At 42.7% G+C, this 144,179-nt stretch overlaps 4 protein-coding genes across 6 annotated transcripts; all 4 read right to left on the bottom strand.

The window, feature by feature from the left end:
• Positions 1 to 68,233: 68,233 nt before the first annotated feature.
• Positions 68,234 to 72,925, bottom strand: SPTSSA (serine palmitoyltransferase small subunit A). The gene is made up of 2 exons (XM_049825788.1): positions 72,736 to 72,925; positions 68,234 to 69,481 (listed from the first exon to the last, which is right to left on the bottom strand). The coding sequence occupies exons 1-2, from the start codon at positions 72,836 to 72,838 to the stop codon at positions 69,378 to 69,380; spliced, it is 207 nt and encodes a 68-aa protein (XP_049681745.1). The 5' UTR covers positions 72,839 to 72,925; the 3' UTR covers positions 68,234 to 69,377.
• Positions 72,926 to 75,370: 2,445 nt separating this feature from the next.
• On the bottom strand, positions 75,371 to 82,203 carry EAPP (E2F associated phosphoprotein). Its single transcript, XM_049825784.1, has 6 exons — positions 82,069 to 82,203; positions 81,205 to 81,386; positions 79,757 to 79,855; positions 79,276 to 79,399; positions 78,292 to 78,414; positions 75,371 to 76,807 (listed from the first exon to the last, which is right to left on the bottom strand). The coding sequence occupies exons 1-6, from the start codon at positions 82,140 to 82,142 to the stop codon at positions 76,543 to 76,545; spliced, it is 867 nt and encodes a 288-aa protein (XP_049681741.1). The 5' UTR covers positions 82,143 to 82,203; the 3' UTR covers positions 75,371 to 76,542.
• Positions 82,204 to 82,493: 290 nt separating this feature from the next.
• Positions 82,494 to 111,797, bottom strand: SNX6 (sorting nexin 6). 2 transcript variants are annotated; one of them, XM_049825781.1, is made up of 14 exons: positions 111,698 to 111,753; positions 111,492 to 111,542; positions 105,637 to 105,741; positions 104,682 to 104,792; positions 102,989 to 103,110; positions 100,862 to 100,985; positions 99,472 to 99,567; positions 98,099 to 98,204; positions 95,554 to 95,629; positions 94,232 to 94,271; positions 92,958 to 93,044; positions 91,884 to 92,043; positions 90,749 to 90,834; positions 82,494 to 84,372 (listed from the first exon to the last, which is right to left on the bottom strand). In XM_049825781.1, exons 1-14 carry the CDS (start codon positions 111,701 to 111,703, stop codon positions 84,319 to 84,321), a joined length of 1,224 nt encoding a protein of 407 aa, XP_049681738.1. In that variant the 5' UTR covers positions 111,704 to 111,753; the 3' UTR covers positions 82,494 to 84,318. The 2 variants fall into 2 exon arrangements, with proteins under 2 accessions (XP_049681738.1, XP_049681739.1); XM_049825782.1 differs by having other exon boundaries at positions 82,495 to 84,372; positions 111,492 to 111,539; positions 111,698 to 111,797.
• Positions 111,798 to 131,516: 19,719 nt separating this feature from the next.
• CFL2 (cofilin 2) lies at positions 131,517 to 137,328 on the bottom strand. Of its 2 annotated transcripts, none has more exons than XM_049825786.1 (4): positions 137,177 to 137,328; positions 135,389 to 135,696; positions 135,212 to 135,288; positions 131,517 to 135,120 (listed from the first exon to the last, which is right to left on the bottom strand). In XM_049825786.1, the coding sequence occupies exons 1-4, from the start codon at positions 137,177 to 137,179 to the stop codon at positions 135,008 to 135,010; spliced, it is 501 nt and encodes a 166-aa protein (XP_049681743.1). In that variant the 5' UTR covers positions 137,180 to 137,328; the 3' UTR covers positions 131,517 to 135,007. The 2 variants fall into 2 exon arrangements, with proteins under 2 accessions (XP_049681743.1, XP_049681744.1); XM_049825787.1 differs by lacking the exon at positions 137,177 to 137,328 and adding an exon at positions 135,824 to 136,724.
• Between the last annotated feature and the right edge of the window lie 6,851 nt (positions 137,329 to 144,179).

Genomic DNA, 144,179 nt, shown 5'->3' with positions numbered 1-144,179 from the left:
ATTATACTTACCCTCAGCTGGTTGACACAGATATGAGAACTCTCTGCAACACAAAACCCAGGTCATCTCTGTATGGAGACTATTATTTAGGGGTTGGCCTAGATGACCTTTAAAGGTACCTTCCAACTCAAACTATTCTATGATTCTATGATTTGCTAAATTACTTGCCAGACCAAAAGGAACTTAATTGCTCCTATGCATTTAGAAGATCCTGGGATAAGCACTGGTTCAGTGTGAAGTGGGCTGTGGTAAAGCAACCCACAGCATAGCAATTATATGTATTAAAATAACATCCCTCCACGCAAAATTTACGTGCTATAATAAAGCAATTCTACCTTCATCTGAAGCATCAAACCACAAACATAACTAGGTTGGTCATTCCTGACACCAAACCCAGCCTTTCAAAATACAGAATCAAGCTCCAAACAAATAGAAGTCAGATGGACTTCAAAAAATTCAGAGACGGGAAAAAAGTACGTATTTGGGAAAACTACCTGCCTCCTGATGTTTTGGCTCTTAGGGTGTGAAATGTTATTTCAGGCTTTTCTCTACAGCTGAGAGAGAGATGGGCCCTTTTTCTTTTTTTTTTTTTAAAAAAACAAGAGTTGATATTCAAACAATCACATGATGAGAGAGCCTGGAGCTTTAAGACAGAGTATCAAGTATCACAAGACTTGTGATAATATCACAAGAGCTGGTAGCACTGTGTGAATCAGCACACAAGGTCTACTGGAAATTTTCTTTATTTGAATCTCTGTCGTGAAAATAATTTAGCGCTATACAATATTTATGTAATGCAGGGACCACATACATAAATGCCTTTCAAATAAGACATTCTGCCCCTCGTTCCAAAATGAAGAAAGGGTAAGTGGACGGAGGATATGTATGTGTCACAGTTACCACCTACCTGAGGATTTTGTCTTAAATGCTGTTGTCTTAAACACTACACACCCTGTGGAATTAAAAGCCATAAAGTTGCTGTTTTACTGATGTGTAACAGTATAGAGTGCACACCGACCGCTTCGGATTAATTGCACATATAAAAACACATTTCTTTTTAAAAAGTCTACGTGCAGAGAAGAATCATTAATTTCACTTGAAGTGATTCCCAAACAGGATATGGAGCCTCTAACAGCCCTTTGGGTTGTGCCAATTGTTTTGTGCAGGTGTTTAATCCAAGTGCTCAACCGCACGTAGGGAACAGTCATTCTGCAAGCACGGGGTGGAGTGGGAGCTGCATCGTGGTGTCACATAGCTGCAAGGGGTTGATTCCTCAAAATCAGCAGAAACCTTGGGAAGCTGCTAATTCTTGTAAACAAGAGCCTGGGTTTTATGGAGCAAAACGGAGCAGAAAACACTGAAGCACACGAGAACCAAATCCCTTCTGCGAAAACCTCTTTTATTATACTAGTGAAGCACTAAAACCTGCCATAAACAAGCTGATTGCTCATTTCAGCCTCTCTCTGTGTCTGCAGCCAGGAAAAGCAGCAGCAGACGCAGACTGAGCTGAGATGCTGGGATGGCAAACATCTCCTGAAGGTCAATGCTCCTTGTATTTTTAGTTTTCATTAGAACTTCCTCATTGACGTGGACTTGAAAACAATATATACACATTTAGGATAAAAGCTGAGCTGCAATTATGTGTGTACAATACATCCCACCCTTTGCTCCGCTTTGTAATGCAGCAGTTTGATTACGGGGCTGCAGAAAGATTGAATGGCTCTGAGGTGAAGGAAGGGGAGAGGTCCCAAGGTGTCGCAAAGGGCTTCTGAACCTACCACATCTGATCACGAGGAGTTTGACAAAGAGAGGCTCCCTTAAAAGCCAATATGGCACCTGTGAAACAGATGGCGTGCCCACCTCTGACTTCCAGGAAAGTGGCTCTGCTGCAGGAACCAGGGTGAGTCAGTGGCAGTGTCTTGGGAGGAGGAAGAGGAAGAGGAGGAGGAGGCAGGAAGGCTGCACCCCACAGCTTTGCGCACTCAAAATATGTTTCCAAAGGGACAGTGGCTGCAGAGCTCTGTGTGGGGCTGTCTGTGGAGGCTGAGTCACAGTCTCAGACCTCTCCTGACTTTTTGTCCCCATCTTTTTATACAAGGCCACCTGCCATGGCTTTTCCTGCTCTAGGTGACTCAAGCAAGTCCCCAGAGTGGCTCCCATGGGACAGATCTGAAACTAACTCCAGGCTGTGCCAGCGTAGTAGCTTCTAGAGAAATGGAATCAGGACCTCAAGCAAAAAAAAAAAAAAAAAAAAAAAAAGGTGGGAAAACTCTTTAAATGGGTGTAAAGGCTATAGATGATGCTGTTGATCAAAACCCAGGAGGTCAGCCCCAAAAAGTGGGATGTGGTCTCAGGAGAATCTGCACTCCAGCCTGCCTTGATCCAGAGTTAGCAGTAGCTTTCACTCGACCCTACTCAAAAATCTGTGTTGCATTAAATATTGACAAGCCAAATATGCAAACTTACTAAAGCAGCTGAAGCACAGAAACCAACACGCGGCAGCTATGTGACGCACAATGCCCGGCGTGCCTGGGATGCACAACCACAGAGAAACCCAATTAGTGCTTCCCAGCCTACCTTCGAAACGTCACGCCAGCCGGCACCAGCTCAGCGCCCGCCGCTCAGGGTGGCAGCGGCCCTCCCTGCCCTGCACTAATAGCACTGAGTCTTTTCCGCAACGCATGAACTGGAAAACAATTTCTTCCGCTGAATGGAACGGTTGGCACCACGGGCAGGGGCCATGGCTGGAAGGAGGTGCACAAGCTCAGCCTGGGTTTCACCAATGAAATGTAGCTGGCATAAAGCAAGCGCATTCACTAATGAATTATTCCAAGATAATTAACAGTCTGAGGGAGACGCTTGCAACAGCTTAATGCTTACTGTCAAGGGAAGCTAGTACCAAGCTCAGCACTGCCTCACCAACTCACAAAAGGAAACAAGGCAAAAATAGAGGGGAGGGAAACATCAAGGAAGAAAACACAGCATCTGTGAGCTGTTAATTACGAAGGTGCGCATGTTGGAGTAACAAGGATGTTAATAGAGTTTTATTAGGAGACAAGAGAGCTGTTTTCAATAGCTTTGTAAAAGAGCCAGAGCCCTGTGGGCCCAACACTGGGCTGGTGCAAAGGGCGTTTTGCTGAAGCCCACATGGCTCTAACATCGGCACTCAGCACTTTCTACATCGCACAGCTGGTAAAACTGACCGCGCTGTGCGCAGGGAGCTGCAGGGGTCCGTGGCTTTTCACATGCTCAGTGGTCGCACGCCTGGTCTTTGACATATATTTGCATGTTTCAAGCCATAAAGAGTGATTGTTTTCCAGTCTGAGTACTGGCTGCAAGTGTGAAACTCAGCCCGCTGAGGCGCTGGGGAGTCATAGCCTCATGCATAGAAGAGCAACAGCTAGCATACACCACCTCGGTAGGGAAGACACCCACATGAGATTAGTAGCTTACCCACGTATAACAGGAATAAATAAACAGTGAATAATGTGATATCAATCTTACTCTGCTCTTTTTTTCTTTTTTTTTTTTTTTTTACCATGCTCAAGGCAACATAATTCAAATGCTTCTGTGCAGTCATTATGCACAGAGCCAAGTTGAGCTCCCACTTATTAAGGAACATTTAGCACCCTTACTCTGAAGCTCTCAGATCAATGGAGTCCACATTCTTAATCTCACTTTGCTCTTGCTAACAATGTGGTTACTGTAATGTTGGTCCTGATCCTCAAAGGAAAGAGGATATTAGAGCAGAAACCTCTGGTAATGAAATCTCGTGTAATGAAAGAGTGTTTACAGTGAAATGTTCGCATGTTGCCATCAAATCAGAGCCTCGAAATACGATTTCCGAAAGCCTCTGTAATTATACAAGCACCACAAAGTGGGGTTGGGTGGCGGGCAGGTTATTTAACATTTATTGCTACCACATAACACACTGTAACTCTGCAAGCAAAAAGGGTGTGAGGGATAGCGGTATTTCACAAAATACACACAGCACAATTAAAAATCACAGGCTCGGAACACTTGTAAGTGCTTTCAGTATACGTTATTCCATATTAAAAATGAACTGCATGCAGCTCAAGAGGAAGTCTTATACTTGTAGGTACCAATAAATTGTAAGGGAGAAATCTTTCCAGTGGACGTTAAGAGAGTCAAACAGCCAGATGAATAAAGAAAGAGCATGTGGAAAAAAAAATGAAGCGTGGTAAGGAGAAAGCCCATGTGCTATAGAAGTGCTGCCCTTATGGAACAAGGTGTTAGCCTACCTCATACCTGGTGATAGGTGAATCAAAGCAATCTTGTTGTCACCAGTGGCATCAAAAGTCTGGAGTCCTCACAGCGCTGTAAATGTGAACAGAGGCTCTGCAACTGCAAATCCCCCATCATGCATAGGATGATCCCACAGCAGAGAAAGTCATCCATGTTAGGAAGGATTGCAGGATTAAGCCCTCAAGACAGGAGTTCAAGCAAAAGAGGGCAGAGTGACTTGCATGCACAGGTGCTTCCACTTGTGGTGAGAAATGCAGTTAAGATATTTGCTTTTGGCTTCTCCTCTGAGTTAAAGCTAAGTGTGACTAAAACCAGCTTCACCTCTTACAGATCTAATGCCCATCGTGACACCCAGAAGCTCACTCTGCTACAAAAATAGTAAAACTTTGTACCTGAAACATCCTTTCAGGATGTTCTCAGCAATATCAGTAGCTTTCAGATAGATACACCCATGTTACCATCAACCAGTTGATCATCCACCTTTAACAGCATCCCACATTAGTTACCCTCTCCTGAACAAGAAGATCCGTAAAAATACCCCTGTGTTTGGCTCTTGGTCAGCAACTCATTCTCAGAGGTGGTGCAGGGGGTAGCAAGTCAGCTACTAAGCAAACTAGAAAGCCAGACATTAACCAGCATGCCAGAAACATGCCCCTCAGCTCGGCCAGCTTCTGCCAAGAACATCTTCCATCAAGATCACTCTTTCAGGATTGTGCAGGTGCAGCCTGTGAATCCAGTATATTCAACATTAGAGCCTGGAATCTACATTAAATATTTGAGCTCATTTGATCTAGGCACTGTACAGATACAGCAGAGACAGGTCCTAACATGGGATAGTCAATGTCTGAACAAATAACGCAGATAAAGGCTGGGAGGGAAAGAGGCAGCGCAACTCCCCCGTGATCACAAAATAAAGGAAGAACCAGGAACAGAAGTGCTGTAGCCTACCCTGCCTGCTGTGCTGTTCAAGGACCTTTTATTTTCTGTTCATTACTTGTTAATTATTTCTGAATGCTGGAGAAAGCAAAAAGCTAAAGACAAACAAGCCCCCATAGAGTTAGAAAACATCCCTGCTGTACGGCAGACTCAAATTGGTTGCGTTTGCAGCCAAAAGAGTTCCCAGGAGAGGGAGCAGAGCTTGCTGCTACAAGAAAAGGGTCAGTTGGTTTCTGAAGCAACCGGTTGGTTGGTTTCTGAAGCCCGTGGACATACAAACAGAGGAGGTAAAGCTTGAGACAGAAACTTGAAGAAAATTGCACCGTGGAAGCTGCGCACGCATGAGCAGGCTGCGTCTTTCAGCAGACGGGAATGTGCACTAACAGGCTGCCGTGCCCAAGCAGGAGACGACTGAGACTGCCCCTGGTCCTGCACACTCTGTTGCAGCTTCACAGCTTTTTAAAATCAGGACGGCTGGCTTACTCTAATCGTGTGTCCCTGTAAACTAACCAGCAGACTTAAAACCATCTCAGGTGCCACTGAAATCCCACTTTTCTGTACTGAGGAGCAAGCGTCTGGTGGACTGGGTGTATACTTTCGCGGACAAAATTCAAAACGATTTGAAGACTGTATGAAGTGTGGGCACGTACATATATATTATCAAAGCTACTCTGGCTCAACATAGATGCTGTAGATGCTTATCTAATTTTCACAATAAACTCACCTCAGACACCAAACTCCAGAAAGTATCTTCCATTTTGAGGTTTTATATCACATCAAGTCACCGGTCAATAAAAATTTAAAAAAAGGACAGCTGTATAGGATTTTATAGCAATGACACAAATATTGTGATTTCCAAAAAAGAATAATTTTTTTTTTTTTTCTTTTCTGTAGACTGAACTTGAAGCGTGTCCTGGTTTCAGCTGGCATAGAGTTAATTTCCTTCCTAGTAGCTGGTATAGTGTTATGAGTTCAGTATAAGAAGAATGTTGATAACACACTGATGTTTTCAGTTGTTGGTAAGTAGTGTTTACACTGAGTCAGGGACTTTTCAGGTCATCATGCCCAGCCAGCAAGAAGGCTGGAGGGGCACAACAAGTTGGGAGGGGACACAGCCAGGGCAGCTGACCCCAAACTGGCCAACGGGGTATTCCATACCATGTGACGTCATGCCCAGTATATAAACTGGGAGGAGTTGGCCTGGGGGGATCACTGCTTGGGAACTAACTGGGCATTGGTCGGCAAGTGGTGAGCAATTGCATTGTGCATCACTTACTTGTTTTGTATATTTCAATCCTTCTATTATTATTGTCATCTTATTATTGTTACTACTATCATTATTAGTTTCTTCCTTTCTGTTCTATTAAACTGTTCTTATCTCAACCCACAAGTTTTACCTTTTTCCTTCCAATTCTCTCCCCCATCCCGCTGCGGGGTGGGGGGGGGGGGGCGGGGTACGGTGGACTGAGTGAGCAGCTGCATGGTGCTTAGTTGCTGGCTGGGGTTAAACCACAACAAGGTGCAATCACTTGTCTAGAAAGAAATACCCTTCAGTTAAAGCCTTCATGAAGATTTTAATACCCTGATAATGATAAAGGCCAAGGTTTAATTTTTCTGTATTTGTAGTACCTGTGCCTATGCACAGATATTCTCCACGGCTTTGCCCAGAATTTATCTTTCCGTTTTTTTTTTCCCCCTCAACAAAATTCTCAGGTAAATTTCCAACATATATCCATAGCTATTTTAATATAAAGTTGTTTTTAAAAAGTATTTGTAGGAACTAATTACCAAGTACTAGAGAACTGAGCAACAGTTTTCTTTGACAGAGTTAACGGTAACATTGGGTCAAGCAGCAGAACCCAACTTTATAGCCATTTGCACCATCTATTACAACAGTGCATAAGTAAGTAATCTGAAATTGCCTGCTTTTACTTCATGACTGAGCTCTGCCCTTTACACGGTGAATTTCATTTTGAGTGACGGGGACAGATAGCCACTCCTTATCTGCGTGACCCATGACCTGTTCAGCACAGCAGCAGAGGAAGCGTGCGGGCAGACACGAACACCACCAAGAGCAGGTCCCCAGGCAGGGAGCACTCCGACGGGGCAGGGGCAGGCAGCTGCTGGCTCCCCGACCACCATCTCTGCTCCTGGGGATGGGTAGTTGGGTAGTTGGGATGGGTAGTTCACTCAGAAGCTGCATTAGTCTCACCGTGCTTGACAACCACCAATTGACCTACCCCTCCAAAAGAGCGTCTAATCCTTTTTTGAGCCCATTTAAACTCTTGGTCTCCACCCAGTCAAAAAAAAAATATCCACAATTCAATTAGGAACTGTACAAAACAAGAAGTTTCTTTTATTTCCTGCCTGAAAAGTTCACAGGTTACTCAAACAAAGCTGCAGCACTGCTGAGCACTTTCATCTCCCATCGGCTTCAAAAAGCTCCATGAGCTCTTTGCAACTGTTAAAAAGTAAGCCCAGTATAAACACATAACCTGAATTACACAAACATTTCCTATCTCATTCATGTTTCTCAACTCTACAGAAATGTTGACTTTCATAATGATATTTTAGACATATTAGGAAAGTGTGCAAGGCATTACATAGCCATAAATATAACTATGAAGTTATACTGGTTTTCTGATCTTCTAAAGAATTAGCAGGGACATGAATGTCCCAGCTTGCAAAATCAATTCACATATTCAGCTTAAATGTTTATCAGTCAAAACGTCTTAATTTTCAGTTCAAATCACTATCATGAGTGCTGCAACAGATCTAACTCAAGTAACAGAAAAAAGAGAGAAAGCTAAAAAGGAAATCAGAAAATGAAGCCTCTGTGATGAGAAGGTCAAAATACTGTTTAAATTTGAAGCAGGCAGTGGCGTTTATGCCAATACAGAGTCTGTATTACTCATTCCTTTTCCCCAGCTGGGTAGCTACGCCAAGCATTATATTCTGCCGGGTTTCAGCTATGCTTATGTTGGAAATTGCTCAACAGATACAAGATATAGAGCCGGAACAGAGGGAGTCATATACATTGTGCTCCTATACCATTCATTTGGTCGCAGAGCCATAATAGTTGCTATGTCACCACTAATCCTCTCTTTTCTGGTCAGCTTTTTTATGTTATGGCTGAGACTGTACTTATTTCTTTTTAGTGACTTGGTAAGGTAGATAATACTTCACACAGGTCTGTTGTTCACACAGATGCAGGCAGAGTGCATCTTTGAAAAAGCTACCATGGTTTCACAGAGCGCAGATGACTGACGTGCAATTCATGGCCATTGTAAGGTGCAGGCAATCAAAGCTGTGATGGAGAGCTTAACACTGGTAAAACATGGCCCAAATAAAATTCAGAAAGGTTTAACATACTCACCACAGATGACGAGGGTCCTGAATAATTGCTCCAGGGAGTCTGTGTAGTATACAACCATTTCAGTGTGCTAAATCAGAGCAGTGATTTGGTTTGAATTAATGTCTCCTTACCACCACTCCTGCATTGATCATGCTGCCAGACCCAAGATAAAATGTCTATCAACAGCCTCAAGAAGCCAGGGAGAAATCAGTAGCTGCTGGCCACCAGTGGGATAGGAGGTTTCCCGCTCCACAGCAATGCCCTGGTAGGAACGAGAATGTGAAGAGTGGCAAGTAGGTTGTCTGCGGGCAACACACGATTAACCTGTCTACCTCTAATCATGCACAATCCAGAACTGCAATTAATTTACAGGTCAATCTCTCATGTCCAGCTCCCCTCTAGTTCCCTCTGCAATGCTTTCTAACAGGTTTTAGTGGTTCGGCTACATAGTAAGTCTCACTTGGATGAGAGACTGAATCCAGGAAATAACCTCACTATTAGAATAATAAATTTCCTGTTCATCTTTATATTTCTTTTACATGGAAAAGCACAAGATTGAATAAAAGCACATGGTAGAATTACTTCTCCTGCCTGTTTTAATTTTAATTTGTTGAATAAAAAAGATGAACATGATGTGTGGATGGAGATGCAAACAAAGGAGTGGCGTGGGTAGAAATGAGATCTGAAGTCCACCAGTAATTTGATTCAGCTTGTAATTGTGGTCATTAATGGCTTGTTTTAAATGGTTTCTAGTCTGTTTTGGAATACTGAAAAAGCATCATCACTGGAATCAACACTGATGGACTTAATACTAGTACACATTTTGGAGGGGGATTCATGTGAGTTCTGCTGCTTTCCATGGATCAGCTCTCATGTAGGGAACAAAAGACCCTGATCTATTCCCTAATATTCTCCAGTCATACCTTTTACAGTTTATTTGTAAATCTTGAGCAGAAAGCAAGAGTCTTGAATTTGTTTCATCAGGTATCCAATAAAAGTCTCATAAAGCCGTAATTCCCACACGCACACCCCATTTTGTCCTATTACCTTCTAGCCTGCAGTTCTGTTTGGTGGGTGGAGGAGGCAATGGGTTATTTTTTTTTAAGATACAGTTGCACCTGCTCCAAATTCTGTACGCCTGTAGAGGGAGGCTAATCTAAATCCTCTTCACCTGCCATTTTCCTAGGTTACAGTCATGTTTCTTGCAATGTGAGATGTATTTTCAGTTCAAAGGACCCAGATAACATTTACAGAATTTCCAAAGGTGCTCAGTGTTGATCTGGCAGCATTGCCTTTAAAAGTGAACTTTCACTTGCCATCAGCGTGGAGAGGGTTAACTAGCACCAAGCACCCTTAGCACACTAAATGGAAAATTTCTCCTTTAAGGATCATCCTTTTATTTTCTTTGATATCTTTTTACCCACTCTTATTCTTCTGCTTATCTGTGGTCGTCACATGGGTCTCTCATCTTTAGAAATGGGTCCCTTTTCTCAGTCCTAGCCACTGTTATTTGACCTAATGCAAAATCCAAGTGGTTTATGTTTGTTTCCTTTTCCTTTCCTTCACCACATTTTTTTTCCTCTCCATGAGCTTCACAAAATAACTTTCCTAGCCTTGCCATGTAAAGCGTATTCCCTCTGAAGCCACATTGGTAACTTTTATCAGAGCGCAATTCCCCATATATTTTGTAATCTCAGCTCTTAAAATCTCCAGGAACTTGCCTGCAACTGAAGTCAAATTTACTAGCCTATTATTTCCTATTACTGTAGTGCTTCCTTCATAGACTAAGATAATGTTAGTTTCCTTCATGTCCATTTATACCCTTCTGCCTCCCTACAGAACTATTAAATATTGTAATTCATTCAGTATTCTCCTACAGTGACAAACCCCGGCACGCTCCTATCCCTCCCGCTTGCCAAAGACAAGCCAGCAACCAACTCATGTGAGATCACAGACACTAAAATTTACAGATGTGGACTTTTTTTGTGATGTCCCAAAAACAGCACGGGTGTCTTACAGGTTTTCTTGGGATTCCATTTGAACTAAATAATAGCTTTTTAGAAATATACACTCTAGGTTTAAAAAATTTCCACTGATGGGAATTCCACTACAACCTACATGAATTTGATCTGAATTTGGCTAACTTCAGTTTTGTCTTGTAGACTGCGAGCAAGTCAACCCTGAACTTTTCTTTAGCGTAGCTAACTAGACGCTTGCACATGTGGTTCACTTATAAACCTATTTATCCTGTTACAGCCTTTTTGGGTGGCAGACCCCGGCAGGGGACAGGTGCTCCATCACAGCAGGGTCTGGCAGAGGGGCAGTGCCACCAGCCTGCTCCTACCCTGCCTTCGCGGTGCGAGCGCTAGGCTGTGCCGCAGTGTCGCTTTAGGAGCTTACCTCAGCTTCCTGAGGCTTTGCTGGCAATCTGAGCTAACAGAAAGTGAACAGAAAACCCATTAACTCAACAGCCAAACCTTCTTTCTGGGTTTTTTTCTTTTAACCTTGCACCCTAGGTTTGCACAGCCCAGTAAAACCTTTATTCTTAGCAGGAAGAAGCTACCTTTTCGATAAAAGGAAGTTTCAGCAGCTGTCAGTGTTAATACCATGATGTTATTAGTAATTTCTGGTGACCGTTACGCTCATCCCCTCTTGCTCTAGTCGATGTAAGCTTTTCCCATTTACAGAAATGGGTGCGGGATCAGAGTCCCCCTCACACAACACTAGTCCAGCATCGCCATATCCCGGCTTGTGTGGCAGTCCTGTTTAAATCAGTGGCATACAGTTCCAAAGCTCAGGCATAGATAAGTATATCTTGGCATTTTTACCCAAAGTTTATATGAACCTCTAAGGTCGGTATAATCAGGTGTAAAAAATCCTATCTTATATGGCAAGACTTCTTGGATTTCTGGGGTCCTATTATTGCCAGACCTAAAGTTCAGAAATGCACAAAAATGTTAAGGAGCACATATACCAACTCACACATATAATCATGTAAGTTATACCTTCTAGATAAAAGTGTTTATTTAGAAGGTGGCAGGGGGATATTGGGGGCAAGGGGGCCAGGTATTCTTCATGCAGCAGTAAGGATGGCATAACCATTGAGTAAGAAGAAACTTCTTCTACAACAGCTATTTGCAAAGGGGAAACTGGAGCTTTTTCGCTCCCCATGGCAGAGGGAGAGTGCAGGGACCCTTCTCTGGCCAACCAGATGTTCAGAGGTAAAGCCCAGTGAAAGGAGAAACTGGACGAGAGATAATTTACAAAGTTCTGGCTTTAAAACACACTTTTCAGGAGGGTAAGGGAAGTAGATGTCAGTACCTAACCTGTCCTCTGGCGGTCTATAAGGCATACAGAAATTAATCACGCTTGCTGGAAAGCAACGCGGCTGATACAGCCCTTAACAAAATGCTTTCTCCAGGTGCCTTGCTCGCAGACAACTCGGTCCTCGGCCTCTCCTGAGCAAGGTCTGCAGCCTGCTGTGACGGTGTAGCTGCTGGCAGTGCTGCTGGTGTGGCAGACGCTCCTCACCAGGACAAGGACCCCGCAGTCACTCCCGTTTCACAATTCTTGGCCACAAACTCTTTTCCTGGGTCAGGTCCTCAAACAAATTTGCTGTTACTGCCTTGCCTAGCAAACACAAAGTACCCCAGGGCTTGTTGTACCCCGCTGCTCTCAGGGTCACCCTGAGGAATTTTTTGCTTTTCCTATAATCAGATTTTTTCATGGGTGGGCCAGCCTATGAGAGCCTTCTGGCAATCTCTCCCCCAAGCATTTCTTTGGAGTCAATCTTACGCTAAAGCAGCAAGTAGCTCATTAGCCATGAGGAATTAGGTGGCCTTGCAAATGCCACTTGCCAAGAGATTTGAGGACAGAGACGCTGGGGCTGCCAGCAGCTCCATGGTGCCTTTGCACAGGCCGGCAGTGCCAAGGGGGCTGGCCTGGCCTGGGGAGGAGACAGGTACGGGCTTCCCTGACTCACAGGACCTGGCCGAACGACGGTAATTTGGCAGAGCTTAGGCCACGAAACATTTCCAAACTCAAAAACTGGCCTGCCAATTCTGAGTCCATCTTGAAACTCTGGGGCTTTCCCAGACAAAAAAAAAAAAAAAAAAAAAAAAAAAAAAAAGTTGAAATAAAGCAAAGCCTTCATGGGCTACACTACAGACGATGTCTCAATTCCTCCCTGCTTATGTTAACCCTAGCAAATCTAGGCGATACTCTCCATATCCAAAAGAGCATGCAGCAATATTAAATTAACCATTAGCTTCAATTTATGACAAATCCTTTACTGAACTTTAATACTTTATGCAAAGAGAGAGATGTTTGCACGTGGGCTTTTTGTGCGCGCACCTTTTGGGTTTTTAATTAGAGGCTGGTTTTGCTAAGTCACATGCCTCGCAGGAAGCCTGGCTTTTACCTATCTTTCTCCTAAAACACAACCGACGTAACCGGCCTTGTGCAATCAACCGCAATGGATCTGATCCTTAAAAACAAAATTTGAGAAAGCAGGTGTCTTCCAGCAAGCCTCGCGCTCCACAGATGGGCGAGACGATTAAGTACGGCTGGAAGTGCCGTCTCGCACTGCAGAAACCATACCAACAGCTTGGTAATGGTGCTATTCTCATGAGAAAAGCGGGGTCATTATTAAATGGATGGAAACTGTTGTTCATAAAAGACGTTTGTACAAATGTAAACCCTTCTTTACTGCCACGTTAAATTTATCACAACGCAAAGAACTGTCAGTGAGAGGGTGTTCGGTATTCCCCCACCACCACAAGGCCATTTAAAGCAGATATGTTCATCACTGGTGTGTTAATCCAAAAGTATACATTCAAAAAGTGATCAAAATACTCGTCTTTCTCAAGTCCTTTGCACTCCAGGTGGAATCCCTTTCATTCCTGTACAAGGTAAAGTTAGTTACTGACTGCATGAGGCTCTGGGAGCAATGCCTATGTAGGGTACTTAATACCTTTCCTTATAAAAGAGAGAGAGAGAAATCTTTCCTCCTGAATAAATTTGCATGCAGCTATTACTCGCAGTAGCCCTATGACATTTGGGTTGAAGAAAAATGCCTTTACTTTCTCTCATAAAATTTCACTTGTGCTTTGCTTGGCTAGCAACTGAAAAGAGAAACCTTCTCTCTTCTCCATTTTTCTGAAGAATAGCAGCTCTTTAAGAAAATGCATAAACAGACAAGCAAGCACCCTAATTTTTGCTGGAAATCCAAAAAGGTGCTGTAGCACTTTGAAAAGCAGTATGGAGACAAAGAGGCTGACTCTGCTACCCAGCAACGAGGTCTGTGCTGCTTACACCCCAACACCCAGAGACAGCAGAGGCACTCCCAGAAATATGGGAAAACAGAAAAAAAGACTGCCCTAATCTTCCCTCACTCCACTGAACATCACCAAGACCCAACATGTAACCTTTACAGTCCTATCCATCACTGGGATAACAGGATCTCCTGCTATCATTAATTTTTCAGTCCAAGTGGTAGTAGTCTCTGCTGAAATGCTTAAGGAGATGGATGAAAGTCCTATAGGTGACAGGGAAAAGGCAATTCACAGCATCATACAGTACTCAGTTTAACTTTTTTTTTTTTAAAGAAACCCCGAAAGTTCTGTTTTTAAACCAATGCTTTTGTTTTTTAAAGTGATGCTCTGTTTTAAAACCAATGTTTGCAGATTCAAAAATTATGAAATAACAGTTCCTCTGGATATGCATCCCCACTCCCACATGGGCACACATAGGGGACATAGTCTTGGACTAGTATTTCTCCACAGGAACCTGCCTCAGCCAATGTACAGATTGAAGAATGAAAATCAGAGCAGCAACTAAATCCTTCTTTGACAAAGGCTGGCTGTCTTCTGAACGTAAAATTAGCAAATACATATATTTCCTCAATTTAAAAAAAAAAAAAAAAAAAAAAAAAAAAAAGAAAAAAACCCCACCAAACAGAAGTTTACTGCAAAGGAAATGAATTTGAGTTAGTTATTTTAAAAAATATTTCCCCCAAAAAGAGATGAACAGGTAGAGACAGACTGACCTTGAAGTGTTACACCATTATCTTCTGTGGTATCCAGCAGAAAAAAACCCTAAAAATTATTTTATAGGCACCTGGCTCATTATGTCTTACAAATTAAATCCTCATTTATCTATATGCACAAAACAGTACCTATTCATCGCCTTCACTTAAAAACACATTGCCCTTCTTTCTAGCCTTGTTAATTTCCAGATGCTAATTAAATTTATACTCATAAATGTATCTGTTTAGCATGCATGACTAGACCATTCCTCAATATCCATTATCCATTGTACATTCCAACATGTTTACCTACTGCTTTTGTTTTGCTTTGTTTTGTTTGGATCCATTTCCATCAGTTTAAAGGAGGGAGCTTACGAATTTAAGTTTCCCATTTTGATGCCGGGTGGCTGGATTCTCAGGCTTGGTGCTTTTGTAAACACCTTTGTCTCAACCTACTGTGAGGCAGAGGTGTTTTCAGATTATAGCATCAGACTATGGAAGAGCAGAATGGGAAAAAACACTCAGAAAAGCAGCATTTGGGGCCCTTTACCGGGCCGTTTGGTGAAGGCAGAGAATGTTTTTCTCTCCCCTGCCCAGCCCTGCCCTGCCCACCACAAAGCCTGGATGTGTACCGTTTTCTGGGTGCCCCGCTCTGCTCAGTGCAACTGGCACAGCCCAAACCGAGCCTCATCAGGGACAGACTGGGACTGCCACGAGGGCAAACCATGTCTGAGTTCTGACCTGACTCCTCTTGCAGGTTTGCAGGATCTGGCCAGGAGGACGAGCTCGTGCCCCTGACAGGCGGGTGGAGGACTCTCCTTTGACTTCTGCATCCGACCCTCGGCCCGACAGAGCCTCGGAGATAAGTCTCGAAAGGAGGAGCCCTGAAAGGTCCCTAAAGCCTGCCCCTGCTCTTCTCCCACACGCCGCAATAGCGTCCACCCATCCCTGCCCACGCTTGAAGCACTGGGCGGCAGCAGCCCGGCCGTTGCCATCTGTCTCTGCTACTCTCTCATGGATTTCCCCAGCCACCATGGGGTTCTTCAGGGGAGAGATAACGAAAGGCAGGTATTTCCTCTTCTTTGTTTCTGAGCACGTACCAACTCCTCAGTCCCTGGTTCTCTCCACACTCTCCATTTTTTGGTGTTCTGCACTTTTTTGGCATCAGCTAATGCCGTTAACTTTGATGTGCAACTCAGTGACTGGGATTTGTTCTCATGAAGGATATTTGTCCCATGAAAAATCCTGAGATTTCGACAATCATTTCTATTTCAAAATAGGGTTCAAAATCTGGGGTTTAGCAGTGGAGAGCATTTTGAAAGAATCCAAGTTTTATTCCTCTTCGCTCCCCCTTATTAAAATCTCTAAATTTGTTACACTGAATTAAATCAGCCAGGGAGGGCTTCAACCCAGTTTGACAATTCACAGTGTAGGCTACGTATCAATATCTTGCTACCTCATCTCAGTGAAATTAAATCTTAGGTCTGTCTTAGACTCCTAAGCATCTCACTCCAGGCTTCCTCTTCTCCCCTCCCGCCTCCGTCCCCCAGCACAACCACAAAAACCCGTAGCAATGACTTCCAGCACGGCCCTTGCGGTTGGAGAGCTCTGTGTAGCACGGGAAATGCACCTGGCCATGGAGTCTAGGTTCAGAGCAGCAGCGGGGCACAGCACCCACAAGTTTCCACTAGCAGAGGTCATTGCAGCTTCTTGTTGGAACACAGACGAATGCTGATTCGATCCGAAAGCTACCTGATATGATTGGCATCGAGCATATTTTGTATTAGAACAGTTCAATGCAAAACAGAACCTACCCTCCATTTGCTCTATGAAAAATATGACTGCGCGAAGCCTGCATTTTTCTGCTGAGAAAATATAAGTGAAAAATTCCCAATGCGGAACTGGTAGACTTGAAAGTGTGATGCTTGCTTAGGCAAAACTCCAAGTTGGTTTTAACTTACCCCTAATGCACATCCCAAAAACTACCAAAATATATCACTGCTCACAAACCTAATGAGAAAGATTCCTTAAAAAAACCCATAAATATTCTAAGGAGGATCCCTTGACTGATGTATTTAGCTTTTAAGTGTTACAGAAATGGCCTATTAGAAAGAAAAGAGCAAATACAGCTCTAGTCACTGGGGCTGATTTTACTGCTGGTAAAGAGAGGAGACTCTCACCCACTGAAAGAAATACCTGAGACTCCCTATGCTGCACAGTGCAAAGGCAAACAATGCAGGCTACTGGTTAGCTTACATGCCACCGAATCAACGATTTGCTTCGGCACAGGATCTGCAGTGATATTTCATTCACTCTAACACAGACAATCATTATCTGCATGTGGGTGCTGAGAGGACAAGGCGCGAGCGTGGAAATCAAGGTCAAGGAAGCAAGAAAAACTCCCTCATTTATCCCATGGAACAGTTATTCTATTCTGCAATAACTCGGGTTAACAAATAACGTAATAAAGATTGGCGTGCTGCCAGGATGACTGAATTGATTCCTACACTGCACAGCACAAATCTTTTGATCTCCCCATAAAGAATGGGAAATTATAGCCACAGTGGGTACCTCGCAGGAAAAGCAAATAAAAATGAAATGAACATTTCTAGCAGTTTTGACCTTGCTTTGGGGAATACTGCTTTAAATTTGATTGCCCTGCCCACTTATTATTTCACGAGAAGACACAAGCAAGTCACAAAGACAGTTTTTAGTATTCCCTTTGATGAGGTAGAAAACTGGATAGTCTTCTCCCACCCACTTTTTCTTTTTTTTTTTTTTTTTTCTTTTTTTTTGGTTCATATACTCAACAGAAAAGATTTTATCCAGGCTTTGATTTGATTTTCAGGATTTCTGGTGGGAAATTCTTACAGCAGATATTTTGCTTCCATTGGGGTTTATGGTGCTATTCTGTCTAATTATTTCTGGCATTTTGCCCATCAAATTGTGAGTTTCTTCAAAGGAACGAAATGACAGGAGGCCTCCTTTAGAGCAATCATGGACAGGGTTTGAATTTTGTTGTCTTGGAAACAAGCTAGTTCTTGTCATTGAATATATTCATAAAATAATGGTTGAAACATCAGTGATAATAATGGGCTCTTTCCTTGTCAAAATGCATGTTCTGGGGACTTTGCTCCAAGAGGCTCTGTCAAAGAGTTTTTGCAGATGTTGAACCTAATTTCAACACTTCTGTTTAAAAATCCCCGGCTCAGGCGTCCCACACCACCACTCCTGCAGCCAGCTCTGCCCACGGGGGTCGGGAAAGCCCCAGCATCCTTCTGCACACCGAGGACCACCAGCTAACCGCATCCCTGCGGCACAGACACCAGGGCACGTACCCTCCTGTCCCCGTTTGTCAGCGCCAGATGGCTCCGAATTGTGAGACAGGCACCCAGCGTGGATAACTTTGTCTGCGTTGCACCGATTAAGTAGCAAATATATTTTTCCCCTTGCCCGCTGATATAAATCCCAAGGTTCAGGGTATTTACACTCTGTGCCAGGGGTCTCACCAGCTTCTCAGCAGGTGCTTCGCTTTTCAAACAGATGGATATTGATTGATGAGTAAAACCCAGAGACAGAGGTGCAGTTTTTCAGGAAGGCTATTCAAATTGGGAACCTCCTATCACTCTTTGAGCTTCTGTATCAATCAAACCACCTTTGGTTTCGGCTTTTCATACATATTTAAAACCAAGAAAAAAGAGACCCTGCATCAAGATGCTCTTGGTTTCTGAACGGTGTGAATTAAGCTGAGAGCTGCGCAGGACTTGACAAATTCCTATGGCTCCCTGAGACTCCTGGTGTGTGTCTGTGTGGACGTGCACACGTATGTGCATGCGTGTGCACACACGTATTGGGGGGGAGGCGGGGATGAAGCTATAAAGAGCCACCAGTGGGGACAGGTCATAAAAGGCTTCCATTCTGCCAACTTTTCCATGAACCGTTTGGCTGGATATAGTAAACCTGTGGGACACTTGAGAAAATTAAAACTCTAAATTATTACTAGAGAGACTAGCCATAATAGATCTGCTGTGAGAATCTTACTAGCAGTTTTACGATTTTTTTCTGTCCCTCTCAAATCACTACATAATGACACTCAATACTCAAATGTCTAACAAGGCCATTTAACATAGCCTGCAGAAGAGGATTCTCCTGTGAAATTTTACTACAGCCTCTTTAGCACAAAGCTTTCTCAGATTATTAGTAATTTGCATTAGGTCTATTTAATTTTGAAGAGTGCCAGTTCAGTGACCACATGCATATTAGAGCTTAGCGAGTGCATGTGTCTAAAAAGTTACCAAAAGGTCATAGGAATTCTACAAGGCATTTGGGATTTTCAAATTTTCTCTTCATTGCAGCAAGGAAAAACAGCACGAGCCCTTTCACAATGCCGGAGCCTCTCATCTGAGGCATGATGTGTTGCAAGCATTAGCCGTGCGACGCGCACATCCCTGCAGCAGAATCCTCTTCCGCTACATACAAGAGTCTTTTAGCAAAACTTTCCTGTTTTGCTGTGAAAGAATAGCGTGATGACGGAAGAATTCCTTCCAGGCAATCTGAAGGAAAAGCACAGCTTTTCTTCTAAGCATTGGTAAGAGCCACCTCTTTCCCAACAAGAAACACGTGGACCGCTGGTGTGACATATACGCTGCTGCGGAGTTAGGAGTCACTAGAGAAACTCCATAGCACTGGAAGACAGTGCTGCCAGAACAATCAAAAAACCAAAGGATGGCAGCAAATAAAGAAAATATAAAGAAAGATCAGTTTTCTTCCAAGCAGGCATTCCTACCTTCTCCTTCCAAAACATGCAACATCATGCTTTGAGCGCTCCCAAAGCCTGCAAGTGCAACACCCGAAGGAACAGGCGTGATAAACCCCAGGTGTCACCTGGGCTTTTTTGAGACCCCAGTTGCTTGATAACTGTGTTTCAGCAGGAGGGCCGCACGCTGTACCCAACTTTAAGGTCATGCCTCAGTGGATGTAAAAACTGGTTTCAGACCCATGTAGTCTCCTGATACAAACGCCAGCTGATGAACTGCTTCTTCACATTGGTGAGATGGACAAATGCCCTCGCGATGTCTGCTCTCCTGTGCACCAAGGGCAAGTAAACTATTCATAGCCTTGCCACTTTGCGAATATATTTTTATGCCTTGACTATTTTACACACGTGCAATATTTCAGACTCTATCACAGCCACCTGAGCACCAGAAAAAAATGATTGTCCTGGCTCAGGAAAGCAGGATCTTGCCAACAAAATTAGCTCATCCTTGTGAGTCAGACACTCCAATCAAGATGACAGAGCCTCCTGCAGTAGGTATGAGAGGGAAATGCAGCCTTACAAGGACAGAGCATTTCGGGCTGTCCCACATCAAGATTCAAAAGGGATCAGTGTTATCCGTCGTACCATTGCATTAGTCTGAATGCACACTGAAGCATGGGAAGGTAAGGAGCAGATGGGATGGGGAAAACTCTTTGCAATCTGTTCTTCATAAGTCAATGATTATGAATCAGATATCTAATGAAGCAGTAATAGGAATGATGACTAAGTAAAGTAGCTAATAAAGCTAATTTATGTGAAGTTGAAATTTTTAGTACTGTGCATTAAAGCAAGCATGATGTCTCAGCATAGTAGGGGCAATGTTAGTGCTATATATACCAAGCGCTTGCAATGCTTCAAGATGATAATACAACTAGATATGCTGAGCTTCTGCATTTCTGATTAAAAGCTTTGTTCTTCAGCACAGACCAATGTACTGGCCTTTCCATGCCACCTGCAAGCTTGCTGGGAAACGCACCCTGCTCTGCAGTTCTGGGTGCCAGCATGTCTGCTCAGCCCCACCAGGAAAGAAAAGAAACTAATGAAGGGCCTAATAAGGCAGATGTTTTTCCTATTACTAGTGTCTCCATTTTCCTTGCTTTTTTTTTTTCCCCCCTTTTGTTTTTTCCGCTCTCCCCCCCCCCCCCCCCCCCCCCCCCTTTTTTTTTAAACATAAAACGAAACACAAACATCTGACTAACCTTGACTGGAACGAACCTGATACTCTGCAATGTGTATAGTGGGCAATAAACTATGGCACATATAGCTTCTCAACACTGCATTTCCATTTTAACTGCTCAGCTATGAGAGTATTTCACTCATACTGTAACTCAAATGATTACAGATTACTTTAATGCAATTTGCTCTTTTTTTGCTTTCATGGATTTTAGAAAATTAATAGACATGAGCAAGCTTGCCAGGAAGTTTGAAGACAGAGACAAATGAAGGTCTTGGGAGCCCAAAACACAAGCTACTTAGCTACTCAAACTATACCCTTCTGAGAAAGGAAATATGTAGTGTGATATATTTGTTTGCTGTCACCGACAGGAAGGCCTGCCAGGATAGCCTCACTGCTCTGGCACGTGGTCAAGTCCTCTCCCCGTACACAAAGTCAAACCAAAGCCAGGGACACAAGGACACCCCGGGGCTTTCACTGCCTTTGGTCTGAGAACAGCTTTCCTCATGAAAATGTAGCTGAGGTGAATAAAAAATGAACATTTGGGAGAAGCCTTCACAGTTCAGGTTCCCAAGCCAAGAATTCGAACGCACCCATCAAGCCATCGGTTCGTCCCACCACGGAGGCGAAGGGCTCCGCAGCGGGTGCACGGGGTGACTGATACCTGGGACCCCAAAGAGGCACACCGGCTGGCAGCTCCCAGCACCGAGACACAGAGGAGCACGTTCACGAGCCCTGAGCAGACAAAACAGCCCACATCATCCCTAACGCGCACCTCGCCTCACCTGCCCCGGAGGGACTGGTGCTCGCCGTACAGGATGTCCGTGATGCGGGGAATGCCAGGGTGCTAGCGCACAGCTGCCTGCAACCCAATACCCTCACCATCCTCAAATGAGAGCACGGACTTTAATAGTTGATTTTTCATGCTGGTAGCAAAAAACAGATGATACTTTATTAAGATGTAATTCAGGGCCAAGAACGATCAACCAAAGGCACTAGCCAAAGGGCTAATATTTCTGAACACGGGCATTTTATTGCTTATCATTTCTCCTAACCATTCTCTCTCCCTCTCTGAGCCTCCGCCCATGAAATTGAAAGATTTCTAGTAGAAATGCCTTTGTTGTATCAGCTTTGGAAATATGGATTACAGTATTCTGCGAAAAACATTTATTACTCTGAACTGTGACTCGGACATTGTTGCATTTCTAGGGTTATAGATTTTCTTTCAGCTAAACTAAGGCTGTAAGTCACAGTGACAGTTGTAATGTGTGTAATACCACAGTACCAGATTCTATTACATACATATTTTTGCTAGAGGTTTACGATGTTAAAAATATTTCTTCTTTTCCCAATACCTTGCCCTACCTGTTGTGTAAATATATTGGAACCTATAACACTGAAGTCAATTTCCAGATGAAATGTGCATGGGAACAAGTAGTTTGTCCTTTTTCAGGAAAAAAAAAAAGGAGGGGGGGGGGGAATACTGCATACAAACTAATTATATTCAAGCACAATATTGAATTGTAATAAAAGATGAATGAGAGAAAGTGTGTGTCATTGTGAGGAATGGGGAAGGTTACAGAAAGCTGAGACTAGGGAAGGATTTATCATGTGGATGCTTCAGGCATTGTGTTGAAAGATCTGCAGACTTATTTGCAAGAGTGTTTTACGGGAAAAATAGAGCAGTCTACATAGGAAAGAATTACTATAGATTTTTATCTTTTATACAAGACAAAGATACAAAGATAAAACACTGTTTCTATTAAAAAGAAAAAAAAGAAATCTATGGAAGAAATCCCAGTTGCAATACAGAGGGGGAAACCTTTCAAACTGAGCTCTGAGGCCATCAACTGCATAAATTCAGGGAACAGACATTTGTTAAAATACAGCTGATCCATAATTTTTAATGTAAGCACAAAAGTGTGCCGGGTTTAAAAAAAAACAAAACCACAACACAACAACTGCAACAACTAGAAAGCTTTCCAGTTTTGCTTGCAAAACCTCGGTGCACATATACATGCAAACAAACCTTTTGGCTGGTTGTTAGAATTCAGCTCTAGTACAGTCATAACACAGCTGTGGAAGCTGGAAAAATAATGGCATTCGGGGTGTATTAGTATGCAAACGGGCATGCCAACACTTCCACTTTGCTTCCAGAATTCCTCCAGCCTGCACATGTCGTGTTTCAAACCAAATAGGGCTGGAAATCAGGAGGGTCAAGCACAGCTGACATCTCCTCTTCCATTGTTCCTCCTTAGCGTAACGCCTAGCTAGGGCAATGCGAGGCTGCTCCACTGTGTCTCCAAGCAGAGGTGGGATCAAGATGCTCTAGCACCGTTCTCAGCAAGTATGAAGCTCCTGTTGGTGTTGCATTTAATGGCTATGGGAAGGCTCTGGTTGGGCTGTGTTTTGCGCCAGACCCACGGAGCGGGCCGGGAGATGAAGCTCCCTGCCGAGAAGCACGCTTTGCTCTTCCACCATGCTTCCAACCACAGAGCTCAAAGCCCTCTAAAGCAGGCATATCTGAATCAAGCTTCAGGACATATCTACCCAGCTCACAAGGGTATTCTGTTCTCTATTTTGCAAATGGAAAAACTGGGGCACCGGGAGGTTAAGTAACTTGCCCAAGGTCATTGAGCTGAATCAATTTCAAAACTAGGATTAGACTGAAATTCACTCTGAGTGCCTGATCACAGAAACACAGGCAGCGTCGACTTTTTTTTCCAGAAGAAGCTACTTATATGCTAAGCTATTTAGGGTTGAAAGGCAGAAGTAAAGAGCTTATTTGGGGAGCGAAGGGATTTGTTTTTAAGGAGTTTAAATTCAAGGAAGAAAGAAACAGGAAACCACTGTACAGCATCCCCTTCAGAGCCAGCGCCTCCCCTTAGGTACCCGGCCAGCTAACCCAGTCCTTAACCCCAAGGGCTGCACAGCCCATCCACGTGCCAAGGTCCAAACCGTGGCACCCCAAACAGAGCCATTGGAGCAGGGAGGACCAGTTCCACCCCCTGGGGCTCAGCTTCCCCACCCATCCCAGCGAGGGGAGGAAGAAGACCACGACCTCCAGGCTGGGCCTCCGGCTCCTGCACAGCAGCTTCCCCGGTGGCACCGAGCAGGTCGGAGCAACGCCAGCAGCCTCCCAGCCCACGCCAGCAAAGAGCCGGGACAGAGGATCTGCCCTCACCCTCTCTGCCCACCCCATCGCAGCCCATTTGAATGGCACAAGGGCACTGACATGTCAGCCCCTTTCCGGGAACTCCATTGCATTCAGATTTCTCTGTGTGGTGTTAAAAATAACATTAGGAGAGAAGGCTTACCAACCACAGAAACTCAATTAATGGGGCTGTCAAAGCTCTGGCAGACTTCAATGCCACCAGGATTTCAGATGCAAACCCCATGACAACCTTAGCTTGACCCTTCCGTACATATGAGCTATGATAATGTCTACACAGCTTTAAAAATATTTCCTTTTTTAACGACAGGCAAGTGCATCTGGACCCACCCCAACAACGGCTCACATGAAAGGGGACGTAGCACACCCTTCTGGGCTGCTGCACAGCCTTTTATCTCCTCGGCAGCCTTGGAGGATCCAAAGCTTCAGCTGGGACCATACGAGTTGCATGAGCTATTAGAGGAAGAGAAGACAAGGGTCACTAGAACAGCAAATGCCCCCTATGTTCTGCTGCTAGTAAATTCATGTCTATTAATTGCAATAAATTATCAGGTTATACAGGCAAAGTGACACACAAGAAGTTCTCAGAAAAATAGATAATGACAGGAAAAACAATCAGGCTACAGGTTTTGTTTGCCATCCCCCCGGAGACTATGTAAATTAAAGCATTTTTTCTTATGCAAAGAGCAGCACCGTGTAAAGAACAGTATTTGCAAAACTGCTGATAGTCATATGGAGTATGAATACGCATTACAATTACAAGACCAACTTTTAACTGCCAGCAACAAGAACGACTCCAACAGCAACACCAGCAAACGCAGTGAGGCAGGGACAGGCATCCCATCATACCAATTAGCGTATGACCACAGAATGACATTCTTAATCTGAAAAGCATCTCATCCAAAGGTACATTCAGAGATCTACTTTCTTCTGCTGGAGGGGTTCGAAAAATACTAGTGTGTGAATGAACACCTACAGTCGAGAGTTGGCTTTCTTTTTGTATTCTGGAAAACATGCAGGAACTTTTTGAAAATTTCAGTCTCTAAAGTGAGATTTCCCATATATTTAATTTGTTCCGAGGCAAATTTTACTTCATGTTTTGCAAAACTCTTCTGGAGTTACAGAAGAGCAAAATACCTCACCGCTTTTCTGTGTAAGTAATGTTTTAGATACTGGCCTATGCACAGTTCAAAAAGGGGTTGTGAGATTGCAGGCTGAGCTCCACAGGTTAACTAGCAGGTTTAAAAGCTCAGCTGTAATGTTACATTAACATTGACTTTTGTACTTAACAGCCACTGAAGTCTAGAGCACTGGCACAAATCCATTCAATTCTCCTTTCACCACAGAAAACCTCCCATTTTCATCTGCTTCCAATGGCTGCGCCTGTGCGGCCATCGCCACTACACCGCTTGTCCCGCAACGGAATCCACGCAGACGGAGCGCGGTCGTGCTGCGGCTGGGTTGCTACCAGAGTTTGCACTGGCCGGGTTAGGGCAACGGAGGTGTTTCCCTTGCGATGGCAGTGCAAATACAGTCTCAGAGCAGAAGTGAGAGTTGCATTACATCCTTTGTGCAGCTCCTGACCACTGTAGATGGGAACGGACCAAGTGACTTGCTCAAGGTCGCACTGGGAATCAGTGACGTAGCCAGGGCTGATCCTAACTCAGAGCTTCAGCGGGTCCCTCCAAAGCCTGGACCACCCTCACGCTGCCCTTCGAGGTGCCCATGCAGCCTGGGCTCCTCCTTCACCCATTCGTTCGGGGAACAAACGGTAGAGAGGATGCTTTTGCAAACCAGGCTCCTTGAAAAGAGATTTCTTCTAGATGCTAAGAGCCAGCCCTGGGAGTCAATCCAGATCAGTTAAGTCTAACAAGCTTCTGAAGCCTTTCCTTCCAACAAAAAGCTTTCGGGGGGGGGGGGGGGGGGGGGGAGACAAGACACACACAAAAAGAACACAGAAGTTATATGTGCTCAACAGCAAGGAGTAGAAAGAAATGGTGCAGAGCAGAAAGAAATTGCGCAGCACTAGACAAGAGAGACCAACTGTTCAGAGATCAGAGCATGCCACAGTGCTCACCAGCAGCCATGCGCGGCAGGACTGGTTTAATTCACTTTCCATGAGCAGGGGTGTTATTTGTGAGAGCTTTCAGCAGGGAGTGATCTGCAGACACCTTATTATAAACTTCTGCAGAGGTGAAGTCAGCACTGAAAAGCACTTCTCATTCTGTCTCCTTCCTGCCTGCCTTGTTCCTCACACATCATTTTCTTTTATCAAAATGGACGGCAGTATCAAAATTGAAAGGAAGTAGAAGCTGTGAAAATAACAGACCCAGGAAAAGAATTTTTAATTTTGCCTCAATTTCTTTGATGATGAAACCAGTGTTGAATATTAAGCAAGTCCTGAGAGTTGAACATCAAGAATAGCTGAAAGTTTTGCTTCTGTCAGAAATGTGAGCAGAATTCCTTCATGACCCGTTTCAGCTTGTTATTCAGATAGAGATAAAACTCCTGAACTTCACCGGGCAGATCCTGCTGTGCTGTGTCCATGCCCCCATCCTTTGGCTTTCCTGTAGCACCACAGTTAAAGAGTTTGTCTGCATTTTTACTAGAAAGGATGGGGGGGGGAACAGACATTTAATACCAGAGCAGATTTTTATTTCAATATGCAAAAATAATTTACAGAAACCTATCCAGTAAATAAAAAAAAACCTTTTTTTAAAGTTCTATGATAATGATTATTCTATGATTCTGTTTGGTTTATGACAAAGTTAAATTACACCTTAAGGCCTAAGGGCAAAGGAAAACAAATACCATTTTTCTTTTTGACAAAACCCAAAAACACTGTGGAAGAAATTTTCCAAACTAGATTACAGTAATGGTCTCTTCTAGCCCTAAAAACCTCTGAGCCTCCCTTGATGTGATTAATAATAAAATTGTATCTAGAGCAGCTATGCAAACAAAAAGCTTCACTTTGCCAGCCCTGTGCAGGGACGGTAGCAAGGTATAAAACCTGAAGCAGAAACACCACTGGAGGCGAAGCGACTGCTTCCCAAGAGGAGGGCGGCAGAATTGTGCCAGAGGGGCGAGACACCTCCCAGGATGAAGCAGTGGCGTGGGGCGGCCAGAGGCATCACCAGCCTCCCTCCATGCCGGGGACTCAGTCCTGGGAAGGGAGCGGAGCCACTCACTGTTGGTGGGTGACGAGAGGACTTAGTTGGGCGAAATGTTCCAAACGCTTCCCAACACAAGGACTTTGAAATTACAGAACCTTTCTAAAAGTCTTTTTTTTCTTTTTAAGTTGGAAGGTTTACAGTAACTTCAATGTCTCGTTACTGAATCTAACTTCAGAAATTTAATCCTTTCTCCTTTATAGGTGCTTCCAAAGACTTGTGAAAAGTTTACATGAGAACGGTGGGCTCCTCACAAATTTTGTCAGTGCAATCTGGCTTGCCTATGGATGTTAAAAACAACCTGATTAGAAACCCAAGGTTATTCTAGTTCTGTTCCTTTTTTTTCTCCCCACACACAAGAAACAAATAAATCCATTTCCTCATACATAAAAATAAAATTGTTTCATTGTTATTCATTAGACAAGCTCTACATCATAAAAAGCTCCACAAATGTTAACTTTTCTACATTGCTCGATTATTGCAAATAACCAGACAAACACCTGCTGGCCTCCTACCTCCTTGAACATAAGATTTCATCTTTGCTAATGTTTTGGGTTGTACTGCATGTTAAGGGTCTTAATAAGAGCATCAGTTATTAATTTTTAATCCAACTTTCTGAGGCAATGTGGTTGATATGACTGCGCTGCCTGCATCTACCGGTTCTGCTTCCTGCCAGTAATATCAAACCTCTTGTCCAGTTTTAACCAAATCTGACATGAGCGTACTGCTTCTGCTAAAACGAGTTTCTCATGGGAACAAAACTGTATTATTAGGTGCCAGAAAATCTACATTGGAGATACTTTATACATGCCGTAACCACAGGACAAGCTTTGATCAATCTTTGCACTTTGTTTGACAAGAGATAACCTCACCACAAGATGCAAATCCATAGCAAATTAAGTGCAATAAACTCCACTGCTCACTCAACTCGCAGCATGGGAGCGGCTATGGAGAGTCCCACTCCACTCCCCCCAAGGAGAGAGCAAGGGGAGAGCACCCAGAAGGCACCGAGCCCTCCTCATCTCACCATCCAATCTGTCCAGGTTGAGAAGACCTTTCTTACCAACATTCTCTCTGCTGCCATTAGACAGGCTCTTCAGTCTCATGCAGGGCTTTCCAAGCATGGCTGTTATGGAACACGAAGACCGGACAGGGACTTCTATGGACGTTAAAATTTGACCACTTTTACTCAAGTCTTGCTCACCAGCAGGAGCGATGGCGAGCTGGGCACCCAGCACTCACTCTCATGAGCATGCGTAAGAAACGCCCGCAGCCCTCAGGAGCAAAGGCAAGCAAGAAGAATTTCCCGAGTACCGTGCTGCTGGGGAAAATCGCGCAGGCCAGCTGCAGGCGAGCGTGGCCGTCCCCGGTGGTCCTTCGGTGGGACGCAGCCCGTGGCCCAGGACCAGAGCCCAGCCAGGCTCTCCACAGCGTGGCCCAGGGCAGCTCACGGCGCAGAGGCAGAGCAGCCATAGCCCACAGGCTTAAGCGAGCTTCTCCGAGAGCCTTTACGGACATTAACCTGCAGCTAATCCATCGGCTCACAGCCAGCGCTACGCTTCCCGCCCCTGTGTCTGAAGTCCCCCATTAGCTTCCCCTCCCTCCCCGAGCTGCGTCTGACTTCCCTACGTGTCCCGCCAAGCGCCCAACGTGCTACCTGGCTACACCCTGCCTCACGCCGCCGGCAGTGCCCGCACCGCGCTGCACGCCGCGTTAACCAGGCAGTGGTGGGTGAGCCAGGGCCTGCCACGAAAAACATGCTCTGACAGCGAGGATGGGACCATTGGGTATCAGAGGCCGGGTGGCCCAGAGCAGGAGGCAGCAGGTAGGCAGCGGATCAGGAGAGTGCGGCCTGCAGTCCTTCTGCAGATGCGGAAAATGAAACGCATGAAGAGGCTCTTAACGAGCCTCCTGCCGCCATTCCCTTGTCCAGCTCTGGAGAGCGCTGGGATGGCCACCCTGCCTCTGATGGAGCCGCTTTGTCCCTGAGCACCACTAAATCTCCACATTGCAAACCTGGAGCAGGTGAAGATACCTCTCCGCTGTCTCACATCAAGCGTGTCAGGCGCTAAATGGAGAAAGCAAATGCTGCCAGTCCTGCTCCCTACCTTCTCCTCCTCACCAGCTCTCACACCACTGCCCCTGCACCAGCGTCCCACCATAGCCACAGGCTTTGACCACTTTTTGGGACCCAGCGTGACTGTTTCCAGCAATCGTGCTTACTCTTAAGTTTGTTTGCCAAATACCTTTCATTTCGGCTGTGACAGGACTCGCGTTTACGGGAGGAAACAACACACCAGATTCCCGAGTCGTCCTTTTTTGCTAGCACCTACTACCGATGGCACAGCATGGGAGCATCTGCAGCGAGCCCAGCAGGTCTCTAGGGAAAACGGGCGACTCCGTCGCATCCAGCGGACGCACGGCAGCGGCTGATGAAGGGGTTTTTGCACAATACGTAATCACAGCACAAAGGAGACTGATCCTTGTGCTAGAACACAGCCTTGCGGTCCCCAAACCGTGAGCGCAATTTTGGCCTTTGTTGTCAGAAATAGTTGGATTATTTCAAGGGCTGACAGACCAGTTCGGGTTGTGCTGGATTGCCCCCTGCAGCCGAAAGGTCGCATCGTCCCCAGCACCCGGCTGGCCTCTCGCATCACGGCACGGCGCGTAAAATCGGAGCACTTGCAAGCACCGATCCCTAAGAAAAGCCTCTGCGATAATTTTAATAACATTTTCCTTCCTGGCCATAACCAGAGAAAGCTGGTTTGCTTGTTTGTTTCCAGATGTTTCTATCTGATTACAAGGGAAGCTTGGCAAAAGAAATTACCTTTTAAGAAACACTGCAGCCTCCCATATTCTTTTCTTCTGCTTGTGGATGGCAAACATCTTTTTCTAGGTATTTCCTCTCTTTTCACGATATGACAAGTTGGGGAGAGAGAGGGGGAGAGAGGAAAGGGATGGGGAATAGATGATGAAATATTTTCTAATCCTCCCAAGCAAAGGAAAGCAGCATAGCAAAGGAGATATCAAGAAAAGGCTTTTTTTTCCCCTTCCACACACTTCAAAGAGACGCACCCTTGTATAAAACATACGGCGCAGAAGGCCAGACAGAGACAACTCTGAAGAGCGCGCAGAGCATGGACGCAGGGAGAACAAGGGTGGGCCACATTTTGTTTAGCAGCAAAGGCAGTACCAGATAATCAGTTATTTTACTCATGTACTTATGTCTCTGCCTCACCACACTGCTGTAAAACTTTTGAAGTATCTTGGTTTACGTGCTAGTAAATGCTGGACTTCAAAGGAATAGGAAATGGATGCTGAATGGCAAAGTGACCTTTTATTACTCCAGCTACAGTTTGTAACCTGGAACGTGACAGAACATTTTTCATTCTACTTAAAAAAGAAAAAAAGTCCCGCTAAGGATCACACTTTCAAAACAGCTTCAATCAGAGCGTTACAGAGGAGTTTTGACAAGATACCAAAGTATATTTCCTGGTTCCAGTCATGTAGCATGGACCGGGGTGACAGGAGGTTATAGCTGTGTCTCATTGCAAAAGTCTCTTTCTTGCTTCATTATCTGTCATTACAGGCTCTTCACTGGCCTCAAATATTGCCCTCTCGCTCCATCCCCAGCTGCTTTCACTGGCAAAAGCAATCTTGAGTTGCTCTCTGCCCACAGAGACTGGCAATCCCCAAACCTCCCCCTGGGTCCCTGCCCACAGAGACCGGCACTCCCCAAACCTCCCCCCAGGCTCAGGTGGGAACTTTGATCCACCTTCAACCCCCCCCCCCCCCCCCCTTTTTTTTTTTATTTTTATCTTTGAGATGAAGGCTGCAGGGCCTGACCAAATCCTCTTATGTCAAGGATGCAGAGGGGATGAAAATGTGGTATTTAGCAGCAAGCTAAATATGGAAGGACTTTGGAGAATGGGAATAGTGAACTGCAGCTTCCATGTGATAACAAGCAAGGCCAAGCTGATGAAATACATTGGCAAAGAGTGGTCAGGACACAGGCAATAAAAGGAAGTGAAAGAGAGAAGCCTGAGAAGACAAAAAAAAAAAAAAAGTTAGAATTAAAAGGGAAAATATTGAGGTGTTTGAAAATTATGAGGAATCTAGCTGGAAAGAAACATATTCTAGGAACAGGTGGGGAGATAGGAAAAAATGGATAAAAGGTCACAATTAGAAATTCATACAAATTACATAGCAAAGTAAGAGACTGAAGGAAAATCTCAACAAGCAAAATAATAACAAGACTGGCACCATTTGCTATAACCATTTTAGATGTGTTATGACATGACTAGATGAGGGCCTCTTTCCTTTTGCTTTTCCAGAAATTGAGAACAATACGTGATGGCATGGACAGATACTCCTGCCCAGGCAGAAAAGAAAACCCAGTGGTTACAGGGATAAGCTGGGACTTGCAAGACTTACGATTTTCTTGTTCTGATCTGGAACAAATGCACTGAGCGCAGCAAAGGAAAAAAGAAAGAAAATATAATGGGGTTAAAAGGAAAGGCAGGGGGATCTAGAAAAAGAAAGAAGAAAAATACAACTAATAGAACAGGGCAAGAAGTACTGAGTATGCAACATTACAGATTTTAACTCCTACCAGCATTTCAGTAATGCGGTTTGGAAAAAAATACTGACTTTAACAATCACACCCATGAATTTAATTTCCCTTAGCTTAAGAGGTATCAAAAATTCTTTAGCCAAAGGTTGCTCTCATGACATCCTTGCTAGATCCCAGAATGGCTCACCTTCCTCCCAACTGGCTCTAAGGGTCCCCACCATCCTTGCAAGGAAGGTAGGTACATACCTAGCGGCAAAAAGTTGCATGGGTAGTTTTAAAAAAATCCAAATGAGCTATTCGAAGGGAATTGCCAGAGAAACCCACCTCCCCAGTGGAAGAAATATGAGAAGGCCACACTGCCTACACCACCCCAGCTGAAACCAACAGTTAGAAACTCCACTGCCCACTTAGTCTGTGGTTTTTTAGGGAAATCATTTTAAAAGTGTGTTTCTCTCTGCCTGGTGAGGAATAAAGCCAGCCTTTTGGCTGAATGTCAGAAGATTTGTGAACATGAGCATGGAACCTCCATAAACAGCTTAAATCAAGGTTTTCTTCCAAGCATGCTGATACCGAGAGCATGTGGGAGGCAAATTTAGACATCAAACAAGGGCCTGCACAGTAGAAATCCATCTGGCTACACTCAAAAATGGGCATTCACTGACTCAGACGTGCTTTTACATTATATACTAAGCCATTTGGATGACAGTAAAACTGAGCCAGTCAGGAACATCATCGTGTTTATATCTGCCAGTCCTGCCAGGATAAAGTTGGTACATCATTTATGAGCATTCAGCATTCCACAAGGCTCACAATATGGGAAATTTATCTACGGCCTCCTGTACATAAATAAATATTGCATTATCTCCTATGCTGGTACTACTGATATTGTGTGGGAACAGATTTTGTCTTCCATCAGCAGACTGGTGGAATTTAATAACATTTGTGGTCATCCTGTCCAACTGGAAAGACACATCACACCCATCATACTGAATGGTTCATCATCAGCTGAATATATAAATCTGAAAGAGCTGCAGACAGCAATAGAGTGACAGAATCTTTTATTGAACATGGATGCATTTTTCTCTGACAAATGGGAATCTCCAGGGAGTTATGATTTATCAGTTGTGCACCAGCAGTGCGCTCAGTATTGCACATGACTCAATGAGAAGATGGCCCTGAAGAGTTTGCGATCCAAGGTACTGGATTTTGCCAATGCTCTGGTTGAGATATTAATGTGCGTAAAATTAACTTGGGGTGTCTGGTGGATTAGGTGGTGTCTAAAGTCCACGGAGAAACAAAGCAATTGGAACATAGCACGAAATAAGAAGAGCTACCATCGCAGTTACACAGTCTGGAGGTATCTCTAATGGCAAAAGATACCAGCATCAGGTAACTAGCTGCCATCAGATACACAACAGTAGTCAGTGGCTCTAAGGTTTCTTTCAGTGTATATGATGATTTTTTTCCTCTTGTTAACTCACAAGTCCTTCCTCACCAGGATAAATTATATTGGCCAAAAGAGTGCAAACCGGTTCGCAGCCTACTGAGCCGGCTATGCAGCCCTCTGCCTAGGGCTGTGCGGCCATTAGACATTGCCTAAAAGTTGTGGCAAGTTCCTGCTTCCTCCACGTAGATTCAAACTGGTCTTAGCCCTGGAGCTCCCCTCTAAGTAGTCCCTCAGCCGTGGTATTTCTCAGTTACTTCCAGGTGGCATTATAAGATAGCTGAAATACTCCTGCGACTGCAGATTCTGGTTTAGATGGCAGCTGCCTACTTTTGCCTCGGTTTACACTGTTTCTCTTTGGATGTCTTTCCCAGCTTCTGCATCAGGCATCCTCGGAAGGGGCCAGTACAGGCTGTGATCCCAGCTTCCCCCTCATCAGGGACTGAACATGGTCCGAACCCACGTCTGGGACTCGGGGGAAGCTAAGGGGACAGTTACTCTTCCACGAGACCCCACAGAGGTACTCGCATGCGGCTTTGGCCAAAGTCTCCCCAGATTCCTCCCTTAACAATTCCTTGACCCTAGGTCCGCTTTCAGCCAGCCAAGGACTTGTCTTTTACCTCCTGCTGCTTTGCTGTAGGCTGGCCGCCTGCATCGAGGAGGAAAATAGGAGGCAGAAAACGAGGCAGAGGTGCTGCCACAGAGCCTGCGAGGAGAAGGCGGGTTCCCAGCGCCGGGGAGCACTACCGACGGGGAGCACTACCGACGGGGAGCACTACCGACGGGGAGCACTACCGACGGAGCAGCCACAGCACGGCCAGCAGCTGCCCGGGCACTGGGAGCAGAAACCAGAACGAGGAAAGGAGACAGAAAGCTGTAAGGGTCGCACAGCAGCTTTAGGAGACACCTAATCCGCGACAAGGCATCCTTTGAGTTCAGTGGAAGTATGATTTCGCTCCGATTGTCGCTCTGGCAGGTGTGTGCAAAAGATACTGTGTTCCCTTCCTCTCCAGTGAAATCTCATCTATTGCAACTACTCTGAAGTACTGCTCTATTAACCCTGCTCTGGGTGCTGCGCCTTATTTTGATCTCTGTTCTTTGCATGAAGAACAGAACAGAAGTAAAGTCTGTGTAAAGTCTAAGGCGTTACAATAAAACCAGAGCGCACCTTAGGTGTAAGAACCAGTTCTAAGCTGATACGAACTAGCAGGAGCCAGGCAGACTTTTACGAGTTTCCCCACAGTCCTTCGAGACTCTCTTTCAGTCAAGTGAAGACATCGGAAAGGCTGCTCAAATTTGGTAATACAATAAATCTGTCTTAAAAAGAGGCTGAGTTCTGGGACCATCCCCATTTCCTTTTGAAATCCCATGTGTTATTTCTGAACCTGCAGACACCATTATGGTTTTTTTAATTTAATTAACTTTCAATAAACCTGCTTACACTGGAAACAATAAAACTCCTTCTACCATGTCACTCTTCCTTCTTTAACACACATACAAAACACACAGAAGCCTCAAGAAAGCTCCAGGCATTCTAAGAAAAGAAATAACCAAATACCACCAAATATTTAATTTTCTATGCCGGAAATGAGAAACAGGTGTAATTAAAATAACACTTTTTAAATTAAGTGACCTCTCTTGACCAACCATCTGTGAATAATTCAGATTTTTTTCCCATTATTACTGTAAAATTAAAACTAGGGCATATAAATGACGAGATCCTCTTTAACTATCTTTAAGCACCAGCAATATATATTTTCCACCAGTTAAAATCCTTAATGATACCAAAAATCTGTCAAGCATAACTCCCCCAATTCATTTGCCTGAAACCATCAATATTTTATCATGCATTTGCAGTTGGCTTTAATTTAACAGTCCAGGTTACTAATCAAACAAAACACCCAAGTCATTAAAAGTTAGCGTGCCATTTAGAAAGTGCATTTCACGTTTATTAAAATATCTTTCATGGAGCCATTAGAAGGCTAAAGTTTTAATTACAATCAGATATTTAGTTCTACTTCAGTTATGCTTTTGGCACTCTCTTGCAACTGCCTTGATTAATCTTCCAGACAGAGCTCATCCATTACCTCCTGAAATTATTTTCCTCTTAACTTCTTCATAATTCATCTTTTTTCTTCCCCCCTCCAAACATGTAAAATGCATTAAAAAGGTGTGCACAATACCTGCCTGAAAGATAAGTCATTAGAAAGATTCCATTTCAAATGCAATTTATTCTCAAAAGTACCAAATAGCCATAATTCAAACAGATGTATTGAAATTGAAATGTAGGTTTTCTTGTCTTTGTTGTCATTTTAACTATTTTCCTACAGATGAGAGACTAATATGTGCTGCTCTTTCTCCTGTCTCAGGTTTTGATATATACAGTTCAGCTGAATTTTGCCTGGGTAATTCTGAGGGCACCTCAAGCTCACATGCAGCCTCTGTCACAGAAAATTTCCCATCTTTTTCCTCCTTAATATAATGGTCATATTGCAATACATTTTACCAAACTTCTGCGCTGAGACCATTTCAATGGCTTTTTTCCATCCATTTAACTAACATTGTGTGAAACCTCAGTCAGCAGTAATGAGAAAATACTCTCATTTTGATTGATACTTTAGATCTTCGGTTTAACTTCAGCAACAGACACTTACACTATGTTTTGCAGATTCACCCTAAATAGAGGTAAGAATTTGAAGAAGGACCAAGGAAGCAAATTTGGAGGAATGAATCTGGCCCAGAGACCCTTCACGCCTCCAGCTGAGCTTTCACATTTCTCCTGGATCTGCAGTGGAGAGAGATTCAAGCCCTCCAAATTCTGCATTTGGGACCCATATCTCATTTTGCATGCTTGTTTCTTGGAGACGTAGCCAGTTTGGACCGCACACACAAAAACCTTGAAGAAGCTCAAGTGGACAGCTGAAGATCAGCCTCGTTCATCCACAGGTTTAGATTCTTATGCACATTAGATTGTCAGCCCCTTCTTCAAGGCTCAACCTCATCCTCAGATTGAAGGGGGTCACAGAATGGTTTTCCCTGTCTCCTTTCTGCAACACCATCCATTACTCCTTCCATAACTGCAGGAAGTCTGTTGAGATGCAGACTGGAGAGATCCTGCCGGACCTCAGACAGCCCCTTCCACCCAGCTGATAAGCTCTCCTCTGCACCTGCCTCTGTGCTCACCCCACCGGCTCCCACTGCCTGTTCCCGGGTGTCTCCTGGAGGAGGACGGGCTGTCCGGGCTGGCCCACACTCCCAGCCCTGCAGCCAGAATGGGAGACAGCCATCCATGGGGAGAGGTTCGGCCACGCTCCCAGCAGAAGGCTCACGACAGCACCAGGTAAGCCCCTCATCTCCCTCTCCTCCTCCACCAGCTGGATGCAGAGCCACATCCACCTGCACGAGAAAAGCCTCTGCGCTTGCGTTGGTCCAAGCCAAACACAAATTGGCATCCCTCCTACAACAATGAATCCTGGCATTTCAAACCAGCAAAAACCAAGGGAGGGGGGGGGGGGGGAGAGATCGGGTCCAATTAAAGTCCTCTACCCACATCGATGTGATCAGCAGAACTGGCTCCGGGCAAGCTCAGGAAGAGAAATGCAGAAGTGTTTCAAGACAAAGCTCAATTACTTAGGCAGCAAAATGGGAGGTGCTTGAAAAGCCTGTCTGCATGGCCCTTCTACAGCACTGTATGACTTGTACTGAAAAGCCTGCCTGTACTGTCTTTTGCGGTAGACATTATTGATTTTTTTTTTTTTTGCACCTACCCACTCCATTTTTTAATTTATATTTTTATTGTTGAAAAACACCGGAAATTGCTTTAAACAAATCTGTTGGGGGGGTTTCATCATATTCTTAAACAACATTTGAAGAAGTTAAGAAATGGGATCATGTAAGGAGGACAGAGAGAGATGGTGAATTACACAGGAACAGGTTAAAGAGATAGATGGGATATTGTGATTAGCAGTAACCTCAGGTCTCCAATGAGTGTCACATAACTCTACATGGACCGAAGAAATACAGGAACGGCAATTTGTAAAAGAAAAGGAAACAAGCGGACTGGGCTGGAACGATGTTCAGGTTTGGAACCAGCCCTGTACTGACAAAAGCTCAAGTTTAGGGTTAGAAAAAGATCTTTTTTACTGCACCCATGTTTCCAGTGTGTGTAGAGAAGCCCTACTCTCTCCCATGCGTTGGAGAGAAAAGGCGGCTAAAATTGATGGTGTTTTCTGAAGCAAAGCCCAGTAACGTAGCACCATCTAGTGCCAGCTGTGAAAAGCAGAGAGGAGAAAGAGGCATTTCCCAAGTTAGCCCGAGAGAATTGTGTTCCCTAAAGCCAGACCCTGCTGAAGAATGAGCCTTTAGATCATTTAAAACATGCGACTTCACGACAGCCAGACGGGCCAAGAAAAATTATGGCTGAGGAACTGCAGAATGGGGCTGCACCGAGAGAAACGGAAGAAATAGTGGGGCTATTTACAGCTCTTTAAAAAAGTGAAGGGCAAAAGTCATGGTTCTGACGCTGATGAGGCTGTATGAAACTTGTCTCAGGAAAAGGACTTGTATCACTGAACCCCTTAGACGCTCAGGTTTTGCAGGAAAACTTTTCTTTCCTTTAATTTTTCAAATTACAGTGCTCTGATCAGCTTTGGAGTTTGGGACCTCATCATTATATAGATTGCTTGTTAGATTGACTCCCAAACAGACCACTGAGCAATAATAAACCAAAACTATGTTTAAGATCCTCTCTACGTAGAACATAAGAGAAAATTTCTGTAGGTGGAACTGTTTAAGAGAAGCCAGGGGCATGCCCTTACCAATACACGTGGCCTGAAATCCTGTCCTCACTAGAGTGCAGTGAGCGTTATCACTGATTTCAATGGGACTATGATTTCTTTCATTCTTCCCACATCTCATTATGGCAAGTGCCAGATGCTGATACAACTTACCCAAAGCCTCCTATCGTATGTACCACACTTCACTAAATTCACAGGTGTACCAAATAATGAAATCTACTGGAGCTATAGGCAGCATTAGAGAGCAGAACATAGGAAGAAAATTGACTCCCTTTCATACACAGCTTAAGTACCGCCAGCTGACTGCTGTACTTAAGTGAAACAAAATCTTCAGAGAAGTGTATTGACTAGTCTATGCATAGAAATCATTACGTAGCTATAAAGTTGGAAAATGCACACTTCTCCTGGCAGCAAAATTCTGCTGTCCCTTAAGAGGGCTGGGGCTCAAGGAGATAATACTCACTTTAATCATTGAGGTTTTTTTCCCTAAAAAGTATCTTTGTTTTTCTTGTAAGTAGCAGAATAAGGGCTGCTGTACCAATTAGAAATGGATTTATTCCTCTGCTTATAAAGCATCTGTCCAATACGGCTCCTATCTCTGTCAGACCTTGGGCACGATAACAGTAAATAAATACCATTATTGACGCTAATACTTCTAATAATAATAAATGTTAAGGAAAAAAATAAACTATAATAACCAGAGACCGACAAAATGCCAGTTGCTCTTTTACCATAGGTGAGCTGTATTAACGGGAGTGGAAAGCATCAGTTCTTCTTTCTTTACCTCTTATCTTTGATGGTAAGAGTAGAGGAATATAACAAGAAAACAAGAGAAAAAAATCTAATGTGGAACTAATGCGACATTTACCACTTATCATCTGATTATTGTACTTGCATGATATTTCCATTTCTCTAATCTTTGATCTTCTTGTATGTAGATTGAAAGACCTGCAGGGCAAGACTCTTCCGACATGTCTGTGTAGCATCTAACACAGTGAGATCCTGATCCCCCCTCTGGCTTCTAGGAACTCACAAAATTAAAATAACCAAATGATAAGGGTCTCCAAGCTAGACTCACCAAAGAATTTGGGCAATACAATGCTTAGTTGCTCAGCACCCCCGGGTACTTTTCCCAGCTTGCAGAATTGAGAGCCCTAAATTAGGTGCCCGGCTTCTGCTGACCTGGGGAGAAGCAATGGCAGCGTGGATGATGGGCCAGTGCGATCATACAGCCAGGAATCCACGTTAGTCAGGAGGCGTTAACAGGACCCTCCTCACTTCCCTGGTAAATCTGCAGCTGCTTTAGGTGTCTGATGACAAACTCGACCCAGGTGTGCGCACACGCGTTACCCCAGAGCACACCTACTTTGCAGGCAGGCACAGATTTGCCCTGTGTTTTATGTCGGCTCAAGTAGTACCGTCACTAAGTGTCAGGTTGGGTTTAGACATGGGAGGCCTGAGCCCAGGTGCTGCCCAAGCAGAGCCGTGCTGTTCCACAGCCCCACGGCTTCTGCCTTGCTCGGGGCACAGACGGGCCTGCAAGTAGGTGTCTTGAGGTGACTGACGGGAAATGCAAAAGAGAATTGCACGTGTTAAACCACAGACCCGCTGTGAGGAGCACTCCTCTCTGGTCTGGACGCACAACCTTCAGCTCCCTCCTGAGTTAAGTAGGTAACCAAACCCGTTCTGATGGACCCCCGTGGCCACCATCCTCACCTCCGGCACAACAGATTTTGATACAGCTTCCCCCACATCCTGCAAGAGTTCAAACTCAGGTGTCTCGCATCACAGGTGTGCAGCAGTTAGGGTCGGAAAGCTGTCAATACCACCAGATTGAAGCTCTTCTATTTTTCAAGGAATAGGTAAATATTCCTTTGGCCAGAAGAGGGAAAGAAGCTCCAGCTACACCCTTAAAGCCTCAACTCAAAAGAGAGGAACAAATTCCTCTTCTAATGAATACTGAGATGTTTGATTGTAAGAATTCATTAACATTAGTTGTTGTGTTTAAAGCCAACTACAAGATCATAAAAGCCTTTCTAAATATTACTTTTCCACATAAGTAATAGTCTACTGTCCTAAGAATTTTGGTAGCCATCAAAAGGATAGATGAGCTGAGGAAATACAGACAAAAGATCTCAAAAAAATAATTGATCTTTTAAAACAGTTTGCATTCTAGGAAAGTTTGAGAAATTTTGATTAGAGAATGATTGAACATTCTCATGCATTGTAGAGACAAGAGTTTAAGCTGTGTTCAAACCAGACACAGGACCACAGCTTGCTTTATAAGTTTCTAGAACGTCTTGCCTTTCTTTGAGGGCAAGATAGTGCCACTTCTATGTTTTACGAGTACACCAGCATATTCAGCTGTCAAACATACTACTTCCATACCGGAACCAAAATTTGCCTTTTGCACCCCTTAGTATGTGGTTACAAGATGACAACCGGTAGAGCAAATCAATGGAATTAAAAAGTCATAATAAAAAAAAACAAACACCACAATGGAGTGAGGTGACTTCTGCCACTCAGTGTGCCACAAAAACTCTGGGAGACAGAAAGAGGCCAGCCAGTGGACACCGCCCGTGGAGGACTCTTACCTGCTGGGCTCCCATCAGCACTACAGTGGAAAATGAAACCCTGCAAGCCCACAGCAAGCAAGCTGGCAGAAGACAAAGTAGACTCCAGATTAAGAACGCATCAGCCAAAGGAATCAATACACGGCTCCAATGCTCCTGACTGCCTGACAGTCCTCCGTGAGAATTACACGAACTCCTTCCAGGAGGGCAGAATGCCTAATTACTCAGGAGAGGCTTTTGCACCTACATACTAATTCGAACAGAGATAGCGCAATGCTCTTCCTAGATTTGCAATAATAAGTTTGGATGCATATTTTGACTGTTTACATTTTATAGCAAGAATCATTGCTTCAAACACCCAGGTAACTCACAGAAAGGAGGGTGTTGCAGGACACTGAATACTCAATGGGACAGCAAGGCAGCACGCTGCTGTGACCAACCCTTCTCCACCTACAGGATGAGGAATGTAAACATACCTGGACTCCTTCAGGCCTTTCTCACATCTGATTTCTTTGATCCCAGCGATGATGTCTCCGAGCCAATTCGTGCCAAACAGCTACTCAAATACCTCAGGAGCATTTGCAACATTCAGGCTACACATAGCAAAAATGTGTATTTGAAGAAGCAGAGCCAGAGCTACCAGCAGGTGGTCCAGCAAATTGGGTAATTTAATCTCAGCAACCATCTACTCCAGACTGACAGGTGTCCTTCCTTGGTGCTTCTGAGCAATGGGGAACACCAGCTGAAGGACTCTGTTGAACTGAGATAGTACAAGATGTTGACTAAATGTCAAAGATGATGTTGTTTTAGAGGTCACAGACAACTTCAGGAACTTCCAAGGAAGGTACATAAGCAACAAGGATAAATAAATTGCAAAAAAAATAGCTTTTTCTCTGAAGAGCGGTCAACAAGAGGTTATACAGAAGAGCTGATGGCAGAAAGAAATTCACAGTGAAAGATGGTCAGGTATACTAAGGCTGGTAGGGAATCAAAGCATAAGGAAACAACATGGTAACATTTAATTAGTCTGGAAGTTATATGGGGTAAAAAAGCGAATAGAAACTCAGGTATATGGACATGACAGCAATGCCATTTTAAATGGGTTATAAATCATTATTCGTGGTTTGCTAATGTCAAGAAAGGAAACTAGTAATAGTACTAGACTGGATAATCAAAGTGAACAGTCAGTTAAGGTGATATTAATTGTATTTGACTGATGAGAAGGGGCGGGAGAGTGAATAGCTGGCAGAGGGAAAATGTAAAATTTGATGCCTGGTAAATGAGGCATGATGAATAATGGTTTTTCTTGTCAAAACCACTGCTAGATTCCCCTCAAGCTGCAAGCAGGTATTCAGGAACATGTATCTGGTTTTAACCAGGGGTCTGATCCTTCTCCTAATAAAGGCAACAGAAATGGTAATAACTGATGCAAGCAGGAGCTGAAAAAGACCAAGATAATGTCCTACAGCCATGAGATGAAATTCCATCTTATTTCACAAAATGTACATCCAAAGCAAGTTAAAAACAACCCAGGGAGGGTATCTATTATCTTGCATGAACAGCCAGCAGTTGTTGACAGGAGTTAATAGCATTTCCCATGAAATTGGGCTTAATCTGTTTTTTGTTGAAACTTATTTCTTTTCATGTGTTTATTAATAGTAAGTAGAATTTCTGACAAGATACTCTCTAACCAAAGCATTAAAAGTGGGTCTTGGCTAAATAAAATAACACAGCAGCAACATAAATCATTCAGATCTTAGGATGAGGTTATTCAGAGAGTTAGTATCAGTGGTTTGTGTTTATCTTACTTGCTATATCTTTCCAGAAATTGTTCAGCTGTTAGCCTACTCTATGTAAGAAGTTGTCCCATTTCAGTGTGCATGAGGCTGAATCGCACTTTCTTGGGGGGAAAGCAGTAACAATTACATCTGTTGGCTGCCGTCTGATGTATTGTAAAACTGCTCTCAGTTTTCGTTTCATTTTAGAGAATCAGGACATTTCCTATCATCGTTATAATAAAACGAATTTGTGGTAGGGCAACTAATAAATCATTACTCTCTTCAGTTTTCTTGTTATGCAGAAGACAATTCTGTCCAATTATTTGGACATGAGCCCCAAGGGTTATGCACATAAGAGACTTACTCCACATAACAAACCAATAAAGATGCTGAAAATCAGGAGCAGAACAGAGATGTGCTATAAAAGCAACAATGCCCGAGATTCATTCTCTCTTAACTCCCTTTCAGACATTTCTTCTGTATCATTGCTGAAGCAAACCGACACAAGATGTTTAACAGCAGGCTGCAGAAATAATTTAGGCACAGAACAAGCAAAGCATGTCCTGGGGATGAAGCTCAGAGCCACAGTCAGTTCAAGGTCCCACTGAATCCAGTGAAGAAAACCCTCAGTAGCAAGGGCTGTGTAGTAAAAATCATGCAGGGAAACTATGCGATCTTCACACCCCAAATTTTAAAACAAAGATCAAAAAGAGCCTCACCCAGTCATTCCATTGCAGAGCTTCTTGCATCTTGCCCAAAGCATCTATTACTGGCCACCTTGAATGACTGTGAAACAAATGGATCCAGCGATAATCTGACTGCCGTGTGCCAGGCACACAAAAGGAAATAAATCTTTTGAGAGATACAGGATTAGGATTCCCAGCCCGCTAAGTCATGGGATTGGAAATGAGACCACGTCACCAGGGTTCAAGTCCAAATTCAAACTTCCCTCAATTCTGGAGGGACTGAGAGCCCAAGTTCTAATACAGGCCCATCTTTGGCTGGAATTAGCCTTAACTCATGAGCTCAAAGGTCAGCAAAGTCTGTTTATGAATCTTTCTAACAGCCTCTAGACTACAAGCACATATCGCCACTGAGACCAGCAAGCAGGTCTGAAGACCTTGCGGAGCCCTTCCAACCCTTGCAGGCAACACGAGGCACAAGTAGAGGTCAGGCTAGCAAGGAAAAGGGACTTAAGTGCACAGCAGGACTTAAATCCAGCATCTGCCTGCAAAGTAAATTCGAAGGTGCCACCACTCATGCGTTAGTGCTAATGAACTGATCCCAGGGAACCTTACGTTTGAATCTTACCTTTCGCTATCTTTGCAGCCCTGTAACTACCCAAGTCTTTCTAGTCCGAGAGCCCTGCTACACTGCTGGAGTGCTCGGGACCTTACCTCTGCCAGGTTCTTCTCGCTGCAGAGGTGGCTCCAGGCTCTCCCTGCAAAGGTCTTGTAACCACAACTCCTTCCTCAGGGACACACACACATCTTCGTGACTCATCCATACCTACAGCCGCAAGCACCACCTAAACACTTCATCTTCACCCTCCCTCGGACACAGCCTGCACGGCGCCTGCCGAGATGCTCCAGCGTTCACCCCACCATCAGGAAAAGCGGCAACAGCAGGTTTGCAGATGACCTGGAAGCACCTACCTCCTGTCCACCTATACTGGGAGAGACGTCAGATCGAGCTCGAACCCGGGTGTGTGCCAGAGGAGGAGTCTGGCTTTCTGGCCAGCAACAGAATAGGCAGAAGCATGTGTGGACCCCATGCAGTCTGTAGACTGCCGCTCAGACCACACTGTCATGCATAATTCAAAGAGAAGACACTGCATGCTATTAAAGCCTTTCATGTAACATAGCCCATGATGTGGAAGGTACAAGAAAATAGTTACTTATACTTACTACCCAGGCAGTAAATAATTTGAGGTTTTGATATCCCCTATTTTGAGGAGGTTTTTGTGCTGTGTCAGTTCTGTGGTTTTTTTTAAAAAAAAATACTCTATTTTTTTAAAATTGCAATGCTTGTGAAATTAAAAATACTAGCACTGGAGTGACATGAACAAACTCCATGTAAACTTGTAAGCAGATTCCTACACACACTTCTTCAGCCCAGCCTGCAATACCCCTGCTGATCCTATGCAAAAACTGCCAGTTTCATACAACTGCCTGCTGTTGATGTGACCTTTCAAAGCTGTTAGGGTTGAAGTGAATTACAGAAGAGTTCAGCATGCCTCAAACAGGCACTAGGAAGACAGCACAGCTGTATGGGCTGTTCAGAAGTGAGGAAAGCGCTATTATATATGTGCCTTGCTGGAAACCAGCCCTTCATTTCTAACAACAGCATCTCCCATCCTGTGCTCATTTCTGCAAGGAGTATACATTGGTTCGTTTGATAGCATCAATGTAAGCAACAAACAAACAAACAAACAAACAAAAACAAACAAAAAAAGAACTTTCACTCCTTTTTGGTTTTGCCCTTCCAACCCCCCTCCCCCCCAGCCTTGTGTGTATATGTGAGATTTTTTTTCGCCTCTATTGCCTTAAATCAATTTTAGCATGATGCCGCTTAATCAAAGAGATGCTGAGGTTGGCAGGGACCCTTTGCAGGTCATCTAGTCCACCCCCTGCTTTTCTGCAGATTTCTAATCTCCATGTTACAAGCACGCAAAAGCAGAACACAGGCAGGAGGCACTCACCCATGCAATTTTCAAAGGACTCAAAAGCCTTTCTATCCTATTAATTTTTCCATACATTGACTTTTTTTTTATTTTTTCCACCAGACAAAAATAGGTGTCCTCGTACCGCACTATGAGAAACAGGGAATAGGCCATTGCAGAAAATGCCTAGAAACGAAAGGTGGGGAACCTCCCTCGACAGCAAACATGCAGAGACAGACACAAATGAAGCCTTTGTAAATTCAGGTATCTATTAGCACAGTCTCTTGTCAATGGTAAAACTGTCGAGAAGGTCGTACTTCCACTAGGTGTCATCTCCCAGAAACTGCCACGTTTGAAGTAACTTTAGCTGTAAATGGAAATACACCATCTGCAGCTCCAACTCCTTCCCCTGAGGTACTTTGATACAGCCTGTAAAAACAGACCCCACATAAGAGACGTCCTTTACATCTGCTTACACAAGTGTGGGCTGAGGCTCTCCTTTGTGGAAGCGCTTGGTGGGGTGAAGGAGGGAGAGCGCTCATCTGTGACATTTTTGAAAGAACTGATGGATTTTTTTTTTTATCTTCAAGCCAAGCAAAACGTTTTGTAGCTTTAAAATGATACGCAAACACTATACCAGTCTGAAGTGAAAAAGGAGAGTAGGTAGGCAACATTGGCGTAAGCTGTGGCTGGAAAAGGGCCTCGGATGCAGACGGGCTGAGGCCAGGCTCCAAGACTTCCCACTCGCACACAGCAGAGGGCTGTGTTGGGCTTCGCAGAGCCAGGACTGACAGCCAGGAGACTTACTCAGCTGCAGCAAAAACACAGGCCCTAAGCAGAAACAAATCCCCGGGTCACTGTAGGATAAGGAAGAGTCAGGAAGGACCAGTATGACCTCCTCATCTTCCCTCCTCAGAGCACCAGAGGTCCTGCCATCACTTCTGCTCCATCCCAGTAACTCACAGTACAACGGGAACTTTCGGCCGTGCAACCCATCTTCCCCCGAAACAAGCTTAACTCTCCCCTTCGGTCTTGCCCAGTTTTAATTCCAAACATTAATTTATATCGCTACACACATTTGTTCCAGGAGAGAGCAGCTCCTTTGCTGCCGCTTTATAAATCAATTGTTCACTCTTTGCCGGAGAAGTACACGCAGTTCTGCTCGCTCCATTACGAAAGGGATGTATCAGCGCTGGGAGCGTTTCTGGGACAAGTGTTACAGATGATTAGAAACCCAGGAAGTATAGAGCAAGCACTATGAAACAGAGCTGTTACTTAAGAAAGGAGATGGGTGCTTCAATATGTCCTTTAAGACAACACAGATACTGTGTACCTGACAGGACACAAAATGTTTTATTTCGGTGATATAATTTGGGATATTCTGAGATATACAGCATGCACTGTTGCTATAACAACATGCCAAGAGCGCTACTGCCATAGCATTAAAACTGCAGATATTTCTGATGGAGTTTGATTCATAAGCAAAGAGACTGAAGCCTGGAAGGCTGTAATTAGCAGAAGCTTGAGGTCAGGTCAAATACTTTTACTTCTCAGGGAGGAGGGGGAAAATAAAGAACTGCAGGATTTGAACGACGGAAAAACAGCATTAGACTGTTGTAGTGACAACTCAGCCTGAACAACTGCCTAGCACCAATACCGCTTCTCCATAACAGATTCAGTTTTGCTGTAAGGACAAAACACGGCCCATGTCAATACAAGGAAGAGCTCTCTTTCACCTCTTGTATGACTAAGCACATGAGGCTGACCTACCGTCTAAGCGGTGCTCATTCCAGGACAAGCTCTTCCGTTCCTTGCATATCTTGGGAAAGAAGAGTTTGTTCTCATTTTGCTCACTGTGATGTGTCAGTACTCTGGAGAAATGACAAGTACTGTGGTCTAGACGAATCTATTGATAAGCAGCTGCCTCTCATATATTTTTGAGAACTAATAGTTTTGGTGTCTCCTGGAGTTTTATCAAGGGAGCTCTTCCCTAGCAATAACATGAGGCAGAACAACAGAGAGGAGTTCAGTCTTTATGGCACTTACTGTTGAGCGGGTTTGGTACCCCATTGCTATTTTCACTGAGTCACCCAAGCGCTGAGTGACTTCGCACAGGAACAATTTGTATAGGAACCTGTTTTGAGGAGGAAAAGGCTCGCTCTCAGAGGTACAGCAATTGCACATTGGGCAACTCAGACTGTTCTCAAATGAGTCACAAAAATCTCCTCATCAGGGTAAATGCCAAGATACACTGGCCATGAGTCACAGCTGTCATCCTCCATTTTAAAAGGTTTGAATCCTTACGAACTGTTAGTGGGATCAAGACAGAAGCATGATAATGCTAACCTTGAAACACTGGAATTAAGCATTTCCACCATCACTTAGACAGATCTGTTCTGTAGCACTATCTCAGGTGACTGAATTAGCACCTGGACCAGAAAGGAGACAATTTTTATTTATGTATAGGAAAGAGCAAGAACTGTCAGAAACTCAACATCTCACCTAAGCAGTATATTTTAAATGTCAAGAGTTATACGAGATAAATTTCATTCAAAAGTTGTGGGTTACTGTCTCCCTTTTTGTTTTCCCATACATCCAATACAACCTAGGGGTGGGGATTACATCAAAGTAAAAATTAGGAAGCGAGCACTGCGTGCGAAATTGCCTCAAAGATTGTATATATTTTTCTACCATCTGAAAAAACGGTGGGTCTCATTCAAGAGGTACAAATCAACAACGGAAGCCAAATTTAGGAAAGTGCTGCCTGTTTTTTCAGACAAAACCAGTCCATTCATGCCAGCCTGATAAATACAGTGATGTACTAATACAAACAAACTAATCTCACTGTCACATAGTTTGCAGCATTGTAATCATTTGCAGCTAAGTTCGTTGCCACTTTACAATGAAGCTTAATTGGCTGTGGATTATTGCATTGTATTTTATATATCTGGCTTGGTTGTCATTTCAATTAACATCGCTGACACTGTAACCTCATTATTGTTATTATGCTGACAAGGAACAAATTTGCACGTGTTATCTGCCTCTAGAACATCAGCTTTATGATAGGCTGTGAGGTTCACCATTACTGAGCTAACAGTCCCTCAAAATTAAGTTCAGAAAGCAGTAAACGTCTAAAATCACGGGACCTGGCCAGCACAGATTCAACCCACTCTTTGCAGTGCTGAGAGCTAACTCCGTACAGCATATGATGTGAGCACTGCAGCCAGGCCACCCGCATGCAGCATCAGCACCCATCCCTAGGGATCACAGGACGGACCGATGAGAGGTCAGCACTGCCCAGGCACGGTATTACCCACGCCTGCTTCCCTGCTCCATGGCCATCACAAAATCCAAGAGGAGGTGACAGTGGAGTCACTAACGTGCATTTATCCACTCATTAATTTAAGTGTATGCACATTCCCCTAAGCAGGAGAATAGACTGCACAGGGATGTTACAAAATCGCCATCGCTGGTGATTTCTCAGGTTAGACATTGGTCTAGCTCAACATAGCGGACGCTGCTGATCTGCGTAGCTCGTCCTGCACTCGGGTGGGAGATAAGTAAGGCAATGTCCAGCCTCATTTTTTCTATGGATCTCAGATTTTGCTATACTAGCATTGCCTTGACTCTCCTATTCATCAAAACAAACATCTTGTCGACTTAAAAACCCACAAACGTACAGAGAAGTGACAGCTGCCTCCCCCTTGCAGCAGTCTAACTGGTTCTGACCATTAGTATGCTGATCATTACACTGTCTCAGAAAACATAAGTAAACTGTCACCCTTCTGAGTGGAGGGAAACAGAAAAGGGGCACTGCACCGGCCAGTCTGCTCAAGATCACCCCACCACTGAAAGCGCTTGCCACAAGGTGGAACAGTATCAGATATGGGTCCCCTCTGTCCAAATATGTGGATGTATTGCCCAAGAGTAGCCAGAACACTTAAGATCAAGCAGTCAGGTAAAATACCTCCTAGATGAGACATAAAACCACAGTGCAATTAGAGGTGTGGCAGGAGCATACCCAAGCCAGACCCGCACTGGAGGAGCTAGCTCAGGTAGAGCAGCGAGATGACGGCACAGACTCGGCGTGGGCCAGGTACACACATAAACCACCCGCACGTCCCCAGTGATGCTAAAACTACCTGTTTGTCAATGTCAGGGTGAGCAACCTAACACAAAGCTGAGGGATCCCCCCTCGGAAGGGCTTTTCCCCAGCACTGTTTAGCTTCCCTGCTGAAGACTGATCGTAACCGTACCTTCCTCTGGGCTTGCAGCTGGTGACTCTCAAAAAGCTGAATCGCCCGTTGAGCAGGGTCCTCTGACAGAGCACTCAACAGAGGCTCATCACCTCCTGGGACAGGAGCAGAGCTGCTGGGGGCCACTGGTCCTGGACAGCCCATCCACAGCCTGGTCCCTCCACGCACACTGCTGGGAAGGCAGAGCTGCCATCGGACCCCGGCTGGAAGCTCTGTACGACACCAGGGGTTTTGCAGCACCAGTCTGGCCAGCACTTCACAGTAATCCCAAAGGATCAGGAGGGTACAGCTGGTAAAACTCAGCTTCAAGGATGGGCCCAAAGATGTGATCGCTGCACAGCTGGGCTTTGAAGACCAAAGAAAACAGATAGTCGCACAGTGTTACTTGGGCACTGCCGTCGTCATACTCTGCATAAGAGCTACGACAGCAAAAGCTGAACCTACAAGAGACTTCCCACACGGAATAGGATGCGTCTCAGCTGTACAAGTCATTTGCTCTTTGTATTTTAAAGACAAGAGCACTGTTGGTGGCAAACTTGTTTGATGTGTAAAATCACATACTTCTGCCAGGTTTCACCACAGAGCTAAGATTTCTATGGGCTTTTGAAAGCTACAAAAGCAGGTATTTGTTCCTTCCCCATACCAAATGCTTCCGATAACGAGAGTCAACAGTCTGGTTGTACAAGCCTTCTCTGACAATAAGGGGAAACCTCCATTAGCATCCAAAAGCTGCGGGCTGGAGTAGGCAGTAAGTAATAATCAGGAGTTATTTTATGGCAGACCAAGACAGAAAAATGTACTGGATTCCAGCTCACTAGCAGAGCTCCTAGGTAATCTGTAACTAGCACTCCACATTTCTTTCCAAACCAAAATATCTCCAGCTGCTGTATGAAAACAACCTCAGCAAATAAGTACAATATAAGCATAAATCTAGATGTTGAGAAAGCTCAGAGAGACCTGGGTAAGCAAACAGGAAAAGTTGTTATTCTATAGGGTATGTTAAAAATCAGACCAAATAAAACCAGAACAGTAGGATAATAAATATGGAAAGAATATTACCCATAACCTAAAATACAGATGTCCTTGCCTCAAGAGCCTTAAAACAAGGAAAAGGATAAGCAGCCAAAGGCTTAGAAAAACGGGATGAACCAGGAAACAGATTTTCAGTACAACCAGAAAGGGCATGAATTTAAAACAGTATAGGAACTGAAAGGGAAAAGGGTGAGCAAAGAGAGGCAAGAGGGACAACAGCAGAAGGACGACAGAAAAGAGCAGCCTTGTCAACTTTCAGCTGCCTAAAAATAAAGATTCTGGCTCCAAAATGTCATTGAATTAAAAACAAAAAAAAGAAATAAAAAACTGCAGGATTTCAAGACTGAAAGGACTTACCACCACCACCCCCTTTTTTTTTTTTTTTTAAATAAAGAATAGGCTTAACCGCATTTTGTTTATTAAACATTTTGACTGTGTACAGAGCCTGCACTTGGGTGTGCCTCGTTTGGCGCTGAGTTGCAATATAAATAAACTCCAGCTGTGATGCATGAAAAGCCTAGAAGCAGCGGAGAGCTTAATGTCTCTAATTAACGTCTGTTTGGACCTAAAATGAGACATTGGAGATTCCAGATAAACTTTCGCATGTCACACATTTCTAAGGGGAATTAGGAACTGGATAAATAAGAGTTTGTCACTACTGTGCTCTGGATATATTTGCAAAATGGAGGTGGTGATGAGATCAGAGTATTTTCTTCTATGCTGTGCTGAGGCACAGTCATCCTTGTGTCTCCTTTTTCACTGCAAGAGCTATGGCAGGTCAAGAAAAGGGCAGAGATGTGAAGGAATACTGTGTTTAACTTAACCGGTAGGTCTGCTGCTTAAGCACTGCAGCTGTGTCCAGATTTGACTTGAAATATAAAACACCTGAAGTATGGGTTCATGCCACTGTAACATGGGTTTTTTCAACACAGATGAGCTTTTCAAACCAAAAAGTGTCTGAAAGTCAGGTTTAAGCGGGGATAAACAAGACCAGGTTTCCAAAGTGTTCGTTAAACCCACAGGCTGGAAAATAATCATAAACTTTCTGCTCTCTGTGCATCGTAAGAAGAAAACACACACGAAGCGCGCTTGTGATGCTGCTGAAAAGCTGAGTGCATGCGTGGGCACAAGCCATCCCCACTCAGCTCCACCGCCCTCAAAGCACAGAGCTTTACTTGACTCCATATTCTCCTGCCAAGGTTTCACAGGCTGAGATTAAAGCACAATTAAAGACAGTGTATAAGTTTTGTACACCTCAACTTGCAGTCCAGAAGCCGGGATATTTCCTCTTTGCCTCAGCACTACTCCTTTCCAGGTAACGCTATGTACTTCTATCCTGTTGGTTCATTACCTAGACTCTCATTAGTGCCTACTTGCCCAGTCTTGACCACAAATACTTAGATCCATAATAAAAAGACATCTAACTCACCACACTGTTGTGCTGCAAACCTCCCACCCTTCACAAATGTCAGGAAAACATGCTCAGGCCACCAGCTGGGGGCTGCAGAGGCTGGCACAGACACCGAACCCACTCTTCCCAGTCCCCAAAGACCAGTTGAAGCCAATTTTGGAAAGCAAAACAGGAGTTGAGGCTGACCAGAGACAGCGAGGTGGTGGTGGCGGCAACAAGGTCAGAAAAATAATTATTTCAGCTTCTCATGGTTAAGAAAACACCTAAGACACCCAGATGCAGCAAAGTTGCTTTCTTCCACAGGTGTATGGTAGGATATATCATAGAAACAGTATGCCCACAAGTGCAAAAACTAATTATAGTAACAAACAACAACAAAAACACACACATACTCTCTGGGATAAGTCAATATAAAACAGAAAGTCAGTTCTCCCTGTTCCCAAAGCAAAGCATAATGCTGTAGACATCTACAAACCCTCTAGCCCAAACTGCCCAGGACAGGCCTGGCTCTAACCCAGCACGTCCAGGTAACTGGCTTCCTCAGCTGCCTGTTTTCCAGCCAGGTCACAGCCTTCCAAAGTGGATTCTGGCAAACAGGAGTCAGTAACACCTTGTGCAGAGCTCCAACTCCCCTCAGAAACACTCTGTGAACAGGAACTTGGTTTGTTGTCTTCAGATGCAAGTGATCATTGCAATTATTCATCTAGTAGCTCATAATGAAAACAGTAATTAATAATCAAAATTTTGAATCACAGGTATCCAGTGATACTGGCATAATTAGGAGTTTCCATTGAGTAAGACGTGAACATTCAGTACCAGGCAATCCCATCTTTCAGGTTATTACCTGTTTTTCAATACCATATCATGTAAAATGGCCCTTACTTCAAGTCAGGATTGAATCACCTTATCAAAAGCAGGGAAAATTAAGATGTATGGATGTTTACCACTGCCACTCACTCACCAAGTATGATAAAAGGTTAATTCTGAAAATTCAGTTTTTATCTCCAAAAGATTAGGCATTAGGAAAATGCTGTGCCTTTTTTTTTTTTTTTTTTTTTTTTTTAAGAAATACATGGATTTCCACAGGCCAGTAAAAGCCAAGAAGTCTGTATGAGAGAGATGTTCACACAAAGTATCAAAAATTTATTCCATCCTTTAGAAATGCCTTTGTTCCTTGGAGGAAAGTTTTGAATACTCCCTAGCTTGATGTCCCGCTTTAACCCAACCTGGAACACAGCATCAGCAGAAGGAAAGAAGGCATGGGACTAATTTGATTGGAGTACCCAATTTTTCATTATGCCAAAAGAGATTGTGTTTAGCACCAGTACAGCTCTGTAGGAATTAAAAATCTCTGGTTTTCCTTCTCGGTTATTCCTGGTTTCCTTCCACTTCCTCAGCTGTTGCCAAGCTCCCCAGTAAAATTAGTGGGAATCGATCTGCAGAAGATAGTAAGTAGCGGAAAGCTTTCTCCCTAATTTTCTAGGGCACACCCCAGTCTCACCCATCGCATTCTGGTTGCACTGCACGGTGGCAGTGGAGCAGCACCATCACCACTGGTGTAGCATGGCACGGGTGGTGCAATAGATGCCCAAGCTGAATAAGGACGAGGTGGAGTTTCAAATGGCTTTGAGAGGTCTGAAGCAATATCATAAAGCTAATGGAAGTAAGTCCTACTTGAACATCTCTTGAGGGAAGGCAAAGAGCCTTTTCCACCCAACTCCCTAAGCACAGCCTAAAGTGCAGTCTAAACTGTAAGAAGCTTTTTAGGCAGTTCGCCAGCGATATGCTCATTACGAAGTACAGCAAACGGACTTTCATCAGAAAATGTATTTTAATTTTATTCTTCACTGAAGTTCAATGTAACTAACTGCCCTAAATAAGTAAGGTAAAAAAAAAATCTCACACGGAGCTGCTCTGTACTGCCACAGGCTGAACTATATCCCGTACTGTAGCCAGCTCAGGCTATCTGCAGTTCTCAGTCCTGTGCAGAGCTGAACTGTTCAGCCAAGGATTTTGCATCAGCAGTTCCCTGTTGATTTGCCTTGAGGACAGAAATTTCCAGCTTCAGAGCCTTCAAATAGGCACACTTCATCAGTGCTAAGTTCACTTTACAGAAGCATTTACACTGAGTGCAAGGAAAACACAAGTGTTTATGCTTTGAGAAGAGACTTTTACTTGTTCTTTGCAAATATTCTGCTACACTTCAGTGGATTTAGTTGGCTTAAGGTTTGAATTTTAATTACCCACTTACAGAGGGAGAATAAATAAGCGGCAAGTACACCGCACTCGGCACACAAGGCAGCAAGGTAGCACCATCTCTCCAAACAGTTCAGACACACCAAGGTGAAATCCCGACACTTGGCACATCAGTGACACCAATCCCACTGGCTTGAACGGGGCTGGGATTTTGGCCAGGCTTATTACTACTCTAACACCAGAGTCACCTAATTCCTGCACTATCTGAAGACAACTAGGAAACTGAAGAGAAAAGGAAAGATGAGCACTGGCTCAAGACAAGCAGAGGCCTGTCCTCTACTCGCAGCTTGCTGCTGTGCCATTACCATTAAGGCATGGGGGCTCACGAGGTCCAAACCACGAGGCCCCTCGCCGCAGCACAGCTCAGCCTGCAGCCAAGGCGCTGCACCTCTTGCAAGCGCGCACTGAGTGGAAAGAGAAAAGAGCCAGGGGGAGGCAATGGGCTCCACCGCTTCTCAGAAGCGCCCGAAGTGATAGGCTGCACCCCCACCAGCTTCAGCAGAGTTTCAAAACGAGCTACGACACGTTTTCCCCAGCGAGACTCTGAGCAAAATCTTCTGAAGAAAAAGAAGTGTCACAAAATTATTATCTGCTGCTACAATCCATACCTCCTACACTACTGTTTCTCTCTCCCTTCTCAACTTCCTTTTAGTCACCAAAAAGGGGGCTTTCACCAGTAAGCATCAGAAAACCACCCAGGGTTTCTGTGGAATTTGTCGTCTTTGCAAATTCTGATGACAATCCGACAATTTTCCCAGCCTCAGTGTGCAAAGCTCTGCTCTCCACTTCAGAGACCAGCCCTATTGATATTCGGTGCCCCTCATCTCCCTTCAGCTTCATTACCTGTTATCTACCAGGTAGCCTTGGATAGATACCTTTGCATTACTTTAACACTGAACGGCCTCGTTTATTCAGGTTGAGATGAGCCCTACAGAGAACATGTTTAGCTCCCTGCTGCCCTCCCTGCAGTCAGCCCTCCTCATCTTCCCCCACCAGTTTCCACCTCCAGTTTTTCTCTGCTCCACAAAGAACACGTCCAACCTCTGGAGATCTCAGCCTGGGCTCTGCCCTCTGCCAGCTTCACCAGATCAAAGTAAATATTGCACACTTCTTATGGGTGCCAGGAAGGACGACATTTTGGGGAAGAAGAGGCGAGTATTTTCCTGGGGGGGGATATCTTATTACCTCTTCCCAAACGTACTTCATAGTCATTCAGACTTCCATTTTGAAAAGTGCTGGTTTAATTCAGGGCTCCTGACCTCCTCTCTTTTGTGACTGCCATACTGCATCTCCCCTTTAAAAGGAGAGTAAAGTGGGAAGCATCATACATCTGATCAGATCTCCTCCCTTTCTGTAACAACACAGGCACTTTACTAGCTCTGGATGCAATCCGCAAAAATTTTAAGTTGCTTTATTTTTCTTCAGACATTGCATACAAGGTGTTTGCTAAGATGCCCAAGTAGCATCCTGCGGTGGCAAGAAGGGTGCCAATGAGTATTTCATACCTCGGTGGCTGCAGTGCCGAGAGCCAGAAATGATCAAGCTTTATAATTGATTAGGCCACACTATCTATTTGCTATATACTCAGTGGCTTTATGACACATCTCCTCCCCTCCTTAATCACTGATACGCAACTCTTCCCTTCCCCATCTTCTCCCATCACCCGGTACGGGTCAACATTGCATACAAGAGCTGTACATGGCTCCACAGGAGCATGGAACAGATGGTATTGCACCTAGGGAGAGGTACTGATCCACGGGCCGTATGGTTTGCTCTACCACATACACCTGAATGGGCACAGTTTCTTCTGGAAAGGACACGTAAGCTAAAAAGAAGAAAAGTTGCTGTCCTTTATTTTGAGAACACCATGAGGTCTGGACCGCATCAGGAGTTAAGCCTGCCTTGTGGTAACTGTGATGACTGAAGAGGAAAAGAAATGTGAAGATGTCATGCCGAGGATTGATTAAAGTTACATGGGTGAGGCTTCCCATGAACACACCCCCCCCTCACTTGGCAAAGTCAGCCAGAAAGGAGTAACGGCAGGGAACTGCCTACCCGGGCTGCTTTTGGGAGGGGAGCACAGCAGGACATAGCCCCGTGGATGGCAATAATAAAAATGCTTTCTGACACGGAGGGAGGGGGCAGGATCATGAGAAGGCCTGCTAGATTTGGTGCTAAGACGTAGGGAGGGATCAAGCGGGAAAGTAAAGGTGCCAGCAACCAAGAAATGATAGACCGAGTGATCCTTTGGAAGGCTGAGTAAAAGATATTGAGAAAATTACCTTCAAGACAAAATAAACTCAAAGAAACTTGCCTATTACGAGCTCTTACTCTGTATTAAGGAAAAAAAATAAAGTAATTATGGTGCTAGTTCCTCAAAGAAGTTACACAAAAGCTCTGTATTGACCTCAGATAAAAACGGGGAAGCGTACAGAAAACAATCTAGGTCATACTATTAAGATGAGTATGAAAGAACAGCAGGAATGCCTAGGGACAAAATCAGGAATGGCAAGACAAAGTGAGATGTAACTAGGAAGGGACATTAACACAAATACTTCAGCAGCTAGAAGAATAGGAAATTTAGAACAGGAATTCAGAAAAGAAGAAAAATATCAAAAAATGACACAAGTGCAAAACATTTAATGTCATCATAAAGGAGTCTTCACTAGAAATGTCAGCAGCATGCAGATGGTTAATACAATTAATACCAACAATAAAAAGGGTAAGATTACATATGGCACAGTTACTTAAATATTTCTAAGAAAAATATTTTCAAAGTAAAGAAACATAATGAAATGAAAACAGATTCATGGATTACTTGAATTTTTAACCCAAAAGCCCCAGTAAGAACAGGTTGTGATAACTTGGCAATCCCTTTCATACTGGTTGAGCATGATACTCTTTGTTCTAGGATAATTCAAAAAAACCCAGAGGAATTAATCCCAGAAGTGTTGATGGTCATCCTGGAGAACTCATAGGCAGTTTCTGGCAGACAGAAAAATCTACTCCACCTCTAACAAGGGGAGGAAAAAGAGGAGCTGGAAATTAAAAACCTTTCACGTTCAGTTACCAGAAAAACTACTAGAATAATCCATACCATCTGTAAACCCACCAAAACATACTAAAGCAGATAAACGGTAGGGAACAAATCATACCAAACCAATCTAATTTCCTTCCCCGGCAGACCAACACGCCTCGTGGACAGGGAAGAAGCAATCGATGTCAAAATTCAATTTCAGTAAAGGCCTTTGATGTCACCTAACATGACAATCTTGTAAGCAAGCTGCAGAAGCAAAGATTAGCTCAAACCACCATAGGATGGCTGCTAAAGTCATCAAACACTATTCCTAAGGGGTAATTATCCACAGTTCCCTGTCAAAAAGGAAAGATGCATTGAGGTGGATATTTCATGGATAACCACACCACTTCCAATTTCATTCAGTGCTTTCACTAATGATTTGGACAATGGAATAAACAACCGTATTAAATCTGCACATGAGAAGGTAGGGGAAACTGCAAGTCTACTGAATGGCAAACAGAATTCAAAATAAACAAACTGGAAAAGCAGTCGGGAAAAGGAGACAAACTGAGCAGGAGCTTATGTCAAGCATTACATTTTCATAGTGACACCCAGCTGAATGACTTTGGGACAGGAAACGGCTGGCGAGGTAACAGCTCTTAAGAGGATAGGAAGGCAATAGATATCAAGCAGAAGGCAAGTCAATATAATGCCACTGTGAAAAGGCAAACATCAGACAGGGATGTACGAACAGCGTTATTTCACATGTCTTTCAGGATACCATTTTTCTACTTCAGTTGGCACTGATAAGGCCTCAGATGAGATAACATCCAGTTTCAGAAAAAAGATTTGAGGCAATTCAGCTTATAGATTATTGTTAATTCCCCACCTCATCCGTCCAGCCTTCAAGTATACAAAAAACTGTTGCGAAGAGAAAAGGAACAATCAGTCATCTTTGCACAGGGTGGACCCGACAGGTAGCAATAGGCTTAGATGGAAGCAGGATTATGGTTAGAAATTAGGAAAATCTTTATAACTGGAAGGGTAACAGCCCCACCCCACAACAGGTTACCTGGTTTGTTCCTTTATTTTTACAAGTATATGACGCATACAAAAAGCATCTTGAAAAGACATGTGAGGACAAGAAGTCAGAAGACCTTTTGGCTCCCAAAACTGTAGATGACCCTGTTGATCATGAAAAAAGACTCTCTTAAAAACCATGCACTGCTTTCACTGTGCTAGCAGTCCCCCAAATGAATTTCTAGTTGGAACAGAGCTCTGCAAAAAGCACACAGCTGGGAACAGCTGGGGTATCAGCCACTCCCAGACAGACAGATGCCGTTTCCTTTTCACTAGTGCAAACTCCCCCTCTCACTGACAGCATCCTTGTTAAAGGGTAATTCTCGGGCGGTTGTCATTGGTTGATGGATTTGTGAGAAGGTTGATTTGACTAGAAACCTTAAACTTACAGCTCATTGAAAAGCACAGCAGTTGTTTGATGTTTGTAATCCACTTGGCGTTCTGGCTTGTTATACCAGTACATCAAGCTGGTATGACAAACAGGCTAATTAAACAGAGAGCAGGGACTATTTTCACAAGCTTCACCCACACTGTAGAGGTGAGCTCCAATTCCTTGAGTGTTGTCACTCAAAACAAGTCACTGCATTTAGAGTTGTTGCCACGGGGGTTGCAGGGATCAGGTGTAGTTACCTTGATGTATTAATTGAATTGTCAGTGGAAAATCTGAAAATTTCACTCTGGAAACGAGACAACCGGGTGTAAAGAAAAGCTGGAAGCTAATGCACTTGCGGCCAAACACATAGTGTGGATCGAGGGATACCTAGTCTGGCAATCTGCTAATAAGGATGCTACAGTCTCCCTGATACTCTCCTAAATTCATCTGGATGTGAAAACAAGGTCTGGAGGCTGTGTATCCCCAGGTGAGTGACCATACTACTGCATTTTAGCTACGTAACTAAAGCTGGCACTAGCTAGGTTAACCACATCCCTTACCCATTAAACTGGACATAGCGAGAAGAGACATTCAAGTTACACAGATCCTCATTTTTGCCAAGACCTCAGAGCCCTTATATCCAAAGAAGCTAAAAGTCACCTCTAGCAAGAGCAGAAGCTCCCTCCCACCTTTTTCCACTACTGCAAAAGGACAAAAACCAAAGCTCTAGTCTCTGACTGAAGGCACCTAAGTGGCATTTTTGAAGTGTTCTGACACCTACAAAAAGAAAGTTCTTTACAAAGTGTTTTTCTTCTTGTTGATGAAGATCCAGGAGTGGGAGATAACAAAGCGTTCCTTTTTAATAATTCTTCTTAAGCACACATCGTTCGGGAATTCACAAAAGAACATCAACAGCAATCCTGTAATAACAAAAAGGAAAGAAAAAATTATTCCATAAACACTGGCTGCAAAACCAGACTTGTTTTCTCTGGTTTACAGTTTCAGGCCTTTCATGAGAATAATCAGCTCCCATAAATAAGCTATTTTCAAGTTCCACAGGGAACAGCCTCAAACTGAATTAGTGGAAATTAGATTCTTCTTTCCATTCTCTTCCAGAAACAATACTTTACAAAAAATGGAGATGAGACATTTTAATTTCTTAACAGAAGAGTCATTCATGGCTATGGCATGTCAAGTCTCAAGTACGAAAGTCCCCATATGTAGATAAAGATGAATCAACCTTTAAGCCTAGAAGACAACTCAGGAGATGCATTCCAAGGCAAAAAAAAAAAAAAAAAAAAAAGTCTGTTTAATGTTGTAACAACAACAAAGTATGGGTCAAGTCCATGAGACAACTATTCTGAAAACAGAGCTCATGAGACGGTAAATAATTCTGCTCAGCTCACAAGTTGTTCAGTTTTATAGGAAACAGACTTCCAAAATATCGCAGCACATGCCTCTCCTGATTCTTTTTCTCATTTCAAGCTCAGAAAATAGTACTTTCCATTCTGTTGTTTTCAGTCTTATTAACTACAGCTTTTTATTGACTAATAATAGCATTGAGGGAAATAAAACCTTGCTATAGAGATCATCTTGGGACCGCATCACCACTGTCATCTCAGCACCTTCCCTGTACTTTCATTCTGTCATCCCATGAGCTTCTAATACTTTGGGTTCTGTATAATTCTCCTAATGCCTACTGCTTCAGTTGCTATTATGATCCACGTGAATTTTTTGGTATTGCTCCTTCACCTGACTTTTTCTTTACTCTTTAAAGAACAATAGAAAAGCTGGTTCAACCTCCCACTGAAAGCAGGACTATTGTCAGCACTAGTTCCAATCAGGTTAGTCGTGACTATGTCCAGCCAAGTCTTGAAAACCTTCAAGGACAGAGGTTTCACAAGTGTTCTAGGAAACTTGTTCCTAACTCCTAACCATCTTTGTAGCCTCTTCTGGATAGTTTCTTGCCATCCTTCTGGAACCAAAGAGCCCAAAACCAGACACAGTATTGCAGCTGCAGCCTCAACAGCATGAAGAGGATAATCATTTCCCTCAATCTTGTGGCCATATTCTCCTGCCGTAGCCTGGCATACAGGTTATGTTGTGAACTCACTGTTGGCTCAGGTTCAGCACACGCCACTATAACTCCCAGGATTTCTCTCAGCAAAGCTGAGAATTCTGCACTTCTTGTCAAACTGCATGAGATTTCTGTCAGCCAAATCATGAACCCAGCATATCTTTCAGCATATTAACTCCCTCCCTGATAGAGGAACATTGTCTAATAATCGGGGTCCTCTGTGAAGATACTGAACATCAGCCCCAGTATCACTTTACAGAGTGCTCCACTTTTAGCCTCCTAACAAATGAACGTTGAGCCATTGATCTGAGTCCAGTGATCCAGCCAGTTCAAACCACCAAACAGTCCAGTCACTTTAATCACCCTTCCTCTGGTCCAGAAGAAACACTGTGGGAGACTGTGTCAAAAGCCATTCTAAAGTCAAGGTACAAGAACATCCACCACTGCCCTCATCCACATAACAAGTCATTTAATCACCTAAGACCATCTGGTTGTCTAAGCAATGCTTCTACACATGTCCATTGTAGCCTGTCCTTGCATCTCTCTACTTCTTGTGTGCTCTTTTTTGGCCTTCTTGTTCACTAACAAGCACCTTGCTTACGTAAGGAAGCCTTTTGCAAAAAAAAAAATTCAGCCTCCTCACCCTCACAGGCAGGAGGTCACAGCAGACCCTGACCACGGCATCATCAGCATTACTTTCTATGTCTTATTTTCTTTTGTTTTTGTAACCCAGTGCTTTACCCTTAGTAACTCTAGCCTCCAACTGTCAAAACACATGGTAACCCAGCAAGTGAAACAAAATGGACACAGATCAATTTCCGTTTGTCCTATCCACGTTCCCTCTTACATCTACCACCCTTCTAATCTAGGCCTGAAACACTGGCATATCATGGCATGCATATACATTGGCTTCAAAAGGAATAAATATTACTATCATCAATCAACTTAGAGACCACCAATCACCGTAGCATCTGCTCCCCAGATTGCAGTTACAGCCGAAGAAGGAACAAAAGGCTTGAACTATGCCTGCCACTCATCTGAACAAGCCTTATGATTTTCAGAAGGCACAAGACAGAACATTTGTGCTCACACGTGCGCATCACATTTAGCAGAAGTAGTACTGAAAACCAAGATGTCATGCAGACGTCTAAAGGCTGTCCACTTCGCGCCATGCAGCACAGCACAGAGACCAGAGCTAGCACCTCTGTGTGCTTCAGCTTGTTCAGGATTCCTCACGTTTTCATTCTTTCCAGCACAGGCTTTTTCCAAGGAAACGCAGAGAAGTTGCACAAGCCCTTCTGCAGAGTACTCTCGGATCTCAGCAATCGGTCACCATCACACTGCGCAGAGGCATACGCTGCAGCTGTGTCCTGATCCAGAAATCCTGACTTCACAATAGTTGTCTCCTGTTCCCTGGGTATAGATAGCTCCTTGCTCACTTTCCAGTGGAGCCCACCCTTCCATTTGATTAGATAACAGGAGTTCAGCAGGACCGTCTAAATATGGTCCCTGTTTCTGTGATCTAAGACAGACAGATGGCACGTTTTATCCTTGGTCGCTTCAACCTGAGCACTACCTTTCTGTGCAGCCCACTGGAATACTCTACATCCACACAGGGGGATTTGAAGATGTTTTTTAAAACATGATTAGCGACCAAGAACGAACTTCATCTAGTCACCCACTAATTCAATCCTGAGTTTAGAAACTATCTGATAATTCTGATTGAAATGCAGCAAGTATTACCCAAGCATATAAACTTCTTGGGTCCTGGGATGCAATACAGGGCCTTTCTCTGCAAAATGTTAGTTTTGAGCTGGTAATGTAACATAAGCAAAAGAACAAGCTGTCGCAAGTCTGACACCTGTAACTAGATACTCAAATTCAGACCAAGCGTGCCTTTGGATAACTCCTCAGATGATCTGATAGCACAATCCTATTATGCCAGCAAGAATATTACGCAAAGACGTCTTCCAGATTTTCGTAACATTAGAATCATAGAATCATTTAGGTTGGAAAAGACCTTCAAGATCATCAAGTCCAACCATCAACCATGCCCACTAAACCATGTTATGGAGTACCCCGGTCTACTCGCTTTTTGAATACCTCCAGGGATGGTGACTCAACCACTTCCCTGTGCAGCCTATTCAAATGTCTGACAACCCTCAGTAAAAAAAATTTTTCCTAATATCTAACCTAAATCTCCCTTGCCTCAACTTGAGGCCATTTCCTCTCGTCCTATCTCCAGCCACCTGACAGAAGAGACCAGCACCCACCTTGCTACAACCCCCCTTCAGATAGTTGTAGAGAGCATTACCGGTGTGTATTAAATAGCAACACTGAAAAACATATTCTGAAGCATCCATCTCTTGCTTTTTGAAGTATATCAAGCAGGAACAACTTGACAGAAAAACAATCCAAATGAGAGGACAACAATAATTACAGAAGCAGGAGAGGAACACAAACCTTGGCCAGAGGATTTTTGGTTTAAATCCTTACGTGATCATAAATACTTAGGTTTTTTTCCCTAGGCAGGCCCAAAACAAGCAAACAAACTTCACATAAAAGACAAATAAGATCAGTCATTGCCAAGACAATTTTCTTCTCCAAAAAATTCTTTTGGGGGCTGCATGGCATGTCTTCTTGTCATCGTGAAGTACGGGCCTGAGATACACCGTCCATCTCAAATTGCAGGAAACACAAAATTCAAGATATGCCAAGAAAATTCCACCTGCAGATATAAGCATGAATAGAAACCAGATACATCAGACATGATGTTGTAACTGCATGAATAAGTGAAGCGTTGACCATCTGTTAGTTCCAACAATCAGATCTTAAGCAGGGAGCTTGTACAGGAACATTCAGGCTTATGAAGATTCACATCCAAGAACTGTCAGTCTTAATAAGAAATCAACCAGCTGCAACTATAAATTGAATCTTGGGCTTCTTCCTCAAATATTATCTGGACAACCTTTTTAACAGGATTAAATAAAAGAAATACTATGATTCATTTTTTGTGGGAAGATAGTAGTAGGCTGTTTATTAATCATATGCTTCATTTCCAAAACTCAAGCAATAAAGACTAGAAAAGCCACCTACAAAATTAGTCAACTTTTCACCGTTAAAACACCCTCAATCTAATCTAGCCTAACGAAACTTATTGCTGTGACAAGACTGATATCGTATACAGCACGCACCATTCAAGGTTAAGAAAGAGCAACAAAAGACAAAAAAAGAAAAAAATCTTCTGTTAACCTATAAAAGCACATTTCAGCCAGTAACAGGCTGTGACAGAAGATCCCCGCCATGACCCTGCCAACATGGAGGATGGCTGTTCCCTGCAGACACGCCATCTTTTCCGAGATTCTTATGTTTGGTTTGTAGCTGCAACCTGCACATCCTATATCCAATTTAGCTATTACTGCTCCATCATTATCTGTCTGTAGCTGGCACATCCTACATCCAATTTAGCGATTACTGCTCCACGATTATCTGTCTAGCTCAAGACAGGTGTCGAGGCCACAGGGTTTTCCATCAGTTTATTTCATCAAAACATCCGTTTACGTAACAGAAGATATAACAGTAAAGCCTTTAGGATTATTCAGTCTCTAATCCCAAACACCATCACTCCAAACCTTTAAATAAATAAATAAATCTCTGTGACATCCTACCAGTGCTAGCAGGTGCCTTTACAGCATGAAGGATCTCCAACCCAGGTGAAACCACAGGTCCACACAGTTCAGCCAGAGTCCAAACACACAGTGGTATAACCAGGGTGGTATTATCACCCCCTAAACCAACTTTTCTGTAATGTAAGGCTCCTACCTTGGTACTGTTACGTTTAAATGAAATATTGCCTTCCTTTTAAGTTTGGGGGTTTAGCACAAGTATCAGCTTCAGTTTGAAAACAAGATTACACTTTCTGTTTAGGGAAACAACTCCTACATTTTTCAAAACGAAATGGGGAAAACCCATTTTGCTAAAGTTTCACAGAAACCAGAGGCTTTGTGAAAGAATTTTCATTCCTCAGTTCATCCCGTCACTTGTCCAAAGACAAACACAATTTTCGTTTCCAGCCTCTCTTCTTTGATATCAATTCCACTCCACACACCTTCCCTGTGATTTCTCATAATGAGCCAATTTTAGATAAGAATCACTGTAACTCATTTAAAAATTCCTCCAGAATGAATACCCTTAACAGAGGGTCCTCTCCACCCAGGAGAGTGGAATCTCTTTCACAGACTCCAAAATGCCAAGGAATTACATGCTTCTGGCACCACATATCTTAGCAACAGCAAAACATAGGGAACTGTGGTAAAACAAGAGTCTCTGATATTTGACAGGGCTCCTTATAAAATAAAGCATACTTCTGTACATCCGTATTATAAGGTCTAAAAATCTGATCCATAAACAGATGCAGCTTATAAAATTGTACATGTATATGATGATCTTATTTACTATTAAAATAAGCAGTACTACCTACAAAATAAAGTGCTAGCCAGTGCCTTAAAGTTATTTTGGTTTGGGGGTTGGGGTTTTTTTTAATGCGAGAACTCCATCCACAAATAAGCCGAATTCTGTTACGTGTACATGCTGGATGGCTCACTGAATCCACGGAGCACTGTAAAGAGCAATACAACCTCAGCAGTCTGATCTTTCAGCCAAGGCTACCTCCCAGCTTTTGTACATTGTGATAAACACTTAGCGATAAGGTACCGCGTAACGTAATTCCCCATTTATTTAACTCTAAGTACTTGTAACATTTGAGATAGACACTTACTGTCATTGCAAAATTATTGTAAAAAAGGCTGAACTCTAATGATACTGCAAAATTATTGTAAAAAAGGCTGAACTCTAATGATACTGCAAAATTATTGTAAAAAAGGCTGAACTCTAATGATACTTTAGAAATTGGATCAGCATTTGAATCTGGTTTACATTAAGGCCTATTCACCTCTTATCCGGCCAAACTCTCAGTGAGTGGATTGTCATAATTTCTTAGTCTTTGATAATGCTATGACAGTTAAGATGGACTGAGGATCTTTGTGATGAACATGAAGGTTAAGAAAAGCAGAGGAATTCCTGCTGAAATCCCACGCTGGGATATTTCGGATCTAGAATTCCATCTCTCCCCCATTACAGGGAAAGAAAGTTTTATCCAGCTCTGGACTGTGATGCCAGATTTTCTCCTTAAACCACCATTACAAAAGCAAAAGGCAGAAAAGACAGCAGCTGTTGTGCTCAGTGATGACTACTGTTTAAGGCTGACCTAGCAGATCAAACACAGAAACAATGCAAACCACACAGAGCTGCATGCTTTTGTCCTTAAAAAAACCCAACAAACAACAAACACACCCCACTGCTGTCAGGATAATGTGTCAGCAAGAGGGGAAGAAACTGTTTTCCTACAATAGCAGTTGTAGACAACGTGGGCAAATTAGCAGGTGAAAGGAACTTCTGGCACTGAAAACTTTTATTGGGGTCCCACCTCCAGAGTATGCTGCGCTGGTATTTCAGAGGATGGCTGCTGTCTCCACAGGTTTGTGCACAGCCCACTGATCCCATGGTATCAGAGCTTTTCAAGTTGTATCTCTCCACCTCAGGATAACCTTTACTTGCTGTTAGCTAACAGCAGGTACCCCTTCTTCAGTATTTATAATGCACACTTCGTTACTGCCCCTGCATGAAACAGGGCAACTCTTCGCAACATCGTACCAGTCGCACCTATCACACAAGATTCACCTTCACAGTGCTACGCTCCCGTCACGCCTATTTCTTTCAAATATTGAATATTACCACAAATCCACAAACAAATGGTTTTCTTGCTAAATTTTGCCAAGAAAGTCTCGATTTATGATTCTCTGGTGTTTTCCTCACAGGGTAGTTAAGAAACCAGAAAAAAAAAACAACAAACAAACAACCCACCCACAGCCTCTGTCTCCAAACTAGATGCTACATAATAATTTCTGACAATAAATAAATGGGGTTATATATATATATAAAAGAAATAAACAGTGTGTGTGTATATATATATATAAAAGAAATAAACGGAGTGTGTGTATATATATATAAAAGAAATAAACGGAGTGTGTGTGTATATATATATATATATATATATAAAAAATATAACTGATCCAGGACATCCATACACACACGTCCTGGATCCATTTCTGACTCCAGACTGACTTTCTGCAATACTGTGCCTCGGTTTCCTCTTTTGGTTATGGCAGCTCCTCCCGCAAAGGTTTTTAAACGTGTATTTCTACAGCACCCAGCCCTCCTGCGAGCCAAGGTGCCTCTGCAGAGCCGGCTCTGGAAGCCACCAGGGCCGCAGGCTACGCGGGCTCTGGCCAAGGCCACCAGCACAGCAAGTCATCCCACCCCAGCCGCACCTTCCGCCAGCCTCAGGCGGGGGCTGGCTGATGGAGCTGGTATTATTGGTTGTGCTGTAACACAGTTAATGCATTTTTAAACGCTTATTTCTGATGACTCAGTCTAAAACCCAAGAGCTATTATTATTAAAAGAATAACATAAAGCCACTTGCAGGGCGCTCACTTCCCCCCCCCCCCCTCATTTCGCACAATTATTTTTTCCAACTTTATCTAAATTACTGATGGCTCAGTTATTATCACCCTGTTTAAACAGAAGCATAATTGACCAGCTGCCTTCGAACGGCATTTCAACTGCCTTTGACCTCCAGCTTGCACAGAAAAAGCTTATGGTTCTATCACCAGGGGGTATGATCCCCCACTAACACGACAGTAAAGCAGACTGCAGTGAGAAAACCACTTGCTAGCCTTATGATTCATTTATTATTCAAATTTAATGATTAATTAAATCCCTAACAATACCCTTATTTTAAAAAAGAAAACTTAGTCTGCTTCATAATTATCACCCTTTGAACCATCTCTTCACTAGATCAACTTTATGAAAAGGACACGTTGCAGAAAATTTCTTCTACAAATTCAAACTCTAGTAACATATAGTATTTTATTAATGAAATTATTCCATCTTTAACAAAGTATCCGGAATCTAAAAGAACAGTCCAAGACTATGAGATTCTTGATTTATAATTAAAAAAAGAAATGCTGAAAAATACTGCACTCAAATTAGCAAATTGAATTCAAGTATGGTATCGATCAAACCCACTCCAACGTAACACAAGTGACTGGAGATTATGTTTGCTCTTTTTTTCTCAACAAAAAGCAGACAGCTAATAAAAGTTGGTATATCAAAGCCCTTTTATAAAACCTCTCACAATTAAAAATCATGCTTAACATTCCTAATGCCACCACACTGAAGGGCTTTTTTCCCCCCTCATACAACTAAAACCCTTTCTCGGCAGTAGATGTGTATCAATCACGGTAGTAGTTCACAAAGAAACATCACAATACCAATTTAATCCATGGACAGCAGGAATTTATGCTACATTAATTCAAAAAGTATGTTAACTTATCATTATCTCCATATATACTTAAAATATTCACATACAACTCTAGATGCATTAAAAAAAAGACAAAAAAACACCGCCCCAAAAACCTACCTATGTTTAGATAGCCAGTTATTGATAAGCAAAGGCACTAATTTAGTGGGAGACTCTACCAACTTCAGTAAAGCTGGGGTTCACCTAAGAAGTTTAAGGCCCACTGTTTATAGCTGCAAGACAACAGAGTTTTTAAACCAAATACATATGAAGTTTTTAAATACAGGGGGAAAAAAACCACTCTTTTCCTGTGAGTGTGCATTTGAGAAAATTAAATAAACCTAAAAGACAATATCTTTATAGAACAATTTAGTTATACAACTTAGGTACAATTCCTGATTTCAATAGAAGTTGCATAAAAGATTTAACAGTACCTGTTATTACCGGGCCATTAAAAAAATCACAATTCTTTGGTCAAGTATCATCTGTCCCCTTTTGGAAAGTTCTGAGAAAAGCAAGCAGCATTCAGAAACACATTAACTTCTCAAAGAAAGTTTTGCATCAAAGCTCTGCTTCTCAAATTTTATTTTTTAAACAACAACAACAAAAAAATCTTCCACTTAGGAAAATTAAGTTGTCACCATCTTACATTTCAGAATACAAAACTGAAAAAAATCCCTATAAAAAAAAAAAAAAAAAAAGACAGGACTTCAGCCAAGTATTCAGCTACTTATTGCTGTAGTTGTAACTCAAGTCCATTTAAACCCCCTATGTTTTGGTCGTTTGTAGCAAGAACGTGTTTGGAACGCTAGCAGCAATACAAAACCCCTTTAAAACCTAGGCATAGTTACACTGTCGAGTGAAAATTAGCAGAAACCATAATCATTGGAACATAATAAAGCATCCTGTAAAAGTACAATTGAATTGGTAGCTAGAAAAACAGGGTTGATTTAAAGTGCTAACCCAAAGCCTTATGTGGGCCTATGTCAGTAAAGAAAAGTCTTTTTTTCCCCCCACTAGATAAAGCCCAGAACCACAGCACTGCTCCAAACATAACGAATGTAGTCTTCACTCTGCCTCAACTCCCCCAACAGGTGGAATACAGAAACTTGAAGTAATTGCTAATTCCAAATCTAGGTGATACACACAAATATACTGTTGAACAAAGTTTGGACAGCAAACAGTACACCTGAGTTCAGTCATACAAACTAACTTTTGTAAATAGCGTTAGACGAATATATCCATGTCTCTAATATGAATCTAGATGTATTTTCTTACAAAACGCGTTAATAGAAATATCCAGGCAAATACATACCATACAATAGCAAAAGCTTTAAGCCCCATTTAATAAGATGAATTTCCGATTAAAAATAGAAGGCAATTAAGATTTACTCAAAATTACAATTAAGAAAAGCTTTCACAGTGCAATATTGAAACTGTCACAAAGTTAAGAAAATACTGATATCAAAGTACAATCACAATGTTAAAGTAGACAAAACTACTATACAAGGGCATATCTTGTAAAATTAAAAGGAATGAACACAACATAGGGGACATCTCACGTCCCTGCTCTACATATCTCGTTTCCTAGTCTTCAGAGTCATAATTGTGTCTTTCTGACATCAGTAGGCGTCTTGTTAAAACTAAGAGGTTCATTCTTCTTTGTAGACCAGATTTCAGAGCCCGGTTACTTCTTGAAAATACATTCTTCATCACTGCACAATTTCAAAGTAGTGCAATATTGCCATGATGTGCTGAGGCATGAACACATAGCCTGTGTACAGTGCCATTCCAAGAATGGAAACTAGCATGGAATCTGAATTACAGTTGAGGAAAAAAGCATTTGAAAGAGAAAGTGCATTAGACATACGTAACTAGAGCATTAAAACTTTCCTGGTACCTATCTTACAACGTTACAATTTTAAATCCGATGGGATCAACTGTATTCAGCAATTCACAGCCACAGGAAGAACCAACTGAACACTGAAAACCAGAACACTGGTAGGACCAATAAGCTGAATTACAGAAGGATGCCTTGCAAGTTATCCACTGCCTCGTCATGGACACAAGAGGACAGGCCGAAGTGTGGGAAGGGTGAAGGAGGAACAGAAAACGGGCACAGAAGAGAACACCGAAGTTTTTACATGCATCTTCCTAGGTGTTAAGCAAGTCTTGCAGAAGCCAGCCCCATTCAGCCAAGCAGGAAAAAGTCAACCATCACAAAAAAAAAAAAAAAAACAAAACAAAAAAAAACCCGACAAACGCACAATGAGTAGCTGTACTGAATAAGAGTTCTTATTTGTGGATGACCTACTCATTCATAAGCAGACAGCATTGGATGCTGACCTCAACTTCTTGGAATAGCATGATCTAATAGATTTAATTTATGATGTGCAAAACACAACTGGTGTGAAAGTTGTACTGTTACCATAATAAAGTCAGGAAATCTCAGATCCATTTCCAGCTGCCAGTGTCTGTCTTCTATGCTTTAAGTCACTACAATATTTGGTTCATTTCTCCATCAGCATGTCACGCTCAGATCCTTCTTCATGGGCAAGCAGCTCAATTTATGTGTTGTTTGGCGGTACTTAGGAAAAAAGAAACCGCTGGGGGAGTGAAAAGCATGAGTAACACCATGACATGCACCTTTCTAACTCTCTCACTCACGAAGCCTCAGAGGATCAGCACAGCTCTGAGTCAAGTTGTGTACTTAAATAAACAGACACTCATTAATACTTTACTAGAGCAGATCACACTGCAAAACAAACTTCATGTGAAGCTATCTGCTAAACACTCTTTATTAGCTGAACTCCTAACGCGGACCTTTTGTAAAACTTACATAGAGAAGCACGACAATAGGTTATAGTGTACATGTACAACTGGACCTTTGTCGATTCTAGGGTTCTTGAAGCTTTAGCTACAGAAATTATGGCATCAGATTACTGAAAGATTACACCATTCAAAGTTTAAGGTCAATTCAGAAGTAGTCAAAATAAATAATAACTGGTTGATTTCATCCAACTACCTGCAGAGATTGAGTAAACTTAGACAGCAACACTATAAAAAGCACTGGAGATTAACAAGCATGATAACACTGGACAGCGGTACTTGGTTTCCACAGGCGAAACCAGAGGAGCTGCACATGCTCTGTGTCTTCAAGAAATCAAGTCACCCCACCACGTGTGTATCAAGTGTTCCATGACCGACTTCCCTGTGGCAGAGCAGAGATATTAGTTGTGCTTATTAGAGCATACTAGCTGCTTGGTGTATTTTTAGTCCCAGAAGATTATACAGCAGGAGATAATAAAATGAAGGTCAACTCATAAATCCACATTTCCGTATCAGTGCTCACTTTTGATTCTGGAGCACAAGCAGCAGTGAGACATGCAGCAAAGCCACACACCGTTAGCTCCCAAGGCCACTGCATCTGCACTGCATCTGTACAGTGCCTGGCAGAACTGGCCCAGCTATGACAAAAGCATCCAGGCTGAGGACAAAAAACAGTTTTGCTGACCTGAGATCGCAAGCAATACTTGTGCTACTCATTACCTTTGTAAGTTAAGTGGCAATTACTTCACTGCAATATGAGCATTTTATGAAAATTAACACACACACACGCACACTTTCATTTACTTAAATATTTTGCACAAGTTAAAAAGCTGCATGGTTAACACAAAATGAAAAAAATACTCGTGACTAATATAATTGCAGGGAAAGCAAAGATGAAGTTTCCTTAGCGATACAGACACGGCATAAAAAGACGAAGGTATGTTAGCAAGGAACACAATGTTGTGAAGGCAAGAACCCCTGTCTAAACAACTGCACGCAGTAAGTCTCTAAATACTAAAAAAGAGAAATAGTAAGTTATCTCCACTTCTACTGACTTTACACAGGAAAAAAAGGTCTGACGGCACAGCTGTAACTTGGGCAACCACTTTTATATAACAAATGTGAGTTCCTTTATAAAATTGAGCAGTATCTCAGTAAAAGCAGCTTCCCACTACTACTTACACCCTTCTCTTTGTGTTAACGTTTTGGTTAATTTCCCTCTTTGCCTCTCAACATTAACTGGACATGGCTCAGAGCCGTTCATATGAGACATCATTTTAAGTGAAAATCAAAACAGGCACACTTAAGAGAAAAATACTTGCGATGCCATAACAACAGCTGAGAGATATACCACCCGTATGAAAGGGTTGGGTAAAGAAAACAACTTAGTCTATGCAGATGCCTTCACATAAGCATCTATCAAGTTCTTCCACTCCAAAAGAGCCAAGCAAACTTACCAGCTCGAGGATTAAATACTCATCTAATTCAAATCATCTGACAAAGCACCACACAAACTTAAGCTTGCAAGGTTTTGCAGCATGCACATTTACTTTCCGCTAGGAAAAAAACCCAAAAGAATTCATCAAAGACACCTGTGCTTAACAGAAGGCTTGAGATTTCAGGGCAAAAGACAGGAGAAAGACCTACCACAGAAAAAAAAATGAAGGGAGAAAAAAACTTCAAGATACAAACTCGTGCCCGAGGAGAAACGGGCTCGACTGCTAGACGCCCAGTGACAGGACGTGGAACACCAGAACGAGGATTCTCCCACAACTCGGGCAGCACGTCAGCTGGTGAAGGCCAGGAGCTTTAAGCCCCTGCCTGCGAGGAGGGGACAAGCCCCGGGCCCGGGCGAAGGCTGCCGCTCCCCCGCCAGCCGCCGGCACCGGCCGCGCTCGGCGCCCCAGGCCAGCCTTCCCCCGGCCCGGCCCGGCCCGGCCCTCCTCCCGCCGCCCCCCCCCCCTGCCCCGAAAACCTCGCCGGCGGCCGCCCGCCCTCAGCGCGGCCACGGACGCTTCCCCAGGGGGGGCGCTTCCCCGGCACCGCACCCGCTGGGCAGGCAGCGGCGGCGGCACGGCCGGCGGGGCCGCCACACCCGCCCGGCGGGGCCGCCACACGCGGCCGGCGGCCTCGGGGCGGCCCCGGAGCCGCCGCCGAGCACGACGCGGCAGGGCGAGGGCAGCCCCCCCGGGCCCCCCCAACGCCGCGCACACCCGCCAGGCCCCGCGGGCAGAAGGATACTGAAGACGGTGCGCTCCCAGGGCTCCAGCATGTAGAGCGCGGTGACCAGCAGGTACTGGTAGTACAGCCACGACATCCGCTTCCAGGCCGAGCCCAGCGCCATGGCGCGCCCCGCGCTCTCCCCCCACCCCCCGCCAGCGGCCCTTGCGCCGGGCCCAGGCCGAGAGGCGACGGCGGGGCGGCGGCAGCAGACCGCGGCCCGCCCTCCCGACGGGCCGGGCCGGGCCGGGCCCGGGCCGGCCCCGCCCCGCGGCTGGGCGGGCGCTGCCCCGCGAAATGGCGGCGCTGCGGCCCGCGGACAGCCGGCGCCGGACGAGGGGGGCACGGCGGAGGCGCACGCCAGCGGGCCGATCCCGCCGTAGCCTGCAGAAGGTTGAAACCCAGCGGGGCGAGCCGGCCTGCGGCCGAGCGGAGTAAACGGCGTGGCTGCCCGTGAAGCTGGAGTGGACTGCCGGCCCGAGGGGCACCTGGGAGGCGGTGCTGCGGCCCGTTCTCTCTCGTCCTGTTCTATCTGAACTGGCGCTCTGGGAATTACGGAAGACCCGGAGACTCCGCTTGGCGGGGCCCACGGGAAGCGTGTTAAAAACGCTCTGCAGGAGTCTCCAGCGTCGTCAGTTGTCGGAGGGTAAAGCCCACCCAGAAACATGGCTCGGATAAATGAGACCGTAACGTGGGCCAGCGCTGACTAGATCAATCCCGTATGAATGGGAAAAATAAAGAGGCGATAGATCAACTGTTTACTGTAACTGTTGCGGACCTTGTACTTCCCCTAAGGCGCTTGGGGCCAGAAACCAGGGGGTGTGGGACACCTCTGCCCTGACAGCTATTTGGCCCGAGATAAGGAGAAATTCCCAGGGACTGGCCTGGGACTGCGTGATTAGAAAGGCTGTTGGCAGCTTAACCTGGCAACCTAGTTTAGAAGGCGCTAGTTGAAAGCCCGCTGGAAGGCGACGCATGCAATAATTGGGCACCGTGACTAAGCGGAGCGTGAGGGGCAACCACTAGGCACCAGGCCACCGGCCAGGACCTCGCACGCCAAGTGTGCACGCCACAGATTAGAAACTGGTATGAACCCCCTCTACTCACCCTGCTTAGTAAATCAGTTTGCAGTTATGTCACTGGGCGGTGTGATGCTGCTCTTGAAGGCACCTTGCCCCTACCTTCACCTGTGCTATTACTACAATGAAAAATGAGGAAACGCAGTCACAGGAGGATGCACGTATGAATTATTTACACAGAGGCAAAATGCAGCTACAGTACCAGCAGATAACTGAAAAAGAAAACCAGCTGGCAGAGGCAACTGAAGACTGTACTGGTTTGTGTGGCAGAATCTGAAAAGGGATTTAATTCAACCAGAAGACATTTAGACACACTTTATGCAGATTTATTGCAGCACAAGAGGAAATGAGAGCATTCACACAATTAATAACCCCACACAACTGGCTGGTGTCCCTATCCGAGACTGCTATTGCGTGTTGCAATTGCTGCTGGAGGAGTCTCGTGTTGGTGTTGCTGCTTGAAAAAGCGGTGGTAATCATGAAAGCCTCCTTTCTATATAAACAAGTACAAAGTTCAAGGACAAGTAGGGTATTCAGCACAACTAAAGGCATTACTCCCATTCAAAGCTGCAAGAACATTATCGATAAGGGGCAAACGTGTCCCAGTCCCACCTGCTCCTACGCTTTCTAACAAGAAGCTCTGCAATTCAAGTGACAAGCAAGAAGCAGCCGCAAGAAACTACTCAATATGAGACGAAGGGTAGTCAAGAGGCATGCCAGCTTCAAAATCCCCTGCTACATCTGCCCCAACCCACCAGGTGGTGCCCAGGCCCTTTACAACTTTTCAGTATGGTGCATACTCGTAAGACAGTTTTTTTACTAGTAAACCCCTTAAGAAAAATTGTCAATATTCCTCTGTATAGAGTTTCCCCTCCTTCACCAGCTCCATTCTACTCCTGCTTAGGGACTGCTACCACCTGCATCGACACTTGAGCCCTTGAACTACATTCCCACATGCTCAAGTTCCTAGTAGCTCAGTGCAAAGACCCTTAACCTGGCACTACACCGAGCCTTTCTGTTTCACCTGGAATGTGAAGACAGCTACATCGAGGCCCGTATGCCCTGCAGCACAGACTATATTATACTCTATCACATCTGCCCTTCCACACTTCTAAGAAAGTTCTTCTTCGTACGTTCAGAATTTTTCATATATGCTTCCTGGCTTACGGCACGCAGTAACAATTTATCCTACTTTAGATGATCCTATAGCTGTCAATACACAAGTCTGACACTCCACTAACCAGTCTGACTGTAGGTTGCAAAGACGAGATGGAGATCTTATCTCAGGCAGATCCCAAGCCTCAAAACACGTATGGCTCAATTTTGTTCGTAGGTTGCACATGCAGAGGAAGGTATACCACACTAGCCAACCAAGTGTTCAGCAGCTGCCTCAAAGGTTCTCTACTCCATCAAGCAGAGGTTAAGTTTCTGCTGACTTGAAAATAGTAAGTCAATGTTTTCTTCATGTAATCCTGACAGAAGAACCAATGTGTTTTTTTCTTCCTAATCTCGTGTAACACTGTGTAGAATGAGTGTGTGTAGATTAGTAAAATACAGCACCAGGGACTACAAAAGGCAACAAAAGAATCACAAGGTTTTATTTTAATCTAAGGCACAAAAGAAGTATGTTCTTCAGGTCCCTACCTCCGGAGTTCAAATATTTCTGACAATTCCTCAAAGCACATACAAATTATTCCTAGTACTATTAAAAGAAAAAACAAAAAGGTGAGATTTTTTTCAGACAAACCCTTGTTCAAAGTGAAGTATTAAAAAAATATCAGGCTATAAAAGAGGAGACATTACTTACTAATAAAAAACAAGAGTTCACCTCTTGGGAGCATGCCTGGAGGAAGAGAGGGAGGGATCCATTGTTAACATTGCAGTAGCTTCATAGACTAAGCAAGAAGTCTAAATATCAAGTAGCGGAAGCTCTTTAAGCTTCCATAAAGAAGCTGTAAACGTACTAAAGAAACAGAAAAAACACACAAACTAGCTTTATGGTCATAGATCTGACCATAGATTTCTTCTTGAAATGTGTCATCCTAACGAAAAAGGACAACAGAAAAAAAAGTCCATTATCTTCTTCATATACATATTTACATTTAAAACTCTTAACTGTATTACTAAGCATTAATATGTTGATTTAAATGATCCAGGCCAGAATGATCCATGCCAGCAAACTTGATATAAGCTAATCTTCCACTCTGTATAAATAAAAGTTTCCATTTTTGAGATCTTAACGGGTCAAAAATCCAAATATCAATTTGGATAAACAATTCCTTGTTTATCAAACCTACCTGTGTGCAAGTCTACCAACGATACCAGCCCAAAGAAGCCCAACATCCCGACTGAGAGTTGTTTACCACGTGCCGTACAAATGACCAATGCAGCTACGGAGAACTAGCTACTATACAGTATTTATTCTAAGCAGCAGTTCTAATACATATTGAGATAATGGATAGTATATATACAGGGAATGATCGTAATACACAGATCTTACATTATATTTACAAAATTTAAAATCCTCAATGATGCAAACACCTGACAGTGTGAAAGAATATTGCTCTCATATACATGCAGTTAAATGTATTCCTTTCATAAACTTTGCAAAAATCCAACCATTATGAAGTTCTCTGACAAAAATATATATTCAAAAGACTGTATTTTAAAAAGGCTAACATGCCTGCATTTCTGATACTTCACACAGTCTTAAACAGTACAGGATTTTTTCTTCCCCTGCTTTTGCACACTAGCAGTGGCTGGCTAGAACATTGAAGAAGTGAAAAACTTCATCTTTATCCATTACTGCCACTTCAGTTGAGCATTCAGTACATAATACTGGATGATACACTTCCTCCTCTTCTTGATTTGATTGTACAGATGTAGTTTCTTTGCTGTGCTTCATTTTCTTACTTCTTTTCTTCAGCTTCTTTCTGTATTTCAGAATTTCCTCTTTGTTAACAATGCAGTTCATCACAAACATTGCTCTATATTGTGTTTTGTAAGATTCGTGCCTACAGAGAAGGGAAGAAAATGCAAGTCATACCATTGGTAAAACTCTGCTTCCAAGAAATCGGTTATCATCACTGGAAATGGGATTAAAGATAGGAAGTACCATGCCAAAGGGCTGAAAGCCAAATAAATATGAAGTGTTATAAACAGAACAAAAGTCACAACTACAAAAATCATTAAAAAATAGAATGGTAGCCATCCATCCTGGTTTTAAGGCATTTTTAAAAACATGCTGGTTCTTGCTGAAATAAACACCCTGAAGTACAATAGTATTGGTACTACAGAATTATGCACTGCTATGTATAGCTAATGAGAGGCAAAAGATCATGAAATTACGAGTGCAAATGACTCAACTACTGACATTTATATCCTAAAATGTCTTGCAAGCCTGAAATTCCTTATTTATATACAACAAACATTGATGCATCATGCTTGAAAAAGCATGTCTATAATAAAATATAAAATGTATTTTCAGCTGTCATCAGTATAACTGTATAGCTGGAGTACATAGCAAAATTCAGGGCTACAGTTCAATTCAATTCAACACAATGTCCCTCAGGCTGCAGCTTTACAGCAGCCTAAATCAACATAACAGGTGGCTGTTGAAGTCCTATCTCAACTTCTGCTGGCTTTACTGCTTGTATAACACTGTGCTGAGCCATTTCAGTTTATTAAATCCACAAAAGACCAGTCTGACAATAAAAATGAACCATTTTCCGTCACCTTAGCAAACTGAAATACTTAACCATAGAACAGGGTTCAAGGAGTACCAGAGCCAGCAAAGGGAAGAGAGTGAGAAACAGCACCCAGTACTTTGATGATTTTAGGCTGCTGTGGAATTTCATCCTCAATCACCAGAAGTAAATAAATGAGAGGTAGTTTACTCCTCGTTTCACAAGATTTCTTTCTGCTTTATTCCCAGTTCCAGAGTCCTCTCCTTAGCCCAGGTTAGCAGTACTATCTAGATTTGCAGGATCTCGGAGAGCTGCAAAACACACTATGGATTCTCACCTAAATGCTGTCCAGGCACTTTTAAATGCAACTATACTCAAAATCACAACTGCTAAGACTCAAAACAAGTAAGAATACGCTATCTTGATTTTGCTTAATCCTCCCCTCAACAACGCACTTTTACACAAAAACAACCTGAATAATTTTATGCCTCTAAACATCAAGCCAACATATTTGAAAAAAAAAAAAAAAAAATCAGCCCAAACTGCCTGTTTAGTCTCCATGAATTTTTTTTTTTTAAATAGTGTACCTTCTCCACTATGCTAACGTTCTACCTTGTTCTTCCTCATCTCCATGTTGCAGGTAAAACTGATCATCATTCTTTCAAACTAACATTCACCCCTACATCTGATTCACATACACCTGCCTTCTCTTTATCAGCGCCACCTCACAAGACAGGCTTGATCAAATCAATTGATCAAACTGAATAAACTAAAAATACTACTGACCTAAAAAAAGACATTACACTAATTACCTCTGGCAGTCCAGACATAATGTTGTCATGCAAGCAGGGCAATTCAAAACAGCATCACTGTTTGGAACAGCAGAAGGTTTTGTCTGGTGCTGCTGCTGTGGCACTCTTCGCTGATTACGGTACCTACCAATTCAAGAAAGGAGGAAGGAGAGACAAAAAATGAAATTACGTGCCCTTGCTGTCAGGCGTATCAATTCAACTGTCAAACCTTTTTTATATTAAAATACACCAATTAGTATTTGGCTCCTTCTGGACACCTTTTTCAGTAACTCATAAATAAACAAACATAAATAAATAAACTAGGGGGGAAAACACATAGCAGTATCTTTTCATTTACTTTGTACAGAGAATTTTCATTTGGTGAGGCAAATACATCTGGCATGAGAATTTGTACCTAATAACCCTTTGCTCCGACGAGGCAGGTATCTCAAGTGCAATCTCTGCAGTAAACTTACATTAATATTACCCTTTTCAACAGATTTACATGGAGAATTTTACTTCTGCTGCAACAACCATTCTTCTACTTCACCCTTCAAAAAACCCTCAGTAAAGCAGCTTTGTGCTGTTCCTATTTTATCTGAACATTTTGTGGCTTGCTAAATTCAAAGTTTTCCAAAACTAGAAATACTAATGTTTAGCAGGAACAGATATTAATTCAGCAATCAAAGTATCTCACAACCTTTTCATCCACAGCATGGTTATTTAGATGAGATCTACAGGCAAAATTGGCTTACAGAACTAGGAAGTCTTGATTTGAAAAAAATGCAAGTTTTAGAATTGTGCAATTTTGAAAGCTCAACTTCCATTACATACGCATAAAAATTTTACAGGCTTTTAAGTTTCATATGCTGTAAATTCTAAATAAAAAATATTTTCACTGCATGGACTTGACAGCATAGGCTTTTTCTTTATATTCACCATTTTCATTTAAATTTTTTAGTTTATGTTAAGCATCCTATGATTCAAATATTTATGGTCTCTTACCCCCTCCTCTGTGAGTCTACCCACTCTTGGTCTCTACTGTCTTCTTCTGGGTCATATAGCAGTTCGTCATTGGAAAGAATCCGACGTTGCTGATGTTTTCTGTTTTTCCGGACATCCTGTGTAACTGGAAAGATTCGTGCAAGCACGTTACATCCATCAGACATATGATGACTCTCTACTTAAACAATGAGAATACCATTTTTTTTTAGTTTTCCTTTTCCATACTCACAATAAATCCACACTAAAATGTAAAGGTTTAGCTCATCTCCCCTCCACATGCACCACCCCAAAACATTAATGCACCTTACATACATTGGGATACATCATAAAGTTGCAGAAACTACACTGAGATGATACAGGCTGGTAATTCCCTGCAAAAGGCTGCCTTCAGGAACAGCCCCTTGACCCCACAAGAGGACTGCATAGGATCTGAGAGAGTGTGCTACTGTAAATATGTTCTCCTTTCTCCTCAGTCATTTACCTATTTTATCTTCATCCTCTGAATCAGAATCAAAGTAAATGTCGTCATAGTATTTTGAAGTGGTGGCAGGTCCAGTCTGCCCAGTACTTGAGGAAGTACCTGTGTATGAAATTAGAGAGAGAAGTTGTAAGAACACCCCACCAAAAGGACAGCAAGTATACAGCCCAGAACAAACAGTCGTTACCAAGTTGCTTTATCCAGAAGTGCTCTCCTTTATCCAGGTATGTTAAGTAACAGGTCTCCCAATTTATTCCCACATCCTGATCATCCACATTACTTGTGTTATTTCATTTACAGATGCTCTCTCAGAGCAAAGCTGCTCACTCCCTCCAAGATGAGCATCAGGTACAGTTCAAAGCAAAGTTTCTCCCAAGGCACACTCCCTTTAGGCATAGAGGACACCACATCAAATATGCCTGCCTCTGCCCTATATAATCCACACAATCTCAGACACTCCACAAATATTCAGTCATGCAAAAGAAATAGAGGTATGGCACATTGTTTCACAAACTTTGATTACAATGAAGTTCACTTAAGAAAGCCCCAAAATTTCAGGGCCACAGAAGTTCATAAAAGACCTAGATGAATGGCCAAGCACATCTGTTACAGCCAGTCTGCACCAAAAATCCTATTCTGTGCTGGATGGATGTGGTACCACTACATCTTCTTAATTGCACAACCAAAACCTAAAGATCAGATGTGCCCGCTAACACAGATAAAACTAATAAACCCGCTGAATGCAGAGTGAAGCCCCTGCATTAAAGTGAATACTAAACTGATTCTCCAGGAAATTAAGAATACTTCACCAAGTATTTTGTAATAGGTAAAAAGAACATACGCTCTTCAAATGCCAAAGCAATCCATCTCTTGCGCCCGTAATACACAAACTCCAGAACACATATATCTTTAATACGGTTTTACTATTTGATGTAACAATTATAAGCAGGTAAGGGAGGAAGAGATAAATAATTTTCCTGACTTTCCCCCCCCCAACTGATTTGGGATTTCTAACTACCATATGCTATTTCTTTCTTCAAGAAAGGGCTCCAAATCTTGATAGCTACCCAGAGCCACTGGACAAAGTACAAGAGACCACAAGATGTTGAGAGGCTTCTAAATCCATGTGAAAGAACAACTTAAAGAGATATTGGAAAAAAGGGGACTGATCCAACAAAGAGACATCATATTAAAGCAGGAAATCAGAAGTTCAGAAACACCAAAATTGAAGTTTTAGAGAAGCTGAAACAGAGGCATTCACTGAAGTGGCATCTGGTGACCATTTCTGCAGGAGCAATCAGCCATTTTAAGATTTTCTGTAAGGTTCAAACGGCACTCAACCATCACCGCACACACCTCCAGCCACAAGAATAACACACTAACTTCACACCTTAACTGGACACCACTTAACTCACGATTTCACATGCGAGCAGCTGCCAAATGCAATTTACCTGTTTCTGGTGATTTCCATTTGCCTTCCATAGTCCTCATGGTCGTGTTCAGTTCCGCTTCCATCTCCTTTTGGAACTCATCGTCGCTGGAAGACTCGCTCTCCCCAGTCAGGCACTCCCGTATCAGCTTCCGCTTCTGGTCTGGAGTGCCATGTAAGAGCACATCCACCTCATCTTCTGAGCTACAAATATTTAAGCGTTACACACCTAGTTAGGATGACCAGCTTAAAACACTGAGTCATTTGGAGAACAAACATCTGTAATTGCGTGGAAGCACTGTGCCGTTTATTTACGGGAAATGTATTTATTAAAATCTTTTATTAGCTTGTTGGTGTTAGAACTCTGGTTCTAATGCAAAGGAGCTTCAGCTGACTGGCTGCGGCCTGCGGCCCCGCCTCTGCAGCTCTGGCCAGCGAGGCTCCGCGCAGCAACGGGGCTCTGTTCACACGCCGGCATTTGTAGGGTTACAAACGCGAACACCCCGCCTTCAAGAAGGAAAACCGCCGCGGCTGGGGCGAAGCGATCCTCCTGCAGCCCCCCCGGGCGGCACTCCGCGGCCCGGCCCAGCGCCCGGGGCCGTGAGGGAGCCTGGCCGCCCGCGGAGCACAGCACCCGGGCCTGCCGCCCCGCCGGGCTCCGCGGAGCCCGGCACCCGAGCCTGCCGCCCCGCCGGGCCCCGCGGAGCCTCCCCGGACGCCGGCCGGGAGATGCCGGGCGACAGCGGGGCGCGGAGGGAAGCCGCGGCCCGCTGCTGCTGCTGCTGCCGCCGGGACGGAGCCGGAGCCCGAGCCCGCCGGCCGGCCGCCTCAGGCAGGGCAGCGACAAGCCGCCCTGGGCCCGCCCGCGGCGGGGGCTCTCCAGCACCTGCTGAGCGCTCGCTCCTCGTCGCTGGGCTCCTCCACCACGTACGGGTCGTCCTCCTCCCGCAGGCGGCTCATGGCGGCGCCCGGCTGCCCGCCCGCTGCCGCCGCCAGCCCCAGCCCGGCCCCTTCCGGGCGCCCCGCCGGCTTCCGGCGGCCCGGCCCGGCCCCTCCCGCCCCGCCACCGCCACCGCCTGCTCCCGGCTCGGCCGCCGCGGCCCTCGGTCAGCCCCGCGGCCAGCCCGCCTGCCGGGGCAGGAGGCGAGGCCCGGCCCGGCCCGGCCCACCCACCGCCGCCGAGGCGGGTACCGGGCGCCCCGCCCGGCGGGGCTCTTCCTCTTTCCCTTGGGAGTCGCAAGTCCTCGGGTCACTTTTTAAGTGTTTTTCTTCAGAGGCACAGAGCCAGGGGTTAGAGCTTCAAGAGACACACCCAATACCAAGAGGCTTGGAAAAAAATTTAATGAGCTGGTAACACTGAAGAGCGAGGACTAATCTAAAAACTGTTCCCACATCCTACTTAAAATATTTACAATTTTGTTAACTGTATATACATTGTAATCTTTGTCCCTTACAGTCTATTTATAGATGAGTTCCTTAGGAATTATACCTGTTATATTTGGAAGATGAAGAGCACAGTATTACTGTAATAGCCGGTGCTGGAAAATATTATATACAGTAGGCAAGTTGCTAATAGCCGTAGGGCACTGGTAATCAAAGCCTGAGGCTACGCGTGTGCAACTCAACAAATGCAAACAGCACGTTCAGCTAATAAGAAACTCCTCCGCCTTTGAAATGTTCTGATGTGCAAGGCAGCAGGGTAAGTATACTACACTGTGCAATTCACCCTATTTGAGGGAAAAACTCAAACCGCACACCCCTGTGCGGCAGTACAGGCAGTTTGTAATCAGAGAGACATTGACTTAACATCGATCTGCACCTCCAAACATCCCATTCACCCAAAATTCTGCTGCTCCATTGAAGGTCTACAAACCCGTATAGAGCAGCAATCCCACTGTGAAGAGCAATTCATCAAGTAAAGCCTCATTTTATGACATCCTGAAATTACACAACAGAACAGCACCTCTTGGGAAAGTTTCGTGGTTCAAGTAAGAGAGACAAAGCAATACAACAAATAAAACTGGATTCATAGCTCTAAGTTTTAAGTCCAGTTAGAATGAGATCCTTTTCAGGCATTCCTTTATTGGGGATACCTTTACTTTTTATTTTCTGAAGCAAAGTCCTTCTTTGTGTCAAAGTGGGGCAGTATTACCTTTCATTGGTATTTTATGCCCTTTCTGAACTCTCTTCTGTTACTTTACTTCCCCTTTCTGGAAAGAAACCCAAAAAGTTCTCTGAAAAGCATTTCTGCCAAAGAAATTGCAGAGTCAGCCACCAAGCTCAAAACAATTTAAAGTACACTGTATAGGAAAGTCACAGACAAACAGATAGGCAAACAGATAAACCTGAGAATGCAAGTGAAAAATTACTGGGCAAGTATTTAGTGTCAGACCAATCCAATACTTACTCGATGGTTTTACAGGATGAATAAAGAAAAAGGTAATTAAATTAATCTGATTTACTAGAAAATATTAAGCTTACAGATGATACGTCTGCATAATTTTAGAAAAATCATTGATTTCATGGTTTATTTTACAATAATTGAATTAGTCTACAAGTTAAGGCAAACATACTAATGCATTTGCTTTTCTTTTTAAATCATAGTTATAAAGGTTACACAAAGTTCTCCAAAATTTCTAAGAAATGTTCACAATTGAAAAAAAGATTAAGTTTCTTGATATCAGTACATGGAAAAAAACTAAGACAGTGTATACAATGCCATTATAGTAACAATATTCAAATATCTAATGGTAATATTTAGGCCATTTGAAAAATGTGCTTCAAATGGTGAACTTCAGAATTACTTACAAAGGTAAATAAGATTGGCAGCCTTATCATAGTATTCATAACATGAACATAATTATATTGGCTATTTTCACAAAAACAGAGCATTTGGTTTCTGAACAATGAAAGCATATAATGATTAAATAAACGTGAATATGTATGTATAACAAGTATGCTGTTGCTTCATATAGTCTGGAGCTACTTTCAGGTGTTTAATTCTTTTGAAAGAAGGAGCTTGCTTATGTGCACTCTGTCAAATGTTTTCTCCAGGGAACTGTAAATGCCTATTTAAAGTCATGAAAACAAAATCCAGAGGAGGGCAGCCCTTGTTAGTGGGAGGACGGAACGTAGCTTATGTGTCACCGTTTAACACTGCCAGGCAGCTCTGCAGCAGCTGTAAGTTACCCTGTAAAAATAAAGAAAAATATGACCACGTTTCCCTACTTTGTTTTACGCTTGTGGCAAAAAGATGTTTTTTAAATAGCAATGACAACACTGAAGGAGAACAGACAGGTATTAAGCTTATGTAGAGATATTTATGTAGGTAACTTATCTTAAAGAGCTTTTTGAATGTAGGAGCGTTGTGTCATGGAACTAAATGGAACCAACTTGAGATACGAAAATAAGCTTTTAGTACCCTTTCCATGTTTCTTCACAAGTTTCTTAGTAAAGATCTAGTCTGGCCACGAAAATTATTCACTGCAGAACACCATCTTAGCAATGAAGTTCAAAGGTACGAAGTTTTTATTTTTTATATTGTATTGCCATTACTCTGCCATTGGAATATTATTCCCAAAGCAGAAGTATTTATATATTATACTGAATTTATCAAAAAGTGTTAACTAATTCACAGCACTATCTCCTCACTATAGCAAGCATCTAAGCTTGTGGCTTAGTTCGTAGCTCTGATTTAGCCATCAAAGTTGAGTTTAGCCATTAGAGCCAGAGCTACAAAAGTTGATTATCAGAACATTAACTAAGCTTTACCTCTAAGGCCAAGTTCTGCCCTTTTTTTCAAACACCTGTAGGTCAGTTTTTAATCTTATTTAAGCATTCTGACTGTACTGTAAAAACATACAGGTTGACTTTCAGATTTCTGAATGAATTTACAGAACTGACACTTAAAGACACCCTTGTGAATTAAGCAAATGTGGTTGACAAGTAAGCCAGGATTTACTTTCCAGGAAAAAAACCACCCAGCCTGGTATTCACAGTATTCCCATTGTTTTGTGCATTCATTTATGCTTAGATCACTTTAAAATACTGGCTGTTCACTATTAAATAGCTGTACTAGATTTTTTCCCCAATCTGAAATCTCCGTGTAAGAAACAGTATTAGGTTGTTGACAGTGTTAGGAGTAATTCCTATCAGGTTCAGATGAAATACAAGAACAAAACAGTCTGAATGCCCAGTTATAAACACAGGAGAAACTGCTTCCTTCTAAATTTTTTAGATCCAAAAAGAAACCTATAAAGAAAACTTCAAACAAACAAAAGCATGTAATTAAATCAGTAGCTGTGATTTGCATGTCCTTGAAAGTACTAAAGAATTTGTAATTCTTACTTTTTCAGTTGAAAGCATTCCAAGTGACCTGTGGTAGACAGGCAGAAGCACACTCGTCCCTCAGCCCAAAAAGGCAAGAAATCATAATTCTATCCCCCATTAAGGTTCTTATAATCCAGATTAAGCAATTAACGAAACTAAAGGCTTCAAAGTAGAAGATTCCCAGTTGTGTCTACTGAATCCTTTTCAGTCTTCTCCAGAAGACAGTGATTTCAGTTACAGCTTCAACAGCTTTTTGTCCTTTTACAGCTATACTGGCAGAGGACAGTCACAAGTTGTGTAAAAGGCTTGTAATTTTGTGATATGAACAAGTTCAACACACATGGGATGTATGGGGACTTGGTGGCCCATCTTTGTAGTGTCAAGATTCATAAATCTAAGGTCTCTTACTGAACAGCTGATCATCAGCTGCAATGAAGTAATGAATGAAAAGGAATACTTCAAAGTCTTCAGTCTTCAAACCGAATTCAGTCTGAAGTATAATTGTGGACTGCACGCATGTTACCTATAACAAAAGTGTGACAGTGATCTTTCGGCCATCTATTTACAGCCCATCAGCAGCATGAAGTATATTTGCAATTCACAGGTCACTATGTAGCAGTCTAAAGAAAAGACAGTACCAAGATGCCCTTTGCACATCAGTCATTTCCAGACTCAGCCAGCCAGTCTACTGAAATTTTCCAAATATGCAAATATTCATTTTCATTAGATCAAATTTACGAAGTTCACAAGAACAACCTTATTTAAATTATAATAAATCAAGGACAATAGAGCCTGTGAGTCATTACTCTTTCTGGCTGCAATATTTGACATACTTGACTTATATCAGCATAGCTCGAGAAAGCTGATATAAATTCAGATTCAGAAAAGTGTTTCTTGCCAACTCAGACTCCTAAGCTCTAGATGATATTACAGTTATTGGCAGAACCGTGGTGACAGAAACATGCTTTTCAGGAAGGAAAGAATTACTGACAAAGCATTTAACCAAATCCTTTAGCATTGGATTTTGCTTACTCCCTTCTTCTGTCAGTTCCAAACAGACACCTGTTGCTAGTAATGCAACAGATTTTTTCCACAAAAAACCAGAGAGGCAAGAGCACATATATTAGTATTTGTGGAAAGAGATGTTTAGATTTTTTATTTTTGATTTGAAGGAAGTGGCTATCTTACTTAGTATTTGTATGTCAAAAGACTCTAGAAGTATAGCTAAGGCTCTAAATGCTTTTAAGTGTATGATTATAACCTTAGCAGTTTCACCAGCTATAAAACCTCCCTTCTTGAACATGAAGTCCAACACAGGAACACCTCAAAATCCAACTGATTAAAATACTGAACAGGTTTAAATGCAGCTTTTGCACTAAATGCCCAAACACTTAATCAGGTGTTACATTAGCTACAGCTGGATGAAGTCATGAAGAAACACAGAGCTAGCAAAACAGAAGCTAAACACTACCTAGAGGGACAGTCAGATAGAATGGCCATATAAAAAGAAACATCAATCTGTTTAGTATGGGTCAGAGACCAAGCAGAATCTAAAGCTGCAGTCTGGCAGCTATTTTAAGTAAATCTAGGGTACATGCTGCTGATAAGAAGGCAGCACTCTCTTATTTCCAGCCCCTCCCAGCCAAAACTGTGTGTTTTGACACAAGGGATACTATGAAAACAACACTGGAAGTAAACCTTAGAAAAACCCACAGCAAATTTTAGCTCCATCTTACTACACAGCTGCACACCTAATAGTGTCAACATAAGGGAAAGGAACAGAGTCATGCATCACCATCCTTTCTGGCAGTAGTCTGCACTTGCATCAACTTAAAGCAGTCTCAACCCAAAGTCCGATTTTTAGCTCTTTCAGAAGTCTTGAGCTGCAACCAGGAAAGGATAAGTGCAGAGACTGTACACTTCCTATTTGTATATACAGTGTCCTTGATTTACTAAAAGCTTGATTTCCCTATCACCCTCCAGTCTTCCAGAGCCACACAGCCAGATATAGCTCAGGAAATGTGAGCTGTGTCTCAGAACCTTCTCTCGATACTTCGGTCATTCTGACTTTTTCAGTGCAGCGATCTCTGTGTTTTGGGATTTGTGTTTTTCTTTCCATACACAGCAAATAACTTTTAATAGTAAGTCATGCAGCAGCCTGCACTGTGGCTGAATTCCTCCCAAAGACAGCCTCTCAGGTGAGTTCCAGCACTCACTGCTGCGTCAGATTTCACCTCCATGCTTTCCATGCCAGGCAACTCCAAGTCCAGAAGACACATGGCTAGACCAATTCAGAGACAGATGCATCTACATGACATCTAGTCTGGAGGTAGTTGTTCCAGAAAAAAAAACCACCAAAAACACCACAATAGAAGACTTATAGCAAAAGCCTGCAGCAGTAGTATCTGTTGCCCCCAACCCTCACTCCCCAGTTAGCTTTTTTGCTGGGAAGAGCACTTAGACCTGAATAACAGGTTATGTTGCAAAGTTTGGGAGTGCTGTGCTCCACATGCCTTTGACAAGCCAAGCAATTTCCTGTTTGGGGCTGCTAAAACCTCACCTGCCTCCAGTAGCTGCAAAAGCATGAAGACAGGGACTGCCACAGGATCAGGCAAAGTCTTTTGTCCAGAACCTTTAAAGCAGGGAGCTTTTGATCTGACTTCATTAATTTACTGCTTACGTAAAAAAGTAGCTTCCTTTTTGCTTCTACCAGCTCTCTTTTGGCTCTACTGCAAGAGGAATTAGGTGTCTACAAACATCCCAGCTTAGCCCAGCCTCAACCAGGGCCACTCAGCCTCCCTGAAATGGGAGCACTGTTTATGATTTGCATTGCAACAAGTATAAAAACGTCCTCTCCCGCACAAGGAGAAACCTTCATATTACCCTAACGTTGCTCTTCACTCATCAAGGCACAATGCTATCTCAAAAAAAGCCCAAGTCTTTTCGTATCTTCTTCCTTTTATGAAACTACCTCAGAAAGTCTCCACCAAACCATTTCATTCTTCAATACTCTGTACAGACTAATAGAAACTTATCCATAAGACTATCCTCAAGTACACTGGTTATACCATTAATAAGAAAATTTCCAATTATATAAAATGGAAAAATATGATCTATTGCACTTGTGATTTCCATAATAATCCAACTCAATCTGTAGAAATAAAAGCACAGCAACCAAATTGATCCATCTGTAGTAGCTTGTTTTGAATAAATATGAAACACCAGGCTTTGAAAAAACAGGACTTTCAAACCTCGTGAGAAGTAAAATACCCTTTCAGGCAACAAGGCACAACATTTGTTAACATTTCAAGAACTGTCACCCTTAGTCAAAATGACCTTTTATATTGTAAAGCTTTAAAGTAAGTGAATCTTACAGTGCTCCATGATGAAGTAAGTGGAAAGGGTCAGCAAAAAAAAAAAATTCACCTTCAAGAACAGGACTACAGTTCAAAGCTTCTATTACAGACCTATATACTCCTTGTTAGTAAATTTACTAAGACAAGGTAAGTCACAGAGACAGACCATCTGAAGAACTACATCTTAAACACATGCTGTGGTGACAAATGAAGAACTGCTAAAAAAATTCAAGCTCTTCCAGGTAAACTGAAGACACCAAGAAGCAGCACATACCAAGTAAGTTGAAAGCTACAGAAATTACGCATTTTTCCACTGCCTTCCGCAGTTCTTAGCTGTCAAAATTCAAGAGAATATTACTAAAAGATTTTGACTTGCACAGAGAGTTAGTACACAGAGCTAGAGCACAGAGAGTGATTCTTTAAGGATACTTTAGAAGACAGAATTTTTAAGCATTCCACTCCATGGCATGTGGGGACTTCAGCAAGGGTCAGGTACAAGAGATAATTAAGAGTCAACGACTGAAGCAGGGCAGAAGCACTGTGGATTCATTCCCTTATTAAAGCATGACATGGCAAATCAATAAAAACTGTTGCAAGTATGACTGTTAGGACTATTAATTTCATTAAAAACCGTAACCAGTACATTCATGACCAAACATGGGGATTTCTGGGAGACTCAGGGCTGGATAGAGACAGCTGTTACAGAGAAGTAAGAAGGCCGAATAGTACCAAGTATTATGAGACGTGTTAAGACTTTAGGGGAAATATAGCTGAATTTCTGATATAGCACATTAAAGTAAGCACTGTTCATCTGAAAAAGGAGTCGAATGTTCCAGACCTTACTGATTACTTTACCAGCTAAATATCTCATCAAGCTGAACTTATACCTACAAAGATTTATTATTTTTTTTTTAAAGTCCCCAAAAACCCTTTTTACAGTGCATTAGTTTTACAAACAATGAGTTTGGCAGAATGAAGAATGACACCATCAACACTACTGAAAAGAGTGTAAAGCAGCAACAAGTTAACTTGGCAACACTATACACCTCTTAACTAGTCCTTTCAACAGATATATTCCAAGTTAATTCAAAGCTTGGTTATCAACACAGTTTCAGATTTGTGATGAGAATTAGAAACGTTGAAGAGTTGACTTTTAAAAGAAAGCCGCCTCCTGCTAAAGGACTGTTAGAGACTGTTGTACTTGTCTATGAAATCAGAGCAGCTAACCTGATTTAACCAAAAACATTAATCGCACAGGGATTAAAAGAATTAAATACATTGTGAAATTTAAGGACAGTACAGGCCCTTTAAAGTTTTTTTCCTGCAAAAATTTATTTTACTTAGAAGGCTATCTGCAACATTTCGGTTTTGTTAGCACTTTAAAGGCAAAAAGGTTCAAAAAGCATACTCAGAGTAACACTGATCTGACTTCAGACAGGCCCATGTGATCTCATGTTTAATAGTTTGCCTATCCCATACATCAAGTCCCCAACATCTGGGTAACAGAAACCACTTCCTATCTCACAGTGAAATGATGAGATGAGGTTTTAAAAACAGGCAGGTATTCAAATTCTGCAGCTATAAATATCAAACAGCTAAAGAAACATAAAACTGAAGCCAAAATTGTCTTCAAGGAGGCAAGTTTTCCAAACACACCTCAAGCCCACCAGCCCCTCAGAGATATTTCACCTATACTTCCTTCCCCCCCCCCTCCCCACCCCCATTATTCAAGGAAGTTCACCTTTCTGGATGATGCTTACATTCAAATTCCCTTTCCCTAATGTGAAGTGTATATCACACAACAAATGTAGCCATTTCGGTTATTCAAGCATATAATATTTAAAATCATTTGAAATACAGGCCAAAACCAATCACAATTACCTTAGCATGCTTTAATTCCAGTTCTGCTAGTTCCACCAGATTTTTTCTGAACGCTGCAACTCTTCTTGTCTTAAAGTCTATCAGTTCTATAGAAAGAAAAATGGATTCATTAACAGTATTATTGCTAGTGGCCTCAACTGTTCACAGACTTTCCTTCAGGATGGAAGACGTAAAGGGTAAGAAAAGGCAACAGGAAAAAACTCAAATTTAATCTCAGCGCATTCCAGGCTCAAAGGTACTGCTACACTATTGGATGAAAGCAAGCCATCATAGCAGATCCTCATCTCTAGCTAACCTTTTGTGGACACAAAGCTCTTTTGAAAAAAGACTGCAATGTGGATGCCTTTAAACATTTCATTCTCTTATTCCATGTGCACTGCTCTTTCAAGGCTGATATATGAAAGTCTTTAGGGAAGATACTAAGCTAAAACTAGCATGAAGAGCAGAGGAAGCAAGTACACTTTATGCATATACCTTTGTGGCTAATAGGATCACTCATTCTCCACTGTCTCATTTATAGGAATCATTAGCAAGATTTACAGGCTCAAACTCTTAAATTATAAAAACAGAACAGCATGGTGTTTAAACCTTGAACAAATCTGCCCCAAATAATGAGTCAGATGACTACTAACTCACAACAATCTTAGCCTAAAAAATAAGACAATAAGTTTCCAGGAAAAAGGCAACATGTAAATAAGGTTCCTTTTCTCTAGAGCTACTGTAACTCTGCGACTTCAGTGAAATCTCATTTCATGATCTCTCCCTTTTCTAATGTAGTATCACCTCTGCAACAGACTGCTGCCTTCACAGAAGAATCCATAAAACCAAAAGAATTTCAACAACACTTTAAAAGATTAGGTTTCCCTTTACTGCTAGCAATTATCATTTTGTATCCTATCCTATGCATATAAAAAAAAAGTGGTTAACAAATAATTTGCACCTAGACTTTGCTCTGCCTAATGGAGCTACGAGCCACCAAAGGAAAATATCATTTGAACTTTCCAAAATAAGTAAATACTGGTTAAAAGATAATAGTTCTCCTTAGGAAACAGAACAAAAATCTATTCTCATTAATAACATCCTAAAATCTGTTGATTTTCGAGTATTAACGTAGGATCAAAGACCACCCAAATACCTTGTTTTGCTGATTCAGAAATTTTCTCAAATTTCTGACAGCATATTTGCTGAGTAGTTTCAGCTTGCAGCACATCTTTATTTTTTGCTCTTGCTTTATCCAATGCCTTATTAGCATTTTCATAATCCACTAGTGACCTAGATCTTCTATATAGGAGATCCTATTAAAAAAAAAAGCATAAAGGATGTATAGACTTTACACGAATCTACCCAAAGATTTCAGTATATACAAAGTAATAAAAAAAATCAGATTAATTTTAGTCTTTCTTGCTGTATTCCAGTTCTTACGAAAATATTTGCATTCATTTTACTTCATTCTGCAAGTCACAGGAATGTCCATACTGGATCAGACATGCAATTTAATATTGTTTGGTCTGCATCTTGTCTGACAGAGGCCAGCAACAGATGGCTTAGATGATACTCCAAAAAGCCTAAGAAGGTACAATCACGGGAAATGTCACAGCTTCTTAGATTAGAAACAAACTATATTTAGATTATGTATTTGAAACACACAGGGCCCACGAAACAGCAGTAGCATTTTTTGTGCAACAGTTATTGCTGTGATCTTCTAACTACAGATATTTTCTGTCAAATGCTTCCTCATTCTGTCATGTTACTTAATCATCTTACATCAAACAACAATAAGAATGAAATTTTCTGTAGGTATAGAATATCAAATTTGCCCCATGTGTTTTTGTATCAGCACCTGCATATCATCTGGAATATTCAATTTTAATAATATTAAAGAACAAGTAGAATTGCTTGCAGTCTACAAGCAGCAAACACATTGCAAATGCATGAACAATTCACCAATAGCTCTTCCACTGTTTTTAATTATACTGCACGATTTGGCATCAATAAGTGGATCACACAGTTCCAGTCTCACAGTCAGCAACTACATTGTTACTTCTTTGTATATACAACAGAGATCCAGGTTTTACAGTTAAGGGAGAAATTGAAGGCTAGAAGTGGCAGCATTTTAACCTATCTACTGTGTATTTCTCAAGATGATCCCTTATCTTTTCTTTTTTCTTAAAGAAACACTATTTCACTGAACAAAAACTCATAAATTCACCTTAGCAGCTTGAGATTCCCTTAGGTAGTATTTCAGAAGATCAGAAAGTTTAAGATCTTCATCAGCAGATACCCGGGCCTCTATTTTCTGGAAAAACAGTAAGTAAAAGCATCAATTTAAAAACACCCAGACTTTGGGTATTCACTTGTATGATGTAAATACAACATAAAATATACAACAGTACACGACAGATTGTCTTTTTCAAAAACGAAGATCATGCATTTGTGACAGAATACCTAAAGATGCATGAGAAGCAGTATTAGGATTTTGTATTAAAATGTAAGCAATAACCTACTGTGTGAGCAGTAATTGACAACTAGCTTTCTATTTTAAACAATGCTTTCTTCCCAATTTCAATTATATATATCATATACTAGAAGAACAGCAGAGAAACAAAAACTTATCTAGCATAAAAGAGGTGCACAAGAAGTTTTTTGCAGGTTTTCAGATCAAAGGGAAACAAATTTTTAAGGCACCTTTGCAGACTAGTTGTGTAAATGCATGCATTAAATGGTCCAAAAGACCAATAAACTTATTTGCTTGTATTTGAAACAGACATTTCTGTGAATTTAGAAACAGAGTCTGCAAGTGCATTTTTTTAAATCTTAATTTTTTAAAAAAATCCAGAAGGCAAAATTTTAGGTCAAAGCAATTAATAACATTAATTTTCTTTAAAGTACATATTTATGCAGATACAACTGTCTGTGTTTAGGAAGTGCACACATTTTTCATTTGAAAGTTTTCCTGATACATGGCATACATCTTCTGCTCTACCAAGCCAAACAAATAAGGCAAAAGAGACAATATATTTGAAAATCTTGTTAGAAACATCAGCAATAGTATTTCTGCGTCAAATAATTGCAGAAACACATCTTGGCTCCAGAAAAAAAGCAGCATAACTGCCATTTTTTGGATTAAGGATTACATTTCTTCATTTCTTTTTTCCATAAAAAGTTCTGTGATGCCCAGTAACAAGTACAGAAGGCCTCTAAGCATTTTTGAAGAATAGCAGCTTTACTAGTTTATTACATAGAAGACAGGAAGACTGCCTAGAAATGTTTAGTAGACTGAAGACTCCTAGGGATCAAGCATTTTACAAAACAGATGACTGAAATCTTATGCTTTTTCATTCTCTACCACACTTTACTTAAATGCTTCATATGGAAGCATCCATAAAACATCTGCATATTAATGTCTAATGTCTTGACTCAAGATGTTCTGCCACTTCCAGGATGTACACAAAGAATAATCTAAAAAGGTTTCACAGCACATACCCTTGTTTTGTCAAATAACTCTGATACCTTCAGAAAAAACCTGCACAAAGGAAACAGCTTATATTACAACATTAATTTAAACAGTTTAATTTCTAGATCCAAATACAATCTGTGTCTGGCAACAAAGACTGTAAAGACACTGCTTAGAATTGTAATTCACAGAACACAGAGAACATAATATTCTAAATTGTAGCAGTTGAAACATCTGGGAATTGTACAACTTAAGAAAAGGTAAGGGACAAACAAACCATAATGGATGGATGTTTTTTCACTAAAGAATAATTGCACAGCTCCTCAGGGATTCTTTATGCTTCTGTGAATTAAACCCTAAACGTCACCACCCTGGTTAACGGTCCTACGCTCTTATCAAGTGTCCTTCACTCAAATTTGAATGTACTTTTCTTCAGACAATAAACATGACGCATGCCCTACTTGGAATTCAGGGAGGCTGAGCAACAACGTGGCACATCTTCATCACAGGAGACAATACAAGGGTTCAGTGTAACAGCAGACTGAATTACAGTCAAATCATACTATTTTGACAGAAGACAGATGCGATTCCTGACAGACCCCAACAGGCTACATCAAATCTCAATACTATAATCAAAGTAATGGATATGTAAGCTATCACCACATTTGGAAGTATATCACTATAATTTAGGTAAATTAATAAAAATAAGTTAACTTTAATACTCATCTCCTACCTGTTGTCACACTAACATGTGCATGTTCACAAGCATCAACATCTTTAAGCTAGTTAACTTTTACTTTCAGATACACCAAACTTCAGATTCAAGCAAATCACTGCAACATTAAAGGACAAACATCTGTACGTAGAGACCCTCTTCTATTTTCAAAGTTTTAGGGATCTCTGTAGATTCCTTTCTCTTCCTAAAGGCAATAAAATTGCCAGAACAACAGAACATTTTCAAGGTGTTGGTACAGGGACCACCCACAAAAATCACTATACTCAGACTGAGACGTGTTCTCGCTGCACGTCAAAGCACTTAAAACACTTTAAAAAAAAACAAACTGGTGAAAGAGTTAGGGTTTTTTCTTTTTCTATGAGGACTTTTCCATTTCATTTGTGTAATTTTCTACAAACTGCAGAAAACAGCTTTTTTTTTTCTCCAGACAAATATTAAAGCAAAAATATTAAAGCAGCCTGTTACAGAAATGAAATACTAGAGAAGAAAATCCCTTAAAGTGACATAACTACAATAAATTCTGTTTCTCATAACAAGACATCTACCTATCTCAGCAGGTCACCATTAAGACTGCTACTTAGCAAATTCCCCCATAGGTTATTAACAATATCTTACTTGCATATATCTGTGGAGTCCTGTGTTCCTAATGCATATAATGACGAACCAATTCTATTATAGTCATCTGCCACATCTAGAAAAATAAACAAGCACTTGTTTTACTATTTCATTCCTCCTCTTTCTGAGAATTTTGAAATTTCTCTTTCATCAAGAGTAGGTGGGTTTCTAAAAGGAACATGCTTTAACACAAAAGCAGAAATAAAATTTCAATCATGTCACTTATGAAGGATAACTTCACACAGTAAACATCGTGCTATCACCAAATCGTGAAGTCTGTAATTTATCTAGGCATACTTAATACAATTAGTACCCGATAGGTAAATTTATTGTGCAACTTTGTTAGGCTTTATTTGGTGGAAGATGTACAAACTCAATGGCTAAAGTCTGAATTTAAATCTGAATCTAATGCCTAAAGCTATTTGAAAAAAACCAGAGGCTAACAATAACAAAGAATAAGTCTGTGTGCTTGAGAGCAGTAAATTGAATAAAAACTACAAACTACCAAAATATAGCGCTATATGCACAACACTTTCTAGCACATGCCTAATTTTCAGGAAACCCTTATCTCATCAACAAGTGGTCACTGGTTGAAGTAGCATTAGTGTTAAAGCATTTTAAAGAATGAAATTAGAGCAGGGTTTGTAAAGAAGGCTGTGTAATTTGACTAGTGAGGTATTGCTATGCAGTAATCATAAAAAAAAATCTTTGCACAGACGGCTTTTTTAAAGAGCTTTTAGTATAAACTCAATGGATGATGAAAACACTAACCGATCCAAGCAATGAACAGGAAAATATATTTGCTTGTTATTTTTGAAGTTTATATGTCTTTAAACAGATTTATTTTTTTTTAAATAACACAACCTTGTTTTAGCAAATTGAGTGGGTCACCTTCCACCCAATTTATTACTCTATACATCCCAAGGGAATCAGTGCAGCTGGTTACAGCAAAGAGTGTTATTAGGAAGCCATTAACCTCCCCTTCTATTCCTCCCATTTAAACATAAAAATAGATTTTCTGCTGGAAATAGGAAGTCAGTATCTCTGCAAGCCCTGCAGCTCTCTGTTGATGATAAGCTATCAATAAACTACAGATTGCCCATTTCCAAAACAGGCTTCCCAGGTCATTGCTCTGCTTCTCTAGCCAGAATTTCAAAATATGCTATTTGTCCCAATTCTCAGGTTGATAAAAGTTGTCAATAAACTTCCTAGGTGATTTGAGTCTGAAAACCAGTGAAGCTTTGTCACAAGTTTAATCAATCCTTCCCATCAGATCGTCTACAACCTCATTTCTAACAACTTTCCTAGTTCTACAACCAATGTGAAAGGCTCTCTCACTACCTAAAGTTTGGCACCTAACTACCATGAATGAAGTTCAGTTTTCATTTTAAGAAAGCAAACAAAACACCAGAAACCACTTCCAGCGGGAACTGAATGAAGACACAGGGTCCCTTAGTACTTCATTAAGCCATAACTGACTCTCCCCATCTCCTAGCATAGATACTAAAGCTGCAAAAGACTTGGTCTTCATACAATAGCAAGAGAAGCATCTAAAGAGCTCAGTAAATTCTTGGTTTAATGTCTCATTCAATATCCACTTTAGAGTCCTTACCAATAGAGATTCGGAAAAGGTTTGTGGCCCGGGTTTTTTGTGAACTATATTACTGTAGATAGCGAAGACAGAATCTGCAAATCAGACACAAACTTCAAGAAAGCAGAGAGAATCTAGTAGTTCAATTTTGATTTATCCAGACACAAAATTTAAAATCAAGGGCAATAAAGGTCAACCTTTTTCTGAGCTTCTCAAAACACAGTAACCCTAAACCAAACACAGTAAACCAAACACAGTAGTCCTAAACCAAAGATTTTCCATTTTCCCAAATAAATGCACTGCACTTGAGATGACTATCTAGAGCTTCCAGAAATCGCATTAGCTAGCACTCAGCTCAGGAAGAGAAATTAATAACCAAGTGTAAAAATCTCACTTCAGTAAGAAAAGGGGTCGTGCAAACCAAGCTACTGAATGTACACATTCCAATCTCCATTCTAAAAGGCTGAAAAATGGAAACCTGACTTCCCAGTCTAGAACTAATGGCCTAAATAGGAGTTTGCTGCTCAGCAAGGTCATGCAATGCCTAGTGTGCCAAGAAATTGCACTCGGATGAATGCAAGCTCATCCAATCAAGAGCAACTTCAATAGGAGTAAAATCACATATACTGCTATATTACCCACCTTTATACTTTAAAGATTAAGAATCAGACTTCAAAAAAATATTATCACATAAAGTGTGTTTCTCTTCAAAGGGACAGCATGAAGAATCAAGATATCTTCAGTGTCGCATCAGGCTGTTCTTACTCCATCTAGTCTACTACAGCAAAGGCTACACTTTGAAAGTCAAATTAAACTTCTTTAGACTATCCGAAGACTACACTGGGAGAAATTAACTCACTTTTCACATGCAAAGAGAGAATTAAAATTACTGTTCCTCATAAACCACTTCTGTACACTTTAATTAGTACTATTTTCACCCTGGAAAAAACTCACTTTTATGCGATCTTGTCATTTTATCAGATTTGGCAGAGGCATCTTTGACTCGGTTGTGATATTCTACAAGGAATGTTCTTTCATGTTCAAAGAAGTCATCTACATCCTACAAAACACAAGAATAATTCAAAAAACAGGATTTCACTCACTCTGTACAGAGCAATTGCAGAGTAAATTTGCATATATTGCTGTTGCAGTGACATGAAATGCAATCTACTTTTACTGACTAAAAAAAAATTTATGTAAATCGATTTCTTCTTCACTTATTTTATCATGATCTGAAGTTTTATTAAGAATTAAGAATTCATAACAAGCATCTTAAAGTTCTGGATAACAAACTTGAAGTGAAGGAAATAATTTCACTACTAACTACCACTTTGGTGACAGAAAAATAGAATAAATGTCAAGTACTTAATAAAAGGACATCTACCTAGAAAAAGGGGAGAGGGGAAGAAAGACACCCAGTTGCACAAGATGCTATGGTCACAGCAGAGACGACATGAACCCCTAGCTCAGGAACGCTGATCTTGATGACAGATTTCTTTCAGGTTGGTAAATGCAGGTAAACTTTAATATTTTCTGTATTACAATTTGAGATAGTTGGTTTATATTTATTTTAAAAAAACCTCTAAAATACCACGGATCCTCAGCACCATGGAATAGCCTACAACATAGGCTTTGAACAATGTGCTTATGAAAACTGCTGGTTATTTGGACTTGTCCATGGTTATATCCACTTTCCAGCAGTTCCAAAACTCAAGATATTAAAACTAGGAATTTTAGCTCCTCTAATTTGTTTGCAAATGGAAAGTTACCATTAGAAAGAAAGGAGATCAAAATCATCTTCTGCAGAATTTATGCTTGTTATAAAACCAACCTTTAAATGAAACTGAATTTTCATTAAAATTCTTTTTTTTTTTTTTTTTTTTGTCTCAGTTACATTCTTGCATATACTGGGAAAAATAGTATCACCTCTACTGCTGGTCTTAGCTTTGAAACAGTAGAAGGATGTTACAAGGCTGATAAAATTCACACTGTGTTAGTAACTTCTAAGCTGCAGCAGTTGCCAAAGCTAGTGCACCTTCCCACTATATAAAATAGCAAACCAGAACAGAAAAACAGATTATCAATAATCTATGGATTAAAGAAAAAAAAGAGCTTAATTTCATAAAACAGGGGAAAGAGTACTGAAAGCCCTCTTTCACAGAAGCAATCAGATAGCTCTCAGTTATCACGCATCCAGGGCGACAGGGTCCTTTCCATGCTCTGCCTCTAATTAAGTTACATATTGCTACAAAAATCCCTGCTTCATTAAAAAAAGGGGAAAACAATGCTAATACATTTTAATTCTTGATATATTAACCAGTAATCACCTTTACTCCTGAAACAATGACACCATCTGCAGATTTAACCATATTTTTAAAGAAGTCTTCGAGTTTCTCTTTCTTATTTTTCCCACGAACACTCAACTGAAAAAAACAAATTCATTTATGAAGTTAGTTCACCTTCTGGAGGCAATAAAAGTTTTAAAAAAAAAAAAAATAGAACTACATACCACAACTTGCTACTCCTAAATCAGTTTTCCTGCTCTCTGCTTAGTCTTATACTCTGCATTAATGGGAACAGGACACCATGCACCCATAATGGCAGAATTTACTAGACTGTACTTTATCACCTAAGATACTATTCCGGGGGGGGGTGGGGGGGGAATCAGCAACATTCTAACACCTACAGATAATACCACATGTATAAGGTGTTATACATTTAGTTATCAGTAATACAGTACTTATCACACACAGTAGGGCTGTTGAGTTAACCTAGCATAATCAGGTTTTGCTCTTTTAAGTGTAGAATGGCAAATCTTTGACTTTCAGAAACTACAGAAGCATTTACCCCTCACTGCACAGAGGATAATGTTGGTTTCAGCCTCCTCATGCTCTTCCTGTCCATTTAAATTTGCCCAATTTAGGTAAACTGAGTTCCTGAACCAGTAAGCATTTCTACAGGAAGCAACAAGAGGATCCTCTGTAACATATTTTGAAGTTAACCATGTACTCAGTTGAGCCAATCTTTGTAATGATTTCTTCAACAGTCAATGCTGATTTCTGCAATTTTAAAAAGCAACTAAAAACTGTTTGCAGAATATGAGCAACCACTAACTCCAACACTAAAGAGTTGTTATGAATCCAGAAAGTCCTCTCTTTTAACTCAAAATTAGATAGTAACCCAGTATGTAACATGTGGATAGGCACACTAGTCCAATATCTAGAAAAAAAATTAACCAAATTTTCACTTACATTAACAAAAAGGCTTTACTTATCAGAACATTTCACTAGAAATCCTCTCTAGTTTTGTTAGCAACAGAATTTAACCCACAGTTCCAAATGCTAAAAATTAGCATTGTCTTTGTTGCATCATCCTTCCCCATAAAAAAAAAAAAATTTCAGTCAAAGAGTGGACAAGTATAACATCATGTGAAATCAGCACCAAAAGCTAATCTTTTTAATCCAAAACATACTGGATTCCCATTAATATTTTTGATGCTGAGGCTAGAGCATATAGGGCTTTTGGTTCCCCAGGTGGCAGGAAAAATGAACTCCTACAGACTAAATGAATTTCTAACTTTTACAATACAAATATGTCTGGTATGAAGGAATTGATGCAATTTGCTCCAGGAGGTAAAGCCCCCTTAATCAGTTTTCCATCCTACCATAAAAGTACATCTTGATTTCTACTGCCAGCAATTCAGTTTTCAATACTCACATCCTGATTATATTCCAAGAATACATGGAAATTTAAATCCTTTCTCAAAATAGGATGTGCTGCCACGCGACACAAAAACACTTCATGCATTGCAACTGTCTTCTTGAATATTGCCAAATACTCACTGAAAACAAGAAACAAGACAGACATAAGAAATTCATATGAAGCAATTAAGATTGAGATAAGCCTAGGAGCAGCTTTAAGATATCCTCAGTCAGGATACAAAATTATAAGCTGATATAGTAGAGGATATCACTCCAATATTTGATATATACATAAGTAAATAGTACAACGGTAATACTAGGGGGAAATTCAAAGCCCTAACATATTAAAGAGAGACTTTTAACGAAGATTCAACAAATACATTCTAATTTTTAATGCTAGCTAACACAGACTGGGTTGCTGAAAGTGTAACCTCACTTAACTGTCCTTTCCCCGACTCCCCAAAAAACCCAAGAAATTGAGATACAGACTACAGTCACTAGGCACTATATAGCTGATGTGCAAATTCCTTCCTCCCCATCTCCATCCCCTTGCCTATTTGCACCCTCCTTACTTATTTAAATATTCATGTAGTTTTGTTAGCTGTTCAGATTGTAGTCTTTTATTCCATGTTAAAGCACCTAGGCTTTTTGAGCTGAAGCTTATGTGGATGTCTTGCTTCATAGTGGTTCTAGAAGTGGAATTAAGTGCTGCATTTGGTAGGTACAACCAAAAAAAAAAAATCACGTTTAACCATGACAATCACATAGTTGCCCAGTTCAGCCAACTCAACTTTAAAGCAATTACTCATTTGTGATTTAATTAAGAGGAAAGCATTCTTATCAATACAAGTTTGCTAGAATTCATTTTGCTTTGCAAATCCAATGAATAAGATGTAACTTGTCCAGAAATGAGGAAGGCACTCTTTTCCCCATTCCAAGGTCAAATGGTGAAATGATAATCAACACTTTTGCTTCCACTATGTGCAAGGAGGTTAAGATTTACATACCAGCAAACCAGCAGGGCCAGTGTTGGGAGATGTTTGATCTCAGTGAGAGTAGTAGTCATTCAGTGAAGACAAAAAAGGAGGATGCAGAGGATGGAGGTGGCAGTAGAAGAAACCCAAAGTTTTCTGTGTTATCCAACCCCTAACCAGACCACAAGAGAATCATGATCAGGGCCGCTGGAAAACCACAGATTCTTTAAAATTTATAGTGTTTTGCTAATTTTCAGTTTTCTGCATATGAAGTGTATATCTACTCTGCTATAAATTATATTGTACGTAACACCAATACAGAGCTTTTTAAGACATTTGCTCACAGCAGCTGGAGTTCGGAGAGAAAGCAGCAGTTCTAAGAGTTCAATGTACTTTTCTTGCCAATTCAGAGCTCTTCATAGAAGCAGTCTAGAAGCAGTGTAAATATACACTTGAAAACTGAAACCAATGACAGGAAAAAGATCAAAGAAGTGAATGCATGATAAGGAAAGGGGATGAAGCAAGGAGAAACTTCACTGTGTAACTCTATATGGAACAAGAAGCCTTAGAGCAGATATTTCAATACACATTAAATTCACAGTAAGGGAAAATACTATTTTCAGGAAGTATATTCTCCTTGCACACACAAAAAAAAAAGGGGGGGGGGGGGCGGGGGGGGAAGTGTCAATGAAAAAAGTATCTTCTAGTAATCTCCATATTTCCTGAGGAACAGAAGGTTGGCATCTATGTTTATAGTACCAACCACATGCAAAAACCCCTACTTCAATCACTACAGGTATAAACCTTAAAGTCTCATTATGCTTATAAAATGTGGAACACCAAAACTAAAAAAGATAGAGATTACCTCCTCCCTTTGTAAGTGTTCTGTGAAGAAAAGTATGTAACTAGTTTTTTTCCTTATAAAAGAATGCTCAGGAACAAGCTGGGAGGATGGGGTTCCTGCTTCAGAAAATCTTCCATGAAATTATTTCTACAATTTTCCTAATGGCTCTGATCATGATCACTAAGATAACCCTGGTTTTGTAGCAACTAGATTCTCAAGCCTATATCTCACAGAGAACCATTACAGCTAAATCAGAAACATGGGACAGCAAACAGCATTAAAAGTTGAGGGATATAAAAAAAAAATAGTAATCAAGTCTACATACGCCTCCAGTTCTTGTTTCATTTTGGTGAATTCTTCTTTAGTCATTGATCCTTCCCCTTCTCCAAGTTTCTGCAATTTCTCCCTTGAGGCATCAAAGTCAGGCCTGGGTGGTGCCGGTGGAATCTGGAATTGAATCAAATTTTTTTTAATTGCTCATCATCTCAAACAACGTCCGTTCAGCACAGGAACTGTAGATTGCCTGCAGCTTTTTAATATATGGCTCTCTTTCATCATTCATTACAGCATTTATGGATAAAGTCTCTCATTCATGAGTTAGACATGCTGCATTACTGTACCAATTTTGGCCAAGTGTCCTTGAAGATTACTAAAATATTAACTAATGGCTTCAGTAGTTTAATTACAACAGAAACCAAATAATACCTAGCTTTCCCATGACAATGAATCAAAACTTGAAATCATTATTTTATAATTAGTTTTAATTTATTTGGTAAGGATTATTTCTTGTTTAAAGAAAAAAAAGAATTCCACAATGGTTTTCTCACCATCCATTTATAAATCCCCAAAACTTTAAACCAAAAAACCCATTCCATATTGTTTGCAGGCACTAGTTTTTTCTTACAGCACTGTTGACATTAAAGATACATCTGTTGAAATAACAAAGCATACAGTAAACAAGTCTCTAGGTTAATCTTGTAATATAGTGTATTAACATTGGAAGAAAAAACACCACAGTCAAACTAATCCTGAATTGCTATCAGTAAATGGACACAGAACAAAGCTAAACTATGCTTAAACTTTAGTTCAACGATATTTGCCCATTACATTAATGCGTTACAAAAAAGAAAAATCCAGCATCTATGCAGTCAACTGTCTGAAACTAGTTATTACCACACTGAAGGTCTAGTCACTTCAAATAGTTTTTCTCACTAAAAAAAGACTAGCTCAAGAATGGTATGATACATCACAGATTATATTCATCATTATAACAGTCAATTAGAAATATACGTTTACCTTCAAACCAGTACACGCACACCCAAAACACAAAATGAATACCTAACTTTCACACCAAGATGACAAATATTCCTATTTGTAATTAAAGTATGAACAGCAGCACCCATTTTTAATAGGCAGTGTTGCAAGGTGACTATTTTGGGACCTCTGTTCCCCGGAGGCCTGAAATGAACTTCAAAACACAAGTTGTTGTGTATTAAGGTTCTCTGTAGTTCTAGGTGGTATTTGGGGGGGGTGGGGGGAGTGTCCCCTCCAACTGATTTACGGTAAAATTATTCTGATCTTCACAATGAAAACTGGAAAAGTCTAATTACTAGAGCTCAGTCACTGTACTCTGCCATTCCAGCTAAAACAAAGGCAACACGAAACTTGTAACTAAGTTAAACATAAGCTTGTAAAAACAATACCACCAAGTTACACAGTTCACCTATCTCTCACACTTTTAACACAGTGGACTAAAAATACACTTGGATACAGTTTAAACTACTCACTCCTTAGGAGTGAAAGGCAAGAAAGTACAGCAACTACAGTTACTTTCCTGCAAGCTTGCTTCAACCATTAATTTTGTGTAATTGCATAAAATGAAGTATTAGAGCACCCGATTTGATTTTAGAAGGAATGAACATCTGCTATTTCCATTGCATTTAAAAGCAGTCACAAGTACTTTTGATACAGCCCACAGAAAACGGTGCACATAAACCAAAAAAACTGTTAATACTTACAATATAGCCAGCATAGTCCTCATTCTCAACAAAAGAATCATGAAGCCAAATAAACTCTTCATGTTGCCGGACAACAGAAAATTCATTTTGTTTGAAATTCGGTAAGGAACTCTAGAAGGGGAAAAGGAGGAAGAATTATGAAAAAAAACAAACAAACAAAACAGAACAAAGAAACCCACAATGTTTTCTTTACTATATGAAAAACACCTTGAAGTAACAACAAAAACATCCCTGTAAAAATAATCCAATCATCCAAGTAAGGATTTGACCAAAAAGAAGTTTGCACAGCAATAGTTACCCCTGTCTTAATTAGTGCAACAATCAATTGGAATGGGTTGCCCAAAGAGGCTGTGAAGTCTCCGCCCTTGGAGATACTCAAAACCCAAAAGGACAAGTCCTGAGCAATGTGCTCCGGTTCACCCCGATTTAATGGTGGGAGTGAGGGAGGAGATGGGACTAAATTATCTCCAGAAATTTTATTCAACCTCAACTATTCTATGATTCTGAGATCTATAAACACTCAAATCTAAAAAAAAAGGAATAAAAGCCATAAACAACTAGTACCTAAAAATTATTCTTGCATGTAACTCCATTATGAAATACATTTTTAGAATCTAAAACCATGGCTAATGTAATACAAAATATACTGAAGAATACTGAGGTATAGTAAAGATTCTACCTGCAAATAGGCCAATTAATAAGCATGAGAATGGCATGACAACACATCAGTACAAAAAAAAATGAACGTCAGTTTTTTCTAAACAGTTTTTTAACCTCTTAACTTTTTAGCCATCTTTTTCTTAAGCACTGCAGCTACACAGTCTCTTAAACATGAGATATCACTACTTTCTCATTTCCTTTGGATTATGTTACACTTGTTTCAATGAACAGTTTAAGCAAACTTTCTTTTCTATATAGTTAAGAATATGTTCAGTGTACAAACCCAGGCTTTTACCTTTGTATGGACAGTGAATTTCACTTTGTCCCTCTCACTGAGTGCATCTGAGATATCCACTTGCAGAGCAGCATCAGTCTGGAGATCTACATTTATTGCTCTAAGCTAAACAAAGAAAAATCTATTTAGCTTAAATTTAAAAAAAAAAAAAAAAAAAGAGTTAATATATTTCCTTATTCTTCCCTTGAGAAGAACCCTGATCCTGCAATTCTCAATATCCTTAAAAGACTGAAGATAGCTTATTAAAAACCCCAACATTAAAAGATTATTTCCAGTGGAAAAAGAAATTCCATTCATACTCCTTATGGCACACATGACCATACAAATAATTTCCTTTACCGTACTGCTTGTTAGTGCACTATTTTCATTTCTGTGTATTGTTAACTTGCTAGTAATTGAGATGGGCAAGACAAAGTACATTTACAGACAGCAGCAAGTTCGGTAGGTCTTTCTCTTCATTTCACCCACTCCCCCAAACTGACAACCTGCTGTAAGTAAATGTACTTGTAAAGGTAATTATAAAGGTACTAAGAGTTGAAAAGGTACTTTTAAGGAGAAAAGAAGTCTTATACTTCAGAAAAGCAAGAGCTATTAAAAACCTGGTTTACTCACATTGTCTTACACTATTCTTTTGTTTAACATTTCCCATGATATACTGAAAAAGCAAAAAAAAAAAAATTAAAAAAAAATCCTGAACTTCACAGAGCTGTCTCCTTGGAAATATTTTTCTGGAAAAAAAACAAAACAAAACAAAAACCAACAACAAACCAAAACAAAACAAAAACCCAAACCCAAGATATCAACCTCTTCAAAATCAGCACAAGAAATGGCAAAAGTGCAAGGAATATGCCTTTTTTTTTTTTTCCACAAGACATGAAACCTGAACTCTCTCACAAAATAATTCCAAAGTCACATTGAAAAGAAAATGAGACAACAATCAAATATAGAAAAATTGGAAGATTATTCGAGTACCACAATGTTTGGCAGTAACTGGACCAAAGGTTTCAACAGTACTTGATGAAACTAACCTCATCTAGACCCCAACTGGAAATTCAAGTCCCCTCACCCTTGCACCCTTGTTGTTATAGAGCAATTTGTCCCATGACAATTTCATCATAATGATCAACAGACATTCAGAATTTTTTTACAAGTACTAAGGCTAACTCTGAAATCTTCTCCAATCACATTGTCAAAAAATATTTCAATGTCATACTCACGAGGCTTACTTTTTACTGAGAGGCCGTTTTCTTTGATCCTGCATTTTTTCTAGAAATACCACATTCTACAGTATAAAACTGCTTTGCCATACAAAGATAAAGACTTTTCCTGCCAAATTTTTCAGGACTGGATTTTGAAGTCCATACGCAAGTACGAAAATACTCTTAAGTATCAGCAACACAGTACAAAGGTTGTACATGAGCAGGCTTTGAAGGTAACACTGCAAGGCACTGGAACAGCACTAGGAGAGAAGCATCAACCGCCGCATCTTGCTTCCTGCCAGTTATCTTAATCCTTATCTTAAATCATGGTGGTCAGCTCCCACTCTAGTTTTAACCTCAATGCATGGACAATTCTGCTGCTTATGTAGCAGCAACCAGATTAATACATCTTAGAAATAATGTATTAAAGTACACCATAATCATACACTAACATATTCTGCTAGGCTAGCAAAATGTAACAGTTCAATAGCTATTACACAAATAGCAATAGCTTTTCCTTACAGCAAAGTTGGAAATCATTAAAACCACTGCACAGTAATGTATTCACACATGTGATTCAGGCATCGCTTTTTGTTTTGTTTTCCTAAGGTTTAGGGGATCACTGCTTCACACAAAGGCATTTTATCATGCAACAATCCATTGCAGATCACTTCTCAGAGGCAGAATCTCATAGCTCCTACTGAGTTTCCAATGTGCTTAACATCTAATTTAGGAAAGAAAAATATAATCTGACATACCAATGTCTGCCTTATGTCATGACACCACATTTTTCAGCTTGTAAAAAAGTTTTTAGTGGTTACACTGTCTGGGGTACTGTTTGTTTTTCTCCAGTCCCCCAGAATACATTAACAAACAGAGTAATCTCAGCAAATAATCTGCATTATCCAAATGGTATTTTTGCAGTCTTTCACAGGTCACAAAAGTTGCTACTAAAATATTTCTTTTCCCTCCTTTTTAAAAAAGTGGTACAATACAAAATTCTAAGATTCAGTACAACAGCTGTTCAAGTTTGTCACTAGTGCATATGCAGTCTCTAGTGCAGCACACCCTGGCTGTATGCACTATTCACAACTTTAGAAACAAAATTATTATCTGCGCTGAGAAAATTAAGAACTACCTAAACGTGACAACATCACTCATGACACACAACTGTAAAAGACTATTTGTTTGATTTATACCGAGTTAAGTTTGTAACAGTTTTGAAGAGTTTAATCATATGTTAAATTATGCTGTGTAGCTTGACTACCAACAGGGAACATTTTCATCTGCAATGGTAATGAAGCATTTATGAAAGGTGTCAAAGACAATCAGAAAGTTGAAGGACTTTAAATGTATTCATGTGACACAATGGTTCACTGGGAATTAAATTCACAAACAACATCACACAACAAACTTAAGCAATCTCTTCATCACTACTTCCAAAAGAAAACCACCACCAATTGATGGTTTTCTAGTCATGAAGGGAGTAGAAAATGGAGAAGAAAAAAAAAAAGCTACAAAACCCGATTTGGATGAAAAGTCTGATTTGGAAGAAAACTGAAACGTAAGTGCCTTAAATTCTGAAAAAAATGGAAGTGGGATACAGTCCCTTTGTACCTTACCTCCCCTCCCCCCAATCTAACACATACAACATAGCACAATAATTTTATGCTTAGATACATGCTCTATACCCATGCCAAACAACTTGCAAAACAAAACCCAATTTAATTTAGCTGCTTTACAGTTTCCTGTACTATACCAAGAAAGTCCCTGTTTTATGCAAAGGATCTAGAAAATACCAGAAGCCAAAATCAGGGCTAAGTGATGTTACAGTACTAAAAGCGAACACAATGCAAGTAGAGGATTTAGAACCTAAGCTCTTGCTCAAGGATCAATTATACTTCAAATGATAATGGAAGGAAGCTGACAGAGACAAGGGAAACAACCAAACCTTACATTGCCAGGTAATGTCATCAGTTAACAACAGTAACTTCTATGCTCTAAGCTCTTTCAAAAATGTTAGAGAAAAGGACCCTTTCTTTCTTCGGCGTGTTCTTTACAGGCAGACAAATACAGAGAGCAAGGGAAACAAACAATACTTTTACAACAAAAGATTACAAAGTGCCTTCACAGCATTGAGTTTCTAGCAGACCTGTTCTAAGGGATAGCTCATTTCCCCTAAATGAGGAGACAAGAGCATTAGCCAAGTCGGCTAAAGTTTATAAAGATATAAAATACACAAGACAATAGTAGAGCAATACTATACCACCTTTCAAAGCGTGTATTGTTTACATTAGTGAGAGCACAAAAAAACCCAACAGGAACCAAGTTACTCCAAGCAAACTCAACAGTACCTTCCTAAGTGAGATTTAGAAAAGCAATTCCCCTAAGTTCATTTTATGCACACCATTTATAATAAGTTCCTTCTACAGACCACCCACTGCTACTTCCTCAAAGATGATTCTCAGTGCTTTGTTTTACAATTCTCCGGAAAAGGCTCCATATGGTATAACACAATTGTTTGAGAATTACTGTTCTATGTGGCATCGACATAATTTCCAGCCCACTTTTCCATCCCATCACCCCCATGTTAAACTTAACACAGCTGCAGCTGACCAACATGACTCTGAAGAGTTAAAAGTACAGTTGTCATAGCTATATCTGAATAATAGAGAGGAAAGAGTACTGATTTGCAAAACTAAAAGCTCAATTACTCTAACCAGAAGTTGCCATCCATGTTTTCAAATAAAGGCTGGACCTACTACTCATTTTTTAATCGCAAACAGAGGAAGGCGACAAATCAGAACCAGGAAAACGCTTTATAAAAAGCCGTTTATTTTTACTACTACCACTAAGAAAAAAGTTATGGTTTTGAGGATTAAAGCATAGCCAGTCTGTCCATGAGCAGACTGCCAGTGTTGCTTTTGATTAGATTTTCTGTATCACAATCAAAATCAGGCAGATAACCTGTGTTTTAACCCCAGGAATTCACACAGCAGTGAAAAAAATAAAACTCCAGTGTGACTGAAAATAAGAAACCTAAAAAAATTAGGGAAAGGAGGAGGACACTGTTCTGGTTTAATTCCTCAGTGCTGGATGAAGATGGGGGAGGGGAAGGAAAAAAAAAAAAAAAAAAGACTGCACTTGGCCAACTGAGATGATGTAAGTTGTCCAACAGCACAAACAAGACTGCTAAGAGATTTCTTAAGGCTTTCAAATTACCCTGTGAACTCTGACTACCTGTAGCCTTAGAGGGAAAACTAATAACCAACCAAACAAACAAGTTTCACATGGGATCAGATTTGCATTGTTATATTCTACCCGCACCTTCAGATAAAGACAACTTATCTGTGCACTTCATACCAGGGACAACCTGTGTAAAATACAACTCCATAATTAACAAGCTCTTCAGTCCTTGTTCTGAAGACACTCAAAGGACAACAGTTTCCACCTTCTCTCTTCTTCATCCAGTATTCTTACTAAAGTAGCTGTATAATTAAAGGGAAAAGCTCCACAGTGGCCAGAATTGGCCTAATACAATACTAGAATTCCTTCTTTAATTTCAGGTCATAAACCGGAATATAAAACGCACTGAATTCCTACCACCTGCATACAGGCAAAAATCGCTTGGTACTTAGTGTTATATTTGACACTTGAGTATGGCACGCATGACAAAAGGGTATACCAACCCAGTGTTTTTCAGATTTTATATTTTTAATAATATACTGGATGTAGCCACTTTAATAGCCAGCATCAGCCAAGGCAACCTAAGCAACCCAGAAGCTGCTCCCCTACCTTGCTTGGAGTCAGTCTTTCTCAAGGTACTAACCAATAAGGGTAATCGATCTGAATAAGTTACACATACTAGATTAGCTGATTTGCTGCTCAAGTGAGGCAGGCAAGTTAAAGAAAGATGGATGCAGCAGTTAGAAGAGAAAGGAAGGCCAGAAACTGCAGGGCAGAGAAAAAGGTTTTCTCAGTAAGGAAACATAATCGTGGCATCCTGTCCCACCAACAGAACTTCTTTTCAATAAAGAGTTTATTACGCAGCACGCGCCTGCAACCTAAACGTCCCATTGTTATCCATGGGAGAGCCTCTAGGGCCTAAAGAGAGAAGGGAGGGCAGGACTATTTCACCTAGGCCCTGGCTCACGACTAAAGATGGAACCTGGCGCTCTCCACCAGGCTGGTCAACCTGGTCAGGACCGCAGCACAACGGGGGCGTGCGCAGGGGGAGGGGGGCGCGTGTCGGAGCAGAGGAGAACACCAACCTCTAGCAGCCCACACAGCCCCCTCGCAAGCCATTCCAACAAAAGCACGAAAGAGCGGCCCTTCCGAAACTTGGGTGACAGAACAATGAAAAATCCAAGGCAAAACACGCGCACGCAGAGACCGGTTCCAGAGGGGGGGGGGGGCTCTGCTCCTTCCTCGTCGGCGGACGCCGGCAGACGAACACCCCGGACCCCCGGCCGCCTGCCGCCCCACCGGCGTCCCGCGTCCCCCCAACACCCCACCCCCGCCCGGTACCCACCGCCCAGCGGGCTCCGGCCAGGCAGCGGCCGGAGGGCCCCCCCGGGGGAGGGGGCCGACCCTGCCCTCCCGCACCCAGCCCCCAGGCGCCGGGGTCCCTAACGCCTCCCCTCACGCGGCACTTACACCTCGGTCCTCCTCCGAGAGGAAATCTGGGCCGTCGTCCGAGCCTTCCTGCTGGGGGCGAAGGGGAGGAGGCGGAGCGGGCCGGGGGGGGACGCGGAGGGGCACGGCCGGCAGCAGGGAGGGTGGGGGGAGACAAAGCGCACAGGTTAGCGACCCGGCCGCACACGCCCGCCCCGCCCCGGCACCGCGGCCGCCCCGACACCCACCATCATGGCTGCTCGCAGCGCTCCAGCGCCCGCCGGCCCTCCCCCCGCCAGCCCGCCCGGAGCCCAGCGGCGAGGCGGGGCTGCGGCGCGCGGGGGCGGGGCGAGGCGGGGCTGCGGCGCGCGGGGGCGGGGCGGGGCGCGGCGCGGCGCGGGGAGCGGCGGTCTGCAGCACCTCTCGCGAGGGAGCGGCGGGCGCGGGCCGCGCGCGCCTAACCCGCCCCGCCCCCTCCCCGCCCGCGGGCGCGGGCGCGGGGCGGCCGTTGAGGGGAGGAAGGGCGCGAGGCCGCCGTTGAGGGAAGGGCGCGAGGCTTGGCAGGGGCTCGCTGGGCGGGCGAGAGCTTCGGGTCTGCGGCGAGGCCCGGTGGCCGCGGGCTGGGGCTGTCCGCGGCGGGGGGAGACGAGGGGAGCCGCCCCCGGGCGGGGAGGATGCGGCCGTGGCCGCGCGTGTCGCAGCCGCCTCGGTTTTCCCCTTTGCTGCGTGGGTGTGCGCTGGGCCCTGCGGCGGCGGCGCCGCGCCTAGGGCTTACGGGTGGGTCTGGCGAGCGCCGAGACCCCGGTGGTCAAAGTGCAGCCCCGCTCCGAGGGTGAACGGTTCCCGCGCGCGGTTTGCAGAAGCGAGGGTGGCTTTGCTGGCGCGTGCGAAACTCGAATGCTCGGCGCGCTTAAGAGCAAGTGTGCAAAACCTCTGGAAATGTACTCTGCTGCCGTCCCCGACCTTAATTCATAACCGATGGCTCTCGTGCTGCCCTGCTTGCTCTTCTTTCCGTCATTTCTGTGAAGGATGGGCTTCACAGCACCAGCCCGTCGCCACATGCCTTTTTACAAGCGTATGTGCGAACCGGACTACGCGGTTACACAGTGCTAGAAATTAAGTGGTTTATAATACACCTTTGATTTATGGGCAGTTACGTGTGACTAAAATTGATGACCGCCTTTCATTCAGACTAAGAAATGGAGCCGTTAAATGCCCCTTCGTCTAATGACAGTGGAAAACATCAGCGACCGCAGACTAAACCGAATGTAAGCGTGGAGGGTAGGGAGTCCATGCCTCAGACTGCATTTTTCTGTGAATCAGAGCTAGAACAGCCAAGAAACAGCTTCAGGGTGGGGTTTCATGATCAGCATAAACCAAATGTGCCGTTCCTAAGAGATGGTGGCAGGTGTGGACATTAGCACTCTCATGGCTGTACAGTCAGACAGGTGAGGGCATTGATCCAGCTGCAAATTAATGCTGCAACAAATGATTAGTTTCCATCTGAGTCAGCTCCATAATCCAGCCAAGCCCGTAGTTACACATGCATTAGTGGGACCGGACCACCGCTTGCCGCAGTAGCACCATGGATTTAGACTGGACTAAGCCGATCAGGAAACCACACCTTGAGAAATGCTACTCATGCAGCCTCAAGATAGGTGAAGAGACAGCTTTCTGAGCTCTGTACTGCTTTGAAGTGTGCTTTGGAATTCAGAAATGGAAATTGTCTCTCGGAAGTTGTTATTAGCAGGGCTGCGGAAAGAGGCCTTTGACTATGCATTTTGTAAACAATTAAAAAAAATATCTGTTCTCTAAACAATTTTCGAGTACGTGGTCTGTTTCTGTCTTGATACAGACATGCGCAACATCATCCAAAGTACTGACTTACTACTCAGGTCAAGAGAAGTAAAAATATTTTACAAGATACAGAGAAAGAGTATGTGACCTCTGTTTAAACACTGACCTGGTCATGCTGAAGGGGTGAAGACAAAGCCACACAAGGAAACCAATTTCTGGGGGTTCACCTGCATTCGTTAGCATCCTGTCCTATGCACAGTCTGGGCTCAATACCATACCACCACTCCACCTAGCAAACATCTATTTTTCTAGAAAAAACTAAAATCAGTGACAGAATGAGCTTTCTTTTTTTTTTTTTTTTTAATGTTTATCATTTATTGTTAATACGTTTTTGTAGGACCAAAGAACCAAAGTCAAAGAGTTGAGGAAAGGCTTCACAAGCGATGGAGACACAATTCCCTCTCCCAGGGGACAGCTAAGTAGTCCAGCTGACTGGCATGAATCCAGCAGGATGACCATCTCAGGAGCATCTACAAGAAGTAAAGTTATATGGCTTTCCAGTGTGCCTCTGGGAGCAGTTCAGTCATGTTTTGGATGGTGCAGAGGCTCATGAGGGACATATATTCCAAAACAATAGCAGTACTGTGGCTCTAAAGGTGGTCTGTACCAAATGATACCCAAAGTGCTTAAGCAGCAATGCTATCCATGATCCTAATCTTTCATACTGCCCTGATCGACTTATTCCAGCTCCATGTCTTTTGTCCCTATGCTCCTCCCAGCTGGCAGAGCAATGCTTGCTGCATGCTCTTTCTGCTTCAGCAGCTGAGAGACAGATCATATATGCCATGGAGACATCCTAGCTAGTAGGTGGGAGAAAAGCACTACCTCTCCTCAGTGCTATTCTGTCAAGACTCAGGTTAATGAGCCTGCTCTGAGGCTGCAGGATCACATTCAGTTTCCTTCGACAGCTGAGTCTTCCATCTAAGGAGTTTCCATCTTGGCTGTTTGCACACTCTCCTCTATGTCTACACAACAATAATAAACCAGGTCAATGAACTAAATATAACCCAGCAAGAATTAAATTACACGTTGTAACTGAGGCAATCTGACAGCCCTTGGTACCATCCCATTCCTCCCCTCCTCCACACACATTGCTGTCTACTTTATACCAGCGCTGGTCTTCAGCAGGCCCTGACTCCAGTCAACCTGTCTCACCAGCAGAAAAATTACATGGGAAGGGAAAACCGTTTTGACGGGTGAGTTGCATTGACTCTGATAAGCTGTATGGCTGGCCCAGAGGAGGATGCAGGAAGCCAGAAGAAAGGAACGTTTGGGGGTCTCAGATGACATCTTGAGAAATTATTCCCTTTACCAACAACATCTCACTTTTGCTCCAGGACACGGTCTGACTCACTCAGCTACTTATTTTTTGTCTCATTTTTCCTCCCTTCTCCCCTCATTTTTTCTTTTCTGCTACCGTGATTTATTTTGTCTCATTTTTAGCTGCTGAACATTTGAGGCAAGGTTCATCATTATTGGGAGTTTACAGAGCCATAAGTAGAAAGAGGGACCGATCCTGCGCCAATTAGGGGAAAACTGCTGCACTCCGTAAGCCATAGGTCTTCAGATGTTTTAAAAACATTCCCCTGCAAAGACTCATAATGTCAGTAGATGGCGGTATATACATATTTCTAGGAATGCTTTTCGGCCGATGTTTACCCAACCAGGAACATTTCCTTTGTGTTTGAGTGTAATATCCCTGGAAACCTAGAAGCCACACAATTTAAGAAATATTTGGCTTTTATCAGGGAATCACTGCAGAGACCTAAAGGCTTTCCACTCCATGGCGTCATGTCATATAGTACTACCTGTACTTTATGACTAATCATGGAGTAATTCAGTGAAAGCAGCTGTTTGATGTATGCAAGTGCTGTAGTTCTGGTATTTCATTAGCTGATATATATTTTTAAAAGTGTGAGGAGCTATTCTTCATGCACTTTTCTCTTTTGAGAAGTCTCTCAACTTACCTTTCTAAACCTAATTACTCTTAGTTTCCTTCAAACAACCTCATGTATTGTTTATGTGGAGATCAAATACAACAACTTGCAGACAAACTGTGGTCATCAGGACCAGCTTTCCTTTATCTCAGTGCCAGATTGATTCCTTCTTTCGTTTTGTCTTTGAGATGAAAATATTTTACTCCCTTACATACTTCATTTAAATTTTTCTCTACAGCTGCTAACTGAAACTGTATTAAGGAACCATATCATTAAAGCTATATTGCAAGGCTTTTTTTGTGGCAGAGCAGATAATTACATTTAAAAAAGATGAATCAATATTTACCTTTTATTTCTGTGGAAAACTAGAGCTTTTAAATGTAATGTTTTCAGAAGATTAAGGCTGAAGGAGAAAAAGGCTTCAAAATCCTATTACAAAACCAGTGTAAAAAGCTCAGTTAGCAACAGAGGCTTTTTACCTGTTATGGAGATAGATCACATTACAGCAAAAAACGACTATCAAACTGATCATATTCCTTTAGGAACACAAAGAGGATGTGAGCAGGATTAAAAGAACAGAGAGGGAAAAAAAAAGTGTCATATTCTAGTAAAGAAAGTGAAATATAGCTTAGTACAGTGTGTGCCTAGTAACTTCTAGCCACTCTGAAGAATAATAATTTCCATCAGAAAAAAAGAATCTGTTTCTCAGTATGGAATAGACTTCTGTGAATTCCAAAGCGTAATGGGGCCATATGCAAATAATAAGGATGTGTGGGTTTCTATTCAGACTGCAGGGACCCTGAAAAGGCTCACTCTGCAGTTTTAAAAATCCTGGCCTCCTTGTGCCAGATGCTGACTATATGTATGCATATACATTGTAATGCAATTCAGCACACTTCTTCCCTAGGAAAGAATCTGATTTTTTCTTTTTTGCATTTTAAAAATTCATTTACATGGCATTATAGACACATTCTGTCTTTGTCTGCCATGAATGATTTAATGCCCATATACAGCTACACTGATGTAGAAAGTTGAACAATCTAAAGCCTCATTTTTCACCGGTGCCATGAACTAATGCCAAGAAGCTGTAAGGGGAAGAATACATTATCCAGTAAACAAAGGTAAAAATCAGTTATTCTGAGCTCTGAACCTTTTGAAGGTTTTTTTCTTCTTTGGATTGCATACTGTTATTAACCTAATCATTGTATTTCTATAATAGACTGCAGGCAATCATTGCTCTACAGAAATACTTCATTGGAAATGCGTGTACAAGGAGACTGCATCTCCCATAGCTCCTATAGGCTTGTCTAGGAAAGAGCCTATAAAGAAGCTCTGTCCTCCCCTGGCACACAGGGATGCATAGAAATGTTTATAAATAAAATCACAGACTGATCAGCATTTCGGCTGCCTACTCTGGATTTAAAGCCATTGAACTCATCTCTTTTCCTAAACTCCAGTCCCTTTTGCTTTATAAACCAGCTGAAACACGGAGCACTTCAGAAAATATTCTGAGAGAATCCTTTTTTATCACTCTTTCCAATTCTTAGTATGACTTTCTTTAAGAGAAAGCCAGAATTTCTGGCCTCACCTTTGCTCCAGACTAAGGGTTTTACTTGCACCAAGTACTGGCACAAAATTCTTTAAATTATTGTAACAGAAGTTACTATTATAACAGAAACAGAAAAACCTTTTTGTTGACATCACAGCTGAAACCAGGGAGTTTCTTTTCCCACATTACTTCTCAGGTTTTTAATTTTAGAGCTGCCTGGTTTAATGCCTGGGTTGTGGAGGGCAATAGGAATGCCTTGAGATATCAGCCTCACAGTAGAGTCTTAACTCTATCAGTCAGTAACTGCAATGGTAGGAGCATTATGGGAGACTTCTCCGAAGCAGTTTTGTTACACTTTTCACGTCAGATGTTGACGAGTCTGAGGTAAAAATACCAGAAGGCCATTTACAGTAGTGCTTTCACATCAGGGCTAGCACTGATGATTCTTGTCAGGGCTAGGGAATAGAATAGATTCAGAAAAAAAACCTCAGTATAAATAAGGCCTTGTTGATGAAATTGTGACCAAGAAGGATAAAAAGCAGATTTGCTAACACTGACCTCGTACACGTCATTCCTCAAAGCCCAGCTCTGCCCCAGCAGGGCAGCGCCAGGCAGGGCAGACAAAGCAGCTCTTGTCATCTCTTGTCACTGGTACAATAATGGGTATCGGGAAGGACTGCACAATGCTGCTTATTTTGCCAGAACAGACTGAATGACACTTTCTGCCTAATTCAGTAGATACCTATTGTTGGGGACTATTAGTCATTATTCTTTGTCTTTTGCTCCCTGCTATCTTATTTCCTTTTCTCCTAATACTTTTTTTTTTTTTTTTTTTGCTTTTCAATTGTTTTCCCCTCTTTTTCAGTATTTAGCATTTTTCCTTCCTAATCTCTCATTCCCCTTCTAATCTGTCTCTTCCTTTCTCTTTGTTAGACCACCCCATTCCATGCCCCGATTTCCTTTGGTCTTGCCTGAGGGTAACTGTCTGTTCTCTTCAGCTAATTCCAAAATGACACCTCTCCCCTCAATCCCAAACCTTCCAGTCCTCTCTGTAATCAGTCCCAGCTCATTCCATTTTTGTCTCTTCTTACTCTCAGTCTTACATTCAGTCTTCTATTCTCCTAATGCGCTTCTCACTGGTTTCTTGCTCACTTGAATTTCATTGTTGCCCTCCTTCATGTCTGGCAGGTAGCCATACTCTTCTGAGTTCTTCCCTGAAAACCTTGGATGTCTCCTAGCACGTCCTATGAATGCCAGTGGTATTAGAGCATCACTTGCAGCATGAAAGAATGTGATGACCACTAACCTGGTCTGCTTGTGGCAACATTCACAAGCTTGCCAACAATAACCAGGTGTCCTTTGTCTTCCTACATATATCAGGTGAGCCTTACCGGACCAGCATGCTAAAGACTTTCTGACCAAAGGGGTCTCATTCAAAATGAACAAAGATAAGCCATGAAAAAAAAAACCACACCACATTATTTCTGATGTATGTTTACCAGAGAAAAAGCTGAGTTTGATAGATGCCATCAACCAGCACTAAAACAACAATCAGCTGAGGCATTATTTAATGGCCAGGGGCAGCTCTTCAAATGTGATGACGTCTGACTCAAAACCAAAGCTGCCTCCCTTTCCAGGTGAATCTGTTGTGACACTCATTACAGCACAGCTGCATGGGAGCAGCCACCCTAAGACACATCCTATGTTTCATTCACAGTCTTAAATGCCTGCTTGCCCAGTCGTCCAGCCAAAAAAAAATAAAATATACTATATGCTACATTCAGATGTGTTCCTTTCTATATAGTATCTTCAGAGCCAGAGGCCCTAGGACTGACTGACTTGAGGGGCAGTAAAAAAATAAATAAATCTGGTCACGTAGACATTGGCTGGCCAAGCCTATCACCCTTTTGGTTCTCTTTGCCTGACTTAATAGCTATGGAGATGCAGATGCTTGTTAATTTTAAATTGTGTTGGGATAGCCAGTTGCAATAAGAGGCATGGGTTAAGATGCAGCCACACAGAGCACTCACTGTTAGGCTTCCCTGCAGTTTTACTTCCAGCTGTCTGCTTTTGAGTTAACATCTTCCGAGACAGCTTAACTTGACTGATGGTGCTCACTGCAAAACAGCCAGGATGTGCGCAGGGTGATCGTAATAGCTACAAGGAATAACTGATTCCCATAGCATGGCCGCCAGCACTTGAGCTGCAGCCCATGCTTCCAGACAGACCAGTTCTGGCTGGTTTATCACACCGTCTCTCTGGATCTGGAGATGCTGAACATGAAACAACCATAGAGCGCAGTTTGGATTAAGCCCATCAAAGGTCATGCTGCTGCTGGAGGGGAAGTCATGCCTCCTCCTGTGCCCCTACTCCCTCTGCTGTCCCAGCACTCCCTCAGTGCGGCCCCAGGGGCAATTTACCTGCTCTTCTTGCAGGATCAGTTTCCAGCTGGCTCACTTGAGCCAGCACGATAGGAACATAGGGAGAGTATGAAGGGTAGCACCCCACCTTTCAGCAGCAGTGCAGTTTTAGATTGGCTTAAACCTTTCATGAAACCTCTTGTGGCATTAATAATGGATTATTTCAACCTGCGCTTCAACAAAGATGAGCCCACAGGTACAATACAATAAAGCACCCTGCTGTGAAAACCCAGTGGGCACACCAGGAAAAATTCACATGGCCCCTGCTATGGTGTTTTAAAGTAGTAGGGTGGTTTTCACTGATGGACAGGACGTGTCATCGGGGAAACACACTGAGCCTGTCTCAGCACAAATTCAGCTGGGATAGCTTGCATCACAAGAGAGATCTGCACAAAGCATGCGTGGCTGCAGATAACAAAAGCACCTGTCCATCAGCCACTAGTCACCACAACTTTATGATATTGATCAGGCCACGCTATAATCTGGAATGAAGGCTAATGGAATAGCATTTGGATCTCCATTAGCACTTTATTGAGTTGCAATAGTCCCACAGTCAAGGCAAAGATAATATGATACTATGAGAGGTTATATCTTTGCAGGCAGAAATTAGAACCGTAAGTCTGCATTTGAGAGCGAACAAGCCTTGTGCTGCAATGTGGGGAACTGAAGCATTCAGTATTTGAGACACTGACCTGTACTGCATGTGGTCAGAAAGAGAGATACTGTAATGTTCATGAGCGGGTCCAGGATCAGCTCTTCAGAGAAGACCTGAGCACTGACAGGATCAGGTCTTCAGAGAAGAACCAAGCAGTGTTATGGATGCATTTTGTCCCAGCTGGTCAGTGTATGGTGGAAGGAAGAAAGGAAAGCACTGGTGCTTTGACTTTGTTTTTTCTTTTTCCACACTTGTGCCTTTTGACTCCATGGATTTTTGCATCTGAGTGGGTGGATCTGATGGTGAACAGGTGAACCAGTCTCACTGATAATTTTACATGTGGCCAAAGGGAATGCTGGGCCACATGGGTGGCTCTGCAGATGCGAACTGAGCAATGGGAACCAGCCTAGGAAATGCTTCCAGTCCTTCCATTGGAATCAAGCTCTCTCCTTCCCAAGGTACAAAAACAAATCCAGAACATTAGTTTGGGTGCGGGAAGGTCAGCTGTGTTATCCGAACTGCTGTGTTCAGATCCGTCCACAATTATCACAGCAACTGTGATATGTAGGGCCAAATCCTGCTGATACATGGAATAGCATGGGCACCAAAAATTCTTCTATCAATCAGGGCAGTGTTTGACTGCATGCAGAAGGCAGGGGGTTGAGTGTCCTGTTCATTGCTGCTGAGTTCCCAGGCCTTCCTATAAGCTCTCTGACCCTGTGGCAGACACTGTACAACTTCACAAAGCAATACATACCAGGACCGAAGCAGGGAGCTGTGCCTCAGGACTGGTGAGGCATCCTCATCCAGGCCAGGGAAAAAACAGGAATAAATTCAGACCCTCCTCTGGAGTGGGTTCCTTGCACTTTGTGCACTAGGGCTGTTAAAGGCAGCTTTGGCACTGAAAGTACAAGGACCTGCAGGTACAAAAGAAACACAGATCCTTAATAATATTTATTTTTGAGAATTATTTCAGGGAGATTACCCACCTGAGCAAGACAGTCAGGAATGCACCTCCTTCCACTCAGCTCTTCTGCTAGTGCAAATCAATGTTTTTCCATTAAAGTCAATGGAGCTTTGCTGATTATATGAAGTCAAGATCATTATGTACAATTTATTGGCTCTAGTCATTTGATAATACTCTACAATGGGAAATCTTTTACCTCCGCTTCTTTTATAAAGCACAAAGGACCCATACAGTTTCAGATCATTATATTTTGCTCTAGTCCCACCTTCTCAAAAAAATTCCTTTTGTTATTTCTCACTTGAGGGGGCAGCTATGACTAAGTGGCTGAACAAAACCTTCAGATTTACCAAACCTGCAATGCAGCTCATTTTCCACCCTTCACAGCAATGCTGTTCTTGGAATCACATTTTGAAATCTCCCCACCCAGAGAATCAGTGCTTTACAACAAAGGTAGGCACCAGTGTAAAGCCCAATTGCAAATGCACAAAATGAAAGTTTTAGGTTAAATTTTGCCTTTTACATCTCATAGAAAAAGCGTTTCTTTGCTGTATTTCTTATTTTACAGCTCCATATAATCACCCAACCGTAGCACTGAAGACTGAGGGGTTCCAGTAATACATCCTGGCAATGGATTCCCCCTCCAGTTGGGGCTGACCTTTCTTAGCTCTGGACTTCATGTAATCCCAGTCATACAGTCACAAAACCAGCTCTGAGCCACCAACAGCTAAGACTTTTGCTTAATAATGACTACTTTATCTTAGAATATACGTTAATTTGTGCTCCATAAAACACCCCAGTGTGGTGCGCTGGTACAAAACTGTACCAAGCAAGCACAACAGAACTGAGTTACACCAAATTGGTACCCGTGGGACAGGCTTATGGGAAAGGACAGCAAAAAGTGTCGTACTGGTGATTCATTAGGTGATGCTCTTCCCTCTGCAATGATTCTGAACCAATGCCCTAAGGTACATGTGGCTCTGACTTCCACATGAATCATAAAATGTTTTGGCTTCTTGAGATGTGATTGTGTGTGACATGCATAATCTTTGTGACAAGCTAAAGCAAATAACAAGAGCAAGTAAGGTTTAATCAGGTTCAGTAAGGCTCTTTGTTAAATCTACACACTTTCAGCTCAAGTCGCCTCCTAGCATTCTAGCAATTCTTCTAACCCCCTCCTCTTTGAGCCACCTGCAGTTCACATCTGGTTCTGAATTTAAAACACATCAGTGCTGAAATTTATTTTAAGGATGTGCAACATCACAGCTTAGTCTGAAGTGCTGCCAGCTATTGATTCATATCAGGCAACAAGGCTATGATGTAGGGCTCCACAGTAAGATAACAGCACACCCCATAGTTGAAAGTTGGCTAAATGACGCTTATAAAATTTGTGAATGCCTCCCACAATAAAGTTTATAGCTTTTGTTTTCATATTTCTCTTCTTTTGTACATTTCTGAGACACTTTTATAATTTTTAATAGAATATTAGAAAATCACTTCATTTGTTCTAGTACTTAGCATTTTTATTTTTAATGAAGTACCAAATACTTGGGGCTTAATTCATTAACAATAAAAGTCAGATAGCAATCTTTTAATATTAATTTTTAGATATATTCAAGAAACGCAATAAGTGAACTAGGCAGCTGCCAAAGCATGTACATCTGAGCTGAATAATGATCAGGATTTTATGACACATTTGGAAGGGAAATGTAATAAAAGATAAAGAGGGATATGGAAGTGGGATAAAAATACCCACTTATCATTGATAAATTATTCTAGACTTGTTCAATATATTTATTTGATAAAATGATTGCCTGTTCTTTACAGAGATAGACACTAGACTTAATCTTGCTAGACTCCTGAATGTATCTTGTACAACATTAATTAAGATGAAAATCAAGACTAATATATGAACTGTAAAGCATATAAGAAACTGACTGAAGAGGAGTCTTCTGTCAGGAGAAAGGGGAATTATTAATGGAGCTTCCTAGATTCACTCTGGGAACAATCTTATTTAATCTTCTCATTAATGACCTTGGCACAAAAAAATAGGAAGTCAATGAGCTAATGAAATTTGCTGCCAACTGGAAGGTGCTACTGATACAGAAGAGGACTGGAGTATCATGCAGGAAGACCTTCATGGCCTTCAGAACTGCAGTAACAGAAATAGGGTGGAATTTTGTAGTGAATCATGCAAAGTGATTATCTTAGGGGGCAAAAGAAATTTCTATAAGCATGAGGAAAGAGCAGAGGAGGAGAAAGAAGTAGATATATCAATCACATGATATATATCAGACTCTAATGGAAGAAGGCATAGGATTCTGTGATGCAGAGAAAGCAATGCATTAATATCTTCATAACATGTAGTGGTAAGGCCTGGTCAAACATGTTCAGGAAAGATAGATTCAAACTGGACCAGGTACAAAGAGGTGCTGCTAGGGCCATTAAGGGGATGAAGAAAGCTATCTTACCAAAAATATCTTGGTGTGAACAACTAAAAGAAGAGAATGTAACATCAGGGGATTAAAAAAAGGGAAAGGCAAGGCTATTCAAAATAAAGAACAATACAGGTAAAAATAAAAAGCTCAAGAATATATTCAGGCTGGAATTAAAATAAGGCTTCAAAACATCAAAGCAGGATTCTGGAACATCATCTCCATTGTAGTAGTAGAAAGAAAAAAAATAACTAATTTTAAGGTGAACTTGATAAACTTGTGGGGAAAAAAGGCAGGGGCAGGGGCTATATGGCTTAAAGGCTGGCAATAGCGAGTGGTTGGAATGAAAGCCCCATTGGCTGGCATCAGGTTGTCCATTCCCCGTCAGCTGGATTTGATAGAAAAATGATGTGCAAACTTTCACGTGCACAGCATGGAGTCCTGACCTGTAAGCATAATGCTAGTAAAATACTTGTCTTCGTCTACTGTACACCCAGAGCATTCCCCTGCTGCCATTAACATCACACCATACTGTTCTAATGATTCCAGACACTAATGAATATGTAATAAGCATTTCTAACTTTCACTGATTTTAATGGAGCTACCCCTGATTATGCCTGGACTACGTCAGTCCTGACAAAAAAACACCCAACTTCATATATACTTAGCACATGCATGCACCAGTTGAATTCCAAATACACATCAGGTGAGCTATTCTGCCAGTTACTCTTGTTTTCTAACTAGTCTGTAGTAAACTTGTAATTTACTTTTCCACTCAGAACACCGCTAGAAAAAAATCACCTGGAATGCTAACAGAAAGCTGAAGTTGAGCAAACAAAGTTTGTCTCACTAACTAAACGAACAAAGCAAAAAACTCTCCAGAAGTGCTGGCCCTTGGATATTCAAAGCTCTGTGACATGCTGTACATGGATCATGATTGCCTACACCCTTAGGAATACTATGGCATGGCAGGACTCCCAGTCTCTGAAAAGCTTGTAGTAAGGACTTCAGAATCTGAGGAATTCAGTTAATTCATATCACAGATCTTCATGGGGGAAGGGTGGCCAGAACACTTAAAAGGAGCGAAGAGAGGAAGCAAGAGCTAGAGTCAGGCATGCACATGTCTGATGTAGTGTAACTCCACGTTTCACCTGAAGTTAAACATTTAAATGCTGTTACATGTCTTGGGTGGCATTATGAGCAGCTGAGATTTGATGGACTAAATTTCACTGCTGCTGGATATACGTACAGGAATCAGAGTACTGAAGAATATGCAGTTTAAAGTACGTACATGACAAGAAGATGAGATGCAAGTGATCATCTGGCTTTCCAGATTTTTGCCTGAGATTTGCCAGCAGAGACACATATGACTATGGCACAATCATTCACTACCTACCAGAGACCCAAACATCCGATGCTTCTGATCCATGTTAAATACATTGTGAGTGTACATATCTGCTGTGTAATATACGGACAGAGAATGTCCAATTCTTCCTGGAAGAGCTGGACTTACTGTACAAGATGTAGGTAATACAATAGCCCGTCATCACCTGGAAATGCACAGAACACCACACAGGAGCACGGCGGCTGTCATGAACACAAAGTAAGTTTAGCTCCTCCACAGACACCCTGCATACCATATACTGATCTACCAAGACCGAGGCAACTCTCAGAAACATCTGAAACATTTCAGGCATCGTGCCTTCCTAAACAAGCAAAAAAAATAACCTTTCCCAAAATAAGTGAGAAGTGTAGATTCCTAAATTCACTGCCTGGTGAAGCAGGGTTAAGCACCAGCAGAAAAGAGGGGGAGCATTCAGCCCAGCTTCTGCAGGAATCCCCTTCTCATCCCACACGTGTCATTAAATTGTCTTCGCTATGTTGTCGAACAGCACCCTCAGATGGCCCTACTTCATATATCTCTTCATCACAGACTTTTTTTCTTTTCTTTGTAAGATCAGGAAAAGGAAGTAAATCCTCACTGCAATGCTGTCAGTTTCTAGTGCTTGAGACTACCGAGAAAAGCATGAGGAGGTGAATTAAGCATAACACAAGGTTTCAGAAAAGGAAGCAGATTAAAACTCTTAAAAGATATGATATTAATATAACTTTGGATCATACAGAAGGCTACTTCTTGCCTTTTTTTTTTATTTTCTGAACATGTAAAGTTGGTAATAAGGCCTGTAATCCTTGTGGCATTTTTGTATACATTTTATAATACAGAGATTTTCTTGATTTGACTATGAAGACTTAACTAATGAGCCATGCAATTACATTTCAGCTTTCTGTGTTTATACACAGTGTATTTCACACTATTTCTACAGCTTCAGTTTTCAATATACCATAAATTCATGCATCCATAGCATCTCCCCACACTGTAAGTACTTACCACTTTTGTGGAAGTTAACAGCTGAAACCAGATGCTTTAATGATTGCAAAAAAGGCCAGTTAGGCTTCTGCCACTGAGGAAAGCATAAAATAACCCAATATGGCAATTCCCATCTAAATGGTGAAGTCCAGATTTCACAGTAAAACTCCAGGAGCAGAACGGAACTGTTCAAACATCTCAAGAGATTATTTCAAACTCTTTGCCACTTTAGCGAACTGTAGCCAAGTTTACTCTTCGAACAATTTCTTTGTAAGTGTAAGGCCACATATTTTTGAAAAGAGAAACCAGTAAATGGATCAAAAAGGGGTTGGGGTTTTTTCTTGTTTGTTCTATGAATAAAGCACACTGCTAATAAGAGGGAACAGGACCAGAGGAGAGTCAGAGCTAGCAGGGAGCAAAAAGGATGGTGATGAGAGGAGGTGAAACTGAGGTAACTCAGATAAATGGGAAGATTGGAGGAAGTGGGTGAGCAATTTCTGCCTATAGGCCAAAAGGGGGGAAAATGCTTTAGAGGAGAAGGGACAGAGAAAGCAAATCAAGGGGAGGGGAAATGCTCAATTTTGTCATTTTCCTCTCTAAGGAAACAAAGACACAGCAGGACTCTTATACCTGTTCAAAAGGAACAAAATGTTACTGTCTAGGAAAATGACAAATTCTCAGCTGAGAATATTTTTTATTCCTTTTGCATACAGCATGACTTGTAACTTCACTGCCATTAAACATATTTAACGTCAGTGATAACAGATACTATGACACCACAATAACCTTTCTATGCACTCTTTCACACTATGCCCAACAGATGGAAAAGCAAGCCTGATAACATTATAGCAATTCCCCAAAACAGATTAAGTGAACTGGTTGCTTCTATAACCTTCACTTTCATTTTTGGCCCCTTAAAAGACACTGAAGAACTACATTTCCACTAGTTATGAATCATCTTTTAAAAAACATAACACACGTGAAAACATCCAAACATTCATCACAGGTATAAATATTCTATATTTATCTGGAGAGCTCCAAGTTTATAACAGTGGAAAATGATCTCAGACTAATATAATGAAGTAGCTAGAATATTAATCTCTCTCAAATGCTGGTGCAAGGTTGATGAGATGGTCTATGATTGTTTCAGGATTAAGCACTGCAACAATAATCTCATTCCCACTGAGTGCTCCTACATACTCTCAGCAAACCCATTCGTCCCTTTTCCTTAACTGTGATCCCATCCCCGTACAAAGAAATATCTCCATAAAACTGGGTCAAGCAAAGAGTTTACGCTATCCTACAGTAACTGTATATTTTATATACATAATATCTCCTTCCTTTGATAACAATTTAATCCAGTCCATATTAGACTGAAACACAATGCAGTATGGGGGAAGTGAGAACACCAAAACCAAGTAACTAACAAAAGAGAAAGAACAGAACTTCATGGGCAAATTACAGCATAAAAAACCTGTTAGCAGAGAAAAATATAAGCTTTAAAAAGTTGGGGTTTTTTTTCCCCAAATAAACCCTCTGGTCATTACAAGTTTTCATCTCATAGCTCAAAAACACTGCAAAATGGGACTTAAAAAATCCTATGTTCTTGTCCGTTAACCACTGATGTGATCCAAACACTATTTTAAGAAGAAACTGAGAGGATCTGTATTTGCAAACAATGTTAAGATGCTGGTGCAAAGAGAAATCACTCTTCCCATCTTCACACAGTTTGGTATTACAGCAGAAAGACTGCGTTATTAACACCATTTCTAAAAAAAAAAAAACGAAGAAGAGGTAAAAGCAGGAAGCTCCAGGTTCCTTAAATATCTAGACAATATTTAAAGCACAAACATGAAAATGTTATTCCATTTCTTGGATATTTGTTAGTAAACTTTTGGAAAAATCTTATCCTCACTATTCTCCAAAGAATGCAGCTGTTACATTAAAGTAAGATTCTGATTTACTCTCGGTGTTAAACGTATTTTTATGTATTATTATTACTTTGTGCACAGGATAAGCGCAGATATACACAGAGTCACGTGCTTCTTCAATCCAGCGTGCACAAAGCTATTACGGGAAATATCTCGACTTTGTATTTCACTATTAGAGCAACAGCAGTCCTACCTAGTGTTCCTGAAGATGTCTTGAGCTAACAGTCACTCTGACTTCCAAAGTAAGGTAGGACAGCAATGTACGATTCCGGAAAGAGAAATTCTAGAGTAGGCGTAGCCTCGTGATGTTACAGAGATGTTGCAGGGACAGAGCTAGAGTGCCAGATCCTCAGACTCTCACCACGGCTCTTTCCTGGAGTCTACCAAGACGTGCACAACTAAAGTTTGACAAGCTCGTGTTTTGTACCTGCTACAACAGCCACGATAGCTAGAAACAATTATGCCCACAGGTAATGTCGGTGCTGTATTTTGGCCTTATGCTGCACAGTGCTATGAGAAGCATTCTTTTCTCCCTTCTGGTAATCAGGAAAAAATAAAATTCATAGCTGAGATGGCTGACTATATTACCATAAGAAAATACTATAATTGCAGTCTGTCCATTCTATTAAGAATTAAAAAGGAGGTGAAATGCTTTTAGACATTGATACCACAGTAACATCAACTTATCCCAGGTTAGGAAATTTAACCAGCTGTGCAAGAAAGCAAAGCAAACTGCTCTGATGTGAATGCTCCAACACTTCTTCAACCCTGTCACAAAGATCAGGTGTTCAGTCAGGAGCGCACTGGAAGACCACTTGACTTTTAAGAGAGTTGTCATCCTCCTTGCAAAACTGAGACCAGGCTATAGAAATAAAACTGATTGAAATTATTACTGATGTTGACGATGATGACTTTTAAATGATGTTTATGACGTGCTGTGAGCATTATATTGGCAATGCTGAACTCCAGGCAGTTAAAATTGGAGTTGAAGTGACTGAATTAAAATAATGAGACCAAAGCAACTACCAGAATTATCGAAAGGTTATATATCTAACTATAGCTTGTCCTGAAAATACTTCCAACCATTGCACCTGTCAAAGTAAATCTGTAAAACTGGCTAGAACCAAAGCCAGGTGCTTTTGTCAGAAGAGGTAAAAAAATATTAAAAAAGAAAGTGGTTATCACTGTTACCCTGATCACTGTTTCACTCAGCCTTACCAGTGAACAAGGCGTTCGGCCAGCTTGTAAAGTCTATATCTGAGAAAAATTAAGACATTGTTTTCTGTTTCCACAAATTTTCTGAGTTGGGCTGTTGCACACAAACCTGAACGGGCTGACGTTCTCATCAGAATAACCCAACAGTCAGAGAGGGCACGCACGGCCAAACATGTTCAGTGGCCACGTAGGCTAATGCCATGCATTTGTTTCCTATGGGTGTTCTACAAGATGCCTTTCTACTTTAGTCACGCAGAATAAATATTGTTTAGGAATTCTGGTTACTTGGAAGGAGCGTTCTGGGAACTGATTTTGAAGTGTGGATGCAGAGAAATAATGCAGCACTACAAAGGGAAGTCACCAACGGAGAAGAATAAAAACCTTCAGGTGACAGGTTCTGCATCAGTATAGTCAACGAAGAGCTAAAATTATGCTACTGCTTCTTAAAAGAATTTATGCAGGCAACGAGTTCTATGGACCAGGAAGTATTTCATTTCTAAGTCACGCTTAAATAACAGGGATAAGACTCTAAAATATGAACATAAATTATATTTGTCACTTGCAGTCACCTAATTAAGAACTACACCCGTTCATCCTCACTCTGAGTGTAATGGCTTAATTACTGTATTTGGTGTAATCAAAAAAAATACACATTTTTAAAGGGTTGTTCAAATGGAGTTTAGGGGCATCACCTGTATGATATTGCTAACCAAGAGCCCCATTATAGCATAGCTTCATGTTTGTAGGAGTAAAACAAATTTCACCGATACAGAGCTGTTCGTTCACATTTCATTGCTTAAAAGCATTGAGACTGTGGAATCAGTATGCTCAGGCAGAGCAAAAGATAACATAAGCTCAGCTTTTACAGCTGCAAGCTCATGATGAAATTAAAAGGAAACAAATCCTCTGCTGTAACCCTTTCCCCCCGCCCCAGATGTACAGGTCTCGATGAAAAACTGCTCCTTCTAAACCTTCCTCTGCTTCCCTGCACCTTGTTTGCTACATGCACATTCAATTTTCTGTTGAAACAGCCAAAATGGAAGAAAAGCTTAGCTCTCCCATTAGCCTTAATAGAAGGTCACAGATGAAAGCAGTGCTGCCCCTAAGAGGAAGCAGACACAAATAAGGCTCTCTAAACTGGTTCTCAAAATCACATCTCTTTTTTCAACCCAATGTATACCCTGCAGCTGTGCTCACCAGAGAGTAACTGATGCTTTTAACTTTCTGCATAATAGAAAAGCTTTTGAGGAGCCTAATATTACAGCATTCAATTTTTCTAAATCAAACCCCTACAATCACAGAAAAGAGAGGGGGAAAAACAGATACTAAAAGGTACAAGTGGAGATTGCCTGTAAAGCTTTACAGAAGATGGCGGGCAGATGGTAGGGATTTGCAGTGACACAGCTGTTTTTAAAAATAAAGAGGTGGAAGAGGAGAGGCATGATTACAGCTACACACACATTCCTAAGCCTGTTCACACAAGAATAAAAATTAAGCTAGCAGCAGGAAATTGAAGTTTGTGTTTGGTTTTTTTTTATAATCCGAATTGACATTTAGAAACTTTTTGAAATAGTGGCACCTTCAAGCTTCTTTTCCAATCATTAGTTTTCTAAGTAACTATGAAGTAAAGCTGGCAACAGAAATATTAATCTGCAATGAGATATTAAAAAGACACTGTCAAAATTACTTTCAGTGCCTCCCAATAGCACACATTTTTGCTGTAAGCCTTACAACATAAAAAGACAATTATATCAAATCATCAAATAAACAACATAAATTACGTTACCTATTCGAATTTCCTATGAAAGGCTTTAATTTTTCACTTTAGTACTTTTTTTTGAGATGTTACTAGTAGATTGCACAACTAAGCAATGCAAGGAATAGTAAGATGTATGGGGGTTATTGTAGATTTAACAGCACAGGAGGTGAGGCAGGGAAATGCCTAAATTCAATAGGGTGTCAAGCACCAGGTATGAATATAGTAAGAATAGAACATTTTTTAACTAAGCAGTAATTTGTATAAAAATACTTAATTTCAGAAAGAGATCTTTCACTCATTTTTAATGCATATTCTCATATATCTCCCCAATAGCCACACAGAAAGCTTATGTTAGGTAAACACTAAAAAGATTGATAATCCACAGTGTAAAAGCCTGTCTTCTCCAGAGAATCCAATGAAGCTGTTTCTTGACAGCTTTGTTCACAAAATTAACTCTCTTCCAGTTAAGCTATTCCTAGATCCAAGAAACTTTACATTGAGAGATACCACTGATACCAAAAGGATAATCTTTCGATAAATTCTTCTGAGAGTCACCTTTTTCACACAGCATCAGCTCACTTTCTTCCAAGTATTAAAAATGATTGGTCAGTGTAAAGATACTTTTTGCTACCTTTTTAAAAAAAAAACAAACAAACAAAAAAAAAAAAACAAAAAAAAACCACACCCAATTTTCTGAACATGTGAGCTGGGACCCAACACAAGAAAAAGGTTATCCAGCACCAGCCACTAAAAACATTTTTAAGCCTACCTCCAGAGCCACTGGTGCTGGCTTTTCCTACAGCTAGGTATTGAACTGAACGGGCTGTAGGTGAAACCCATTACAAAAATGCACGTATTCCACGCACTTACTCCATGATCTCTCCTTTCAGAGTGTCTGGGCTGCTCCCAACCCAAAGACATCAGCAAAGCGATTAGCATAGGTGCTGCCTAGCACACAAACAAACTCAACATCTGAAGACATTTAAATTAATTTTATTTATACCAGGTTTTCAAAATCAGAAATATTTCAAAGAAATTCAATACTTATAGACAGGTGCTACATTGATGATCTTTCATCCACCATTAGAGCCGTGTTTTCACTCTACAATCATTAACTTGCCACCACAAACTAAGGGGAACTTACAGACGTTTATAAAAAAATAGGCAGACATGAAAATTTGGTTTATACTGGAATTGGCATAAGAGAGTAAAGCTTATTATCAAATTGTGGCAATTGCTGTATTCCATCACTCGTTCTGAGGGAATGGTACAGGAGAAAAAGACTCTTCCACTCAGGGAACCACTTTGGGTTTAACCAAACATACTCAAAATCCATTTAATGGTCTGACTAGGAGTGATTCTTACACTCAAGTCCGTATAAATTTAAGTTTGCATTTCTGAAATCGCCACAAGCATAAACCTCACCTACTCACCCTGGTCTTGGACCGATTTCCCTTTTTGGAGAATCAAACCTGCATGTCTATACCTCTTCCAGAATTTACCAAATCAAACAAAGCAACTGCTGGTTTTGAAGTTGTTTTTTTTTTAGAAGAAGAAAAATGCCATTTCTGCACAAGCTACTCTCATGAAAATTTTATTTAACATTTCTTTATCAATAAAATAACTGAAGCCAAGATACCCAAAAGTCACATCTACACGGAGATACACAGAAGATATTCAACTTGAGAGGATTTTCCTCCACTTCTCGATCACAATGAGGCCCTCACCATTTTGCATAATGACAGAAAACAACAGCTGACAAACCATTTTGGAACAGATGCCAGCTGTCTCTCATTTGTTTTATAATTCAAACAGTAACAGTTCTGTAGCACTTTATTGTTTTGTTTTGTTTTTTTTTTTTTTAAAAGCAAGCCATCTGAATTGGACCTCACATCAGTCAGTCAGTCAGTCATTTCAAGAACAAACTGAAGGCAGGCTGATCCTTCTGGATCCAAAACTTGTTTTGGTAGGAATCTTACATAAATACAGTTTGTGCTTCAATTTTATATCTACTTGGACTGAGTGAATATACACCTAAGCTAGTTTAAAAAAACCCACAAAACTAACCTTTAATATTCAACTTAGAAGCCACAGACATCTTTGCTGCAAACAGTCTGGAAAGACAAACAATAAATTTAAACACAGTACTGCTTAAAAAAGCTTACTGTCTAAAATGAAATTCAAATGGGTTTATTAAAATTTAACATTTTCAGTTTTGGCTTTTTCTCAAGAAACCATTGATACCTTGTGAAAAATCAGTTAAAAGATCATTTCATTATACTGTACTGAACTCAAGTCAAACATAAAGCACAAAGTAGATCTTTACATTAAACTGGGCTTTGCACACAACGTGAATAATCAGAAATAGACTATTTTGAGGAATAAGAAGATTTTTTTTTTTTTTTTTAATCTAGACAACATGCATACCATCGGTTACTTCTCAACCTTAAAAGGTACCTGAAAGGAGAGTTTTGCAGAACAAAACCAAGACTCATTAATACACTTAGTAAGTCAGTGGTCATCATGCCTTTTTAGTTAAATTCTAGTAAAGTTTAGTCTACATAGAACAGCTAACACAATGAGGTGTGCAAGTCATAGGGATAGCCAGAAGCCTGAAACAAAGTCTTAAAGTTCTACAGGACAAGAGAGCCTAAACACAGCACCACTAGGTTATTTAAACTATTAAAAAAAAAAAACCAACCCAAAATATTTTTAATATTATCCGCTTCCTTGTTGAAAATGGGCTATGGACTGAACATAAAGGGCCCATATTGAACAGATCCACAGTTCTACTCTACCAACTTTTTAAAATAAGGTAATGATAAAGAGCATTCCTTCTAGCAGCATGTACAGTTCAGCTGCAAGTGGCTGCCTAACAGCACTCCTTTATGCATACCAGAAGAATCATGTCCAGTTTTGCCATTTGTGGATAACGATGACAAGATACAAAAGCATGTGTTTGCCATAAATAGCTCTGGCTAACGGAGGATTGCTCACACAGAGCAGATCAAATTCTCTATAAGGAGAGCATTATTTGGCTCCCAGCCAGAACATGTCCCCGATGTAAGCCTCGGTAGTGGCAAACACTTTCCAGTTCTATTTACATAGAAGCTAACAAGTAGAACAGTTCATTTAGCCTACTTCTTGTACCAAGTCCATCCTAACTGCAACACTGAAGAAACAAAAGTAATTTACCGGCTTCATATTCTGCATATAACTGTCATTACACATCATCTTACTGAAAAAGATGGCAAGCTGTAAGATCTCGTGCAAGGTTTTACTCTGACATGTAGAACTTTAAGAACATTCAGGTACAAAACACACTGCATACTTAATTGCTTCGTATTTTTACGTTTCTGACACAAGTGTTTCATGGAACTAATGGTCTCTAGTAGTGGTAGCTTCTTTACTTTTAACAGTAAACTAGGATCAGGTCCTTTATCGAATGATCAGAACAGAGCCACAAAGTATTGTAAAGCAGTGCCTAAATCATGATTAGGAATGAAAAACTTGCATTATTTAAGATGAGATTAATGATTATCTTTACAATACTTTCCACAGAAGTTATTTGAAATATGCTTAAACATACTTAAAAACTCTATTTTCCAATGAAAACAAGGCAACGTTCTGTAATAAGCCACAAGTTTTATTGCAGCGTGGCCAGTTTTTGATCTCGAAAAACAATGTTCCATTTAAGGCTCTTTTTAATACAGAAATTGCCACCATGACTGATGTTTTACAAAACTTTAGTGTTTCAAGACTCACATGGTAAACAAGATAACTTCTACTCCTGTTCAGTAGTGTACATTCAATGGAAAACAAAAGGCATCGTAACAGCTACTTCATTTATAAAGATATGCATGTAACAGGAATGAAACTGAGGTACTACAATAATTTGATGACACAGTTACAGCAACTTAATTGGCATTCCTTTGGGGGGGGGGGGGGCGGGTCAAACATATTACAAAAAAGTGCTTTAAATGCATAGTGTTGTGTGCTGCCATGTCACAAAAATAGGCTTGTCAAGGCAGGTGAGGTGTATGAATGCACAAGAGCCTCATGGAACTGCAATCAAGTGCAACTGTAAGTAATACTGTATAGAGTCTACCATCCGACCAGTGGACAATACTTTCAAGGCATTCAATGAGCTTACCCTTTGCTGTCTGCTAGACTATTCACATTAACTATCACATTCATTGTACACGTTGCAAGGAATGCCTGCAACGTCAGTTTTGGCTAAGAGTATGACGTGAAAGCATTCCTTGGATCCTACATAAAACTACCAGGATTAAACAGTCTAATGGCAATCACTGGTAGACTGCTTAACAATGACATCTCCTTCAGGGCCATTAGGGAAGGGACTTTTTTTTTTTGAGGAGGGAAGGGGACAGGGAGACTAATACTATTCCAATTGAACGAGCTGCAGAAATGGAAGCTCCTTAGATCCAGATGGCACTTGTCTGTCTTTTTATAAGGGTTTTCCTTCAAGTGAAACTACCACGTTGCCTCCCAATTTCTCTCCAAGTGTTGAACGGTCCTTAATATCATCCAAACCATTTACTTGCCACTCATGTTTAATACCTGAAAGACAGACGGACAACAACGTACTTGTGAGAACCTCGACCTCGAAATGGCATTATAATTAATGAGCAAAACATTGTTAGGTCCGTACCTGTAAATTTCTTTTTAATGGCATCTTTAGAGCTTGCGTAGATCATCTTGCTTTTTAAAGGTGCACTTTCAGGAGCCCTTTAGAGGAAAGAAGAAAACCACAACAAAACAGTTATTCAGCCACCCAGCGTTAACTCCAGAACATTCAATTTTAACAGCAAGCTTTGCTTTTACGCACCAGAATATAAATACCAGGTCTTCTTTCTTAGATTCCTTTGTCTCATATGTGGCATCATACAAAGCGTATCGGCAATCGTTCAAAGGTAGCAACTTCACAAAGGCTGTATAGGGGTCCTCCACGGTATCTCCAATGTCACCAACCAGTATCTGCTTTGACTCCTCTACAATTATTTGTTTTTTGTCATCACTTAAGCAGAAAAGAACGGCTTTCTTTCTTTTTTTAATTTCTTCTGGGGTTGAAGATTTCCTTACTTTCATGTCATTGAAAACCTTTATGACTTCATCATTCACTGTTACTCCAGAAGCCTGTAAAATGAGATCAAAGGAATAATTTAAACAGCAAAAATTAACACTCACTAGAAAAGATGATAGCCCGCAGCGGTAGATAAAGAAGTCTGCCTGCCCCTGTAAGAATAAAAATACTATACTCAACCTGAACACATTATCTTCTGTGGAGCAGAAGATATAAAGGAGGTGTAAATTCTGTACTCTCTTGTTGCAGATCTCGGCATCTTCCGCTGTGATTCTGGACAGCAGTTTTATACAACTAGGCACACAACCGTACTACTCAAGCAGTCTTCCATTACCTTACCATGCATTTGGCCTATTTGGGAGGAGGAGGAGGAGAGCCAGGGGACGACACACTGGACATCGGAGACGAGTTTGTAGGTTTGGGTTGGGATGGAGGGTGCGTGGCTTTTTTGGTGGGTTTTGGTTTTTGTGGGGTTTTTTTTAGCGGAACAAACGCTACAGCAGCAGCTCACATCCAGCACCGTCATGACTCTCATTTTGCTGGGTGATGTAAGGCTCTACAAGCAGCAGAAATGTTTTCTGCATTGTGTCAGCTTCAACACCGCGCTTTAAAAACTCCCGAATGCCTACTCCGTGCTGCTGCACAAGTACCGCTCGGCTGCTCTTCCTTCACACAAAAAACACCAGTTACGATGTGCACGGCTCCCCACCGTAAGGCTCGCAAAGCCCTTACCAAACCCGAGCCTAAACCCAGCACGAAAACGGAACACCGACAGGGCAAACGGCGTGCTCGCGGCGAAGAGAAAATAATTTCGCAAGCCCCTCTGCGAGCCGAGCCGGCGAGCCAAACGCATCCGCAGCGCCCTTGCTCTCGGCCCAGCAATTCCGTCCGAAGCGGCGGGCGCCGCCAGCGCAGGCTCTCCGGGGGAGGCAGGTGCGCGGCTCGCCGGCAGCCGCCGGCTTTGTCCCCGGCCGGGGGAGCCCGCCGGCCCCCCGCTCCCCGCTTTCTTCGCGGGGACGGCGCTCGCCCCGGGGGACCGGCCGTCCCGCCGCCCTCCAGCCCCGCTCTCGCCCACCCCTCGCTCCGCCCCGACGGGCGCCCGCGGTCGCCCCGCTCCCCCGCCGGCCGGGGACACCCCCTCGGCCGCGGGCCCGGCGCCGGGCCCCGGGCGGGCCGCGGCGGCCCCTCTCCCCGCGCCCGCCGGCGCCCCTCGCCAGCCGCGCACCGACCGGCGCTCGCACGGCCGGGCGATGCCGCAGGGAGCGCTGCGCCGCCCGGCCGGCCCCGACCGCCGGCCCCGCCGCGGCCCGCCCCGCCGCCCGCTCCTGCCCCGCGGCCGCTCCCACCGCCCCTTCCCCCCGCACCCGGCTAAAATTAGACTAAAATGGCCGCCGGAGGCCGCCGCGCCGGGCCGCGCCGCGCCGGGCCTGCTCAACCCGGCCCCGCGCCCCACCGGGCCGCGCTGCCGCCGCTGCCCGCCGCGGGCCACTCCCGCCGCCCTCCCCCCGCTCGGCCGCGCCGCGCCGCCCTTACCATGGCGCCGGGTCCCGGGGCGGCGGCGGCGGCGGCGGCGGCTGCCTGCGGCGCGGGGCTGCTGCACGCAGGAGAGCGGAGCGGAGCGGAGCGCTGCGCTGGGGGCGAGGCGGGCGGGGACTCGGGCCGGGCGGGGGATGAGCCGCGGCGGCCGGGGAGGGCCGGTCACATGGGCCGCGCCGCCACCACGTGCCGCCGGGCCGCGCCGCGCCGCGCCGGGCCGCCCCCCCCCCCCCCCTCCCCCGCGGGGCAGGGCCGCGCCGGGCCGGGCCGGGCCTGCGGGCGGCGGGGCCCGGCCGCCCCCTCTCCCCCGCGGCGGGGCCCGGCCGGTCGCCCGGCGCGGGGAGGCGCCGCCGCTGCCCCGCGGGTGCGGCTGGAAGCGCCCGGGCGGCCGCGGCTCGGTCCCGCAGCCCCCGGCGTCCCCCCGCTAGGCCGGCCCCCGGCCTACCCCGGCGGGTCGCCGGCCGTCGAGGGGGCGATGCGGCCTCTCGGCCCGGCGCGGAGCAGAAGCGACCGGTCGGGGCGCGATGGCGGCAGGGCTCCTTCTGGAGCCAGGCGGGGCTGCCCCGGGCGCGGCGGCTCCCGGCCCTGCCCCGCACCTCCTGCCCGGCGCCGCTGCCTTTGCCAGGGTGCTTTGCACGGCTCCAAAGCCACGGCCGTGGCGTCGGCCGCCTCTCGACGCGTTCAGGGCCGAGCGCCGTCTGTCCGCCTGCCCCGACGGGGCGGCACGGGGGACGTTGTGCGGCTGCCGTGTGCCACGGGTCCTTGTCCACCCGCGGAACGGGAGCCGGGCTGCTGCCGCGGCTGCCTTGCCTCTGTGGGGAAAGGCCCGGGGGGGGGGGGGGGGGCCTGGCGCGGAGACAGCACCTGTGGTTTTGAAGGAGCTGCTCAGGCGGTGGGGCGGAACGCCGCACGCAAGGCGGAAGGAGCAGCGGTAAAACGTAGGAAGGTGAATTCCACGAACACGAGGAAGGGTAACCCTCCCGAGGGTGTTCCGCTTGTCCGGACTGAGCTGGACAGGCATTCAGGCACAGCACGCCAAACACGGAGCGTTCTGCCTCTGGCCCATCCAAGTGGACAAGAGGGTTGTCGGTACTGCACGGCTTTCTGCTCCCCGAACCGGTGTGCCTGAAAACCAAGAGATCCTTGAGAAGATGCAGGATCTCAAAACAGCTGTACGAGGGAGTACGCAGCTGCATCATGGCCGGTCGGCCGCCTCTCCCCAAACACCTGAATTGCTAATAGTACCTTGGTGGAAACCAGCAAACTAGTGTTTGTCGGCATGCGTGTATATACATACGTGCATACATACATATATACACGTTTCACACGGCACGGCATGAGGGATGTGGGGTTTTTTCCCCTTTCTCCATTACTATATGCTCTTGGCCACCTTGACCGGACGAGCCACTATGTTTCCAATCTCCTATTTGAGTTACATCCCACCCTCTCTGTATGCAGAATTCAAGACTGAATGGCACGCACCAATATTCAAAATTTGGCCCATCACCCTTGAAATCGCTAACCTGGAGCTATATTGCCCTTCAGCTCCTTACAGCCACCTGTTCAGGACTCCCCGCCGCCACTGAGCTGAAAACATCAAGAGTATTAGACTCGGTGTTTTTCCAGCTGATGGCTACTTGTTCGCTCTTACTGCTTGTTCAGTGCCAGCAGTGTGGGAGCCAGGAAGGAGTACCCTTATTGCGTATTTGCATTTAAAGAGTCGGCCATTACCCAGTCCAGTTTTCAAATACAGTATGTGCTGCTTTTTGACCAAACAAGTTAGGATAGGTGAAAATCGTTGTGAGAATTAATAGCACAAATCCTAAACCGGAGAACTCTGAAGACACAGTTTTATGCTTGACTTAAACCAGCGTAAGTCCCCGGGAGTGTCTTGACAGCCCCATTTCTGGGCATCTGCTGCTGTTGCACAGCTTCGTGGACTGGGGTGGACGTTAAGCGGTTTCAGATCCTCTTTGTCAGGATGGTTTAATGTCTCCCAAAACAGCCTTCCTGACGCTGCAGCATGTCATGGCACGCTGTGCCTGCTCAGTGTCCCAAACGGAGGTCTGCGTCCTTGCAGCCATGCGCAACGTCGGGAGGCCGCCGTGGCAAATAGCAGCGTGGGGGTTCCTTTGTCTTTGCAAGCAGATGCAGCCGTGCGCGTGTGCGGTACGTCCTCCAGTGCCAGTGACCACGGTCGCTGCCACGGGCTCAGCGGGCTTCTTCAACACTTGTGCAATACTATGAAACCGCTGCGTGTCAGTGCCCTAATCCTGTGCCCTTGCAGTGCATCCTCAGCCACCCACACGGGGCCTCCGCACTGCATATCCCAGGCTTGTAAAACGAAAGGTTGAGAAAGAGTTACCAGCTCCAGAGTTGCACGGCTGGGTAGATGCTCCAGGGATGACAACTCCAAGACTGTGCATGACTCACCCTCCGTCTTTACTACCATGGAAACTGAATAATGAATCAGAAGTGCTGTTGTTCTCTTCACCTCCCAAGGTGCATACCTGAGGCACACAGGGCTACCGCATCACATCCCTGACTGGCACCTGGCAGTTGTCAGAGTACAGAAGAAGCAAGGGCTGAAGAAGGAGTATTTCCTGACTTTATAGAAATCTCTGAGAAAGAAATGCGTTTACCAGAAACAGAGAGCATTTCTCAGGGGTGAAAAACAGGTCATAGGTAAAGAGAAAGGGGCTTCTCATTTTCAAGAAAATGAACGATGGACTCCCGGTGGCTGCAGCTATCAGGGAAGGAACTTGTGATAGAGCCCAGTGGTGACCTTGGAGGCCACAGAAATGGCCAATATCCAGCCAAGAGCAATAATGACCAAGCAAATCTTATTGCTGGAGCACGCTCAGACAAAGCTGGTTCCCCACCGTGGCATCTTGCTGCGCTCTGGGGGCATTGAGTTTCACTACCCATGTGCCACAAGACCTGCATCCCACCAAGCACCACCAAAATAGCCCTATGATTCAGAGAGTCCAGCAGCAGCAGCACTAAAAGCTTTGTGAACGATACCCTATGCGGAGCACATGCATCTGAGGAAGCCCTCCAAGCCTCCCCTCACCCTTTGTGGATGGAAGCAATGACTCACCGTGAAGCAGAAGGCACTGTTTGTTCGGATTCAACTCCTGGATGCTCATTAGGGCAAAGTGGTTATAATGAACTACGTTGCCTTATTGCATTGCAGCTCTCTGAAATCATAGTCCTTTCCTTCTGTATGCTGTACCTCCTCTGTGCTTCTCTGTCGACGTCGCTAAACTCAACGTTATCATTTCAGCCTCATTTCCCATGGAAGCAAGGCCTCTGCTTGGCCTCCTCGGGCATCTCCTCTGTCACTTGGGCTAGTCCTTGTCCCAGTGACTTTTCAACTTGTTAGCTTATTTGAGTTAAATCTGGCAGAAGGATAGAGGTCGCAAAAGTAATTAAGATCCTTAATTAAGTAATTAAGTTTCATAAAATAATTCATTTGAGATAGAAGAAAGTGGGGCTGTATGCCTACCAGTTCAGCTCAGGAACTTGTTGGTTTCCGCTAGGAGACATCAGATCTGTTATGGTGTAGCCAGATTACATGCAGGAGGAGGACTACAAAGGGAAAGCAGAGGAACTTGTGTAGGTGTACGTTGAAAGTCTTAATATCGCTCAGTTAGAAAAAATCGGTCTTTCAAGAGAGAGAAATCCATAGCGAACTGCATTTGGTGAGATCTGTTGCTCAGGGCACTTCCTTTCCCCCTTTGCTCTCTTGCGTACCTCTGGAAAACATCCAGTTTCGCTCCGACAGTTCTGTATTTTCAGTGGGAGTGCAAAGAACGCCGGATAAAATCTTAACTTCTTGTGATGTAAGCGAGCATTAGAGAAAAACCCAGTGAAAGGCAAACACCGAGTTTTCATGTCTTTCCTTACACCGCAGATACTTTTCTTCTAAAAAACTATACGGTAAATATATTGGACTGTAAGCGGTGGACCCTAGCGCGATTTTGCCGCAAGTTAGCAAGACTTGCGGTGCCTCCCAGGGGCGCTGATCCTGGGAGCGTGCAGCGAGGGGCAGGACGCGTGTGCTGGCGTGGAGCAGGGGTCCGCAGCAAGCCCTGCTGTGGGACCAGGAGGCAGATTCCCCCCTAAGGGAAGCCGCGGCTCCACCCTCCCTGGCAGGGCCACTTCTGCCGGCTCCAGCAGCCTCTCCCGCCGCTCTGGTCCCAAAATCCCTCTGGGGCTCCACGCTCGCAGTCAACTTCTCAACGGCTTGGGCAGGGCTGAGGAGGAGCGGGGTGCTGGCCGCCGTTCCCGAAGGAGTCCGGCCATGCCTGCTGGCCTCTGCCCGCCGCGGAGATGGGAGCGAGCCGTGCCCGTTGCGTCACCCTCGCCGGGCGCCCCGGCCTCCCGTGCCAGGACATTCCTCCGGCTGAGTCACGGTCCGTCCGGGCTGCCGCCCCGCTCCCGCCGTGCTCGGCGGCCCCAGCGTGGCCCCCACGGTGCTGCCTGCCCGCCAGCTGCCGCCCCCGGCGGGGGGTGGTTGGGGGGGGGGGTGGCGGAGGGCTGCCCAGCCGCCCCACCGCCTTCCCCAGCCACCACCCGGGGCTGCAGGGGTCCTGCCCGCCGACCCTCTCGCTGCAGCAAGGAGACGCAGCTGCAAGAGGTGGGCGAAGATTCCCTCGAGGTGCGATGCCGGCCTGCGCGCTGTGTGGCTGAAGAAAAGCCCCCCCCCCCCCCCTTTTTTTTCCTCCCTTGGACGGCTCTTCGGCCGTCCGCGTTCCCCGGCCGAGGTCACCCTACGGCCCCGCGCCAGGCGAGCAGGCAGGGCAGGCGGGAGGAAGCGGCGGCGTAAGCCGGTGCCGGCCGGTCGGCGCGGATGCTCGAGGAGCAGCAGCCACGTGGCCTTTGGGGGCAGGGTGGAATTCCCCCCTCTCCCGCCGCGACTCTCGCGCCACGCCGGTAAGTCACACGTGCCGGTGAATCATAACGCCGGGCAGCCGCCGGCCTGTCATTGGTCAACGGACAGTGAAAGAGAGATTCAATTAACGTGTTATGTCTTGCAATGACGTCGCTTTAGGGATGGTGTTTAAACGTAACAAAAAAGGAAATAAAAATTCCTCCCGTGAGAGAAGTGTGGAAACCAAGGGCAGAAAAATGGGCGCACGCAACAAAAAGCTCCCCTGAGGTCTAAAATACAGGGAAACTTTGCTCAGCCTTATTAATAAAAACAGAAGATAAAAATTACTTTTAAGTAATTAGCGCATATTCGACATTCTCAAAGGTTTGCACGTTTATAGCACTAGAAAAAGTAACTACTATTTACCCTGCTAGCCTTCATAAATTCCTGTAAGCCCTGCAAAATGCATTTTCCCCATGAGCAGTTTCTTCCCAAGTCTCTCTTCTTGCTGCCTCTTGTTCACAGCTGAGATAAACTTACAGCATAACCTCAGGTAAGGAAGGATTTACAAGATCAGTCACTGACTACTACCAATCATTCAGTTTATTCACTTTTATTTTTCAGACAACCTTCACTTCCATGGTAAAGACGGTTTTGGTTTTTGGTTTTTTTTTACTTCTACCTGTAGCATTTTTATTCCAAGCTCTCAAGGCTTTTTATTAAAACTGTTAATGAAGTATCACAGTCTGATGAGTATTATTCATCGTGTTCGATGGGTTGCCCGGGGTCACCCGGGAAGGCTGTGGTGAGCCCAGGCACAGAGCATGGAGGCTTGGATCCCCGTCCCTGCTTTAAACCCTAGACCATCCTTCCTCCTAAGGAAGGAAATGTAGGTCAGGCAGAACAATTATTTTCTTGAAACCTCTGTTTCAAGCAAACGGCAAAGTCAGACTTTCCTTCTCAATAAGCATCCTCTGACAACACTGAGTTTGAGGAGTTTGATGTTGGCTGTTATCTCCAACTACCAGTGTGTCCGAGACACACACATATCTGTACATACAGGGAAGCAGAACTCCAGCTATATAGCAGACATGGATGCAATACGGTAAATCCTATCTAAAGAGAGGAAATGTAAAAAGGAGCACGATTTTCTGGGAGCACGGTAGTTGCTGTGCATCACAGAATAATGCTTACTACAGTGAAACGGCAAGAAGGGAGCCAAAGTGACCTTTAGAAAGCCAGGTGTATATAGCTGACCTATATGCTGGGTAAGTAAGTGGACTAGGGGAAGAACTGCCAAAGTACTTTGGAAGAACAGGCTGTAACATTAAACAAGGTATAGATTTTATTATTTAATTTTTCTGATAAAAGTCCAGAAATGTTCTTCAAGCAGCCAAAAAGCAATGGCGTAATTTGCTAGATAGATCAGTCACCTGGTAAAACCTCTTCTGGATAACCCATTCCCTTTGTGCTCTTGTTCTGTCTATGTAACTTTTTCCTATGAAATGAGCTAATGGCAGAGTCCCCTAGAAGTGAAGATCTCTCGCGCTAAAAGCATGCCAACTGTGAAACCAGTATGTAGAAAAAGCAAAAAGTTCTCTGGTACTGCCAGCTCGTTTTCAGCTGAAGTACGCTGCTTTTAGTTTGAAATACGTTATTCTTGCTGTCCGTGCTGCACAGAGGAGGGTAGTGCCTGGGAAGTCACGCCTGCGTCCTATTTAAGCACCATTCCCCCAGCCCACGGCATCCACTCACAGCTGCAGATGAACCCAGCAGCCTCACACTCCTTCCCGGCACTGTTCCAGGACACGCATACGAGTAACGTAGAGGAGGTGCCTTTAATAGTTTTGCTGGTTTCAGTCAGGAATTTCTAGCAGAGCTATAAAACTGGGATGCCTAAGGTTAGCGGGGATGTTAATGAAAGCGATGGTCCCAGGAGGTGCTTCTTCAATAGCAATTTCACCCCTTGCTAACCTCTTCAAGTTTATGGCAAAAATTCCCTGCCTTTGCCACCAGAAGAAAGTTGCCTGTTATTACAGTGGGTGTTCAGCACTGTCGTACACCTCGCTCAAGCCATGCGTCTCTTACTGCTGCAACGTCCTTTTGCTATGCACACGCCTCAAC

The sequence above is a fragment of the Accipiter gentilis genome, chromosome 22, assembly GCF_929443795.1.
Source record: "Accipiter gentilis chromosome 22, bAccGen1.1, whole genome shotgun sequence".
Lineage (NCBI taxonomy): Eukaryota > Metazoa > Chordata > Aves > Accipitriformes > Accipitridae > Astur > Astur gentilis.
Note: the sequence above shows the minus strand (reverse complement) of the source record. Positions and strands in the feature narration are given on the sequence as shown.

What these genes read in the sequence shown, in the direction of transcription:
- SPTSSA (XM_049825788.1), bottom strand. Translation starts at nt 72,838, where the DNA reads ATGGCGCTGGGCTCGGCCTGGAAGCGGATGTCGTGGCTGTACTACCAG. An exon ending in CTGGGAGCGCACCGTCTTCA is followed by an intron (nt 69,482 to 72,735) that starts GTATCCTTCTGC and finishes ACTGTAATTCAG; the next exon opens with ATTCCATGCTAGTTTCCATT.
- EAPP (XM_049825784.1), bottom strand. Translation starts at nt 82,142, where the DNA reads ATGAGCCGCCTGCGGGAGGAGGACGACCCGTACGTGGTGGAGGAGCCC. An exon ending in GAGGAGCGAGCGCTCAGCAG is followed by an intron (nt 81,387 to 82,068) that starts GTGCTGGAGAGC and finishes AAATATTTGTAG; the next exon opens with CTCAGAAGATGAGGTGGATG. An exon ending in TTATGTCTGGACTGCCAGAG is followed by an intron (nt 76,808 to 78,291) that starts GTAATTAGTGTA and finishes CCTTCTCTGTAG; the next exon opens with GCACGAATCTTACAAAACAC.
- SNX6 (XM_049825781.1), bottom strand. An exon ending in TCTTGGAATATAATCAGGAT is followed by an intron (nt 99,568 to 100,861) that starts GTGAGTATTGAA and finishes TGTTTTTTTCAG; the next exon opens with TTGAGTGTTCGTGGGAAAAA. An exon ending in AGTTATTTGACAAAACAAGG is followed by an intron (nt 93,045 to 94,231) that starts GTATGTGCTGTG and finishes CTGTTTTTCCAG; the next exon opens with AAAATAGAGGCCCGGGTATC.
- CFL2 (XM_049825786.1), bottom strand. An exon ending in GACCTGGTATTTATATTCTG is followed by an intron (nt 135,289 to 135,388) that starts GTGCGTAAAAGC and finishes TTTCCTCTAAAG; the next exon opens with GGCTCCTGAAAGTGCACCTT. An exon ending in CATTAAAAAGAAATTTACAG is followed by an intron (nt 135,121 to 135,211) that starts GTACGGACCTAA and finishes TCTGTCTTTCAG; the next exon opens with GTATTAAACATGAGTGGCAA.